Source organism: Heloderma suspectum, chromosome 3 (assembly GCF_057233095.1).
Source record: "Heloderma suspectum isolate Gila_16-S chromosome 3, 16-S_ref, whole genome shotgun sequence".
In the NCBI taxonomy this organism is placed as follows: Eukaryota; Metazoa; Chordata; class Lepidosauria; order Squamata; family Helodermatidae; genus Heloderma; species Heloderma suspectum.
In genome coordinates, this window is record NC_139460.1 from 321,217,702 (window position 1) to 321,361,880 (window position 144,179).

Below are 144,179 nucleotides of genomic sequence, written 5' to 3' on the forward strand. Positions count from 1 at the left end.
TAATGAAAGATTCTTGGGGTTACTTACAGTAACTGATGTACATGATATCAACTGGCTAGGTTTGCATGTTGACATTTTACATGTGTGCACAATGTCACTGGCTGTACCACGATTTCCATTCCATTCCATTTCACTGCATTGCTTTGATGCATGTGCAAAGGCAAATGTTGTTAAGGGAAGAGCAAAGCCCATGTGCAGAGACCGGCCTTCACTCATTGCAGCCACCAGAAGTGTTTCTGACTATGGTGGCTGGGGATGAGGATGAGGAATCCAGCACACTCAGCCAGTCCTGGAACAGCGAAAGAGAGAGAGAGAGAGAGAGAGAGAGAGAGAGAGAGAGACATTGAGAGGGAGAGGGAGTTTTAATGTCTGTGTGATTACTGCATGTGCCAGCCAGCATAGAAGCCAGCAGCCAGCAGTGGGCACCAGGGATCTCTTCAAATCCAGACCTAAAAAGCTATGTATGCCTCCTACTGTTTTGGCTATTAATCTGTGGTGTTTTTTTTTTTCAATTTTAGTCTATTTTAACCACCTTTCTGCCTTTATTGTTTTTGTTTGTGCTACGTTTAAGTGTCTGTTCTGGTTGATTGAGGAATGGATTATTTTTAATCATTTGTGTTTTCTTGTTCTGGCTCCCCCCCCCCTTTAAGTCTGTTTGTGGTTGCTGTGGGCCAATTCTGATTTTGATCTCCCCCCCCCCTCGCCCCTCGTTTGTGGTTGCTCTGCTTTGCAGGCATGATCTCAGTGTGAACATGCTCGGCTTCTCTTTTCTGCATAACGGGCAGTATCCAGTCCTGCCCACCCACATGCAGGGCCCACCACCACTCCCATCCTGCATGCGGCAAACCCCGCCCATTCTGTTGCACAAGTGGCCTGCACTGTTTGCACAATGGCAAATTAGTGCTTCTGGGGACAAGACCCAAAATGAACAGAAGCACTCATTGCTGTAAGGGGGCAGATTGGTGCAGCTCCCTCATGTGAACTCTGCCAACCTGCTCCTTCCAGAAACTAGTGTTTCCACACGTTTCAGGTTTCCCCGGATAGGGATGGCCATTGTGGGGAAATCCAGCCCTTTTTAAGCTTGCCAGATTGCCCCAGAGCCCCCAGCTTGACTTGCATTTGCAAGCCAAGCTGTGACCTTTTCCCCAGAGTCTGGGAACTTTTCTTGGATTTTTTTTTCTTAAAGTGATACTTATGCAAATTATGGCTGTAATATTCTTAATTTGCACAGATTGCACCCACAATCCATGCTAAACTGCAAGTACAATCTGGGCAAATTAAGCATGTTATGGATGCTATTTGCGCAAATTACGGTCAAAATTTAGTGCAAGTTATGCAAATTGTGGCCACAATTTTTAAGAGGAAACAAAATGTAACATCTGCAAGCTGGCCTGACTCAATTTGCACCGAGTCAGGAGAGCTAATGGATAAACGAGTCGAAGTCTGGGGGACTGAGCAGCTAAAATCTTGGTGAACTTTATCCCCAGACAGATTCTTCTGACATCCCTAACCCCAGAAGTGCTAATTTGCCATTCTGTTTATTTAGTAGTGGGTCTCAGACCATTCACATATACAAAACAAGTAAACAACTAAAACATATTAAGCCAGATACAACATCAGGTCAAAATCTAACATGGTTAAAACTAAAGTACATTCACAGCATATTCTTTAACATTCATTTGAATTCATTTAAAATATACTACTTCCATATTTAAATGAATAATTATGATCTGAGAATGAAAACAGCTGAAAGACCATTAAAACAAGGCATGCCCAAAACAGTCAACTTCATTGTTGGAAATGAATTTTGCGTGAATTTTCAATGCTGCCAAGCAAAGAGATATAGTACAGATAGGACAAAAATAAACCCCAGAGAAGGAAAACCCTGGTTCAGAGTATAAAGGGCAGGACAGCAAATAATGTGGTAGATTTTCAGTCTCTGGAGCATCACAAATACATAAACCATAAGCCAGAGGAATTTGAGAATATCTGCCGACAATCATTGCTGTTGGCATAGTTTGAAAACGAAGAGCCATAAAAGCTTGCTTAAGTTTTGGGAAAGTAAGCTTTGTCAAATAGGCAGCTCTTTGATGGTCATATTTGTAAAAGCTGTACCATTCTGAAAATTTTGAATTATTAATAGCCTGTCTGTCCAGGGAAACACTGTGGCCAACGATACATTCACAAAGTCTCTCTTTTGAATTCAGAGTAGAAAATGCATCAACTGAGGTGAAATAGGATTGCAGTAAATTATAATAGCTTGAGCTCCAGAATTTACCATTTAACACCTGTTCATAACATAACTTAGGCAAAACCCGGACAGAAGATTCTTTTAGAGTTCTCCAGTGATTAATCAAGGTGCAGTGGATGCGAGCTGTGATGGAGGGAAGACCAACCTCTGACCGAGCCAAGGCAGCGGGATTCGGGAGTGCCAGGAGGCCATTTCCCCCCTGTGAAATCTATTTTGAAGGGCCTCCAAGTTGACCATTAGGGAGTCATCCCAACCCCAAACTGCAGCCTCATATAAAATTTGGGCAATTATCTTACCTTGAAAAATTTTCAGAGCTGGGTCAACTAAACCGCCTCCCGCAGTGCGATAAAGTTGAAGTATGGCTCCAATAGTTCTTAGGGCCGTTACTTTAGTTGCTTCCGCATGAGCTTTCGAGGAAATATTTTCTGTAAGGTGAATGCCAAGATATTTAAATTCCCGGCACTGATCGATCTGATGGCCATCAATGGACCATCGGAAGTGGGAATGTCTTTTTCCAAACACCATCACCTTTGTTTTAGCATAATTAATATTAACCTTTCTTTTGTGCAATATTCACTAAGCGTAGACAGCAGCCAACACACAGGAGGATTCCTCTAACAACACAGTAAGGCTCAGATGCGTCATGAGGCAATACAGGAGCAGAACAGTGTGGGGCAACTTTGCTGGTCCCGGGCACTCTGCCCTCCAATTTCCAGCCTTGTGGAGCTTGAACGAGTACAAGAGAACCTTAACTCAGGTCTTAAACTGGCGGTTTTTAAAATGATTTTTATTCATTTTGCTTGTTAGTTTGTTTGACAGATTTATACCCTGACTTTCTACCAAGATATGCCATCCAAAGCAGAACTCATTTTGTGTGTGTATGTGTGTACGCGCATGTGCAAGTGTGTCTCCTCACCCCCTCCCTCACCTCACCCTCTCCACGGCCACCTCAGCCTCCTCCCTTGCCCTCTCCCTCTCCAGCTCTCCTTCTGCCTCCTGCAACTTTGGGTTGTCACTGGCTCTCCACTCCAGGAAGGCCTGTCTGTCTGCTCTCCTCCAGTTAGCTGCAATCCTGGCTCAAGCAGCTTCCGGGCAGCCTGGCAAGCGAGAACTGGCAACTGTGGCTGCCCAGATGGAGCTCCTGCTGCACCAGGGGAGGTGGGGGTGCCCTGGTTAGCCCTGGCGGCCCACTCCAGCCACAGGCAGGAAGAATCCAGCCCTGAGCCTTTGTGCGTAAACAGCGAATTCAGGGTAGGGATGGGAAGTGGATCTCTTAAGTAAAAAATAAGAAGTGAGAAATTACAGTAATAAACATGCCACTGTAACTACATGGATATGGTTTACGATGAGCTGCAGCGGGGAACAGCACAGATTTTATAAGGATGCGGCTGTGCTGTCAACCCTGTGATGGGTTCTTGATTGAGCTCCTTCACTCCATCCGGCGACTGGAACCTGAAGGCCCTCAGCAGGCTGGTCAAGAAGACGAAGAGCTCGATCCTCGCCAGCTGCTCCCCCGGACACACCCGAGCCCCTGGGAGAAAGCAGGGGAAGGGCAGCAAATGAGCATTACCTGGAGGATGGTCTCCGAAGTGGTGTGTGTGTGTGTGCACGAGCCTGATAGTTGAGTGGCCTCCTGCTGCCCCAACGAGCTGCCATGGTGTGCATTAACGGGGGTGGCAGAGGCAGGCAGGCAGCAGGATGGAACAGGAGCTGGGAGGGAAGCACCACGGCATTTCTTTCTCAGCTCCAGTCCTACTCATCCCCTCCAGTAGGCTCATCCCCACCCCACACCCCCAAAGCGACCCACCAGGAGCTGCTGCAACTGCCCCCTCCATAAGCCCCTTTTGCGCTACTGGCTGGCGACCTCGGAGAGCCCAAGCAGGAGACGTTGCTTGAGTACAGTTTCAGAGCCGGCAAAACTACTGGAAGTACTTAGGACAGGGCAATGATAAGGGCTGCTTTCCACTCCGCTGCCCCAGCCGCTGTAATGTCACTGACCTGGTTCACGCCGTCACTGCAGCCCACTGTGGCTTAGCCCACGGGGTGCCAGTTTGCAGTCAGAGCCCACGGTGCTGCAGCTTCTCACTGCATGCGACCCAGACGAGGCCGGGTTGTTGGGGTGGTTGAGAAGCCACCCAGAAGCCGTGGGCTGTTTTAGGGTTGCAGGTTTTAGGGTCGTCAACCACCCCAACAACCCACCCTTGCTGGGTTTGCACAGAACGAGAAGCTACAGCGAGCCCCCCCCCCTCATGCCCCGAATGTTCAAAACGGGGACTGCCACCGTGACAGTAACCCCACGGGGGAATTCGCCCACAGTGGCGTCATGTTACATGGAGCTGGGCCAAGATCTCATAGCTGATCGTCACAGATAACCCTTGGTCAGTACGAGCAACTGGCCAACCCAGCAGTCATGGGATATGTCACAAATTCACCAGGGAAGATGTGGTGAGGGCTGGAAAGGGAGGGAGAAGGGCCTGCAGTTGCTGACTGTTCTGCCACCCCTCCCCCACCCTGCAGTTGGCGCTGGACTGAAAGGGGGTTACAGGGTTTTATTTCGTCCTCAGCTGTTCTGCAGTGCGATGCACCATTCGCGGGGTGATGAAGGAACAAGCCTTGCAGCCTTCCTTTGTGGCTGAAGGCAGTACAGATTCCAGCCCTCGTATAGGACAGGGAGGCACAGTGTTCAGCTGCTCACCAAACACCACACGGTGCATGTAGGGATGGCCCGGGAATCCAAAGAAGGGGTGGAGTCTGATGTCTGATGACAGCCCCCCTGTCTGGCCTTCTGGACCCCACTCACCAAGCCCTGGGGTGCTGATGGACCTAGCTGCCAAGAGAGCCAGAGCTCAGCAAGCAGCTAGGAGCACTGCGGCACCCAGCACTGTTTCACAGGCCTCCTCTGGAGGAGGCCAGGGCGAGAGCACTGGGGGCTGTCCGCGCCGAGGACTCTGGCAGTCAAGCCCTTGTGTGCATAAAGCAGAAGGACTTGACTGCCAGAGTCAGTGGCGCAGGGGGGGGGGGGGCTGGCGCAGCTTGGTTGGCAGGGAGAGCAGGGAGGGTCGCCAAGCAGGTCTGGGCCGTGCAGAGGGATGTACGAAACTCACTTACCTGTTCACAGATGTGATTTGCGGGGAGGGGGAGGCGCTCCGTCCCTCCCCCCGGCCTTCCTGTCCTCCGTTCTCTCCCTGAGCGTGCTCAAGTTCATATTCATTGCATCGGTGACGCTATCTAGCCATCTCATCCTCTGCCGTCCCCTTCTCCTTTTGCTTTCAGTCCAGCATCAAGGTCTTTTCCAGTGAGTTTTCTCTTCGCATTAGGTGGCCAAAATATTTGAGCTTCAGCTTCAGTATCTGTCCTTCCAATGAGCACTCAGGGTTGATTTCCTTTAGGATGGACTGATTTGACCTCCTTGCAGTCCAGGGGACTCGTAAGAGTCTTCTCCAACACCACAGTTCGAAAGCATCGATTCTTCGGCGCTCAGCCTTCCTTATAGTCCAGCTCTCACAGCCATACATTACTACTGGGAAAACCATAGCTTTGATTATGCGGACCTTTGTCGGCAAGGTGATGTCTCTGCTTCTTACTATGCTGCCTAGGTTTGCCATAGCTTTCCTCCCAAGGAGCAAGCGTCTTTTAATTTTAGTCTTTTAATTTCATGGCTACAGTCACCGTCTGCGGTGATCATAGAATCATAGAATAGTAGGGTTGGAAGGGGCCTACAAGTAAGGATGGACGAAAGTCCCTTACCTGGTCCCGCAGCTTGCTTCGCGGTGGGGGGGAGGCGCTTTGGTTCTCCCCCCAAAGTTCAGGCAGGGAGGGGAGGCGCCCCGCCCAGCCGAAATTCAGGCCGGGGGGGAAGCGCCCCATCCCTCGCTGCCAAAATTCAGGCCGGGGAGGAGCACCCTGTCTCCCCGGCCGCGAAATAAAAAAGTAAAGTTAAACAAAAAAACACACACACACGTGATAGGCTACGTAACAATTTACGTAGCCTATCACGGCTAGATTTCCAAAGTCAGCCATGATAGGCTACGTAAATCATTACGTAGCCTATCATGGGTGACTTTAAAAGAAAAAAAAAGCGCATTGCCCTTATTTTCGCCGTAGTCTACGTAAATCTTTACGTAGACTACAGGGACCAAATAAGGAACGCGAATGGCGGCTCCCTATGGGGGCCGCCATTAGCCGTATGCGCTTTTTTTTTTTTTTAAAGTCACCCATGATAGGCTACGTGACGATTAACGTAGCCTATCACGGCTGACTTTGCAAATCTAGCCATGATAGGCTACGTTAATCATTACGTAGCCTATCACAGGGACGTTTTTTTTTTTTTTTACTTTGCTTGTAATGGCGGCGGCGGCAGCCGGTCAAAAGACGAAGACCCCTGACGAAGACCTGCTGAACCGCCACTGGGACCCGCCGCCAGGAGGGACATTCGTGAACGGTAAGTCCCATCCTGGGGGTGGGGGCGGAGAATTTCTCCCCGAACAACCTTTGGAGGACCGAATGCGTTGGCGCTCGGCCCCCCGAAGTTTCGGGGAGAAATTCTCCCCCATCCCTATTAAGATCTTTCCTGTATAGTTCTTCTTTGTATTCTTTCCAATCTCATCTGCTTCTGTTAGGTCCCTGTCTTCTTTGTAGGGATGGCGGAGAATTTCTCCACGAATCTTCGGAAGGCCGAGTGCCGACGCATTCAGCCCCCCGAAAGTGTTGGGGAAATTCTCTGCCAGCCCCCCGCCCCCCTCCGGGATGGGACTTACCTTCGGCGAATGTCCCTCTCGGTAGCGGGTCCCGGCGGTGGTTCGGCGGGGGCGGCGGCTGGTCTCCTGACCGGCTGCCGCCGCCTCCATTACAAAATAAAAAAGGACAGTAAAAAAACACACACACGCCCGTGATAGGCTACGTGACGATTTACGTAGCCTGTCACGGCTAGATTTCCAAAGTCAGCCGTGATAGGCTACGTAAATCGTCACGTAGCCTATCACGGGTGACTTTGGGGAAGAAAAAAAAAGCGCGTACACAAATACGTACATTTGCGTTCCTTATTTGGACAGGGGTAGTCTACGTAAAGATTTACGTAGACTACGGCGAAAATAAGGGAACGCTAATTGCGTTGCCCTTATTTTTGCCATAGTCTATGTAAATCTTTACGTAGAGTAGACGTGCCAAAATAAGGAACGCAAATGGCGGCGCCCATAGGGCGCCGTCATTTGCATACGTGCTTTTTTTTTCCCCCAAAGTCACCCGTGATAGGCTACGTGACGATTTACGTAGCCTATCATGGCTGACTTTGGAAATCTAGCCGTGATAGGCTACGCAAATCGTTACGTAGCCTATCACGGGTTTGTGTTTTGTTTTTGTTTTTACTTTTTTTTTCGCGGCCGGGGAGACGGGGCGCTCCTCCCCGGCCTGAATTTCGGCGGCGAGGGATGGGGCGCCTCCCCCCTGGCCTGAATTTCAGCCTGGAGAGGCGGGGCGTCTCCCCCCCTCGCCTGAACTTCGGGGGGAGAACCAAAGTGCCTCCCCCCCCGCGAAACAAGCTGCGGGACAAGGTAAGTCCCTTTCGTCCATCCCTAATCAGTGGTTGGGGCATAGACTTGAATTACTGTGATGTTGAATGGTTTGCCTTGGATTCATACTGAGATCATTCTATTGTTTTTGAGATTGTACCCCAGTACTGCTTTTCCCACCCTTTTGTTGACTATGAGTGCTACTCCATTTCTTCTAAGGGATTCTTGCCCACAGTCGTAGATATGATGGTCACCTGAATTAAATTCGCCCATGCTTGTCCATTTGAGTTTGCTGATTCCCAAGAAGTTGATGTTCAATCTTGCCATCTCATGCTTGACCACCTCCAGCTTACCTTGATTCATTGATCTTATATTCCAGGTATTTCTTTATTTATTTAATTTCTATACCGCCCAATAGCCAAAGCTCTCTGGGCGGTTCACAAAAATCTTACATTCCAGGTTCCTAAACAATATTGTTCTTTACAGCATTGGACTTTCTTTTCACCACCAGACACATCCGCAGCTGAGTGTCCTTTCGGCTTTGCCCCAGCCATTTCACTCTTTCTGGCACTACTTGGAAATTCCCTCTGCTCTTCCCCAGTAGTATATTGGACACCTTCTGACGTGAGGGGCTCATCTTCAAGCGTCATCTCTTTTAGCCTTGTGATACGTTCCATGGGGTTTTCTTGGCAAGAATACTGGAGTGGGTTGCCATTTCCTTCTCCAGTGGACCACATTTTGTCAGAACTCTCTGCCATGACCTGTCCGTCTTGGGTGGCCCTGCACGGCATAGCTTATGGCTTCACTGAGTTATGCAAGCCCCTTCGCCACAACAAGGCAGTGATCCATGAAGGGGAGGTCAAAGCTAACACAGGACCAATTTCTTGCAACAAATATTCAGAAAAAGCAGTGTACTGTATGTTCATGAAATATATATATATATATATATATATATATATAAACATAAGAACAGTCCTGCTGGATCAGACAAATGGCCTAGGTAGTTCAGCATCCTGTTTTCCACAGTAGCCAACCAGATCCCTTGGAGGCCCACAACCGGGATGACAGGTGGGCAAAGGTTTTTTGAGAGAGCTCTCGAGCAAAGGTTTTTAGAAGGAAGCTGCTTCTGATCCAGGAAGTAGTATATATAGGCACTGACAGCCTTATGCTCTATGATTTCTCCTAAATCTTCTAGGTTGGTGGCATCATGGATGTGTGAATCCTATGTCTTTTATTTCCTGGGACTATTTTCTTTTGCCTGTCTGCGCTTTCAGCTGTCCAAGGAAATTTGCAAGTGGATGTGCATAGACCAACCTTCTCCAATCTGCTGCTCTCAGATTTGTTGGTCGCCATGCTAGCTGGGGATGAAGGAAGTTGTAGTCCAACACAGCTTGAAGGCACCAGATAAGGGAAAGCTCCTGACCGACCATCCTGGAAAGTACCAGTCACATGCTCAAAATATGGGTTGTTTCTTCATTTACGTTGCGCATTAGGCTTTGCCCATAAATGCTCCAAGCTAGCTCTAATTCCACTAGTTGTGGATGGGAAGTGATCAATGTTGTGGAGGTGAGTGTGAATGTATGCGTGTACCAGGGAGAAGATGATGGATTTCCCAGAAATGGGGGCACATGGCCCTCAAACAAATACCAAAAAATGTTTCAGAAAGACATATCTGTCAAGGGAGTGAAGCAAATAATACAATTTAATCTCAGTGGTTATTATAATAATATATTTGTGCTCTGACTTCCTGCAATATGAAATTGTAACATGTTAAGGTCCCAGTTCCAGAGAAGGGTGGTTGCAACAATATGAAGTCCCATGGATTTCAGTTCAATTTAGGCATGGCTAAACCTCTGTATCAGGGTTAAATGTAAATCCTTCATTTTCAAATATTCATTATAGTTTAATGCTTGTTTGGCATGCAGATGTTGCCATTTTGCTATTCATACCTTGTTCGGATTTCGGTTAAAGAGAGTGTTCTCTGGCTCCTTGAAAGTGCATAATGATCTGCTGCCCATGAAGGAGGAAGGGATGTGGGTCTCAAAATGGTCGGGTGAAAGTGAACAGTAAAGGATTAGAGTGGTCATCCAATCTCTTCTACTAGAAATCCCATTTTCCAGTTGGAATAAGCTATGAAACTACCCTACATTTTTAAAAAGTGGTCACTAACTTATCCCAGATGCATAATTATTTGCTGCTTTTTGTTGTTTTCAGAGTTTAATTTTTGAAAGGAATTGAGGAGATGATGGTGGTGATTGATAGAGTGGTAAATGTACGTGGAGCCCAGAGCAAAACACTTGTAATGGATATAAAGGCAGAAAGAGACTGAGAAAAATAAATCACACCAAGCTTGATTACTTTTTGATTACTTTTTAGGCTTCTGTTCTCATCCTTAGAAACTAATAAGCAACAACAGGGAAATCTACATGTGCTCTATGTGAATGGAAACTATAAGTTGGCTCTGTAGCATAGAAATGATTACATGATGAAACTCTAATTAAAAACTAAGGCATAAAGTTACCACTGCTTCCAATGAGCTCAGCTGAGTTCCAGAGGAAGCAGGGCGCAATCATAAGAATCGGAACATGTATTTTGTATTTTGCCCTTCTTAGTTCATGAAGTTCAGCCGAATTGCAGCAATCACAACTGTGATTACAACTTCACTGCAGGGTGGGGCTTTTTTTGCCCCTTCGAAAGAGGCTGTGATTATGTCATTAAACTACACCCATCTTACCTTGGAAGATATAGATCAGAATCTAATCTGATCTAACCTACTTGGTTATGGTGGTCAAGTGTGTAGTAGTGTGCCAGCTATAGGTATTTTTGGATTGCAAAGGACCTATCCCATAGGTTATCATGCCAATCTCTCTCTCTATTTGTCTCTGGTTTCTGGGCTGAATGGGGAAGTCATTTTCCATCTGTTTCACCAAGGACGTCGCAGAACATTCAGAGATTCCATGGTACATTGAATGTAATTCAGTGACTTAAACCTAATGATCATTTTCCAAGGCAAACACTAATGGTGCAATCCTATGCCTGTCTAATCAGAAGGAAGTGCTGCCTTGCTGTGGCGAAGGGGCTTGCATAACTCAGTGAAGCCATAAGCTATGCCGTGCAGGGCCACCCAAGATGGACAGGTCATGGCAGAGAGTTCTGACAAAATGTGGTCTGCTGGAGAAGGAAATGGCAACCCACTCCAGTATTCTTGCCAAGAAAACCCCATGGAACGTGTCACAAGGCTAAAAGAGATGATGCCGGAAGATGAGCCCCTCAGTTCGGAAGGTGTCCAATATACTACTGGGGAAGAGCAGAGGGAATTTCCAAGTAACGCCAGAAAGAGTGAAGTGGCTGGGCCAAAGCCGAGAGGACACTCAGCTGTGGATGTGTCTGGTGGTGAAAAGAAAATCCGATGCTGTAAAGAACAATATTGTTTAGGAACCTGGAATGTAAGATCAATGAATCAAGATAAGCTGGAGGTGGTCAAACATGAGATGGCAAGATTGAACATCGACATCTTGGGAATCAGCGAACTCAAATGGACAGGCATGGGCGTATTTAATTCAGGTGACCATCATATCTACTACTGTGGGCAAGAATCCCTTAGAAGAAATGGAGTATCACTCATAGTCAACAAAAGGGTGGGAAAAGCAGTACTGGGGTACAATCTTAAAAACGATAGAATGACCTCAGTACGAATCCAAGGCAAACCATTCAACATCACAGTAATTCAAGTCTATGCCCCAACCACTGAGGCTGAAGAAGCTGAGGTTGATTGGTTCTATGAAGACCTACAACACCTTCTAGAACTAACACCAAAAAAAGATGTCCTTTTCATCTTAGGGGATTGGATTGCTAAAGTAGGAAGTGTTCTACTTTAGATCAAGGAATTCTATAATCCGGTGGACAACAAGAAATACACTTTGAGAGCTTTTACTACTTGTGGCTCAGATCATGTCCTCTATGTGATTATGTGTCCCTGTCCCAAAATCTATGTGTCCCTGTCCCAAACTTCCAGGCCTCTCAGGCTAAGAATCACTGAGCATAAAAGGAATATACGCACCTGCAATACGGAAGCTCCATTGACCACCCATTTTATGCAATCAAGTCATTCACCTCATTCGTTCAGGTTTTTTGCTTTGGAACATATACAACAGATTCCGTATATATATACTGTACTGACAGAGACATCAGCCAAAAGACAAACCTTAAATCTGTGGCCCCTGTGGGCCTCAATGACAAAGCCGATCTGTCTGTTTTTCTACAAATAATCCTATTTATTTTTCTGTTACTGTTTCTATGAATTTTTGTAGCCATTGCAAAAAAACCTTTGTGGCTGTTACATCTGTGTTTCCCTTATCACATTGGGACCTTATTCTGCAGACACAGCTAGGACTGTACCTCAAACCGAAATTGGTGGCTTTAATAATTCTCTTACGTTGTTGCAGCTGTCAGGTTTTCACATTCTAAGAACAAAGGAATATTTCCTTCATGATCCTATACACAGTTGTTGTTCAGTCGCTAAGTCGTGTCAGACTCTTCGTGACCCCATGGACCATAGCACGCCAGACCTTCCTGTCCTCCCCTCTCTCCCGGAGTGTGCTCAAGTTCATATTCATTGTATTGGTGATGCTATCTAGCCATCTCATCCTCTGCTGTCCCCTTCTCCTTTTGCCTTCAATCTTTCCCAGCATCAGGGTCTTTTCCAGTGAGTTTTCTCTTCGCATTAGGTGGCCAAAATATTGGAGCTTCAGCTTCAGTATCTGTCCTTCCAATGAGCACTCAGGGTTGATTTCCTTTAGGATGGACTGATTTGACCTCCTTGCAGTCCAGGGGCCTCGTAAGAGTCTTCTCCAGCACCACAGTTCGGAAGCATCAATTCTTCGGCGCTCAGCCTTCCTTATAGTCCAGGTCTCACAGCCATACATTACTACTGGGAAAACCATAGCTTTGATTATGCGGACCTTTGTCGGCAAGGTGATGTCTCTGCTTCTTACTATGCTGCCTAGGTTTGCCATAGCTTTCCTCCAAAGCAGCAAGCATCTTTTAATGTCATGGCTACAGTCACCGTCTGCGGTGATCTTGGAGCCCAAGAAAATAAAATCTGTCACTGCTTCCATTTCTTCCCCTTCCATATGCCAGGAAGTGATGGGGCCAGATGCCATGATCTTAGTTTTTTTAATGTTGAGTTTCAAACCAGCTTTTGCACTCTCCACTTTCACCCTCAGCAAGAGGCTCTTTAGATCCTCTTCGCTTTCTGCCGTTAGGGTGGTATCGTCTGCATATCTGAGGTTGTTGATAATTCTCCCAGCAAAATTCGAATTGAGATCATTCTATCATTTTTTGGATTGTATCCAATCACTGCTTTAGCCACTTTATTATTAATTATGAAGGCTACTCCATTTCTTCTGTGGTCCTCTTGTCCATAGTAGTTGATCTGGTGGTCATCTGATGTGAAGTGGCCCATTCCAGTCCATTTCAGTTCACTGACACCCAAAATGTCTATATTTAATCTTGACATCTCCCCAATAACCACATCCAATTTGCCCTGGCTCATAGATCTTACATTCCAGGCTCCTATGGTGTGTTGATCTTTAGAACATCGGATTCGTCATTCACCACCAGCACCGTCGGCCCCTAGCTGTCCTTTCGGCTTTGAGCTAGCTGCGTCATCACATCTGGGGCTAGTTGAACTTATTCTCTGTTCCTCCCCAGTAGCATTTTGACCATCTTCTGACCTGGGAGTCCCATCTTCTGATGGCATACCGACATATCTCTGGTTGTACTGATCCATTTAGTTTTCATGGCAAGAATACTGGGGTGGGTTGCCGTTTCCTTCCCCAGGGATCATATTTCATCTGACCTCTCTGCCATGACCTTCCTTTCTTGGGTGTCCCTTCACGGTTTAGCTCATGGCATCACTGAGGTGCTCAAGCTCCAGCACCACGACAAGGTAACGATCTCCTTTGCTGGAGCAGGAAAGGTTCCTCCTGTGCAAGCACCGAGTCATTACTGACCCTTAGAGGGACGCGGCTTACACTGGTGTATTCATGGCAGACTATAGCGGGGTGGTTTGCCATTGCCTTCCCCAGTCGTGACTACCTTTCCCCCAACAAACTGGGTACTCGTTTTACCAACCTTGGGAGGATGGAAGGCTGAGTCAACTAGGGATGGACGAAAGTCCCTTACCTGTCCTCGAAGCTTGCTTTGCGGTGGGGGGGAGGCGCTTCGCTTCTCCCCCCGAAGTTCATGTGAGGGGGGGGAGGCGCCCCGCCTTGCCCGGCCGAAATTCAGGCTGGGCAGGAGGCGCCCCATCCCTCGCCGGCGAAATTCAGGCCGGGTAGAAGCGCCCCGTCTACCCAGCCGTGAAAAAAACAAACAAACCACCCCCGTGATAGGCTACGTAATGATTTACGTAGCCTATCACGGCTAGATTTCCAAAGTCAGCCATGATAGGCTACGTTAATCGTTACGTAGCCTATCATGGTTTTTTTTTTTTTACTGCACTTGTAATGGCGGCGGCGGCAGCCGGTCGAAAGACCGGCTGCCGCCCCCGCCCCTGACGAAGACCCGACGAACCGCCGCCGGGACCTGCTGCGGGGAGGGACATTCGTGAAAGGTAAGTCCCATCCCTGGGGGGGGGGAGAATTTCACCGCCGATTTCGGGGGGCCGAATGCGTTGGCATTCGGCCTCACCAAGATTCGTGGAGAAATTCTCAGAAATTCTCCGCCATCCCTAATTTTGTAATGGCGGCAGCGGCAGCCAGTCGGGAGACCGGCTGCCGCCCCCGCCCCTGTCGAACCGCTGCTGAACCGCCGCCGGGACCCGCCACTGAGAGGGACATTCGCCAAAGGTAAGTCCCATCCCGGGGGGGGGGCGGGGGGCCAGCAGAGAATTTCCCCAATACTTTTGGGGGGCCGAATGTGTCGGCACTCGGCCTCCCGAAGATTCGTGGAGAAATTCTCCGCCATCCCTATATACTGTATGTGCCAGCACAGCAGCCAGCAGCCAGGAATGGGCACCAGCCAGCTCGTTAAATCCAGGCCTGAAGTGCTAGGTACGCCTCCTACTGTTTTGGCTATTTGTCTAGTTTTTAATTTTAGTCTATTTTAATCTCCTTTCTATCTTTATCACTTTTGTTTTTGCTGTGTTCTGGTTGCTTGGAGAATGGGTTTTTAATCTTTTCTGTTTGTTTGGCCTCAACTTCTTTTCCTTAAAAAAATCTGTTTGTGTTTGCTTGGGGCCAATTTTGATTTTGATCTCCTCCCACTGTTCGTGGTTGCTCTGCTTTGCAGGCATGATCCCAGTGTAAACATGCTCAGTTTCTCTTTTCTGCATAATGACCAGTATCCAATCCTGCCCACCCGCATGCAGGGCCCACCACCACTTCCATTCTGCATGTGGCAAGCCCTGCCAATTCTGTTGCACAAGTGGTCTTCACAGTTTGCACAATGGCAAATTCCTGCTTTCCCCAAATTAGCAGAAACACTCCTTTGTGTAAGGGGGCAGATTGGTGTAGCTCCCTTATGTGAACTCCACTGACCTGCTCCCCTCCAGAAACTAGTGCTACCACTCGGGATGTTAGAGAAATGCCCCACTGATTCAAAAGATTCTTTGGAATCCGGCCTCTGGAATCCACGGCTCCCCTTACTTCCGTTCCAGAGTATTCTGCATGGAACAGCTCTGGCTGCTTGCTCCTGGACCCGTCCTATTCGCCTCCACGCCAGTTGTCTTAAAAAAAAAAAAAAAGGCAATCGGCATAGAGGAGAATGGGACAGGTCCAGCACGTAAGCGGCCCTCAAGCCAGGCGGCTCCGCAGAATCCGGGGGGGGGGGGGAGGAACAGATCGTCTCCCTCACCCAAGTGGATTCCCCACCGGAACGGATGGAGGGGAATCCGTACATCCCTAGCTTCCACTCATTTCAGGTTGCCCCCAGACAGGGATGGCCATCATGGGGAATCCAACCCTTTTTAACCTTGCCATGTTTCCCTGGAGCCCTTGGCTTCACTTGCATTTCTCAGCCTAGCCATGAGCTTTTCCCCAGAATCTAGGAAATGTTCTTGGATTTTTTTTTTTCTTAAAGCAACGTGTATGCAAATTGTGGCTTCAATATGCTTAATTTTTGCAAATTATGGCTGCAGTTTGTGCAAATGAAGCAAATTGCAGTTGAAATTTATGCAAGTTATGCAAATTGCAGCAGCTTTATGGGAAACACCAAAAATCCACAAGCTGGCCCTAGTTGATGTGCATCGAATCAGGACAGCTCATGGGTGAGCTAGTTGAAGTCGGGGGCAGGGGGGGTGCTAAAAGCTTGGTGAGCTTTACCCCTGGACAGGTTCCTCCAGCATCCTTACCCCCAGAAGGGCTAATTTGCCATTGTCCAAGTGGTGGAGGCAACCAAACTTGCAGGATCAGCTGTGCACAGCTGGTCACCATTGGATGAACAACCCAATGGGCTGTTGTCTGCCGTGGATTCAAAGGACTGCTTGATTAGCAATGCTTTTGTTGTGCAGCCAGGATCCTAGGGTTGTTTTGCCTCGCTTTCCCTTTTCTGTGCAATGGGCTTTGTTGCTGGAAAAGGAAAACATGGCTCCAAAGGAGTGCATTTGCATGCCTGTGTGGATTCCTCCCCGCCATTGCTTTGCACTCATGATATTAAAGTTCATGTGCCTCAGTTTCTCCTTTCTGTGGTATGGGTTGCTTGCTGCTGTGGATTCCAAACCCTGCTCTACCTATGGTGACCCCTTGGCTCCACTCATGATGATCCTGCCCTCTGCCCCACCAGCCCCAGTTTCCACCTGCTTTTGCGGCCTGCAGTGTGATGACCGGATGATTGCAAAGCTTCAAGTAACAGATCCTAGAGCTGTGTGTGTTTGTGTTAGATACAAAATTGAAAGAGAGAGCCATATGAATAAGCAAAGTCAGTCTCCTGAGAATAAATTATGTTGGTGATAAAAGGTTTCATCTTTGGACTGTATAAGTGTTTCAGCTGATAGATCTTGAAAGAGTCAATGGCATAAGGTTTAGATTGGGGTGTGGTTCCATCCTGTGTAAGCCTGACTGTATTCTCCATCTTATTGCCACATTTGTTGAAACTAAGAGCTCTGCCGAATATTCTCAGGATGGAGTCTTGCAGGAATTTTGCTAGATGTTGATGTGGAAAACATTCTAGGTCAGATGTGGGCTCTGCCAGCAATTGCTGTTGGCCCCAGCCCTCACAAGGGTCTATCACTTACCTTGTTGCAACCTCAAAATGCTGACCCTCCATCCATGATGGCCACCACTGTAATCCCCCCCCCCACACACACACACAATACCGCTGGAGCTGCAATATAGTGTGGCTCCCTTAAGGCTAATGAGATAAATATCCATCTTTCTGAGATCCATAGGGATGGACTGACTCACTTGCACCTGCTGAGTCCGCTCTCCGCAAGCTGGGCTGCATGAGTCCTGGAGTGCTTGGCGAGACATTTCCCCTCTTGTCCTCACTACAGCGGTGGGGGTGGGGACAGGCTGGTCATTCTATGTAAGTCTCTTACACTTTCATAAAATGACTGGCCAGCCCCTCTGCTGCTGTCACTGTATCAGGGGTGGAGGGAGGAGGAGATGAGAGGTGCTCTCTTCTTCCCCTCTCATCCCTGCTATAGCAGCAGCAGCGGTGGCAGTGGGAACATGCTGGTCCTTTTACGTATGTCTTTTACATTTATCTAAAACCACCAGCCTGTCCCTGCTGCTGCTGCCCCTGTAGCAGGTGTGGGGGGAAGAGGAAAGTTCTGTTCTGCCCCTCATGTCTTTGCTACAGCAGAGGCAGCAAAAGTCAGCTCGCTGAGCTACTGGGTGCCTGCACGCTTGCCCGGATCAGTGCGCATGGAGTCAGGCAAGTGCTGTGGTCCGTGGCCTGAAGTTGGGGTGGGGGCAAGCTGGTGATTTCTCCCCATGCTTCAAGCCCCAGCAGGATGCCTGTGTGATCCCTGGAGTTCCACTCCTCTTTAGAGAGAGCTATGTGGTTAGCTGGTGCAGCTGTGTCCATTTCGAGGACCAAAACATACTGCTCTTTTAAGGATGATGTTACTGGGCTTCCTCACATGGAACTTTTATCCTGCTATTGAGATTGGCTACTCATGGAAGGTTGCGGGCACTTTAGATGACGTCATGAACTTCCAGGGCATCTCCCGCACTAACTGACCTTTCTTCCACTTTTCAAAAGATCGGAGAGAATGAGCTATTGAATTACAGCACTTGAGTTCCACTTGAGTCCCCTTGTGAAAAAAGGAAAACTGCAATAAGAGGAGCTAGACCACAGCAGCTGTATAATGACACATATGGAAGACTCAGATAAGGGCGAAAGGAAGTGGGCGGGGGGAGGAAGCATGTGTAAAGGGAGTCTGTTGTGATCCTGCATTTAAAAGGGAAGCAGAAAGCCCCATTTTAAGATTGCCGGGAGAATTATCAACAACCTCAGATACGCAGACGATACCACCCTAATGGCAGAAAGCGAAGAGAATCTAAAGAGACTCTTGTTGAGGGTGAAAGTGGAGAATGCAAAAGCTGGTCTGAAACTCAGCATTAAAAAAACTAAGATCATGGCATCTGGCCCCATCACTTCCTGGCATATGGAAGGGGAAGAAATGGAAGCAGTGACAGATTTTACTTTCTTGGGCTCCAAGATCACCACAGATGGTGACTGCAGCCATGAAATTAAAAGACGCTTGATCCTTGGGAGGAAAGCTATGGCAAACCTAGACAGCATAGTGAGAAGCAGAGACATCACCTTGCCCACAAAGGTCCGCATAATCAAAGCTATGGTTTTCCCACTAGTAACATATGGCTGTGAGAGCTGGACTCTAAGGAAGGCTGAGCGCCAAAGAATTGATGCTTTCGAACTGTGGTGCTGGAGAAGACTCTTACGAGTCCCCTGGACTGCAAGGAGGTCAAATCAGTCCATCCTAAAGGAAATCAACCCTGAGTGCTCCTTGGAAGGACAGATACTGAAGCTGAAGCTGAAATATTTTGGCCACCTAATGCGAAGAGAAAACTCTCTGGAAAAGACCCTGATGCTGGGAAAGACTGAAGGCAAAAGGAGAAGGGGACGGCAGAGGATGAGATGGCTAGATAGCATCACGGATGCAATGAATATGAACTTGAGCACGCTCCGGGAGAGAGCACAGGACAGGAAGGCCTGGCGTGCTATGGTCCATGGGGTCACGACGAGTCGGACACGACTGAACGACTGAACAACAACAACAAAGAGGTGCTCACCATCATATATCATACTAATTGAGACCTCAGTGGCTGACTGAGAGGAAAATTGAGACCTCAGTCAGAATGGTGGCTGACTGAGAGGAAAAAAGGTCGAAGCAGGAGTGGAATGCCATGAGTGGCTGGAATCATGAATAGGACCACTCCATACTGCAACATTTTGTTGTAGAACTGTAAGAGACAAATTTGGTTACCAAATCTATATAAGGGTTGAAAGCAGGCAAGCAAGCAAGCAAGCAAGCAAGCAAGCAAGCAAGCAAGGAAGCTGGTGTGAGAGTAGTATGCTTAGTTCACACACTGAACTAAGGTAAAACTAATGCCAAGAGGATTTGAATGCATTTGAGATTTAGCTAAGCTTCTGTTACTTCTTTGTCTAGGAAGATGCAAGTGGGACCAAGGCCAGCTGCCTACGAGGTCAATGGTGCCGTCCATTGTCAAGAGACTGGGAAGCTGGTGGCCTCATGGCACGGCCCTGGCTGGCAGCTTCAGACGCTACAGCCTCCTCAGCTCCAAGCTGATTTAGTGAGAGCAGTTCCAGCCACGGGCCTCGTGGCTGCCAGGAAATCACATTAATGCCCAAATCACTGCACATATGAGGAGACTGAGGTGAGCTCTGGAAGGGATGAGGAAAAGGTATTTTGCACGCATTCTGGGATCAATATGCCCAAGGGAGGTGCTTGTGTCACTTCTGGGCTACCAGCTCATCTTGTCAACCTGTCATAAATAGGGAGCCAAGGGGAGGCCTTCTCAGTTTCCCAGACAGGCAGCACAGCGTCCTTGGAAGTTACAGTCGACCTGAAAAACAGAAGACCAGTGATTTATATTATCTTGCCTTCCCTTACCTCCAAGGGGCTTCAGGAAAAAAACCACACACACACACACACAGGAAAGAAAAGGAGCAGGATGTGTTCCATGGCACTGCCTCCCCACCCCTGCCCCCACATAAGAACATAAGAAGAGCCCTGCTGGATCACACCAAGGGTCCATCTAGTCCAGCATTCTGTTCACATGAGGGCCAACCAGCTGCCCACGGGCAGTATGATAGTGCATTTTTATTTTTCTAATTATGCCTAACATGGAGTTTGCCTGTTTTACAGCGGGGTTTTACACTGGGTTGACATCTTCATTGAGCTGTCCACAACAACACCAAGATCTCTTTCCTGGTTGGTCACCACTAGCTCAGATCCCGTCAGGCTATACTTGAAGTTGGGATTTTTTGTCCCAATGTGCATCACCTCACACTTGCTTACATTGAACCACATTTGGCATTTCCATGCTCATTCTCCCAGTTTGGAGAGATCCTTCTGGAGTTCTTCACAATCCCTTTTTGCATTAACCACCCTAAATGATTTGGTGTTGTCTGCAAACCTGGCCACTTTACTGCTCACTCCTAATTCCAGATCATTTATGAACAGGTTGAAAACCATTGGTCCTAATACAGATACCTGTGGGACCTAGGGATGTTGGAGAATTCCGCCATGGACTCCAGTGAGGCTGGATTCTTTAGAACGGACTACCCCCCCACCACCACCCCGAAATCCCCCCCCCTGAAAGGACCTATCTGGCTGTGGCAGCAGCTCCAGCGGTGGCTCCAGGTCTTCCAGCACTGTTGGGCTGCAGCCGCAAATGGCAGCTGCTACGCTGGCCGCCATTTGCATCCCTGCCAAGCCATGATAGGCTACGTAAGTATCTACGTAGCCTATCATGGCAAAAGGCAGGGACGGAAATGGCGTCCGCTACACCATTTGCGCCCCTGCTCTTTGCCGTAATAGGCTACGTAAATACTTAGTAGCTTACCATGGCTTGGCATGATGTTTATATAACAAGAAGATGTTTATATAACAAGAGAGGTGGCCAATAGCATGTGTCGACTTCATGCCTACAGACAGAACGCGGAAGGGAGGAGAGAGGCCTGAGCCAACACACAGGATGATTTCTCTAGCAGCAGAGTAAGTACAGTAAGACTCAGATGCGTCAGGAGTCAATGCAGGACCAGGACAACATGGGGCATCTCTGCTGGTCCCCGGCACTCTGCCCTCCAATTTCCAGCCTTGTGGAGCTTGAAAGAATATGAGAGAACCTTAACTCAGGTCTTAAAACTGGCAGTTTTTAAAATGATTTTTATTCATTTTGCTTGTTGGTTTGTTTGACTGATTTATACCAAATGCCACCTGAAGCAGAACTCATTGTGTGTGTGTGCACGCGTGCGCAAGTGAGTCTCCTCACCCCCTCCCTCGCCTCACCCTCTCCACGGCCACCTCAGCCTCTTCCCCTGCCCTCTCCCTCTCCAGCTCTCCTTCTGCCTCCTGCAACTTCGGGTGTCTCAGCGGCTCTCTGCTCCAGGAAGGCCCCGTCTGCTCTCCCCCACTTAGCTGCAATCCTGGCTCAAGCTGCTTCCGGGCAGCCCGGCAAGCGAGAGCTGGCAACTGTGGCTGCCCAGGTGGAGCTCCTGCTGCACCAGGGGAAGTGGGGGTGCCCTGGTTAGCCCTGGCGACCCACTCCAGCCACAGGCAGAAACAATCCAGCCCTGAGCCTTTGTGCGTAAACAGCGAATTCAGGGTAGGGATGGGGAGAGGATCACTTAAGTAAAAAGTAAGAAGTGAGATATTTACAGTAATAAACATGCCACTGAACTACATGGATATGGTTTACGATGAGCTGCAGCGGGGAACAGCACAGATTTTATAAGGGCGGGGATGTGTTGTCAACCCTATGATGGGTTCTTGATTGAGCTCCTTCACTCCTTCCGGCAGCTGGAACCTGAAGGCCCTCAGCAGGCTGGTCAAGAAGAAGAAGAGCTCGATCCTCGCCAGCTGCTCCCCCGGACACACCCGAGCCCCTGGGGAGGAAATAAGGGAAAGGGCAGCAAATGAGTATTACCTGTTCCCCAGAGCATATATCCCAGTCAGGAATAAAGTGTGGATTTGAGAAAGGAACATGTGCTGGTAGGCTCTTCCTCATCCCACAACCCCAAAGTGACCCACCAGGAGGTCCCCTCCATAAGCCCCTTTTACTCTATTGTTTGGCGCCCCTCTGAGAGGAGGGGCTTTGGCCCAGGGAACACCAGTAGCTGACATGCTTGCATACTAGGGATGGCAGAGAATTCCGCCATGGATTCCAGTGAGGCCGGATTCTTTAGAATCCAGCCCCCCAGAATCCATGGAAGAACGGCCTCCTGCCCCCCTGCCCCCCCCACAGAATCGCCTGGGATGGCACTTACCTGGGGCGGGTGCAGCGGATTCGGTGGCGGCAGCGGCGGCAGCGGCTGGTCTCCTGGCCGGCCACGGCCGGGCTGCTGCGGCCGCCATTGGCGTCTTTTCAGCTGTGATAGAATATGCAAGAATTTACATAGCCTATCACGGCATGCCCCCCCCAAATGAGCGTACGCAAATGGCAGCGGCTATGGCGGCCGCCATTTGCATTCCCTATTTTTCGCCGTTCTAGCCTACGTAAATATTTACGTAGGCTATTACGGAAAAAAAAAGGGGAATGCAAATAGTGTAGTGGGCGCTATTTGCGTTCCTTTTTTCCCGCCATTTTATCCTACGTAAATATTTACATATATAAATATTTACGCCCACTACGCTATTTGCGGTTCCCTTTTTTTCGCCGTAATTGCCTACGTAAATATTTATGTAGGCTAGAACGGCGAAAAACAGGGAACGCAAATGGCAGCCGCTGTAGCTGCCGCCATTTGTGTATGCCGTTTTTTGGGGGGGGCATGCCATGATAGGCTACGTAAATACTTACATTGCCTATCACGGCAGCCTGGAAAGACGCAAATGGCAGCTGCCATTTGCGTCCACAGCAGCCCGTCTGCGGCCAGAAGTCCGGCTGCGGTTGGCCCTGGCCGGCTGCTCCGCAGAGCTGCCGCGGAGCATAGCCGTCCGGGCAGGATTCCGGGGGGGGGGGGAATCGGATCGCCTCCCCCCCATCAAGGATTCTGGGGGGAGGCATGGAGCGCCTTCCCCCACAAGCGGATGCCCCGACTGGAACCAGGTAAGGAATTCGTACATCCCTATTGTATACAGTTTCAAATCTGGCAAAACGGCTGGAACTACTAAGGACAGGGAAATATTAAGGGCTTCTTTCCACTCTGCTGCCATCACTGCAGCCTAGGGATGTACAGAACCCCTACCTTTCGTTCCGGGGGGGGGGGTTCCGCGGGGGGAGCCGATCCATTCCTCCCCCCTGGAATCCTCTGGAATGGCTCCACGTCCACTGGATTCCGCAGAACCACACTCCTTCTCCAGATCCTCAGCCGACATGGCAATGGCAGCCGGCATTACTGTTTCGCTTGGAGAAAGACAGCCGCAAATGGCGTAGTGGACACCACTTGTGGCCGTAAAGCCCTGAGGTTTACCTAATCACAGCCATTTACAGCTCTATTTACGTAAAACTCAGGGCTTTACAGCCACAAGTGGCATCCACTACACATTTGCATCTGTCTTTCCCCAAGCAAAACGGTAATGGCGGCTGCCGTTGCTGTGTCGCTGAGGATCCGGAGCAGGAGTGCTGGTCTGCGGGGGATCCTCAGGAGGCAGAGGTGAGTGGTGCCTGTCCGCCGTGGATTCTGGAAGCTGGATTCCAAAGAATTCGGCCTCATTTGAGTTCGTGGCAGAATTCTCCGCCATCCCTACTGCAGCCCACTCTGGCTTAGCCCATGGGGTGCCACGTTTGCAATCAAAGCCCACAGTGTCGCAGCTTCTCATTACTTGCAAACCTCATTACATGACAAGCCACCCAGAAGCTGTGGGCTGTTTTAGGGCTGCAGGTTTTAGAGTTGTCAACCACCCCAACAACCCACCCTTGCTGTGTTCACATGGAATGAGAAGCTACAGTGAGCCCCCACCGCACCCCGAATATTCAAAATGGCGACTGCTACGGTGACATTAACAGCAGGGGGGAATTCACCCACAGAGGCTTTTTGCTGCATGGAGCTGGGCCAATATCTCATACTTGATCATCAAAGATAACCCTTGGTCAGTACCAGCTACTGACCAACCCTGCAAGAGTGGGATATGTCACACATTCACAAAGGAAGACGTCACAAGGGATGGAAAAGGAGGGAGAAGAGCCTGGAGCTGCTGACTGTTCCGCTACCCCCCTTCTTGCAGTTGATGCTGGACTAAGGATGGAACAAACCCTGCTGCATTCCTTTGTGGCTGAAGGCATTTCAGATTCCAGCCCTAGTATAGGACAGGGAGGCACAGAGTTCAGCTGCTCACCAAAGCGCCACAGGTTGCTTGCACTCTGTATGGCCCCTGGTCTCTTTTTGCACTCTGAAATCGCTCTTTCCCCACCCCTATGTAGGGATGGATGGATTCCCCACCGTCTGTTCTGGTGGGGAATCCGGGGAGGGGGAGGTGATCCGTTCGTCCCCCTGGAATCTTCACAGAGTGGCTCTGCTACACCAGGATTACACAGAGCCAAGGGCCACCCCGTTCCGCCATCCGCATGCCCCGGATTCCCCCATTTTTTTCCGGATCCCTCAGTTTTTTTCGAACTTATGTAAATAATTCCGTAAGTACCGCAGAAAAATCCTTTTTACGCACCTGCCATCAGTCTCCATAAGCCTCGGGTCATAGGGAAAATGCCTATTTATTATCGTAAAAAGGGTAAAGCCCTTCACGGGGATTCCCCATGTAATTTCCGGTCACCTGACCTCACCAGACCTGTCCTGACCTCACCTCACCTGACCTCACCGGACCTAGGGATGGACGAAAGTCACTTACCTGGTCCCGCAGCTTGCGCCATGGTGGGGGGGAGGCGCTCTGTTCCTCCCCGCCGAAATTCTGGCCGGGGGGGAGGTGCCCCGTCCCTCCGGCCAAAATTCTGGCCGGGGGGGAGGCGCCCCATCCCTACGGCCGAAATTCTAGCTGGGGGGGATGTGCCCCGTCCCTCCGGCCACGAATCCTGCTGGCCGGCCAGGACGCAAATGGCGGCAGCCGTAGCCGCCGCCATTTGCATCCCTGCAGTCAGCCGTGATAGCCTACGTAAATCCTTACATAGCCTATCACGGCTGACTTTGAGGGGGGGAAAAAGCGTGTACGCAAACCCATGGGCACCGCCATTTGCGTACGCGCTTCCCCCCCCCCCCCAAGTCAGCCATGATAGGCTACGTAAGGATTTACGTAGCCTATCACGGGGTTTTTGGAAAATCTAGCCGTGATAGGCTACGTAAATCTTTACGTAGCCTATCACATTTGTTGTTGTTGTTTTACAGGGAAATGGCGGTGGCGGCCTAACTGCCGCCGAACTGCCGCTGGGACCCGCCAGCACCAGGGACATTCGGGAAAGGTAAGTCCCATCCCGGAGGGGGGCAGGGGGGGTGTCGGAGAATTTCTCCACCAATTTCGGGGGGCCGAATGTACGCGTGTTTTTTTTTTTACCCAGACGTGATAGACTTATGTAGCCTATCACGTCTATGGTGGGGGGGAAAGAAAAGAAAAAAACACAGACTGCAAATGGTGGTGGCGGCAGCCAGTTGGAAGACCAGCCTCCGCTGCCGAAGCCGCCGTTGGAGCCGCCGCCGTTGGAAACATCCGCCCCATGTAAGTCTCGTCCCGGGGGGATCCGCGGGGGGCGGGGGAGTGGCAGGCCGTTCCGCGATGGATTTCTGGGGGCTGAAAGCACTGGCATTCAGCCTCACTGAGATCCGTTGTGGAATTCTCTGACATCCCTAGGAATGATGAGTGCATGATCAATGCCTCACGGAGAAAAACTCTGTGAGATGTTGGCAGTCAGAGGTAAAAATACTAGGGCAGCAGTTTGACTCTATACAGAAAAAGAAGAAACCTCATCATCCCAAATCTCGTATGAATTTCATTTATCTTTCAATTGTTCCACTAACAAAGTCACAGAACACTGAGAGATTCTACATGTGAAATGAGAACATATTTCAGTGACTATTACTAAATAGTCATTTTCCAAAGTCCAACACTAAGAGTGCACTCCATTGCATGTCTACTCAGAAGTAAGGGACCGACCCTCAGGTAACTTTGTAGAAAATTACAACCTAAATAGAACAAATATAGCTTTGTTCTTAGAAAATAAAAAACTGAGACAATCCCCAGTAACCTTCAGTGCTGACATTTGTGAGAAATAAGTTCAGACTGTGATTTCAGGCCAAACGCAGTTACATCTAATGAAAAGAGCTGGGGTTGTTTCAGGCTTGCCTTGGAGGAAATCATATGGCATCTCTTGGAAATAATAACCCAGGAAACATGTCTATAAATCACAAGGAGGTTTGGATTTCTGAATTTATACCTGAGCCAAATGGCAGAAATGCTTCTCTAGCCACAAAATTTCCATCTTTGTCCAAAAAATGATTTGGATTGAACTCTTCAGGAGTCTCCCACTGTTCAGGATCCAGAAGAACAGAGCGCAGGTCTGGAACAATATATGCCCCCTGCATGCAAGAAACAATTGACTGAGAATGAAGCCAGAACATCACATTGCAGGATTGTTCCTCACTTTCCCAGTGCTAATCATAGTGGCCACAAATACTTTTCTTGGATGTGAGGATTCACAGACTGGGTCTGGATGTCACGATAACCAATGATGTGTTAAATAAGCCACGATAGTTTATTGTGGGTTATCATGTCATCTGTCAGGAATTTTTTAACCCATACTTGCTTATTTGCCCAAAATAACCCACTCAGGCAACTCATGGTCTGCAGTAGGGGTTATTTAACCCATTGTGGGTTATCACTGACATCTGGCGGTCACTGTGGGTTATTTTGATCACCTATATAGAGTTGTGTAGCAAGAGTGTTTGAGATCGCTGCTCCTCACACGAGTTCTGTTTTGGGAACCGTTCCCACTACTGGGGACAGTTAAAAGGACTATGCCAGCACTGTCTATAGGGTGAAATGCACAATTGCACTTTATTGATTTAGCACTTTAGCTCTACTGGGAAAAGTTGAAGGGACTGTGCCATCAATGTCTAGGGGCTGAAATGTGCAATTGTGGTTTAGCGCTAAAGAGCTATAGCAGTTTAGCAATACTGAGAACAGAACTGGCTCTGCCAGCAAAGTCTGCGGGGGGCTGGATGCAATTCTACTTTAGAGCTATAGCACTTCTTGATTTTGAGAGCACTAAAGATGTCTATGCCAGCAATGGCTATGGGGGAAATGTGTAATTGCGCTTTTACCGATTTACAACTTTAATGCCTTAGTGCTTAGTTCTACCGAGAACACTAAAGGCGTCTGTGCCAGCACTGATTATGGGGGCAATGTGCAATTGAGGGTTTTGTGGGTGCATTGGGTTCCTCTCAAGTAGGGGAAGCTGCCTAAATTTTGTCCCAATCCTGTAAACCCCAAGGGTTTATTTATGCCACCCCCTTTTTGCTGCACCTGGGATTTTTCCTGCTTGTGGGTGATTGCACAGGATTTTGATGGTGCATGAAGTGCTTCCCAACTAGGAGAAGCTGTGAGTGAAGCTTGGTCCCAATCCTGCAAATTTCCAAGGCTTTATTTGGGTCATCCCTTTTCGTTGCATTTCCAGGATTTTGCTCCTTGTAACCCCTGCTTCAATGCAATGAAAGGGTGAAACAGCCCCACTGCTTGGGTGGGAGGACTGCAGCAGGACAAGGGTCGAGGGGGGTCAGGGGTCAGTTTAGGCACAGTAGCTTATTAGCCTGGTCGTGTGGTGGGGCCTTGTGGACTATTTCAAAAATAAGCTAGTGTGAGTAGCTTATTAACACATAATGCCTCAAAGTGACGTCCAAACTAGGGATGTACGAAAATCACTTACCTTTCGTGGATTATGCTGATGGTGGGGGGGGAGGCGCTCCATCCCTCCCCCCAGAATCCTCGCCGGGGGGGAGGCGCTCTGTTCCTCCCCCCCCCGGAATCCTGGCTGGCTGGCTGTGCTCCGCAGGGATTCTGCGGAGCCGCCAGCTGGCTCCGCCAGCAGCCGTACATCATGCTGCTGGCTAGCAGGGACGCAAACGGCGGCGGCCATAGCCGCCGCCGTTTGTGTCCCTGCACTAAGCCGTGATAGGCTACGTAAATGTTTACGTAGCCTATCACGGCTGACTTAAAACAACAACAACAACGCGCGTACGCAAATGGCGGAGGCCATGGCCGCCGCCATTTGCATTCCTTATTTTGGCACGTCTTAGTCTACGTAAACATTTACGTAGACTAAGACGGCAAAAATAAGGAGAACGCAAATAGCATAGTGCTATTACTCACTACGCTATTTGCGTTCCCCTTATTTTCACCGTCTTAATCTACATAAATCTTGACGTAGACTAAGACATGCCAAAATAAAGAACGCAAATGGCGGCGGCTGTGGCTGCCGCCATTTGTGTACGTGCTTTTTTTTTATTTTTTAAGTCAGCCGTGATAGGCTACGTAAACATATACGTAGCCTATCACGGTTTTTTTTTTAAACCTAGCCATGATAGGCTATGTAAATTTTTACGTAGCCTATCACGTCTTTTTTTTTTTTTTAATGGAAATGGCGGCGGCAGCAGCCGGTCAAAAGACCGGCCGCCACAGCCGCCGCCGCCGCACCACCGCTGCAGCAGCCGCCGCCGCCAGGAAGATCCATCCCAGGTAAGTCTCGTCCTGGGGGGGGGCGGGGGAGCAGACCGTTCCACCACCGATTTCGGGGGGCCGAATGCGCTGGCATTCAGCCTCCCCGAGATCTGTGGCAGAATTCTCTGACATCCCTAGTCCAAACGGGGCCACTCTAGTGGTTATCTGAGGGGCTATCTCAGCTCAACCCATATTCTCAGCTCATATGGTCCTGGCCTATATCGTCCGTGGGCCGAATGTTTTGGGGGGAGGGGGGGTCTGATGGCCACACCTCCTATCATTCAACCCTGTTCCTTTTTAAGCACTTCCTATGCAGCTAATGGAAAGTGGGCAGGCGCTCTTCTCCCCCACTCCCCCATGAAAATGAAAGCTCAGAGCAAGAGCACAAGTATTTCCCCACCCCAACATTCCCCTGGGATGCTGCTAGCAGGCAGGGAATCATGGCCGGAGCTCTTGCTTTGGGGTTTTATTTTTAATGGGAGCAGGAGGGGGAAATCAGCCTGCATGCTTGCAACTGCCTGCACAAGCAATGTTTTAAAAGGAGGTGGGGGAGATTAAGCCATCAGTTGTAACCACTGCTGTACTTCAAATCCTTTCACCCTCTCCTTATAAATAATCACAGGGCCCCTTTCCTATTTGAAACCTGTATATAGGGGGATAGGGGTAGGAACTGGGGCTGGGTGTTTTAGTTCAGCCCTAGATCTCATGCATTCTTTCTATAATAAAAGCTGGAAGTTTACAGTTGTAACTCTGAAAACGTTCAGCTTTGTACTTTTGAACCCATAGAACATGTAAATATGTGAAGCTCCTTGCTCCTGGAATACAGGATTGTGGCCATCACTATATTCCGTACCTTGGGAATGAGAAAACCATTCACTTTCACATCCTTTGTACATTGTCTTGCAAGCCCAAATAAGAAAGCATATTTTGAACGCTGGATCTCGTGAATCGCGGCATTAGTGTAGGGAAGTTTCTTTATATCTTGATAGCAGATTGAGTGAGAAGAACCTAAAACATTGTCTATCTCCTGGTAGACTTTACCTGAGGAAAATGATGGAAATGGAAACTATTTTGAATATTACTTTGATTTCAGAAAATATGAATAGTCATTGCCGAATATTTAGTCTACATGAAATTATTCTATATGAGAATCTCAATGATTCCCAAATTACAGTCAGCTTATTACATTTTTATACCACTTTTTCTCCAAGGAGATCAAAACACCATACATATTTGTCCCCCACCATTCATCCTCCTAAGTACCCTGTGAGGTAGGTTAGGGTGACAAATACAGACTGTTATCCCAGTGAGTCTCATGGCTGTGTGGGGCTATATTATTTTAATTATTTATTAATAATAGTTATATACTTGTATTTTGTCCTAACTGTTGCAGACCATACAGGTTCTGGCCTCGTAAGAGACATTCATTTGCTTATAGGTAAGTTCCATTTCATCAAGAAATAGGGATGTACGAAAGTGATTTACCTTTCTGTGGATTATGTTGATGGTGGGGGGGAGGTGTTCTGTTCCTCCCCCCCGGAATCCTGGCCAGCTGGCTGTGCTCCGCAGCGATTCTGCGGAGCTGCCGGCTGGCTCCACCAGCAGCCAGACATCCGGCTGCTGGCTAGCAGGGACGCAAATGGCGGTGGCCGTAGCCACCGCCATTTGCGTCCCTGCAGTCAGCCATGATAGGCTACGTAAATGTTTACGTAGCCTATCACGGCTGATTTTAAAAAAACCAACAACAACACGCGTATGCAAATGGCGTCTGCGCTATTTGTGTTCCCCTTATTTTCGCCGTCTTAGTCTACATAAATGTTTACGTAGACTAAGACATGCCAAAATAAGGAATGCAAATGGTGGTGGCCATGGCCGCCGCCATTTGCATACGCGCGTTTTTTGTTTTAAGTCAGCCATGATAGGCTACATAAACATTTACGTAGCCTATCAAGGTGTTTTTTTAAAATCTAGCCGTGATTGGCTACGTAAATCTTTATGTAGCCTATCACTTTTTTTCGTTTTTTTAACGTGGAAATGGTGGCGGCGGCAGCCGCCGGAGCCGCTGCCACCACCACCAGGAAGATCCGCCCAAGGTAACTCCCATCCCGGGAGGGTGGTGGTGGGGTGGCGGGCCGTTCTGCCACCAATTTCGGGGGGCCGAATGCACTGGCATTCGGCCTCCCCAAGATCCGTGGCAGAACTTTCGTACATCCCTATCAAGAAAGCTTCTTGGAGGCACAATCAGGCTGAAAGCTAAATGCGATTTCTAAAAACATCCTTACTGTAGCACATCATTTGATCGGTATGAACTCTTCAAAGAAGTACATGACAGGGGGGGATCAAGAATGGGCCATTGGACGTCTCTCTCACCTTGGATGTCTGGATGACTTGTCAGGAGGAGCAATGCCCATTGCAGAGAAGTGGTGGTTGTCTCTGTTCCCGCGATAAAGAAGTCGAAAATACACTGAGCCAGGTTCTCTTCATCATAGGTAGAGTTGGGGTCATTCCTTTGCTGATGTTGACAACAGGAAAGGTGTAATTTCATTTACACTGAATTACAGGCTGCCCTTCAACACTTCCTTACTTTCTGTGCCTCCCTTATTATCCTAGCAGCAAGTTCATGTTGCCTAGTTGAGTGTGAGAAGAGCCTTGCACTCACGTGCATACCACATCTTCTCCTGCATTTGTGGATCTCTGGATTGCTGTTGTGCCTGGTGAAAAAGGGCTATGTAGTATTATATGCTGTGTCCCAAATATGCATTGAATTCCACATTAATTAATGTTGAATAACTGATGCCCTGAGTTTCATATTCCTAATGCTCAATAACACCCCTTTTTCACTCCTTAATCACTCTGATTGTGAATTCAGTAGGGTGGTTAAAGGATGTCAGGGATAACTGATCTATGTTGACTGTTGACTATGCATTGATTGTGTGCAGTCAAGATTCAGATCTGCATTAGTGAGGATGGAAGCTGAGTGTAAGATTTATTTCCTCTGCAGTGTTTGTTGGGAATATTGCAACTTCATCTACAAGTTATAGGAAGGGGGTAGTGTGGCACTTGGCTAGTTCACATATGGGAATTTTGGGCATAGCTAGCCTTAGGATCTTTATAGCCTACAGAATGACTTCTTGCTCTTCTCTTTTGTCTTTTTCTCCCTCTGGCCCTGTTCATACATTACGCTAAGCCATGATGGTTAGGAGTTTTGAGCTAACCATGTTGGCTTAGCATGATATCTGAACAGGCGTCTGTCCCAGCCATGGTATTTATTACCAACGGGCTAAACTATGGTCACTAACCACTTGCTGCAAGATTGTTAGTGGGCTCTACCACAGTTTACCATGATGTCTGAACAGTCTCCATGATTAATTGACACCTGTCATAGAGCTCCATGGCAAGAGCAGCTGAAGGATTAGTTGCTCATGCCTGAGTGGCAGACCTCTATGGTTGAGATCTGCCAGGCAGCAAATAATATGGCTTCTGTGAGCCCGCCAATAAACTATCCCCAGGAACAGCCCACTACATGCCAGCAGCGAAGTGAGCACGGAGCTGTGGTTCACGGCAGCTTATGCCCTGGCCCGCCACTGCTATGCGCACACTATGGGCATGGCCAAGAGCTTCCATATGTGATGGCACCTCTTACAATGTGACTGCAAAGGCATCATGGACACGGGCATGGCACCTGCAGCAGCATAAATGGTTGGCAGAAGTGATGGAAGCTGATTCCTGATGGCTGCCCATGTCCAGTTCCACCACAGGGAACTCTTGAATGCGCCATGCATTGGGGTGGTGGATCATGGGAGTGAGCGGTGATTATAGGACTCCAGAATGGGAAAGACGGATCTCAGACCATGTGAGTCCATGCTGCGGGACATGTCCAAGGGCCATGTGCTGTGGCACAGGGGGCAGCAGGCTGCTGAACCGCCGAGCACCAAAATGGCCAGCAGCACCAAGCATCAAAATGGCCAGTAGCACCAAGCACCAAAATGGCCCACAGCACAAAGGGCACTGGGATGCATGGCCACCCATCTGGAGGACTGTGGCTTCCTATACAGGGAGGGTGGTTAAAGAATGGTTACTCTAACCATGTTGCAGAACCTGGTTACCTGTGCATGTGTCAGTAACACTTGCAGTGGTTAGCAGTAACCATGCACCATTGTTAGTCTAACCACTCTTCTCCAATGTGTGTCTGAGTAGGGCTTCTCTCTCAGACCTTCTACCATTGCATGGAGCACAGGGCTTGTTTTCTTGTTCCTGGTTGTGTAATGGAATGCAAAATGGACTGAACAAACTCTCTTTGAAACCTTATGCTGCACTTGCATTTGTCCATCTGGGACTGGTAAACACCTATTCTGTTTTGCCTTTTGTTTTCTCTTCTAGCTGCCTTTCTAACGAGAGGCAGAAATGCCAAATACTTCCATCAGGTTATGGGCCCAGACATGCAGAGCAGTTTTTGTCAGCATCAGTCCATCTGGACCCAGGAAATGTGTAAATTGAGGCTTGAATCCAGAAGAAATTGAGACGTCATGTCAGCAATGGCAAAATAGAGCTCTAAACATGGAACACATTAGAGTGTTTGGCAACAAAGGCTATGCTTATGTACCAGAGCAAAGGAGGAAGATATTAGATGCGAAAGCAGAAGATTCTGTGTTGATTGGCTGTGTTCCAGGAACCAAAGGGTATAGAGTGATAGGGATGCTGGAGAAATTCGAGATGGACTAAAATGAACTCGGATTTCTAAGAATCGGACCTGCGGAATCCACTGTGGAGCAACCCACACAGGCCGCACAGAGTCCATGGACTTCTGGATGATTTTTTTTTTTTACTTTCCCGAAGTTTACACATATATATTCGTAGGAAAATATGTAAGTTTCTGCTGAGGAAACTGAATGGAATGGAGAGCAATATGCTAAATGTTACATATTAAGGGAAATTATGTAAACGCTTACGTAAATACTTATGTAATTATTTGCATATTTTTCTGCATGATGGGGAAAAAATCGCATCCATCTGTGGGTGGATGACAGAACAAAAGGCAGCTGACAATCCATGAAACACAGAGGGAGCAGATTTTACACAGTCCATACATCCCTACAGAGTGATGAATTTAAAAACAGATGAAGTCAGCACAAGGCATATCGTCTATACTGATGAACAAAATAGAGCTGACAAGAGAGGAACTGTATTAAACAGCTCAGAGAAGCCTGATGACAGATAGAAGTCCCTCACTAGTGCACTAGAACACAGGAATGAGACATCAGAACCCTTACTACCAGAAACACATCCTGAACCAAATATGGAACAGGAAGATGAGGTAGATGATGCAAGAAGCAAACCAAAAGCTGAGGGCTGTACAGCTGAAGAAGGGGATGTAGATGTAGATGTCAAGACAGATGTGCTGGAAGATACTGCAACAGCAGATAAGACTCCAAAACCAGCTCTGAAATGCTCATCATGACCCAATAAAGGGATACTAGCTTCATGCCTGTCTTACCTTGCAAAGTTGGTATCACCCAATGAACTGTCAACCTGGGAGGAAATATGGATGTCGGAGAATTCCGACACAGACTCCAGTCCATGGTGGAACAGGGCAACCCCCCCGCCACCCCGCGGAATCCCTCCGGGATGGAGCCTACCTGGCGGCAGCTCCGGTGGCGGCTCCGGGTCGTCTTCTGGCCGCTGCCAGGCTGCAGCCGCAAATGCATCCCTGCCAAGCCATGATAGGCTATGTAAGTATCTATGTAGCCTATCATGGCCTCCGCAGGGACGCAAATTGCTGCCGCTACAGCAACTGCCATTTGCAGCTGGCGCAGCCCAGCAGTGGATGGAAGTCCAGCTGTGGGCGGCCCCGGCCAGTGGCTCTGCGGAGTCGCCGTGGAGTGGAGCCGGCCAGGCAGGATTCCAGGGGAAGGGACGGATCGCCTCCCCCCGACCGCGGATGCCCATCAGCGGAGCAAGGTAAGGGATTCATACATCCCTAGGAGGAAATGGAAGAAATGTCTAAGGCTGAGGCCAGCCAGTGGAGGGAAGCAGCCCAGGAAGAAATAGAAGTATGGCTGTGAGAGCTGGACTATAAGGAAGGCTGAGCGCCGAAGAATTGATGCTTTCGAACTGTGGTGCTGGAGAAGACTCTTACGAGTCCCCTGGACTGCAAGGAGGTCAAATCAGTCCATCCTAAAGGAAATCAACCCTGAGTGCTCATTGGAAGGACAGATACTGAAGCTGAAGCTCCAATATTTTGGCCACCTAATGCGAAGAGAAAACTCCCTGGAAAAGACCCTGATGCTGGGAAAGACTGAAGGCCAAAGGAGAAGGGGATGGCAGAGGATGAGATGGCTGGATAGCATCACTGATGCAATGAATATGAACTTGAGCACGCTCTGGGAGAGAGCGCAGGACAGGAAGGCCTGGCGTGCTATGGTCCATGGGGTCACGAAGAGTCGGACACGACTGAACGACTGAACAATAACAACAACAACAACAACAACACCTGGATATTAACCAAACTAGCACAAGGCAAGAAAGCCATAGGATGCAAATGGGTCTTCAAGATAAAGTAATGCTCAGAAAGTGAAGTAGAACTCTACAAGGTGAGGCTAGTAACCAAAGATTTCTACAGAAGTGTAGAGAAGACTTAGATGAACCCTTCGACCCTGTAGTGAATATAGCGCCATCAGAATACTCCTGAGTCTAGCAGCCTCCAGAAAGATGCAAGTAAGGCCACTAGACATGAAGACTGCTTTTCCCCATGGAGAGATAACAGAGGAACTTTATATGGAACAACCCACAGGTTTCACAAACCCCAAGCAAGCAAATCTTGTGTGCAAACTCAAGAAAATACTTAAAGAGGTGGCAAGAGCCTAGAATGAGAAACTAAATCAAATGTTCACAGAGCAAGGCTTCAGACAAGGTGAGGCAGATCCATGTCTGTATACCAGAACCAGAAATGGATAATTAACTTGGAATCTTGCATATGTAGATGATCTCATCATGATAACACAAAGAGATGAAGATTATGCAGGAATTGTATGCCACCCAAACAAGGGAGCAGAAATAAAAGAATTAAGGAATGAACATTACAATTCTGGCAATCAGACTGAAAGAGAAGGGGACGATTTCTATCTTTTAAGTCAATGACAACAGATTATTGAACTTTGGAAACATTAGGACTGAAAGATGCCAACACCATAGCAACACCTATGGAGACAGACTTCCTCAAGAAGGAAAATGAAAGTGAACTTTTACCAAACAACAGCAAAAGGTAAACTCCTATGCTTAACCACTTCTACCAGACCAGACATAGCAACTGCTGTAAGAATCCTAAGCAGAAAACCAGCTCACTCACTGAAAGAGACTGGGTCACTGTTTAAAGTGTGGCTAGATACTTGAAAGAGACTATCGGCTTTGAACTAAAGTTCCCAGCTAGCAGGAATATAGAACTGCTAAGCTACACTGATGCAGACTGGGGCAGGGACAGCTCTAACCACAAATCCACCAGTGGATACTTGTTCAAGTATAGGAATGGGCCAGTCTCCTGGGGCAGCCAAGAACAGACAGCAGTAGCTCTATCATCCACAGAATCTGCTTACATTGAATCGCATTTCGCATTTGGATGCCCATTCTCCCAGTTTGGAGAGATCATTTGGCAGCTCCTCACAATCCCTTTTTGTTTTAACCACCCTAAATCATTTGGTGTCATTGGCAAACTTGGCCACTTCGCTGCTCGCTCCTAATTCCAAATCATTTGGAGTGGAGGCATTGTGGTAGTTAGCTTGTTAATGCATAAGAATTTTGGGCATAGCTAGCCTTAGGATCTTTAGAGCCTACAATGTGGCTTTCTGCTCCTCCCCTTCTCCCCCCTGCCCCCATCCTTCCACCACTGCTGGGAGCACATGGCTTGCTCTCTCACTCCTGCCTGTTTAATGGAACACAGAATGGACTGAACAAGCACATTTTGAAACCCCATGCTGAACCTGCATTTGTATGCGCAAGAATACTTGTGAGTAAAGCTGTTTTCTTTCCTTCACTAAAGAAAGGTGTGGCCTCTTTTTTTTAGCCTTTGGCTGTGTGTGTGTGTGGGACTGGTAAACACTCATTCTGTTTTGCCTTTTGTATTTTCTCTGCTAGCTGCCTTTCTAACAGGAGGCAGTAATACCAAAAAATCCCATCAGTATTTGGGTATGTCATAGTAAATCTATATTAAGCGTTACTTAATCTGTGGTATGATATTACTGTTTAGTTTCAAGATCAGCTAACCTGGCTTAATTGCTCTTTCACAGTTTACCCAGTTTATGCAGCAAAATCACTGCGATGTAATGGCTGAAATGTTAGACTTAGACAGTTTAGAAATGGATTCAAATTCCTGCATGAATTTCACGAAATGCCTGGGTGATCTTAAGCCAGTTACTCAACCTACTCCACAGATGTTGGTAGATAACATGACGTGGAAATCATGAACACCTATATAAGCTTCTTGGAAGACAGTGGGATTAAAATATAATCAAGAAATCACGTTGCACAATCAGGATGATTAAAAGATCAGTCTTTTTGGTTTTCTCAGTATGTGTTTTGTGTGGAACGGGCCCTAATCCATACTTATTTTTAGTATAGAAGCAAAGTTCCATAGGCAAGATGCCTCGATGCATAAATGTCTAGTCATCAACAGCCACCCTATCATAGGGATGTACAAAAGTCACTTACCTTTGCGGAGCTTGGATTCGCAGTGGGGGGGAGGTGCTCCGTCCCTCCCCCCGGAATCCTCCCTGGGCCAGCTCCGCTTTGCGGCAGCTCCGCAGAGCCGCCAGCCAGGGCCGTATGCAGCCGGAGTTCCAGCCGCGGACAGGCTGCTGCGGACACAAATGGCGGCCGCCGTAGCGGCCGCCATTTGCGTCCTGCGAAGCTGCCATGATAGGCTACATAAATACTTACGTAGCCTATCATGGCAAGCCAAAAAAAAAAAAACAGCGTACGCAAATGGCGGCGGCTATGGCGGCCGCCATTTGCGTTCCCTATTTTTAGCCATTTTAGCCTATGTAAATATTTACATAGGCTACTATGGCGAAAAACAAGGAGAACACAAATAGCACCCATTACGCTATTTGCGTTCCCCTTGTTTTTCGCCGTAATAGCCTACATAAATATTTATGTAGGCTAAAACGGCTAAAAATAGGGAAAGCAAATGGCGGCCGCCGTAGCTGCCGCCATTTGCCTATGCTCTTTGGGTTTTTTTTTTGGCTTGCCGTGATAGGCTATGTAAATACTTACGTAACCTATAACGACCTCCACAGGGAAGGAAAAGGCATCCCTTCATTAGCTGTGATAGGCTACGTAAGTATTTACGTAGCCTATCACGGCTATGATGAAGAAACGAATGGTGGCCACAGGGCAGCCGCCATTCGCAAGTCAGCACGGACAGCAGCAGGTAAGTGCTCCATTTCGCGCGCTTTTCGTGGGTTGGGGGGGCGGGGGCTTCGTTCCGCCACGGATTTCGGGGGGCTGAATGCACTGGCAGTTGGCCTCACCGAGATCCGTGGCGGAATTCTCTGACTTGTGAGATATTACAGACAAAGGAGGAAATATAATGATATCCTGGATGAGTAATTTTCAAATAGAAATTGTATACTTACTTTCTCCATCTGAAGGAGATAGAAATCTGTGAAATCCTGTGGCTCGTGAAAGCATTGTTGCTCCTTATGCTTGTCTATCTCCTCCTTGGCACATGAAAGCACCATCGCCACAGCAGACAGTGCCTTTTTGTGAGGCCCTGGAAGATGTTTCATGATCCATGGGAACATTTCATACAACTATAGGGAAAACAATACCAAGATCCTGGCATCATCAGGGAGGAGGCGGGGTAACACCGTCCTCTATCAGCCAGCCCCTTTGGATTAGCACTTCAGCACCATCCTCTGGATTATTCCTGAAGCCTGATATATTAACTTGATTCTTGTTTTATGAAAAGCTGGTTTTATTATCTTCTTCTGAAGCCCACAATGACTGGATTCTGGGATGGAGGAGCGAAAGGGTTCACTGCTTTGTATGCGGGAGGGGGGTGATTACCTTATCAGCAGCAATGGTGCCTCAGGTGACACCCTCTTTTCTCTTTTAGTTGCCAGAGAGCTTAACCTCACCACAGGCATTACCAATCACTGCTGCCGCTGCTAAGGTAAGCGGCTTTCCCCCATTTGAACTGGTCTCCCTTCCTCATATCCCAGTTCACCTTCTGCGGAATGGGGAGCCACTGGCAAGCAGGGGAGGAGTGGTTCAATGTACCCATAATGAAGGCTGAATCGGTTTAGATCACCCCTCCAATATTACACCTACTGCAGTTTTCATAGGAACGTTGACATCTATGGCAGTCCTGAAACTTGCCAGTGATTCTTCTGAACGCACTACTTTTGGACTGATGGAGATCCTCAAATGCTTGGATGGCATTATGGACACAAATGTTCTCAGGCTTAGATTGTAAACCAACCAGGAGGATATCTTTGCTCCTCTTGCATTTCCTTCTTCCAACACCCACAGCTTCTTCTAAACCCCTTCCCAGCTAGGGATGTACGAAAGGTACTTACCTTTCCGCGGATTATGGTGATGCTGGGGGGGGAGGTGTTCCGTCCCTCCCCCCGGAATCCTGGCTGGGGGGGGAGGCACTCTGTTCCTCCCCCCCGGAATCCTGGCCGGCTGGCTCCGCTCCGCAGGGATTCTGCGGAGCCCCCGGCCGGCTCCGTCAGCAGCCGGACATCCGGCCGCTGGCTAGCAGGGATGCAAATGGCGGCGGCTATAGCCGCCGCCGTTTGCGTCCCTGCAGTCAGCCATGATAGGCTACGTAAATGTTTACACAGCCTATCACGGCTGATTAAAAACAACAACAACGCGCGTATGCAAATGGCGGCGCCCATGGGCACCGCCATTTGCGTTCCTTATTTTGGGACGTCTTAGTCTACATAAACATTTACGTAGACTAAGATGGCGAAAATAAGGGGAATGCAAATAGCGTAGATGCTACGCTATTTGCGCTCCCTTATTTTCGCCGTCTTAGACTACGAAAATGTTTACGTAGACTAAGACGTGCCAAAATAAGGAACGCAAATGGCGGCGCCCATGGGCGCCACCATTTGCGTACGCGTATTTTTTTGTTTTTGTTTTACTCAGCCATGATAGGCTACATAAACATTTACATAGCCTATCACAGCTGACTGCAGGGATGCATTTGCATCCCTGCTAGCCAGCGGCCGGATGTCCGGCTGCTGGCGGAGCTGGCCGGCGGCTCCGCAGAATCAGGATTCCGGGGGGGGAGGAACGGAGCGCCTCCCCCCTGGCGAGGATTCCGGGGGGAGGGACGGAACGCCTCCCCCCTCACCATCAGCATAATCCCCGAAAGGTAAGTACCTTTCGTACATCCCTAAGCCTATCATGTTTTGTTTTTTTTTTTAACCTGGAAATGGTGGTGGTGGCAGCTGGTCGGAAGACCGGCTGCTGCAGCTGCCGCTGCCAAAGCACCACCGGAGCCGCTGCCGGAGCCACCGCCGCCAGGAAGATCCGCCTTAGGTAAGTCCCGTCCTGTGGGGGCGGGGGGCCGTTCCGCCACCAATTTTGGGGGGCCAAATGCACTGGCATTCGGCCTCCCTGAGATCCGTGGCGGAACTTTTGTACATCCCTGTTCCCAGCCTCCCACACATGTTAGTTGCTCCCTTCTTTCCCTATCATTCTCCTGTTACGTACAAGTGTCACTGTGTACATTAAAGCAGGCATTCTATGAAGTAGATTAGAAATTAGGGGTGTACGGATTTTGTAAAATCCATTCCATCTGCGTTTTGTGAATAGTCAGGTGCCTTTTGTGCTATTGTCCACTCATTGATGGAATTGGGTTTTTCCCCCCAGTTTCCCAAATGTGTGGCAATTTGCACTTGAGCAAATCCATGCTTGCAAAAATGTGCACACCCCACCACCCCAGTGCATTTTCATGCTTTAGCCTATTGGGGAAATGTGCATTTTCAGCCGGTGTATTTATGTTACATATTTTTTGATGATTGAATTTACGTAACATTTTGGAAAGAAAAATACAAGAGGGGGTAGCAACTCTGGATTTATTCCTAAGTGGTGTTGTCCAGGACCTAATATGAGATGTGAGTGTGTTGTTGAACCAGTTTAGAAACAGTGACCACAGCACTACCAAATTTAGTTTATATTTAAGTAGGAAATGGCCAAGGAAGTCCAGGACAGTCACATATGACTTCAAAAGAGGAAGCTTCTCTAAAGGGGATTGATGAAAAGAAAGTTGAACGGAGCAGTCAAGAGGCTTAAAGATCTCCAAAATGCACATGCTCCAAAGCTCTCAATAGTGAATTCATAATACATTCATCCAGGCTCACTACAAAGGTGTGCATTATGAATGACGAGTTTTGACAATTGAGCTGACTAATTAAGAAATTCAGCAGCATCACTAGTGGCAAGAGACTAAGTTCTTGACCTTATTGACAAATTGAAAGCTAGCAAATCTTTGGGCCCAGATAGTATCCATCCTAGAGTTCTTAAAGGGGAAGGCAAGCAGGAGGGCTGACATGTAAGCTACAGGAACAGAGGCAGAATAGACTTTGTACATTCCCAGTTACATCCCTGGGAGCATGACAAGCTCAATTTAGCTTCAAATCAGACAATTCCCTGCTTACTCATTTTCTGAGTAGTTGAGAATGTGTTTGTTTTTTCCAGGCCTGATTCTCAACTAGGGATGGACAAACTCGCCTGTGCCCAGCTTCCCCGGGTGCTCGCTGAGCTGCTGCCCCAGCTCATGATCCCCCGGATGTGCTCAGCGAGCCTCTGCACTCACCAGGACATGCTCGCTGTGCAGCCCTGCACTATGCTGCTCTTGAGAGCTGTCAAAAACTTGACAGCTCTCAAAAGCAAGGGAGAGAAGTGATCCCTACCGAGAGCTGAGAAAGTGCCCCATTTCTTCCAAGGAAGCGAGGATGCTAGGCATGGGGAGGTGTGGGAGGGGGCACCCGCTTTGCTCTGAACTCTGTTGGCTATTTTATCCTGAAACTCTATTATTCTGGACATTTTAATTGTGATTTTATTTATTTTGATGCTTTATCCTATTGATTCATTCCTGATAATTCTTGAACCTATTTGAATACTTCAGAAAAAAAGCAAGCTAGACATATGGTACATAAATAAATGGCAACGTTAAACGTTAAGGATTCCATATTCAGGTGAATAATTGGAGAAAAGCTGGGATAAAACTAACTCTAAAGAGTTCAGTGTGACATACATGGTCTCCCCCCCCCCCTTTATCTTTACAATACTTGTGAGAAATAGTGAGACAGGAACTGGTCCAAATGTGAGGGTGGATTTGAAGACCCTGGTCTCACTTGTCTAAGTGCAACAGTATAACCACTGTCACAAAGGTTTTTATAACACAGAGAGGTGAGATAGATCTAAGACAGAGACCTGTCTGAGTCAGTGAGAAAGAAAAGGGTACTCACACAGTGAAAGACGGTGCCTGAAAATTTTAAGGCAACATCAACACCTTCAATCAGTTTCTGGAATTTTTCATCTTCAAGAGAAAACCGGTGTCCAAATGTCACAGCGCAGATCACATTGGAAACAGAATTAGTGATGGGCAAGGAAGGGTCAAGTGGCTGCCCTGAAAATGAAGGTATCTTAATGTCAATCTAACATCTCCTGCTAATACTCAGATTGGGATTTGTAGTGGTGCATGGGAGACAATTAATATAAGAACATAAGAAGAGCCATATTGATCAGACCAAGGGTCCATGTAGTCCAGCAATCTGTCCACCTGGTGGCCAACCATCTGTCGATCAGGAGCCCGCAAGCAGGCTCACTGCCTCTGGTACTGGAGATAGCACATAGCCATCAAGACTTGTAGCCATTGATAACCTTTTCCTCCAGGAATTTGTCTAACCCCTTTTTAAGCCATCCAAATTGGTGGCCATCACTATGTCCTGTGGTAGCAAATTCCATAGTTCAACTCTGTGCTGTGTGAAGAAGTACTTTCTTTCATCTGTCCTGAATCTCCCACCAATAGCTTCATGTGATGACCCCAGGTTCTAGTATTTTGAGAGAGGGAGAAAAATGTCTCCCTATCCACATTCTCTACACCATGCATAATTTTGTAGACCCCTATCCTGTCTCGCTTTACCCTCCTTTTCTCCAAGCTAAACAACCCCAGCTATTGTAACCTTCTCTCACGTAGGAGAAGGCTACGTGATAGGCTACGTGATGATTAACGTAGCCTATCATGGCTAGATTTGCAAAGTCAGCCATGATAGTCTACCATCTATCACTTTGAAAAAAAAGAAAAAAGCGTGTACGGCTAATGGCGGCCCCTATAGGGAGCCGCCATTCGCGTTCCTTATTTGGTCGCTGTAGTCTACGTAAAGATTTACGTAGACTACGGCAACCAAATAAGGAACGCGAATGGCGGCTCCCTATGGGGGCCGCCATTTGCGTACGCGCTTTTCTTTTTTTTTTAAAGTCACCCATGATAGGCTACGTGACGATTTACGTAGCCTATCATGGTTGACTTTGCAGATCTAGCCGTGATAAGCTATGTAAATCGTCATGTAGCCTATCACGGGGGCGTTTTTTTTAAAAACTTTTTATTTCGCGGCCAGGCGAGGCGAGGCGCCTCCTCCCTGGCCTGAATTTCGGCCGGGCGAGGCGGGAAGCCTCCCCCCCGGCCTGAATTTCGGCCGGGCGAGGAGGGAAGCCTCCCCCCCCGGCCTGAACTTCGGGGGGGCAGCGAAGCGCCTCCCCCCCACCGCGAAGCAAGCTGCGAGACCAGGTAAGTGACTTTCGTGCACCCCTAGCTGGGCTTCTATTATTGTGGTCTGGAATAGGAATGGCGGAGAAATCCGCCACGGACTCCAATGTGTCTGCTCAACGGACTGCTCCCCCCTGCCACCCCGCAAACTAAGGTCGGGATGGACCCTACCTGTTGCCGGCTGGTCTGGGTCCATCCTCTTTGTTCTGCTGCCGTCCACTGCTGGGCTGCGGACTCAAATGGCATCTGGCGTAGCAGACGCCATTTGCGTCCCTGCCCTTTGCCGTGATAGGCTGCGGACTCACTGCGGAGCGGAACTGGCTGGGGAGGATTCCAGGGGAAGGGACGGATCGCCTCCCCCTCCAGCAAACCCCGGAGTGGACTGGTAAGTGGAGTTCATACACCCCTAGTCTGGAGTAATCTCCAAGTATTTTGAAGGGATTTAACCCTCCTGACTTGCCATTTCAATTTCCTTTTCAGCAGTTCCCTCATTTTAGAGAAGTTTTCTCTTTTGAAGTCAAATGTGACTGTGTTGGACTTCCTGGGCAATTTTCTACTCAAATACATATAAAATCTGATAGCACTGTGATCACTTTTTCCAATTGGTTCAAAAACATTTACATCTCATACTAGGTCCTGGGCAACATCACTTAGGATTACATCCACGTTCGCCTCCCCTCTGGTCGGTTCCATGACCAACTGTTCTTGGGCACAATCATTTAGGGCATCGAGATCTTACATACCCTTTGCACGTGCAAAAATTTCCACAAGCTGTTGGGCCTCCTTTTCTATTTGGTGCTCCATGCCTTTCTTCCCCAGTCCCAACTTCCGCATAGTAACTAGACCAAACCATCTCTGCTGTTTCCAGGTGTGACCATTTGAAAGTATAATACCTGAGGTCATCAGGAATCAATGATATATTGTTATTCACAAAATTCATGCTAAAATCGCCGGTTTAGAAAAGTCAACATCTACTGGAGATCATACCTTACATTCAAGAACTGACCATTCTTTCAAAAACTAAGAACTGTACTGCTGAAGCAGAATCAGTCTCCATCTAGTACAGTTACTGATACCACTGCCACTGAATGCTTCTTCAGCAGAACAACATGAGAATCCCAAGTATATCTGACAGTAAGAGAACATCGCATATAAAACATTTAACCTCCGCTACCAAAATAAATCCTCTTTAGTTTATAGAAACTCAGTAGTCCAGTTTCTATGGTGTGGGCATATGATTGACACTACCACAAGATTTTTTTTTTTTTTTAAGGAAAATTAAGCATATTACAAAGGGAATTAAAGGAATTATTTACATTGGGGAATTTGTCTCTTTATAATAATAGGTTGAGATGGCTTAAATATGCTTGGTTACAGTTTCTAATACATAAGAGAGTCTTTCCCAGCTAAATGGGCTCTCAGCAGCTTTCTCCCCAGACCACACGACCCTAAACTCCACCCTAGCCAATCCCACACAGCCAGGAATCGATGCCATACAGCAGTCTTCCTCTGCCTCCTGGTCTTCCTGCTGCTTGTGTCTTCTAGGATGGCTCAGTCAGATTCAAGGACCTTTCCTGAAATTCCCTCTGGTCAGAGTTCTTCTGCTTAAAGCCTTCTGGTGTTGGGTTATGCTGGCTGCTCGAAGCTTCACCACAGCCTCACGGCTTCCTGCTCTCCTGAGACACCATGTCTGCCCTGAAAAGCTTCTTCCACAGGGTCCCCTCAAACTGGAACGCTTGAGTCTTTCCCAGTTCTGATCTCTGATTCCTTGAGCCCTCTTCCGACTGCCCTCTCCACCTATTAACAACCAACTGCCAACCACCTTTTATTTTTCAAAACTTTGCCCAGAACCTCAGGCCAATCACATTCTTTATGGGCCTTCCCACCACCAATACAATTTCTTGTTCCCCTGATTTAATTTCTTGTTCCCCTGATTTCAATTGAAATGGTACATTACTATCAAACTGGTACTTATACAAACAGAGGCAGCTGCTCCAGGTAATGTTCACTCTGCCAGCTTGAAGCCAGCCCTCCACAGCAGCTGTAACCAAGGCAAGCACAACTGTCTTATGCCCAAGACACCATAGCGAAGCCAGGCTTCTGGCCTACCTGGTTACACTTAGGGATGTCAGAGAATTCCACCACGGATCTCGGTGAGGCCGAATTCGGCCCCCCGAACTCCGTGGCAGAATGGCCTGCCCCCCCGCCCCCCAGGACGAGACTTACCTGTGGCGGATCTTCTGGGCAGCGGCGGTGGCGGCAGCTGCAGCGGTGGTGGCTGTGGCAGCTGGTCTTCCGACCAGCTGCTGCTGCCGCCATTTCCAGGCTTGTAAAGAAAAAAAAAAAAGACGTGATAGGCTACGTAAAGATTTACATAGCCTATCATGGCTAGGTTTAAAAAAAAAACAAAAAAAAATGTGATAGGCTACGTAAATCTTTACGTAGCCTATCATGGTTGGGTGGGTTTAAAAAAAAAATCCGGCTGCGGACGGCTCTCCCAAATCATAATCTGTGGAGATATAATTAATGGGAACTGCTGCCCACCACAGACATGATAGCCAATTTCACATATTACATTTTCCCACATGAGTGCATGCATGAGAGTCATTGGGGCTGCTTGCATAAAGAAACAGTGTATTGAGTGAACCACCTCTTAAATATACCATATTCAAACCAAGTCCTCATACTTAACATAGGCCCAGCTGTCATTTGAAGCCGTGAGGACTAATCATGAGGTCTTCTACTTTAAGATGGTGCCCTGGCTCTGGGGGCTTTTTGACATGGCTTCATGTTCTTCATGTGTGAGGATTGATGTTGTTATTGTAATTTGCATTCATGGCAATTCATCTGCATTGCACTTCTATGATTAAATTTCCATTTCAAATGGATTTATACAGATATCTGGGGATGACTGAGGAACCGCAATGCTGAGCCACTTCTGTGATGCTCAGCCTAGCTGTAGAGATGTACGAAACTTACTTACCTTTTCATGGAATTTTTCATTGTGGGGGGGGAGGTGCTCCGTCCCTCCCTCCGGAATCCACGATGGGGGGGAGGCGATCCGGTCCTCCCCTCCCCGGAATCCTGCCCGGCTGGCTCCACTCCGTGGCGGCTCAGCGGAGCTGCTGGCCAGGCCAGTCCGCAGCTGGAGTTCCAGCCGCAGACGGGCTGCTGCGTAGCAGCCGCCATTTGCATCCAGACAGGCTGCTGTGATAGGCTATGTAAGTATTTATGTAGCCTATCACGGCTAACCCCCACCCCCAAAAAACCAGTGTACGCAAATGGCGGTGGCTATGGTGGCCGCCATTTCTGTTCCCTATTTTTTGCCGTTCTAGCCTAAGTAAATATTTGTGTAGTTTATTAGGGCGAAGTCTAGGGGTGGATGAAAGTCACTTACCTGTCCTCGAAGCTTGTTCGCGGTGGGGGGGAGGAGCTTCACTGCTCCCACCGCGAAGTTCAGGCCGGGGGGGGGAGGCTTCCCGCCTCGCCCGGCCGAAATTCAGGCTGGGGGGGGAGGCTTCCCGCCTCGCCTGGCCGCGAACTCGAAAGTTTTTTTTTTTTTTAAATACGCCCCCGTGATAGGCTACGTGACGATTAAAAAAAAAAGAAAAAAGCGCGTACGCTAATGGCGGCCCCCATAGGGAGCCGCCATTCGCGTTCCTTATTTGGTCGCTGTAGTCTACGTAAAGATTTACGTAGACTACAGCGACCAAATAAGGAACGCGAATGGCGGCTCCCTATGGGGGCCGCCATTATCCGTACGCGCTTTTTTTTTTTTTTAAAGTCACCCGTGATAGGCTACGTGACGATTGACGTAGCCTATCATGGCTGACTTTGCAAATCTAGCCATCATAGGCTACGTTAATCGTCACGTAGCCTATCACGGGGGCGTTTTTTTTTTTCTTTGATTGCAATGGCGGCGGTGGCGGCAGCCGGTTGAAAGACCGGCTGCTGCTCCCGCCCAGGACGAACACCCGCTGAACCGCTGGCCGGACCCGCCGCCGGGAGGGACATTCGGCAAAGGTAAGTACCGTCCCGGGGGGGGTGCGGGGTGCGGGGGGGTGCGGAGAATTTCTCCCCGAAACTTGTTCGGGGGGCCGAACACGTTGGCGCTCGGCCCCCCAAAGTTTCGGGGAGAAATTCTCCGCCATCCCTAAGGGGAACGCAAATAGCGTAGTGGGTGTTATTAGCGTTCCTTTTTTTTCTCGCTGTAATAGCCTGCGTAAATATTTACATAGGCTATTATGGTGAGAAAAAAAAGGAACACCAATAGCGCCCACTACGCTATTTGCGTTCCCCTTTCTTTTCTTTGTCTTAGTCTACGTAAATATTGACGTAGACTAAGACGGCGAAAAATAAGGAACGCAAATGGTGGCGCCATAGCCGCTGCCATTTGCATATGCGTTTTTTTTTTTTGTTACCCAGAGCCCTCCGCGGCTGGAAATCTGGCTGTGGATGGCCCTGGCCTGGGCCTGGCTGGCTGCTCTGTGGAGCTGCCGCGGAGCACAGCCGGCCATCAAGGATTCCGGGGGAGGGACAGAACGCCTCCCCCCCCACCATGAACAGAATCCGCGAAAAGGTAAGTCGCTTTCGTACATCCCTAGTTTCTAACAGGAGTAACATATGCTATGAGCCCCACAAACAGAACCTGAGATCTTAGAGAAATCTGAATGACGCACTCTTATCCTCCTGGATTTACTACAGGAGTACTGTGTGGTACAATATTACCCAGCTGCCATAATCATGTACCTGTTTGCCTGCCTATCTGTCTCTTATTTTCCTCCCAGCTCACCTGCTCTTGCCTTCCATTGTTCCTTTCACAGCTCCACCCACATGCCTTCTGCTTCACTGCTCTTTAGACATGGTTTTTCCATGTATACCTTTCAAGTCCTTGACAACCTTTCTCACAATCAGTTCATGTCCCTTTTTTTGTCTTCCGAGTGAGGGTGATGCTCTGTTTTACAGAATTGGTGGCAATTGGAATTGGTGGTAAACACATTGCAATTGCTATTTCCAGAGTTCAGCTGCTAATGATCTCTCCAGTTGACTGAAACTTTCATAGAGAGATCCTTTGCTGTCTTATCTTTTTTCTAGAGAAAAGAGTGGTACAAGTTCTTACTCTTCATAACTTACTTACCCCTTTCTCTTCCTACAGCTTTTAGGAAAGGAGACAATAGTCGGTCAGAGAATTCTTCTGCATGGTTGATCAGCCCTTCTTTCACGGCTTGGAATCCAGACAGAACTATCACAGGTTGATGTCCTAGCCATATAGTGTAAATATTTCCATATTGTTTTGCCAGCTGCCAATTGGGTTGCAGTAGAGAACAGAAATGTTGCAATCAAACAAAGCAGATTATTTCAAGTTAACACATGAACATTAACCTTCCTCATTCCCTCACCTCTGCAGTTTGTGGCCATGTGCACGTCTCCTCTCTACCTTCTCTCTCCCAGTTTTCCTTTCTCCCTCAGATGCTTGCCAGATCATCCTTTCTCATCTTTTCTTCATGCTCCTCCCTCCTACTGCCTGCCTTGCATCTGCCTAGGATCAGGATGAGGGCAGCAGAGAGGCCCTTCTGACTGCCCAGCTCCGCCACGACAGGCAGGAAGGTGATCAGTCCCACAGGACTCTGTACCGACACCAAAGCCTTTAGCGCATTACAGTTTTGAGGTCTGAGGCCAAAACAGACATCACTTTAAATGCGTGTTGAGGAGCTGGATTTTAAGATTCAGATTGGGGGGGCCCACACTTACTCCTCAGTAAACATGAAAACGAGATATAGCAGCTATATACAGTTAAAGTAAAATATATATACAGTTAATGTAAAGTCAGAGTTGGCAATTAGAGCAGCCTTCTGCGACCTCGTGCCCCCATATGTTTTGCACTACAACTCCTAGGACCCTCATCATTAGCTCTGCAGGCTGGGACTGATGGGAACTGAAGTCTGAAACATCTGGAGAGCACCAGGTGCAAGGGTCTCCAATTGGTTGGTCAGGACCCACCCATGGGTTACAGCCCGACCTAAGGTGGATCGCAAAGCAGCAATACCACCATGCAGAATATATGGTAAAAAGGAAAGAAGGATGTCCCAAATGCACGTTCGGGCTCAAGGCAGGTGCCTGGTCTGAAAAGGCTGAAGACTACTGGACTGAAGAGAGTTAATGGGTTGTGAGGAGGGTTTCACTGCTAAGATCACTTGGTGTCAGAGGTTCTGCTGGAAGGGAAGGTGAAGGTGTGAAGGTAGACCAGAATTTATAACTAGCGTCATCTAGACCAGGGCTCCAGAACCTCTTTCAGCCTGAGGGCTGGATTACATTTTGAAGAAGCTCTCAGAGTCCACATTCCAGTGGTGGGTGGGGCCGGAAGCAAAAGGGGCAGGGGCAGAAAAACAAGAAATACCAGCATAGCTGAACTTAAAACGCTTACTGCTGGTCACTAAACCTTAGCAGAGGCATTTCAACCTTTTATACTTGCAAAAAAATCCTGGACAAAAGCTGGGAAAACCTCCAAAGAATTGTTGTTTGGGGAAAAGGGGGCATGGTCTTCTGTGGAACTGTGGAGTTCTAGATTGGGGGGGTGGGGTGGAGGGCCAAATTTGCCGCCCCACTCCAACGATGATCTAGGCCATGTTGCAACATATACTAGCTTATGTTGCAAGGAGATGGAAAGGGGTCATGCAGAGAAACCTATTTTATTCCTTCTCCAGGCAACTACATCTAAGACATACGTGAGATGGGTATGTTTGATAATAACAGCATTGCTATTAGATGTGTTGTGTCTTTGGACTCATCCCTGAAAAACTGCTTAGGATATCCTGAAGCAGTAACATTTCAAGAGAAATTAAGGGTGCAATGCTATGCATGTTTGGACAGAGAAATGTCCTACAATTCCTAGCATTCCCCAGCCAGCTATGCTGTCTAGAGTATGCTGGGAGCAGTAGTACTTTCTTCTGTCTAAACATGCATAGGATTGCACTCTAATGCTTTGTTTATTGACTTAGGGCACAGTCTGATGGGGATAGTCGGCCGTCTCCTAACTCGGAGGCGACTGACTATCCAATGCAGGGCGGGTGGAACGTGGAAAGGATTTTCTCCTCCATGCTCCAGCCACCCTGCCTTTGCAGCTAGATGGCCAATTTTGGCTGTCAAGCCACGGTGCCGCTGGTGGGGGGGAGGCTAGACAGCACATAGGAAATGTCGTGATGGCGCTTCCGCTGTCCCCTCCCCTCCCCCAGGAACTCCCCCTTTTCCCCAGCTCTGTGCTGCTCTTGCAATGGAGGAGCGAGGGATGAACCGCGCCGCCTATGAGGAACCGACCTCGGAGCGCTGGCTGTGAGGTCAGATCCAGAAAATGAAAAATGCTATGGCCATCGAGACGCTGTCTAGTGGCGACAGGATTGTGCCCTTATTAAATTATCTTGCTGGATGTTATGGAGAAAAGATATGACTTTATTCTTAAAATGTATGTTACACCAAATGTATGGGGTGGGCTAGGGTAATTTTAGAAATGTGATGTTTTTAATGTTGAATTTTATTGTATGAACTGCTTTTATTGTTGTACATCGCCCAGAGTGGCTGGGTGACCGGCCAGATGGGCAATTAATAAATTTAATAAATAAAAATAAAAATTACTAAAAGACAATAAATCACAATTAATCCTGGGAAATTTTCTTGAATTGTATGCAGAACAATAAGAACCTCTGAAAAGACAAAAGTACTATGGGTGGGGAAACCCCCTAACCTAGATAGGGGAAGATATCTGGTCCTGGATGGGGTTCCACTCCCACAAAGGGTGAAGGGCACGATTTGGTTGTGCTCCTGGAAGTGCTCCTAACTGGCAAAGCTCAGGTGGCGGTGGTAGCCAGGAGTCCCTTTTACCAGCTTTGGCTGGTATGCCAGTTGCAACCCTGTCTGGAGAGGAAAAGCTTTGCTCAGTTATTCGTGCTCTGATGAATTCAGGCTGGGCTACTGCAGTCTGCTGTATGAGGGGCTGCCTTTGAAGACATTTTGGAAACTTCCTCTGGTGCAGAATATGGTTTCCAGATGTTGGTGAGGACCAGACATTTGGTTCATGTGACGTCAATACTGCACCTGCTGTACTGGTTGCCACTGCATTTCTGAGCCCAATTTAACGGGCTGATTTTTTTTACCTTGAAAGCCTTATGTGGTTTGGGACCAAACTACTTGAAGCACAACCTTCTCCCATACCAGCCTGCCCTTGCTCTGGGGTCATCAACAGACACCCTTCTCACCTGCTCTCTGCCAAGAGCTGTTAGGCTGGTGAGTAGAAGAGAGAGAGTCTTTTCAGTGGTGGCCCTGCTCCTCTGGAGTAAACTTCTATCAGGGATTCCTGTCAGACCCTGCCTTTGCAGGTCTTCAGGAAAATTCTGAAGACCCACCTGTTCTCACTGGCCTTCCCTTAAGTCTGGGCCCTTGGTTTTTACTGCTAAGTTTTGTTTCTGTTGATTTCAATTGGCAATATTGGTTGTTATGTATTTTTTTAAAACATGTGTTTATGGATCCTTCTAACTCTGATCCTATCTATCCATCTCTCTCTCTCTCTCTCTCTCTCTCTGTGTGTGTGTGTGTGTGTGTGTGTACACACACAGAGAGAGACAGACACACACACACACACACACACTATTGATAATTTCATAAGTAGAATCTGAATTATTTTTTTACTACCAGGCTAAGAGAGTTTAAATGAATTTCTTATTACCGGATATGACTCTATGCTTAATGAGCTAATGCACTGATGGTTAACTTTATTTATCGACTTTACTATGTTTGTAGAATCAGTTGTCTTTTGTTAAATAGTTGATATTCTTCAGCTTCAGTCTTTGAAACATGTCAGTGGGAGACCCATTGAACACAATAAACACATTGAACACAAGCCCCATTGAACACAGTACGGGCTATTTCTGAGTAGACATGCAGAGGATTGCACTGTTGATTATATCTGGTGACAGATTTGGTGAATTCAGTTGAATAAATGGGCCCTCTTAAGTATATGGGACAGTGTGGAAAGAAAGTCACTCAAATATGGGGTTGGATTCGATGGTCTTATAGGCCCCTTCCAACCCTACTATTCTATGATTCTATGATTGCAATATTAATATGCAGCTCCTACATTTTTTGTGAACCTCCCTGAGACTTAGTTTTTGTGAACCGCCCAGAGAGCTTCGGCTATTGGGCAGTATAGAAATGTAATAAATACATAAATAAAGACAGACATAAAACTCAGTCCATGCAGACCTAATACAAATAATTATGAAAGTGAAGATACAATGCCACCCATTCTGTAGACCCAAAGTTTTAAAAGATATTCTGGAGGGCACGGGAATGAAACAGGACGGCACATGAATGAAACAACTGGAGCAACAGGTTTAATGTTATATGGAAATATTTCATCTTAAAGAGATATAAACCTATCTATATAGGACCCAGGCCATGAATGACTTTATAGGGTCAAAATCAGGGCCCTGAAACAGGCCCAGAAGCCAGCTGTCAGTCTGCTTGAATGAGATTGTGCCAGTTCTTCACACATGAGAAGTTGTGCTGCAGCTTTTTGATGCATTTCCAGGAGCAGTGCCATGTAGAGCACATTGCATCTATCTTTGAGGCTAGAAAGGCAAAGAGAAGAAGTATAGCAAGATCCTGGCTCTCGAGGAGGGGGCACAGCTGGCATATCAGCTGCAACTGAAAACGGCACTCCTGGCCATGGTTGCAGGTGAGCGTGGGATTTAGAGGAATGCCCTGCACCTGCTCAAACAGGGTGATGGACACGCACTCAGCCCGAAGTAACTCACCTGCACCCAGAAAGGGCTGCTTTTAGTTCTACCTTAATGATGATACCAGTTGAAGCCCCAGTATTTCTTCTTCTAACACAGTGGGTAGCATTCTATTCTACATGAAACTGTACATACAACTAGTTATACAAGCAGGCATTTTCCTACTGCATAATAGGAGTGGGATCGACAACACAATTTGGCAGTGGGGAGTGCTCCTACCTAAGATAGTCCATCCCATTCTCCCTCCCATCCAGTTTTCCATCCCCCCCCCACCAATACTCAGTAAGCATTCCATGGCCAGTGAGCACACTCAGTTTTCATTGGACTATTTTGAGGTCTCCCCTTATTTTTTCTTCCTAAACATTTTTTGTCCTTCTGCAAACACTGGAACTCCCCTAGGCTTCCTTATACCTCCCTCCTATTCATGGATAGCTTTTGTAGCTACATAAGAACTGGGTCTCAGAGAGTTAAGAGTGTTACTAGTCTACAAGGTTTGAAATGAGCATTGTTGGAAATGAAACCAGATGGAAGAGGTTTCTATATACATTCAATGTAATTGTGAGAAGTGAATAGTTTCTGTGTACATTCAAATGTACTATAGGATACATACAGTCAGGGCCAGAAATATTGGAACAAGGATAACTGTTTTGGCAGTTGGCCTCTGTACATCACCACATTGAAGTTGAAAGGAAACACGCCCAGATGGGAGCGAAGTCAGGACTTTCAGCTGTAATTCAAGGGGTGTGACAAAAGTGGGGCACTACCCATTCAGGAAGTACAGCCAGTGGCATACACACACACCCATCGTTGGTGGCTCATAAGTAATGGAACAAACCAACATCATTTCAAACTTAAGGATAGCCTTTAATACCTGGATGAAAATCCTTTGCAGTCAACGACTGCCTGAAGTCTGGAACCCACGGACATGACCAAATGCTGCGTTTCCTCCCTCGAGATGCTTTGCCAGGCCTTTACTGCAGCTGCCTTCAGCTGCTGCTTGTTTGTGGGTCTTTCTGCCTTCAGTCTTGTCTTCAGTAAGTGAGAAGCCTGCTCTATGGGGTTGAGATCAGGTAACTGACTTGGCCATTGAAGAACATCCCACTTCTTTGCCTTGAGAAACTCTGGGGTAGCTTTTGCTGTATGTTTTGGGTCATTATCCGTCCGCAATATGAAGCGGCATCCTATCAGTTTGGCAGCATTTGGCTGAATCTGAGCAGAAAGTGTAGCCCTATACACTTCAGAATTCATCCTGCTGCTTTTATCAGCAGTCAGGTCATCAATAAACACCAGTGAGCCAGTTCTATTGGCAGCCATACATGCCCATGCCATAACACTGCTTCCACCATGTTTGACAGATGATGTGGTATGGTTTGGATCATCTGTTCCTTTCCTTCTCCATACTTTTCTCTTCCTATCATCCTAGTACACGTTAATCTTGGTTTCATCAGTCCAAAGAATCTTATTCTGGAACTGGGCAGGCTTTTTAAGGTGTTTGCTAGCAAAGGCTAATCTGGCCTCTCTGTTCTTGAGCGTTACCAGTGGTTTGCACCTTGTTGTGAAGCCTCTGTATTTACATTCATAAAGCCATCCCTTGCCTGTAGATGTTGACAATGACATGCCTACCTCCTCAAGAGTGTTCTTGACCTGGCTAGATGTTGTCAAAAGGTTCCTCTTCAGCATGAGCAGAATTCTGTGGTCATCCACTTTAGTTGTCCTCCGTGGTCTTCCAGGCCTTTTGCTGTTGCTGAGCTTGCCAGTTAATTCTTTCTTTTTCAGGATGTTCCAAACTGTTGTATTGGCCACTTCCAATGTTTTTGCTATCTCTCTGATGGGTTTATTTTTAGGGATGTTGGAGAATTCCGCCACGGATCTCAGTGAGGCCGAATGCCAGTGCATTTGGCCCCCCGAAATCCGTGGCAGAACGAAGCCCCCCACCCCCCCACCCTGCAAAAGGCGTGAGAAATGGAGCACTTACCTGGTGCCATTCATGCTGCTTTGCAAATGGCGGCCGCAGATGTGTACAAGATTAACGTGTACATTCGCTTCTTCATTATAGCCGTGATAGGCTATGTAAATACTTACGTAGCCTATCACGGCTAATGCAGGGATGCTATTTGCGTCCCTGTGGAGGCCGTGATAGGCTACGTAAATATTTACATAGCCTACCATGGCAAAAAAGGGAACGCAAATGGCAGCTGCCATAGCCGCTGCCATTTGCGCCCCTGTTTTTTTGCCGTGATAGGCTACATAAATATTTACGTAGCCTATCATGGCAAAAAAACAGCAACGTAAATGGCGGCCGCTGTAGCCGCCACCATTTGCGTTCCCTTTTTCTGCCGTGATAGGCTACATAAATATATACGTAACCTATCATGGCAAAAGACAGGGACACAAATGGCGGCGCCTACGGCGGCTGCCACTTGTGTCCCCGAGCAGCCCAGTGGCTGGATGTCCGGCTGTGGGCAGCCCTGGCCAGTGGCTCCACGGAGTCGCTGCGGAGCAGAGCCAGCCAGGGAGAATTTCAGGGGGAGGGACGGAGCGCCTCCCTGCCACTGCGGATGTCCCTGGACGAAACCAGGTAAGTGTTTCGTACATCCGTATTTATTTTGTTTTCTCAGCCTAATGATGGCCTCCTTCACTCGCATGGACACCTCTTTGGACCTCATTTTGGGGGTTCCAGTGAATAGCTACCAAACGCAAATGTAACACTCAGAACCACCTCCAGGCTGCTTTTGTCTGCTTGATTGGTCATGGGGTGCCCAGGAAACAGGCCACACCTGGCCATGCAGCTGCTTGTCACCCATTCGTTCCATTACTTATGAGCCACCAACGATGGGGGTGGGTGTATGCCACTGGCTGTACTTCCTGACTGGTTAGTGCCCCACTTTTGTCAAACCCCTTGAATTACAGCTGAAAGTCCTGACTTCGCTCCCATCTGGGTGTGTTTCCTTTCAACTTCAATGTGGTGGTGTACAGAGGCCAACTGCCAAAACAGTTATCCTTGTTCCAATATTTCTGGCCCTGACTGTACATAGCATAATGCCTATAAAATTAACAGTGGTTTAGAAGACAAAGGATATTATTAAAAGAGTTTCTGATAAACATAATCCTAAAGTCTCCTATATTTCACATGTAATCTTAATTTTATTGTACTTTAATATGATATTTATCACTTTGAGAATGTTTGTGCCAAAAAGCAGTGTACAAATAGGCCTTAATTAAGAAGAAGAAGAATGTATTTTTCCATATCAGAATTGTTCCAGAATATTCTATTAACCAGGATCTTTTCTCCATAGTTACCATAGAAAAGACATAAATCTCATACTCAGCTTAATGAGGTATTCATTTAAGTATTTAGAAACTAGTACCTTAATGAGAACATCTTCACGACGCTTAGTCACCATCCGCCACATGCCTCCAATAACAGGAAGTGAAAGGGGCCCAGGAGGGCAGTGTCTGCGTGACCAATGTTGTTTCAGGAAGCACAGCAGAAAAGCCACCAGGACAGGAATCAGAAATGCCTGTATCCCCATTATTCTCCTGCCTTTTCGTTCTCTTTGAGGGTATGTTGAATCCGCTTTCTATGACGGCCTTTTGCTTTCCTCAGAGATGTTGCCACTTCTCTCTCCCCTTTTCCCTACTAAAAACAAATTTGCAACATGTCTGACATCATATCCAAGTAGCCTTGGAATTTGGCCCTCCACGCATATATCACAGGTGCTAACTCTGAAATGTGTCACTCTAATGATTGAAAGGAGGAGAGTTTAATTACAAATGCCAGTATAATCTAGGTCTAAGCTAACATGGGACTGATTTTTGTCACAAGCATTCAGAAAAAACAGTGTACCATATGTTCATGAAATACTGTATATATGAAGCTAAGAAGAGCCCTGTGGGATCAGACAGAAGGCCTAAGTAGTTCAGCATCCTGTTTCCCACAGTGGCCAACCAGATGCCTCTTGGAGGTCCACAAGCAGGACATGAAGGCAATAGCTCTCTCCCACTGCAGGAAGCTCTCTAGCAACAGTTTTTCAAAAGCAAGATGCTTCTTCTGATGCAGGGAAATAGTACAAACCTGCTTAGCTTCAGCAAGGTGGCTGCCTCATGTGCCTTCAGACTGTGCCCTGGGACCATAAAAAGAAAAAAGAAAAAGAAAATCTGGTCACCACACTGTAGGCCAGAATAAGCAGTGGTGACAGGGACACACTGGGGCTGGTGGGGTAGAGGCCAAGGTAATTGTAGGTAGTGTCAAGGAGTCACCAGAGGTAGAGCAGTCTTTTCATTCTACAGCAGCCAAGAACCCATACCACCAAAAGGGGGGAAATGAGGCACATGAACTATTAAAAAAGCATTGCCAATCCAAGCAACCACAACAGCTTAAAAAAAAAAAAATCATTGCCAAGCAACTTACGACAGATTTTTAATCATAGCCCCCAAACAGAACAAGAACTCGACAGAAAGGAAATTAAGGACTTTTCTACATGAGGCATTTATCATGTGCTCCTCATTCCCTACTCATGGTTGTTTACTAGTTCTTTAGACAACGTTGTGACCCACTGTCTATTGTCTTTGAGAAATCATTGAGGACGGGTGAAGTGCCAGATGACTGGAGGAGGGCTAATGTTGACCCTATCTTCAAAAAGGGTAAAAAGGAGGAACCTGAGAACTACAGACCAGTCAGTCTGACATCAATCCCTGGGAAAATTCTGGAGCAGATGATAAAGCAATCCATCTGGAAGCACCTTGAAAACAATGCAGTGATGACTTGAAGCCAACATGGATTGGTCAAGAACAAATCCTGCCAGACGAATCTGATCTCATTTTTTGATCAAGTCACCTCCCTTGTGGACCGTGGGAATGCTGTAGACATCTTATACCTCAACTTCAGCAAAGCAAAGCTTTCGACAAAGTGCCCCATGATATCCTGATGAGCAAACTAGCTCAAAGTGGGCTAGATGAAACAACGATCCAGTGGATCCACACTTGGCTACAGAATCGGACTCAAACTGGGGAGAGGTAACAAGCGGGGTCCCACAGGGCTCAGTCCTGGGCCCAGGGCTCTTCCACATTTTTATTAAGGACTTGGAGGAGGAGGTGCAGGAAAAGCTGATTAGGGATGTCAGAGAATTCCGCCACAGAATCCATGGTGGAATGGCCTCCCCCCTCCCCGCCACCCTACGGAATCCCCCCAGTACGGCACTTACCTGGCAGCGGATGCAGCAGCGGATGCAGCGGTGGATACAGCGGTGGATACTCCAGCTGGTCTCCCAGCCACTGCCAGGCTGCTGCGGCCACAAATGGTGGGTATCATAGCAGTTGCTATTTGCATGGCTGCCTTTTGCCGTGATAGGCTACGTAAATACTTACGTACCCTATCACAGCCTAACATAGGGATGCAAATGGCAGCTGCTACACCAGCCACCATTTGCGGCCACAGCAGCCCGGCAGCGGCTGGAATTCCGGATCCAGCCAGGGAGGATTCTGGGGGGAGGGACGGAGCGCCTCCCCACCACTGCTGATGCTCTGGAATGGACGGGTGAGTGGGATTCGTACATCCCTAATGCTGATCAAATTTGCAGATGACACAAAATTGGGCGGGATAGCTAATAATACTTTGGAAGACAGAAACAAAATTCAAAGTGATCTTGATAGACTGGATCGCTGAGCAGAAAACAACAGAATGAAATTTAATAGGGATAAACTACAGACCAGTCAGTCTGACATCAATCCCTGGGAAAATTCTGGAGCAGATGATAAAGCAATCCATCTGTGAGCACCTTGAAAACAATGCAGTGATGACTCGAAGCCAACATGGATTTGTCAAGAACAAATCCTGCCAGATGAATCTGATCTCATTTTTGGATCAGGTCACCTCCCTTGTGGACTGTGGAAATGCTGTGGACATCATATACCTCGACTTCAGCAAAGCTTTCGACAAAGTGCCCCATGATATCCTGATGAGCAAACTAGGGCTAGATGAAAGAATGGTGGATCCACAGTTGGCTACACAATTGGACTCCAAGAGTGCTTATCAATGGGACCTTCTCAAACTGGGGAGAGGTAACGAGTGGGGTACCGCAGGGCTCAGTCCTGGGCCCAGTGCTCTTCATGAATGACTTGAATGACTTGGAGGAGGAGGTGCAGGGAATGCTGATCAAATTTGCAGATGACACAAAATTGGGCGGGATAGCTAATACCTTGGAAGACAGAAACAAAATTCAAAGTGATCTTGATAGACTGGAGCGCTGGGCAGAAAACAACAGAATGAAATGTAATGGTGATAAATGCTAAGTTCTGCACCTAGGAAAAAGAAACCCAATGCTCAGTTACAAGATGGGGGATACGTGGCTCAACAACATGACAAGCGAGAAGGATCTTGGAATTGTTGTCGATCACAAGCTGAGTATGAGCCAACAGTGTGATGGGGCTGCCAAAAAGGCAAATGCTGTTTTGGGCTGCATTAATAGAAGCACAGCTTCCAAATCCCAGGAAGTACTAGTTCCCCACTACTCAGCACTGGTTAGGCCTCATCTGGACTACTGTGTCCAGTTTTGGGCACCACATTTTAAGAAGGATGCAGACAAACTGGAGAGGGTTCCGAGGAGGGCAACAAAGATGATCAGGGGACTGGAAACAAAGCCCTGTGAAGAGAGACTGAAAGAACTGGGCATGTTTAGCCTTGAGAAGGGAAGACTGAGGGGAGAGATATGATAGCGCTCTTCAAGTACTTGAAAGGCTGTCACAGAGAGGAAGGCCAGGATCTCTTCTCCATCATCCCAGAGTGCAGGACACGGAATCATGGGCTCAAGTTACAGGAAGCCAGATTCCAGCTGAACTTCAGGAAAAACTTCCTGACTGTTAGAGCAACACGACAATGGAACCAATTACCCAGGGAGGTGGTGGGCTCTCCCACACTGGAGGCATTCAAGACAAGGCTGGACAGCCATCTGTCAGGGATGCTCTGACCTGGATTCCTGCACTGAGCAGGGGGTTGGACTTGATGGCCTTGTAGGCACCTTCCAACCCTTCTATTCTATGATTCTATGATCCCCACCTCCCTGCCTCTCACTGGTGAAATCCCTGGTTGCCCTCATGTTGGCCCTTGCTGAGTTACCCCAGGCCCAGCCATGTCCACCTTTGGCTAGGACAGAAGAACATCTTCATTCTCATCATCCCTTTGCCCTCAAACATCAAGTGGTAAAATCACAGTATCAAATACATTGCATTAAAAAAAAACAATTCTATAAAACGATCAAATCAATAAGACATTTAAAAAAAGCATAGAAAAACACAGCCAGGAGAAACATAGTGAATAGGTGTAATTATCCTCTGAATGCCAAATGAAAGAAAATGGCCTTGGAAGACCATCAGTGATCTAGTCCTGAAGAAGCAGAAGTTAGGATGTTGCAACACAATACAGGTGCCATTCCTCATTTCCCTGGAGAAGGTGTGATTAGCCAGTGCTGATATATGGGACCCAGTATGCTCCTCCTGATAGCATAAACAGTCCCCTTTATACACCTCTGTCTTGTTCGGGTTGAGCTTCAGTTTATTCTTCCTCATCCAATCGCTCACTGATCTGAAGTACTCATTCATGGAATCCGCTGCTGCACACGGATCAGGTGGAAAGGAGAAATAGAGCTGTGTGTCATCGGCAGACTTAGGATATCACACCCCCAATCCCTCTGGATGAGTACACCCACTGAGTTCATGCAGATACTAATCAACAGGACAGACAAAACTGAATCTTGTGGAATATGACAGAAGTCTGAAGAAGCAGGAATAATGTTCTTCCACAACCACATTCTGGCACCTACCCATAGGAAGGGAACCCTTGAAATGGGTAACTTTTGAAGGTGGCCTATATGTAAGTGAACAAACTTCATTTAGGAGTCACCAATCCTAGGTCTACACAGGCAGTCCAGAAGGATACTGTGTCTTGTTTGATAGTATTAAAAACTACTCAGAGAGGCCCAGGATAATTAGCAGGGCTGCATTCCCCTTACCCTTTTCCCAACAGTAGTAATCTAATATGGAATCTAAGACAGTCCTTACCCAGTCCCCAAACCAGATTTATAGAGTCATAATAACCTATAGCATAGGTCTTATGACATCCAAGAATGCCTATAGCTAGGCCACAGCTTCACACTTGACTACCATCTATAATTTGCAAGGTATGACAGATGTAGTTTAATGACATAATTATGGCCTCTTTCAAATGACATGATTATGATCTCTTTCAAATGACATGATTATAACATGATAGCCAGATAGGCAGGCATACAGTATGTTACCAAATACATTGCTCTAGACATGTGAAGAAATGTGCACATGTTCTCAGGACTAGCATTCATTAAGGGACCACTAGGTCTTGGCAACAGTGTGTCTTTGGCAAAGCAGAACCCAATAATACACACACACACACGCACACACACACTCACAATTTCTTCGAACAATGGAGAATTTATTAAACACAAGCAAGAATGTTAAAATGTACACTCATTATTTTGAAGGAAAATAACTTGGTAAAGCTGGTTGGCCACTGTGTGAACAGAATGCTGGACTAGATGGACCCTTGGGCCCCACCTACATGAGCCTTTTACTCTGGGATGACCGTGAGTCGAGGTCCCTCATGATAGATGATGACACAGTTGCCACTTTGCAGCCATCCATGTTTTTCACCTGGAAAATGTGGTGCTCCAAGGAATCATTTTGCTGCAATGATTTTCATTTGCTGTGGGTTTTCCCGTGCTTGCAAGCCATCTGTCCCTTCCCTGAACCAACTTTGCATTTTGCAGTGGGTGTATTGCAGTAGGCATGCGTAGTGCCTGCGTCACTCTGTGATGCCCCTTCACTTCCCGCATCCCTTCTCAGCTGCACAGTTAGAAAAGCACATAGGGGTTTTTTCATCTATTGAATCACACTTTCACACATTTTTGCATCTTCGCAACTTCGCAATGGTTGCTTTTGGACTCAGTACCCAAGGGCCCTTCAGCAAAGGAGATCGTTACCTTGTTGTGGTGCTGGAGCTTGAGCACCTCAGTGACGTCATGAGCTAAACCGTGAAGGGACACCCAAGACGGGAAGGTCATGGCAGAGAGGTCAGACGAAATATGATCCCTGGGGAAGGAAATGGCAACCCACCCCAGTATTCTTGCCATGAAAACTAAATGGATCAGTACAACCAGAGATATGTCGGTATACCATCGGAAGATGGGACTCCCAGGTCGGAAGATGGTCAAAATGCTACTGGGGAGGAACAGAGGATAAGTTCAACTAGCCCCAGATGTGATGACGCAGCTAGCTCAAAGCCAAAAGGACGGCTAGCAGCCGATGGTGCTGGTGGTGAACGACGAATCCGATGTTCTAAAGATCAACACACCATAGGAACCTGGAATGTCAGATCTATGAGCCAGGGCAAATTGGATGTGGTTATTGGGGAGATGTCAAGATTAAATATAGACATTTTGGGTGTCAGTGAACTGAAATGGACTGGAATGGGCCACTTCACATCAAATGACCACCAGATCTACTACTGTGGACAAGAGGACTACCACAGAAGAAATGGAGTAGCCTTCATAATTAATAATAAAGTGGCTAAAGCAGTGCTTGGATACAATCCAAAAAATGACAGAATGATCTCAATTCGAATTCAAGGTAAGTCATTTAACATCACAGTGATCCAAATATACGCCCCAACCACAGATGCTGAAGAAGCAGAAGTAGATCAGTTCTATGAGGATCTGCAGCACCTACTGGATAGTATGCCAAACAAAGATGTTATTTTCATTACAGGAGCCTGATATGCTAAGGTGGGTAGTCAAACGACACCTGGAATTACAGGCAAGCATGGTCTGGGAGAACAAAATGAAGCAGGACATAGGCTGATAGAATTTTGCCAAGACAACTCACTGTGCATAACAAACACTCTCTTCCAACAACCTAAGAGACGACTTTATACATGGACTTCACCAGATGGTCAACACCGAAATCAGATTGACTACATCCTTTGTAGCCAAAGGTGGCGGACATCTATGCAGTTGGTAAAAACAAGACCTGAGCTGATTGTAGTTCAGATCACGAACTTCTTATTGCAGAATTTAGAATCAGACTAAAGAGAATAGGGAAAACCCACAGAGCAGTTAGATATGAGCTCACTAATATTCCTCAGGAATATGCAGTGGAGGTGAAGAATAGATTTAAGGGACTAGATTTAGTAGATAGGGTCCCGGAAGAACTATGGACAGAAGTTCGCAACACTGTTCAGGAGGTGGCAACAAAAAACATCCCAAAGAAAAAGAAAATCAAGAAGGCAAGTTGGCTGTCTGCTGAGACACTGGAAGCAGCCCAAGAAAGAAGGAAAGCAAAAGGCAACAGTGATAGGGGGAGATATGCCCAATTAAATGCAACATTCCAGAGGTTAGCCAGAAGAGATAAGGAATTATTTTTAAACAAGCAATGCGTGGAAGCAGAAGAAGATAATAGAAGAGGAAGGACAAGAGACCTCTTCCAGAAAATTAGAAACATCGGAGGGAAATTCCAGGCAAAAATGGGTATGATCAAAAACAAAGATGGCAAGGACCTAACAGAAGCAGAAGAGATCAAGAAAAGGTAGCAAGAATATATGGAAGATCTGTATAGGAAGGATAATAATATCGGGGATAGATTTGACGGTGTGGTCAGTGAGCTAGAGCCAGACATCCTGAAGAGTGAGGTTGAATGGGCCTTAAGAAGCATTGCTAATAACAAGGCAGCAGGAGATGACGGTATCCCAGCTGAACTGTTTAAAATCTTGCAAGATGATGCTGTCAAGGTGATGCATGCCATATGCCAGCAAATTTGGAAAACACAAGAATGGCCAACAGATTGGAAAAAATCAACTTGTATCCACATACCAAAAAAGGAAGCACCAAAGAATGTTCAAACTATCGAACAGTGGCACTTATTTCACATGCCAGTAAGGTAAATGCTCAAGATCTTGCAAGATAGACTCCAGCAATTCATGGAATGAGAATTGCCAGATGTACAAGCTGGGTTTAGAAAAGGCAGAGGAATGAGAGACCAAATTGCCAATATCTGCTGGATAATAGAGAAAGCCAGGGAGTTTCAGAAAAACATCTATTTCTGTTTTATTGACTATTCTAAAGCCTTTGACTGTGTGGATCATCACAAATTGTGGCAAGTTCTTGGTGGTATGGGGATACCAAGTCATCTTGTCTGCCTCCTGAGGAATCTGTATAATGACCAAGTAGCAACAGTAAGAACAGACCATGGAACAACGGACTGGTTTAAGATTGGGAAAGGAGTATGGCAGGGTTGTATACTCTCACCCTACCTATTCAACCTGTACGCAGAACACATCATGCAACATGCTGGGCTTGATGAAGCCAAGGCTGGAGTTAAAATCCCTGGAAGAAACATTAACAATCTCTGATATGCAGATGATACCACTTTGATGGCTGAAAGCGAGGAGGAGCTGAGGAACCTGATGACAAAGGTGAAAGAAGAAAGTGCAAAAGCTGGGTTGCAGTTAAACCTCAAAAAAACCAAGATTATGGCAACCAGCTTGATTGAGAACTGGCAAATAGAGGGAGAAAACGTGGAGGCACTGACAGACTTTGTCTTTCTAGGCGCAAAGATTACTGCAGACGCTGACTGTAGCCAGGAAATCAGAAGACATTTACTTCTTGGGAGGACAGCAATGACAAATCTTGATAAAATAGTGAACAGCAGAGACATCACACTGACAACAAAGGTCCACATAGTTAAAGCAATGGTATTCCCCATAGTAACCTATGGCTGAGAGAGCTGAACCATAAGGAAGGCTGAGTGAACGAAGATAGATGCTTTTGAATTGTGGTGCTGGAGGAAAATTCTGAGAGTGCCTTGGATTGCAAGAAGATCAAACCAGTCCATACTCCAGGAAATAAAGCCAGACTGCTCACTTGAGGGAATGATCTTAAAGGCAAAACTGAAGTACTTTGGCCACATCATGAGAAGACAGGAGATCCCGGAGAAGATGCTGATGCTAGGGAAAGTGGAAGGCAAAAGGAAGAGGGGCCGACCAAGGGCAAGGTGGAGGGATGATATTCTGGAGGCGACAGACTCGACCTTGGGGGAGCTGGGGGTGGTGACGGCCAACAGGAAGCTCTGGAGTAGGCTGGTCCATGAAGTCACGAAGAGTCAGAAGCGACTGACCGAATAAACAACAACAACAACAATGCAAGGGCCAGGGGGGGTCTTGGGGGAGGACCAACATCGCTCCGGCCACCATGTCAGAGTGATGGCTAGGCATGTAGGGCTCATGTTCGTGAGTGTGAACCATCGCGAGAGTCTCAGGCTGGGGAACTGGCAAACTGATGGCGTGGCAATGAAGGACCAAACTAGGGATGGTGGAGAATTCCGCCACGGATTCCAGTGAGGCCGAATGCACTGGCATTTGGACCCCCGGAATCCATGACAGAACAGCCTCCTGCCCCCCCGCCCGCCCCACGGAACCCCCCAGGATGGCAAATACCTGGGGCGGATGCTGCAGATGCGGCGGCAGATGCGGCAGTGGGTGCGGCGGCGGCAGGGCGGCGGCGACAGAAGGTGCGGTGGCGGGGGGGCAGAAGGTGCGGCGGTGGTGGGGGTGGCAGGTGTGGCGGGTGGTGGCAGGGGCGGGGGCGGCGGGGGTGGTGGAAGGTGCGGCGGTGGTGGAAGGGGCAGCGGCAGGGGCAGCGGGGGGGTCAGGGGCGGCAGCGGTGGGGGCGGCAGTGGGGGTGGCAGGTGTGGCAGGGGCGGGGGCAGGGGCTGGTATCCTGGCCAGCCACAGCTGGGCGCAGCATACGCAAATGGCGGCAGCTATGGCTGCCGCCATTTGCGTTCGCTATTTTTAGCCGTTCTAGCCAACATAAATATTTACGTAGGCTAGAACGGTGAAAAATAGCGAACGCAAATGGCAGCGGCCGTAGCCACCACCATTTGAGTACACTTTTTTTTTTACTTTGCCGTGATAGGCTACGTAAATATTTACGTAGCCTATCACGGTTAAGTACAGGGACGCAAACAGCGGCGACTATGGCCGCTGCTGTTTGCGTTCCTGCTGCCCAGTGGCCAGATATCCAGCTGCTGGCAGAGCTGGCCGGCAGCTCTGCAGAATCCCCGCGGAGCGGAGCTGGCTGGGCAGGATTCCGGGGGGAGGGACGGAGCGCCTCTCCCCCACCACGATGCAGATCCGTGAAACAGTAAGTGACTTTTGTACATCCCTAGACCAAACACCCACTTTTTTACCAAAAAAGGGACTGAAAGACACAGCAGAGCCCCTCAAATACAAAACAGCCACTGAAGTCTCACACCCACACACTCACAGGACTGCACAGCTGTACATTTCAGTATAATGGGGGGGAAAGGGGGCACAGCGAGTCTGTTAGGGAAGTGCACAGTACATCGCGAGTGTATCACAGCAGGGCTTGCTGATTCGAAGCCGCATTGCTGCACAGTTGCAATGGGGTGGGGTGGGGTCAAACTGGTGCCATATAGATGGGGTCTTGGTCTGATCCAGCATGGCTCTTCTTACGATCTTATGTTCTTAAGTGTACAAATAAATGAGAATTTTCAGGGCCCATGGAGAGAACAGGATTATGGGAAAATTGGCTTAGTTATCTTGGAGGCTGAGTCCAAAGCTCTAACTAGGCCATGGACATATGCTGACAGTTCAACCTGCTGTAGGAGGGGCTTGTCAGAGTAAAAGTTCAAAGAGGTGGGGATTAAGCAAAACAGAGTCCCTAACATAAGAATGTAAGAAGAGCCATGATGGATCAGACGAAGGGTCCATCTAGTGCAGCCAACCACCTGCCGACGGGAAACCCACAAGCAGGACATGAGTGCAACAGCAACCTCCTGCCCATGTTCCCTGTCAACTGGTGTACACAGGCATACTGTCTCTGACACTGGAGTTAGCACATAGCCATCAGGACAAGTAGCCATTGATAGCCTTCTGCTCCAGAAATTTGTCTAACCCCCTATTAAAGCCATCCAAATTCGCGGCCATCACTATGTCTTGTGGTAGCGAATTCCATATTTGGTATGCACTGTGTGAAGAAGTACTTTCTTTTACTAGGAAGAAAGGGGCAAACGCAGATCTTATCTGCTCCTTCTTAGCTGCTGCTCTTTTATATTCTTCTATACTGTTTTATATTTTACATCTTAGCATTTTAATATGTGCCTGGGAAGTCCACTGAGCAACTCAGGGGGTTGGGGAGGTGACACCATAACTGTGGTCATGGGTAGGGGGAGCTTTGGTGTTGGGGGATTAACAGGCCAGCTGAGGAGAAGAGGGGCTAGACACCTTACAGCTGTCCCCTCTTCTGGTTCTTCCCGCAGCCTGAAGGTTCCTGGCAGCCTTACCAGTTTGTCTTTGGGTCTGGTGGTGCTGCTGCTGAATGCCAGGCCAGTCCAAAATAAAATCTTGCTCATCCATGATTTGATGGTGGATGAGGGGGCTGACCCCTTCATGGATCACTGCCTTGTTGTGGCGAAGGGGCTTGCGTAACTCAGTGAAGCCATAAGCTATGCCGTGCAGGGCCACCCAAGACGGACAGGTCATGGCAGAGAGTTCTGACAAAATGTGGTCCACTGGAGAAGGAAATGGCAACCCACTCCAGTATTCTTGCCAAGAAAACCCCATGGAACGTATCACAAGGCTAAAAGAGATGACGCCGGAAGATGAGCCCCTCAGGTCGGAAGGTGTCCAATATGCTACTGGGGAAGAGCAGAGGGTATTTCCAAGTAGCGCCAGAAAGAGTGAAGCGGCTGGGCCAAACCCGAAAGGACACTCAGCTGTGGATGTGTCTGGTGGTGAAAAGAAAATCTGATGCTGTAAAGAACAATATTGTTTAGGAACCTGGAATGTCAGATCAATGAATCAAGGTAAGCTGGAGGTGGTCAAACATGAGATGGCAAGATTGAACATCGACATCTTGGGAATCAGCGAACTAAAATGGACAGGCATGGGCGAATTTAATTCAGGTGACCATCATATCTACTATTGTGGGCAAGAATCCCTTAGAAGAAATGGAGTAGCACTCATAGTCAACAAAAGGGTGGGAAAAGCAGTACTGGGGTACAATCTTAAAAACGATAGAATGATCTCAGTACGAATCCAAGGCAAACCATTCAACATCACAGTAATTCAAGTCTATGCCCCAACCACTGAGGCCGAAGAAGCTGAGGTTGATCGGTTCTATGAAGACCTACAACACCTTCTAGAACTAACACCAAAAAAAATGTCCTCTTCATCATAGGGGATTGGAATGCTAAAGTAGGAAGTCAAGAAATCACCGGGATAACAGGCAGGCATGGCCTTGGTGTACAAAATGAAGCAGGACAAAAGCTAATAGAGTTTTGCCAAGAGAACATGCTGATCATAGCAAACCCTCTTTTCCAACAGCACAAGAGGAGACTCTACACATGGACGTCACCAGATGGTCAATATCGAAATCAGATTGATTATGTCCTTTGCAGCCAAAGATGGAGAAGCTCCATACAGTCAGTAAAAACAAGACCTGGAGCTGACTGTGGCTCAGATCATGAGCTGCTTCTTGCAAAATTTCGGCTGAAATTGAAGAACGTCGGGAAAATCACTAAACCGTTCAGGTATGACCTAAATCATATCCCTGATGAATATACAGTGGAGGTGAGGAATAGATTTCAGGGATTAGACCTGATAGACAGAGTGCCTGAGGAACTATGGACGGAGGTCCGTAACATTGTTCAGGAGGCAGCAACGAAATCCATCCCAAAGAAAAAGAAATGCAAGAAAGCAAAGTGGCTGTCTGATGAGGCTTTACAAGTAGCTCACGAAAGAAGGGAAGCGAAAAGCAAGGGAGAAAGGGGAAGATATACCCAACTGAATGCAGAGTTCCAGAGAATAGCAAGGAGAGACAAGAAGGCCTTCTTAAATGAACAATGCAAAGAAATCGAGGAAAACAACAGAATGGGAAAGACTAGAGATCTCTTCAAGAAAATTGGAGATCTCAAGGGAACGTTTTGTACAAAGACGGGCATGATAAAGGACAAAGAAGGCAGGGACCTAACAGAAGCAGATGAGATTAAGAAGAGGTGGCAAGAATACACAGAAGAACTATACAGGAAAGATCTGAATGTCCCTGATAGCCATGATAGTGCGGTCACTGAACTTGAGCCAGACATCCTAGAGAGAGAAGTCAAGTGGGCCTTAGGAAGCATTAGTACCAACAACAAAGCTAGCGGAGATGACAGTCTTCCAGCTGAGCTATTTAAAATCCTAAAAGATGATGCTGTTAAAGTGCTGCATTCAATATGCCAACAAATCTGGAACACTCAACAGTGGCCACAAGACTGGAAAAGGTCAGTTTACATTCCAATTCCAAAGAAGGGCAACGCCAAAGAGTGTTCAAACTACCGCACCATTGCGCTCATTTCACATGCCAGCAAGGTGATGCTCAAAATCCTACAAGCTAGGCTTCAGCAGTATGCGAACCGAGAACTACCGGAAGTACAAGCTGGGTTTCGAAGAGGCAGAGGAACTAGAGATCAAATCGCCAACATTCGCTGCATCATGGAGAAAGCAAGAGAATTCCAGAAAAACGTCTATTTCTGCTTCATTGACTACGCTAAAGCCTTTGATTGTGTGGATCACAACAAACTGTGGCAAATTCTTAAAGAGATGGGAGTACCAGACCACCTTACCTGTCTCCTGAGAAACCTGTACGAGGGTCAAGAAGCAACAGTAAGAACCAGACATGGAACAACCGATTGGTTCAAAATTGGGAAAGGAGTACGACAAGGCTGCATATTGTCACCCTGCTTATTTAACTTATATTCAGAGTACTTCATGAGAAATGCCGGGTTGGATGAATCACAGGTCGGAATTAAGATTGCTGGGAGAATTATCAACAACCTCCGATATGCAGACGATACCACCCTAATGGCAGAAAACGAAGAGGATCTCAAGAGCCTCTTGTTGAGGGTGAAAGAGGAGAGTGCAAAAGCTGGTTTGAAACTCAACATTAAAAAAACGAAGATCATGGCATCTGGCCCCATCACTTCCTGGCATATAGAAGGGGAAGAAATGGAAGCAGTGACAGATTTTACTTTCTTGGGCTCCAAGATCACCGCAGATGGTGACTGTAGCCATGAAATTAAAAGACGCTTGCTCCTTGGGAGGAAAGCTATGGCCAACCTAGACAGCATAGTAAGAAGCAGAGACATCACCTTGCCGACAAAGGTCCGTCTAATCAAAGCTATGGTTTTCCCAGTAGTAATGTATGGCTGTGAGAGCTGGACTCTAAGGAAGGCTGAGTGCCGAAGAATTGATGCTTTCAAACTGTGGTGCTGGAGAAGACTCTTACGAGTCCCCTGGACTGCAAAGAGGTCAAATCAGTCCATCCTAAAGGAAATCAACCCTGACTGCTCATTGGAAGGACAGATAATGAAGCTGAAGCTCCAATATTTTGACCACCTAATGCGAAGAGAAAACTCCCTGGAAAAGACCCTGATGCTGGGAAAGACTGAAGGCCAAAGGAGAAGGGGACGGCAGAGGATGAGATGGCTAGATAGCATCACCGATGCAATGAATATGAACTTGAGCACGCTCCGGGAGAGAGCGCAGCACAGGAAGGCCTGGCGTGCTATGGTCCATGGGGTCATGAAGAGTCGGACACAACTGAACGACTGAACAACAACAACAACGAGGGGGCTGACCTGGTATGTATTACTGAGACCTGGGTGGGGGAAATGGGAGGGGTCACTCTCTCCCAGCTGTGCCCTCCTGGGTATTCAGTGCAGCACCAACACCGACTCGAGGGTTGGGGAGAGGGGGTTGCCGTGGTCTATAGGAATTCAATCTCCCTCTCTAGGCTTCCTGCTCATTCAAGTGCAGATCTTGAGTGCTTGTACCTTGTGTTGGGTATAGGGATGGCGGAGAATTTCTCCCCGAAACTTCGGGGGGCCGAGCGCCAACGTGTTCGGCCCCCCGAACAAGTTTCGGGGAGAAATCCTCCGCACCCCCCCGCACCCCCCCCGCACCCCGCACCCCCCCCGGGACGGGACATACCTTCACCGAATGTCCCTCCCGGTGGCTGGTCCGGCCGGCGGTTCGGCGGGTGTTCGAGCGAGGCGGGAGCGGCAGCCGGTCTTTCGACCGGCTGCCGCCGCCACCATTGCAATGAAAGGAAAAAAAAACGCTATTTGCGTTGCCCTTATTTTCGCCGTAGTCTACGTAAACATTTACGTAGACTACAGCGACTAAATAAGGAACGCGAATGGCAGCTCCCTATGGGGGCCGCCATTCGCGTACACGCTTTTTTTTTTTTTAAAGTCACCCGTGATAGGCTACGTGACGATTCACGTAGCCTATCACGGCTGACTTTGCATATGTAGCCGTGATAGGCTACGTGAATCGTCACGTAGCCTATCAGGGGGCGTTTTTGTTTTTGTTTTTTACTTTTGCGTTCGCGGCCGGGCAAGGCGAGGCGCCTCCTCCCCGGCCTGAATTTCGGCCGGGCGAGGCGGGAAGCCTCCCCCCCGGCCTGAATTTCGGCCAGGCGAGGCGGGAAGCCTTTCCCCCCGGCCTGAACTTCGCGGGGGGAGCAGCGAAGCGCCTCCCCCCCACCGCGAACGGCCTTCGACGACAGGTAAGTGACTTTCGTCCACCCCTAGTTGGGTACCCGGGACAGATTAGGGATTCTGCTGGTGTACCGCCCACCCTACTGCCCATCAGACTCCCTGCCTGAGCTGACAGAGGTGGTCTTGGACTTGGTGTTGAGGACCCCTAGGATGATGGTCCTGGGGGATCTCAACTTCCGTGCCGAGGCCGCTGTACCCGGGGCAGTTCAGGACTTCATGGCTACCATGACAGCCATGGGGCTGTCCCAACATGTCATCGGCCCAACACATATAAAAGGACACACGCTTGATCTGGTTTTCTCAACTGGGCAGGAGGATGGTGATCTGAAAGTGGAGGAATTAACATCTGTCCCTTTGTCATGGACAGATCACTTCCTGTTGAGGTTTAGACTCTTGGCAGCCTTCCCCCTCTGCAAGGGTGGGGGACCTATTAAAATGGTCTGCCCCTGGAGGCTAATGGATTCTGATGGATTCCAGAGGGCTCTGGGGGATTTTCCTGCTGGTATGGCTGGTGCTCCTGTCGAAGCCCAGGTCGCTCTGTGGAATGCAGAGATGACTTGGGCGGTTGACACGATCGCGCCCAAGCGCCCTCTCCCTCTGAGCAGAGCCCGGCCAGCTCCTTGGTATACACCTGAGCTGAGGACAATGAAGTAAGAGGGGAGATGGCTAGAATGCAAGTGGAGGAAAACTCGTGCTGAGTCTGACCGAACACAGGTAAGAGCTCATTATCAAGCCTACTCTGTGGCAGTGAGGGTGGCAAAGAGACAGTTCTTTTCCACCAGCATTGCATCTTCTCAGTGTCATCCAGCAGAGCTTTTCCGAGTGGTTCGCAGCCTGTTACATTCTGGGCCAGGGAGAGAGACTGTGGAACCCTTGGTTGCACACTGTGATGAGTTTGCATGGCTCATTGAAGACAAAGTCACTCAGATTCGTCATGAATTGGACACCACGATTAATGCAGTTAGAGGCGTTCAAAGCACCGTCTGGTCCAGTTTTATTGGATGAGTTTCAGTTATTGAGGCCTGAGGATGCAGACAAGGTGCTTGGCCAAGTCCGATCGACCGCTTGTGTGCTTGACCCTTGCCCTTCATGGCTTATTGAATCAAACATGGAGGGGATGTCCGGCTGGGTCCAGGAGGTTGTAAATTCCTCCTTGAGTGAGGGAGTGGTGCTGGCCACTTTAAAAGAGGCAGGAATCAGACCACTCCTGAAAAAGCCTAACCTGGACCCGGAGGATGTTAACAATTATAGGCCAGTGGCCAACATCCCCTTCCTGGACAAGGTGCTTGAGCTGGTGGTTGCAGGACAGCTCCAGGCACTCTTGAAATGGATTATCTAGATCCATTTCAATCGGGCTTCAGGCCTGGTTTTGGAATGGAAACTGCCTTGGTCACCATGTGGGATGACCTCTTCCGGGAGAGGGACAGGGGAGTGTGACCCTGTTGATTCTCCTGGACCTCTCAGTGGCTTTTGATACCATTGGCCATGGTATCCTTCTGGATAGTTTGTCTGGGTTGGGAGTTGGAGGCACTGCACTGCAGTGGTTCCGCTCCTACTTGGATGGCCGATTCCAGAAGGTGGTGCTGGGGGATTATTGCTCTGTGCCATGGCAATTGTGCCATGGGGTTCCACAGGGCTCTATTTTATCCCCCCTGCTGTTCAACATCTACATGAAACTGCTGGGGGAGTTTATCCGGAGGTGTGGGCTCAGGTGCCATCAGTATGCGGACGACACCCAGCTCTGCCTCTCTCATCAAACCCAGGTGAAGCAGTGGCTGTTCTGAATTAGTGCCTGGGCACGGTAATGGACTGGATGAGGGCCAATAAACTGAAACTCAATCCAGACAAGACGGAGGTACTGTTAGTGGATGGTTCGTCTGCCTGGCTAGGTGATATTCAACCTGTTCTGGAGGGGGTTGCACTCCCCTTAAAGGATCACGTTTGCAGTTTGGGGGTGCTCTTGGACCCAGAACTGTCACTTGAGGCACAGGTGAACTCAGTGGCATGGAGCACTTTTTATCAGCTTAGGCTGGTATAGCAACTACGCCCTTATCTGGACAGAGATAGCCTAGCTACAGTTATCCATGCTCTGATAACTTCTCGTCTGGATTACTGCAATGCGTTATATGTGGGGCTGCCTTTGAAAATGGTCCAGAAACTTCAGCTGGTCCAAAGTAGGGCAGCAAGATTGTTAACAGGGACTGGCCTGCGAGCTCATATTACGCCAGTACTTTTCCAGCTGCACTGTCTGCCAGTCCATTTCCGGGCCCTATTCAAAGTGCTGGTGTTAACATTCAAAACCCTTAATGGCTTGGGACCAGGTTATCTGAAGTATCGCCTCCTCCCATATGTGCCTGCCCGTACCTTAACATCATCCTCAGCGGCCCTTCCCCATGAGCCCCTGCCAAAGGAATTGAGGCGGGTAGCTACTAGGAGGAGGGCTTTTCTGCTGTGGCACCCCAGCTGTGCAAGGAGCTCCCTAGTGAGGTTCGCCTGGCACCTACACTGTAGTCCTTCTGGCTCCAGGTGAAGACCTTTTTATTTTCCCAGGCATTTTAGCTTTCTAGACTTTTAGCCAAGGATGGCGGAGAATTTCTCCACGAATCTTCGGGAGGCCGAGTGCCGACGCATTCGGCCCCCCGAAAGTGTTGGGGAAATTCTCCGCCGCCCCCACCCCCGGGATGGGACTTACCTTCTGCGAATGTCCCTCTCAGCAGTGGGTCCCGGTGGCAGTTCGGCGGGGGCGGGGGTGGCGGCCGGTCTCCCGACCGGTTGCCGCCGCCGCCATTACAAAATAAAAAAGTACAGAAAAAAAAAAGCACACCCGTGATAGGCTACGTGACGATTTACGTAGCCTATCATGGCTAGATTTCCAAAGTCAGCCATGATAGGCTACATAAATCGTCACGTAGCCTATCACGGGTGACTTTGGGGGGAAAAAAAAAAGCGCGTACGCAAATGGCGGTGCCCCATGGGCGCCACCATTTGTGTTCCTTATTTGGACAGGGGTAGTCTACGTAAAGATTTACGTAGACTACGGCGAAAATAAGGGAACGCTATTTGCGTTGCCCTTATTTTCGCCGTAGACTATGTAAATCTTTACATAGACTAGACGTGCCAAAATAAGGAATGCAAATGGCGGCGCCCATGGGGTGCCGCCATTTGCGTACGCGCTTCCCCCCCCCCCAAGTCACCCGTGATAGGCTATGTGATGATTTACGTAGCCTATCACGGCTGACTTTGGAAATCTAGCCGTGATAGGCTACGCAAATCGTTACGTAGCCTATCACGGGTGTGTGTTTTTGTTTTGTTTTTTACTTTTTTTCGCGGCTGAGGAGACGGGGCGCTCCTCCCCGGCCTGAATTTCGCCAGCAAGGGATGGGGCGCCTCCCCCACCGGCCTGAGTTTCGGCTGGGCGAGGCGGGGCGCCTCCCCCCCTCGCCTGAACTTCAGGGGGAGAACCGAAGCGCCTCCCCCCCACCGCAAAGCAAGCTGCGGGACAAGGTAAGTCCCTTTCGTCCATCCCTACTTTTAGCTCTGCTATTTTAAATCAGTATTTTAAATCCCTGCATTGGTGCTAGGTTTTATTCTGGTTGTAATTTTGTACTGTGGTTTTAATGTTTTATATATTTTATATTGTTTTATTGTGTGCTCTTTGGTTTTAATTTCTGTGAACTGCCCAGAGAGCTTTGGCTATTGGGGGGTATAGTAATTAAATAAATAAATACATTAAAAAAAAAATTGTCCTGAATCTCCCACCAATCAGCTTCATGAGATGACCCTGGGTTCTGGTATTATGAAAGAGGGAGAAAAATTTCTCCCTAGCCACATTCACTGCACCATGCATAATTTTATACACCTCTATCAGGGGCCCATCTCCACGAGCCTTTTACTCTGGGGCGGCTGCGAGTCATAGAATCATACAGTCATAGAACAGTAGAGATGGAAGAGGCCTACAAGACCATCGAGTCCAACCCCCTGCTCAGTGCAGGAATCCAAGTGAAAGCATCACTGACAAGGGGCTGTCCAGCCTAATCTTGAATGCCTCCAGTGTGGGACAGCCCGCTAGCTCCCTAGAGAATTTGTTCCATTGTCGTATTGCTCTAGAGTTGAGGTCCCTCAGGACATGATGCAGTCGCCACTTTGCAGCCATCTGTGGTTTTCTCCCAGAAAATGCAGATTTCCAAGGCGGCATTTTGCCGCGATGTTTTTTTGTTTGCTGTGGGTTTCCCCACAGTTGCAAACCGTCTGTCCCTTCCCCAAACCAACTTCGCATTTTGCGGTGGGCATGTAGTAGGTGTGCATAGTGCTTGCATCACTCTGTGATGCCCCTTTACTCCCCCGTCCCTTCACAGCTGCGCAGTTACAGAGGCACAGAGGGGCGTTTTCATTTATTTAATCACACTTTCGCACATATTTGCAGCTTTGTACTTACATTTGTATCCTTTTTTATACAACACATTTATTATAATAATCATAATAAATTCATCATCACATATACACATAAAAGTGTTGCATTGTTATATTTTCCATAATATGATGTTTTAAAATGTGTTTTTAATCCTTTTCAATCCTACTAACTCAATACATGCTAACAAAGAAAGTTTTAAAATGTTTTACAAAAAAAGCAAGCAAAAAAAGTGTTTGTAACTTTGCAGAATGCTTAAAATATCTTAAAATTTGAACATTATGCAGTTAAAAAACGCTTTCTTAAGCACTTCAGCTACCAAAGGCTAGATCTCATATATTCCCTGTGGATCCAGAGAGGATTAATAGCCTCATATGCTCAAGCAGTCCATGTGAGCATGTATAGAAAGCATACTGGAAGCCATGACAAGCTGGAAAAATACTACACGAGATTCAAGGATGCATCTCTCCTTTCTCATGACAGTCTTCTTGGCAGTACTCTGGGACTGGAGCCATAACAGGAGATGTTCCTTGGGGAACCTTGCTTTCTAGATAAGACAGCTGAGATGGGCTAACCTGTGAGGGGGCGCCAGATTTAACAAGATAGGAGCTTGCATTTTTCCAAGATGGATTTCTTCTTGCCTGCTCAGAGACTGTTTTTCTATCAACTAACAGGGTTAGAGTGAAGGACACAAGGGACTACCACTGAATATCAATCTTTTAAGCTGTTCATGTATAATTAGTAATAACTATTTTTATATATAATAAAAGGAAGACTTATATATAATAAAAGGAAGACTTTTTATTTCTTTTATTAAATAACCCTGTTTAAAGCAGGAGAATTTCTCCCTCAGAAGTAGGGAGATTTTAATCTTCTAATTTCTGGGGGTCAGGTTGAATCAGTTCACTGATTTTCAACCACCACACACTATACTCATGGCTGTCAGTATCAGGGAGGGGACAAGGCCTGTCCTGCCACCAAGCAGCCTGCTAAAACTTAGGGCAAGTCTTTGAAGGACATCCATATGAGCATTGCCCAGCCCAAAAATGGGCCTAGAAGCCCTGCTCCCTGGCCTGCCACTAGGGTGGATCAGGTTGGTGGGTGCCAGGGACAGGGCTTTTTCAGTGGTAGCCTCAAACTTATGGAATGTCCCCCTCCCCCCTCAAGAACTATTACCCTGCTCTCTTGCTGCCTCTAAGCAGTCTTCTTTATCCTGCCAAGGTTTTTTTTATTGATTGTATTGCTCACTCTCCATATTTTATTTTATTTTAAGTTCATTTTATGTTTGTTCAAATTATTTTAAAAACATTTTTATTGTAAGCTGCCTTGTATTGTATGCCACTTGAACTTGTATTGTAAGCCACCTTTATTGTATGCCTCCTTTAACTGGAAGCTACCTTAATCACTTAGATATTTTATTATATTAATCAGTATATAAGTTATTACTAATAAACAAACAAATAAATAAATTCTAATGGCTTGCTCTAAAAAGCAGACTATTAGAAGTAAGGCAGACTATTAGAACTAAAGGAGAATAAATAAGCCAGCTGGACCTAGTAGCCCGGACCATCCAAACTGGTCCTCCACCTACACAGAGGCTAATTCCCTGTAGTCCACCCTTCACCAGGAAATGAGTTGTCCTTGACAAGGGTGTGATAATTATATGCTCCACAGCTCTCCATTAGCATCCACAGCATCCACAGCTCTCCATTATAACACACAGTACAAACTACAGGCCCCTTCATGGATCACTACCTTGTTGAGGCGAAGGGGCTTGCGTAACTCAGTGAAGCCATAAGCTATGCTGTGCAGGGCCACCCAAGACGGACAGGTCATGGTGGAGAGTTCTGACAAAATGTGGTTCACTGGAGAAGGAAATTTCCTTGCTAAGAAAACCCCATGGAACGTATCACAAGGTTAAAAGATATGATGCCAGAAGATGAGCCCCTCAGGTCGGAAAGTGTCCAATATACTACTGGGGAAGAGCAGAGGGTATTTCCAAGTAGCACCAGAAAGAGTGAAGCAGCTGGGCCAAAGCCGAAAGGACACTCAGCTGTGGATGTGTCTGGTGGTGAAAAGAAAATCCGATGCTGTAAAGAACAATATTGTTTAGGAACCTGGAATGTAAGATCCATGAATCAAGGTAAGCTGGAGGTGGTCAAACATGAGATGGCAAGATTGAACATTGACATCTTGGGAATCAGCGAACTAAAATAGATAAGCATGGGCAAATTTAATTCAGGTGACCATCACATCTACTACTGTGGGCAAGAAACCCTTAGAAGAAATGGAGTAGCACTCATAGTCAACAAAAGGGTGGGAAAAGCAGTACTGGGGTACAATCTCAAAAACCATAGAATGATCTCAGTACGAATCCAAGGCAACCCATTCAGCATCACAGTAATTCAAGACTATGCCCCAACCACTGAGGCCAAAGAAGCTGAGGTTGATCGGTTCTATGAAGACCTACAACACCTTCTAGAACTAACACCAAAAAAAGATGTCCTCTTCATTATAGGGGATTGGAATGCTAAAGTAGGAAGTCAAGAAATCACCGGGATAACAGGCAAGCATGGCCTTGGTGTACAAAATGAAGCAGGACAAAGGCTAATAGGGTTTTGCCAAGAGAACACGCTGATCATAGCAAACCCTCTTTTCCAACAGCACAAGAATCATAGAATCATAGAATAGTAGGGTTGGAAGGGGCCTACAAGGCCATCGAGTCCAACCCCCTGCTCAATGCAGGAATCCAAGTCAGAGTATCCCTGACAAATGGCTGTCCAGCCTCGTCTTGAAGGCATCCAGTGTGGGAGAGCCCACCACCTCCCCAGGTAATTGGTTCCATTGCCGTATTGCTCTGACACTCAGGAAGTTTTTCCTGATGTTCAGTCGGAATCTGGCTTCCTGTAACTTGAGCCCATTATTCCGTGTCCTGCACTCTGGGATGATCAAGAAGAGATCCTGGCCTTCTTCTCTGTGACAACCTTTCAAGTACTTGAAGAGTGCTATCATATCTCCCCTCAGTCTTCTCTTCTCAAGGCTAAACATGCCCAGTTCTTTCAGTCTCTCTTCATAGGGCTTTGTTTCCAGTCCCCTGATCATCTTTGTTGCCCTCCTTTGAACCCTCTCCAGCTTGTCTGCATCCTTCTTAAAGTGTGGTGCCCAGAACTGGACACAGTAGTCCAGATGAGGCCTAACCAGTGCTGAGTTGAGGGGAACTAGTACTTCCCGGGATTTGGAAGCGATGCTTCTATGAATGCAGCCCAAAATAGCATTTGCCTTTTTTGCAGCCACATCACATTGTTGGCTCATATTCAGCTTGTGATCGACAACAATTCCAAGATCCTTCTCGCTTGTAGTGTGGTTGAGCCACGTATCCCCCATCTTGTAACTGTGCATTTGGTTTCTTTTTCCTAGGTGCAGAACTTGGCATTTGTCCCTATTAAATGTCATTCTGTTGTTTTCTGCCCAGCACTCCAGTCTATCCAGATCACTTTGAATTTTGTTTCTGTCTTCCAAAGTATTAGCTATCCCTCCCAATTTTGTGTCATCTGCAAATTTGATCAGCATTCCCTGCACCTCCTCCTCCAAGTCATTAATAAAAATGTTGACGAGCACTGGGCCCAGGACTGAGCCCTGCGGTACCCCACTCGTTACCTCTCCCCAGCTTGAGAAGGTCCCATTGATAAGCACTCTTTGAGTCCGATTCTGTAGCCAACTGTGGATCCACCGGATCGTTGTTTCATCTAGCCCACTTCGAGCAAGTTTGCTCATCAGGATATCATGGGGCACTTTGTCGAAAGCTTTGCTGAAGTCGAGGTATATGATGTCTACAGCATTCCCACGGTCTACAAGGGAGGTGACTTGATCAAAAAATGAGATCAGATTTGTCTGGCAGGACTTGTTTTTGACAAATCCATGTTGGCTTCGAGTAATCACGGCATTGTTGTCAAGGTGCTTCCAGATGGATTGCTTTATGATCTGCTCCAGAATTTTCCCAGGGATTGATGTCAGACTGACTGGTCTGTAGTTCCCAGGTTCCTCCTTTTTACCCTTTTTGAAGATAGGGACAACGTTAGCCCTCCTCCAGTCATCTGGCACTTCCCCGGTCCTCCATGATTTCTCAAAGAGAATAGACAGCGGTTCTGAGAGTTCTTCTGCCAGTTCCTTTATGACTCTAGGATGCAGTTCATCTGGCCCTGGAGATTTGAACTCATTCAAAGTAATGAGGTGTTCCTTGACCATATGCCTGTCGATCTCAAGCTGCAATCCTGCCCCTTCAGCCTGTACTTCGCCTTTGCCAGGGGGGTCATAGACCCTCTTTTGGGAGAAGACTGAGCCAAAGTAGGAATTGAGCACCTCTGCCTTTTCTTTGTCCTCTGTTATCATTTTGCCCTCCTTATTTAATATCTGAACAACCATTTCTTTCCTCTGCCTTTTACTATGCACGTAGCTGAAGAAAGCCTTTTTGTTGTTTTTAGCATCCCTCGCTAACCTCACCTCGTTCTCCGCTTTAGCCTTCCTGACGCCATCCCTGCAATTCTGTGCTACCTGCCTGTACTCTTCCTTTGTTACTTGGCCTTCTTTCCACTTCCTATATGTGTCCTTTTTTGTTTTCAGGTCATCCCTAAGCTTTTTGTGAAGCCACATTGGCTTCTTCTGTTGTCTCTTCCACCTTTTCTTCTTGTTGGAATTGTTTGTGATTGTGCCTTGAGAATTTCCTTTTTTAAAAGTTCCCACCCATCTTGGACTCCTTTTCTCGCTAGCATTGCTTGCCATGGGACCTTACTGATCATTGTTCTGAGTTTATTAAAATCAGCTTTCCTAAAATCCAGGGTACGCGTTTGAGTACACTCGGCTTTTGCTTCCCTTAGAACCAAGAACTCAAGTACAACATGGTCGCTTTCCCCCAGAGTTCCTGTAACTGCTACTTTCTCCACTAAGTCATCTCTGTTGGTTAGGATCAAGTCAAGGATAGCCGATCCTCTAGTTCCTTCCTCTACTTTCTGTAGGAGGAAGTTATCCGCCACACAAGTCAGGAATTTCCTGGAGGGGCCATGTTTTGCAGAATTTGTCTCCCAACAAATATCGGGGAAATTGAAGTCCCCCATTACTACTACATCATGCTTCCTTAAAACATTGGCTATTTGCTTTTCAAAAGTTTCATCCTTGTCTTCTCCTTGATTGGGTGGCCGGTAGTAGACTCCGACCACCAGGTTCCTTTTATTCTTTGCTCCATTTATTTCAACCCAGATGCTCTCGATGGGGCTACCAAGCTCCTCCTCCTGTATTTCTGTGCAGAGATATGTATTTTTCACATACAGTGCAACCCCGCCTCCCTTTCTGTTCCTCCTGTTCTTTTTGAACAAGTTATATCCTTCAATTGCTGTATTCCAGTCATGAGAGTCATCCCACCAAGTCTCAGTTATACCTATCAAGTCATAATTTCCCTCCTGTATTAAGAGTTCAAGTTCGTTCTGTTTGTTTCCCATACTCTGGGCATTAGTATATAGACATCGAAGACCATGTGCTTCATAGTCTGGCTTTCTTCCTACCTGTGTCTGAAGACTATTATTGGACGCTATCAGAGCTGTTCTCTCCATTGCAGTGCATGCGCCTACGTCCATTGTTACCCCCAACATTACATCTCCCTTCCCCGTAGGATTCAGTTTAAAGCCCTCCTGATGAAGTTCTTCATGCTGTGGCCAAACACATTCTTCCCAGCCTTTGTGAGGTGCAACCCATCCCTAGCCAACAGCCCATCTTCCAGGAAGTATAGCCCGTGGTCCCAGAATCCAAATCTCTCTCGTCGGCACCACCTTCGTAGCCAGTCATTCACCTGGAGTATTTTTCGTTCCCTTTCTATCCCTCTTCTAACTACTGGAAGGATGGATGAGAAAACTATCTGGGCCCCAAAGTTCTTGAGTTTCCTTCCCAAAGCTTCAAAGTCTGACGTGATCTCTTCGTAGCTCCGCTTGGCGGTATCATTTGTTCCCACATGGATGAGAAGAAAGGGATACCTGTCAGTGGGCTTTATGAGTGCAGGCAACCTTTCAGTCACGTCTCTAATCTGTCCTCCCGGGAGACAACATACCTGGCGAGTCCACGGGTCTTCGCGACATACTTGGGTCTCGATCCCACGCAGCAAGGAGTCTCCCACTACTACCACTCTTCTCTTCTTCTTCTTGTAGGCCTGGGTTTCATCGCCTCTGTTTGACTGACCTTTAGCCTCTTGCTCACTCTCATGCAGGTTCCCCTGTGATTCTTCCTCTGCAGGCTGTCCTCCAGTCTCATCTGCAAGTACCTGGAATCGGTTCCACAGCTCCACCGCTTCCACTGGTGCAGAGTGTCGTCTAGTTCTTCTTCTCCTAACTGTCACCGTTTTCCAAGGAGTATCCTCTACTCCATTTTTCTTCACCTCAGCATTTCCCACTGCCTCATCTTGCTGTTGCTCTTCAAGCTTCTGGTCTGCCCTTTGCTGCTGTAGTTCCCCCTACAGAGACGACTCTACACATGGACATCACCAGATGGTCAATATCGAAATGAGATTGATTATGTCCTTTGCAGCCAAAGATGGAGAAGCTCTATACAGTCAGTCAAAACAAGACCTGGAGCTGACTGTGGCTCAGATCGTGAGCTGTTTCTTGCAAAATTTCGGCTTAAATTGAAGAACGTCGGGAAAACCACTAAACCATTCAGGTATGACCTAAATCATATCCCTTATGAATATACAGTGGAGGTGAGGAATAGATTTCAGGGATTAGACCTGATTGACAGAGTGCCTGAGGAACTATGGACGGAGGTCCGTAACATTGTTCAGGAGGCAGCAACGAAATCCATCCCAAAGAAAAAGTAATGCAAGAAAGCAAAGTGGCTGTCTGAGGAGGCTTTACAAGTAGCTGAGGAAAGAAGGGAAGTGAAAAGCAAGGGAGAAAGGGGAAGATATATCCAACTGAATACAGATTTCCAGAGAATAGCAAGGAGAGACAAGAAGGCCTTCTTAAATGAACAATGCAAAGAAATCGAGGAAAACAATAGAATGCGAAAGACTAGAGATCTTTTCAAGAAAATCGGAGATATCAAGGGAACATTTTGTGCAAAGATGGGCATGATAAAGGACAAAGAAAGCAGGGACCTAACAGAAGCAGATGAGATTAGGAAGGGGTGGAAAGAATACACAGAAGATTGTGTGTATTCTTGAATATGAATATGATGCAATGGATATGAACTTGAGCACACTCTGGGAGAGAGCGGAGGACAGGAAGGCCTGGCGTGCTATGGTTCATGGGGTCACAAAGACATGACTTAACGACTGAACAACAACAGCAAACTACAGGATGTATATTCTGATTCTTATTAATGTGGCCTGCTGCCTCTGGAAGTCCACCGAGGTTATTGTAAGTTTTGGTGACCTTGCACATCAATTTTTAATTAGAGTTCCATCATGTAATCATTTCAATGTCAGAAGGGTCAGCTTATAGTTTGCATTCACATAGGGCAAATGTAGATTTCCTGTTAGTCAATAAGCTCTCTTATCGCTTATTTGTTTCTAAGGATGAGATGAGAAACCAAAGAGCTTGGTATGACTGATCTCTGTCTCTCTCTGACTCTCCTTTTAAAGTATTTTGTTCAGGTCTCCATGTACTATTATCAAACAGTCACCACCACAATCTCCTCAATTCTAGCCCTTTCAAAAATTAAAGTCTAAAAGTAACAAATTATTATGAAAATTGACATCAGTTCCAGGTAAATTGGTTGTAGACATTATTAAAGATAAAATTACTAAGCATATAGAAGGATAAGCCCTGTTGAAAAAGAATCAACACGGCTTCCGCAAAGGTAAGTCCTGTCTCACTAACCTTTTAGAGTTCTTTGAGAGTGTTGATAAACATATGGACAGAGGTGATCCAGTAGACATTGTGTACTTGGACTTCCAAAAGGCTTTTGACAGAGTCCCTCACCAAAGACTCCTGAGCAAACTTTGCAGTCATGGAATAAGAGGACAGATCCTCTTATGGATCAGTAACTGGTTAAAGAACAGAAAGCAGAGAGTAGGAATAGATGGTAAATTCTCCGAATGGAGGGAAGTAAATAGTGGGGTCCCACAGGGATCTGTATTAGGACCAATGCTTTTCAGCCTGTTCATAAATGATCTGGAATTAGGAGTGAGCAGTGAAGTGGCCAAGTTTGCGGATGACACCAAATTATTTAGGGTGGTTAAAACAAAAAGGGATTGTGAAGAGCTTCAAAAGCATCCCTCCAAACTGGGAGAATGGGCATCTAAATGGCAAATGCGGTTCAATGTAAGCAAGTGTAAAGTGATGCATATTGGGTCAAAAAATGGTGGGATATAAATGTAATCCATCCATCCATCCATCCATCCATCCATCCATCCATCCATCCATCAAGTATAGACTGGTGGGATCTGAGCTAGCAGTAACTGACCAGGAAAGAGATTTTGGGGTTGTGGTAGACAGCTCAATGAAAATGTCAACCCAGTGTGTGGCCACTGTAAAAAAGGCAAGCTCCATATTAGACATAAGTAGAAAAGGAATTGAGAACAAAACTGCCAATGTCATACTTGTTGTTGTTGTTGTTCAGTCATTCAGTCGTGTCCGACTCTTCGTGACCCCATGGACCATAGCATGCCAGGCCTTCCTGTCCTGCGCTCTCTCCTGGAGTGTGCTCAAGTTCATATTCATTGCATCGGTGATGCTATCTAGCCATCTCATCCTCTGCTGTCCCCTTCTCCTTTTGCTTTCAGTCTTTCCCAGCACCAGGGTCTTTTCCAGAGAGTTTTCTCTTCGCATTAGGTGGCCAAAATATTTGAGCTTCAGCTCCAGTATCTGTCCTTCCAATGAGCAGTCAGGGTTGATTTCCTTTAGGATTGACTGATTTGACCTCCTTGCAGTCCAGGGGACTTGTAAGAGTCTTCTCCAGCACTACAGTTTGAAAGCATCAATTCTTCGGTGCTCAGCCTTCCTTATAGTCCAGCTCTCACAGCCATACATTACTACTGGGAAAACCATAGCTTTGATTATGCGGACCTTTGTCGGCAAGGTGATGTCTCTGCTTCTTACTATGCTGTCTAGGTTTGCCATAGCTTTCCTCCCAAGGAACAAGCGTCTTTTAATTTCATGGCTACAGTCACCATCTGTGGTGATCTTGGAGCCCAAGAAAATAAAATCTGTCACAGCTTCCATTTCTTCCCCTTCCATATGCCAGGAAGTGATGGGGCCAGATGCCATGATCTTCATTTTTTTAATGTTGAGTTTCAAACCAGCTTTTGCACTCTCCTCTTTCACCCTCAACAAGAGGCGCTTTAGATCCTCTTCACTTTCTGCCATTAGGGTGGTATCGTCTGCATATCGGAGGTTGTTGATAATTCTCCCAGCAATCTTAATTCCGACCTGTGATTCATCCAACCCGGCGTTTCTCATGATGTACTCTGCATATAAGTTAAATAAGCAGGGTGACAACATGCAGCCTTGTCGTACTCCTTTCCCAATTTTGAACCAATTGGTTGTTCCATGTCTGGTTCTTACTGTTGCTTCTTGACCCTCTTACAGGTTTCTCAGGAGACAGGTAAGGTGGTCTGGTACTCCCATCACTTTAAGAATTTGCCACAGTTTGTTGTGATCCACACAATCAAAGGCTTTAAAAAAAATGTCATACTGCCCCTATACAAATCTATGGTGCGACCACACTTGGAATACTGTGTCCAGTTCTGGTCACCACACCTAAAAAAAGATATTATAGAGATGGAAAAGTGCAGAAAGGGTAACTAAAAATGCAAGGGCTGGAGCATCTCCCCTATGAGAGAAGACTACAACTGCTGGGATTGTTTAGCCTGGAAAAAAGGAGGGTAAGGAGAGACATGATAGAAGTCTACAGAATTATGCATGGTGTGGAGAATGTGGATAGGGAGACATTTTTCTCCCTCTCTCAAAATACTAGAACGTAGGGTCATCCTATGAAGCTGATTGGTGGGAGATTCAGGACAGATAAAATGAAGTACTTCTTCACAGAGCACATAGTTAAACTGTGGAATTTGCTACTACCGGATGTAGTGATGGCCACCAATTTGGACGGCTTTAAAAGGGGGTTGGACAAATTCCTGGAGGAAAAGGCTAACAGTGGCTACTTGTCCTGATGGCTATGTGCTACCTCCAGTACCAGAGGCAGTGAGCCTATGTACACCAGTTGCTGGGGAACATGGGTGGGAAGGTGCTGTTGCAGTTAGGGATGTGCGACAGTCACTTACCTTTTTGAAGGGGGTGATTCGTGGTGGGGGGGAGGCACTCCGCACCTCCCCCCGAAATCCTAAGCTGGCTGGCTCTGCTCCGTGGCATCTCTGTGAGCCGCCGGCCGGGTGCATTCGCAGGCATGCACAGCCTGCGGACGCAAATGGTGGCAGCTATGGTGGCCGCCCTTTGCATTCCTGTTTTTTTGCTGTGATAGGCTACATAAATATTTACGTAGACTATCACGGCAAAAAAACAGGGGCGCAAATGGCATAGCAGCCGCCATTTGCTCCCGTCTTTCGCTGTGATAGGCTACGTAAATATATACGTAACAGAGTCAGCGTCTGTAGTAATCTTTGTGCCTAGAAAGACAATTTCCTGGTTATTCCGTTAACCAGGTGTTAAAAAGATCCAAAGAAAATGAAGTATTAAAATATCTTGGATTATTGTGCCATTAAAGCAGCCACTAGATGGTGTTGTTTCACTGAGTTCTATGGAACCTTGAAAATCAAAAGCTTCCCCTCTCAGCAATCATGCGGTTGCCACCTGGGAGCCCACTGTAAACGCAAAAAGGCTCCACAACAGTAGGACTGAAGATTTTTTCTTTAATGTAAAGGCAGCCAAAGAATCCCTCTGTTTCGCTTAATTATATATATATATATATATATATATATATATATATATGAATAGCAAATGGCAAAATGTTTGTAGTGAACAAGATTAAAACTGATGAATATTTGAAAATAGACAACTTAAATTGAATAGCCCTGATTCAGAGAAGGTTTGTTGTTGTTGTTGTTGTTGTTGTTGTTCAGTCATTAAGTCGCATCCGACTCTTCGTGACCCCATGGACCATAGCACACCAGGCCTTCCTGTCCTCTGCTCTCTCCCGGAGTGTGCTCAAGTTCATTCAGAGAAGGTTATCTATGTGTAAATACTATCAAAATCAATGAACCTTCAGATGGTTGTAGCTACCCTTCCCTGGAAATGGGGCCTTCAGATGTTACATTTTCATATTTGGAGGAGGTCAGAGCACAAATATTTTATGATAGTAACCACCGAGATGAAAGTAATGTTATTATTTGATTCCCTCCCTCAACAGATATGTCTTCCTGAACCTTTCCTTTGTATTTGTTTGAGGGCCATGTGCCCCCGTTTCTGGGAAATCCACCATCTTCTCCCTGGTTCACACATCCATTCATGCTCACAACTACAACTTTGATAAGCTCCCATCGAAAACTAGTGCAAAGAGCTGGCTTTGAGAATGCATAGGCAAAGAGTAATGTGAAATGTAAAGGAAGAAACAACCGAATTTTTGAGCCTGTAGCTGGCACTTTTCAGAATGGTCTCTGCCAGCTGCCTTCCCCAGCCTGCTGTCCTCCAGCTGTGTTGGACTACAATGCCCCTTATCCCTGACCAACATGGCCACCAATACATCTGGAGGGGACCAGGTTGTAGAAGGGTGGTCTGTGTGCATGTGCTTGCCGATCCAACTTTGCTCTTCTCTTCACAATTGTTCTTGTTCTCAGGCAATAAAATGGAATGAAAATTGTAGTACAACCAATGACTTTGTGCATGCATGTAAAATCCCAGCATGCATACATGGCCAGTTGATATAATGCACATCACTTACAAGTGCTTCTTCAGGGGTGAATATCCCCAAGAATCTTGCACACAGAGAAATTGTTTGGGAAAGTGAAGATCTAGGAGAGATGCCACAAACTTTCCTTGGATAGCTGAGAGTGCAGAGAGGCAAAATAGAAAACTAGAAGGAAATAAAAGGGAGGTGGTGGGCTCTCCCACACGCTGGAGGCATTCATGATGAGACTGGACAGCCATCTGTTGGGGATGCTCTGACTTGGATTCCTGCATTGAGCAGAGGGTTGGACCTGATGGGCTTGTAGTAGACCCCTTCCAACCCTACTATTCTACAATTCTATGATTCTGTGAAAAGAAACAAGATTCGTACATCCATAATGCCACCAACGTAGAAAGCTTTAAACAAATGATGGAGAATAAGGCTAACAATGGTTACTTACCATGGTGGTTAGATATTGCTTCCAAATACTAACTGCTAGAGAGCTACAGTGGGAGAGGGCTATTCCCCTTAGGTCTTGCATGGGGGCCTCCAAGAGGCATCTGGTTGGCCACTCTGGGAAACAGGATACTGTACTAGATCCAGAGGGGCTCTTCTTAGGTTCATGTATATTCATGAACATATGGTACGTTAATTATTCTGGATAATTGTTTCACAAAATCGATCCTGCACTAGCCACGAGCTGGATTACACTAGCCTTTCATATTAAGCCCTCCTCCTTCCAATTATTTGAGTGACACATATTGGAATTAACCACGTTGCAAACTGCAACGTGCTACTATGATACATGCATGAAGGGCCAAATTCCAAGGCTACTTGTCAGAGCATTAGTTGCTTATTTGTTTTTACTAATTGAAGAATATAAACAGAAGTTAATAGAAAAAAAAGAGAGAAGTGGCAACGTCTCTGAGGAAAGCAAAAGGCCCTTAGACAAAGAGGATTCAACATTCCCAGACATACTAGAAAGAATCAAAGAGAGCAAGAAGGCAGGAATATGATGGGGACATGGGCAGCTTTGATCGCCGTGCTGGTGGCTCTTCTGCTTCTGCGCTTCCTGACGCAATGCTGGTCACACAGACACTACCCTCCGGGGCCTCTTTCGCTCCCTGTCATTGGAAGCATTTGGAGGATTGGGTTTCGACTTAGTGAAGACATCATCATTAAGGTCAGTCTTTCTAAGTGCTTAACCAATAATTCATTAATCTGAATAACAGAATTAATGAAGTGAATTTTGAATTATTTTCTTTCTGTGGTTACTATGGACAAAAGGGTTGTGATAGTAAAATATTCTGACACAAATTTGATTAGGAAAATATTATCATCATCACCCCCCTTCATGGATCACTGCCTTGTTGTGGTGAAGGGCTTGCATAACTCAGTGAAGACATAGGCTATGCCATGCAGGGCCACCCAAGACGGACAGGTCATGGAGGAGAGTTCTGACAAAATGTGGTCCGCTGGAGAAGGAAATGGCAACCCACTCCAGTATTCTTGCCAAGAAAACCCCATGGAACGTATCACAAGGCTAAAAGAGATGATGCTGGAAGATGAGCCCCTCAGGTCGGAAGGTGTCCAATATACTACTGGGGAAGAGCAGAGGGTATTTCCAAGTAGCGCCAGAAAGAGTGAAGCGGCTGGGCCAAAGTCAAAAGGACACTCAGCTGTGGATGTGTCTGGTGGTGAAAAGAAAATCTGATGCTGTGAAGAACAATATTGTTTAGGAACCTGGAATGTCAGATCAATGAATCAAGGTAAGCTGGAGGTGGTCAAACATGAGATGGTGAGATTAAACATTGACATCTTGGGAATCAGCAAACTCAGATGGACAAGCATGGGCGAATTTAATTCAGTTGACCATTATATCTATTACTGTGGGCAGGAATCCCTTAGAAGAAATGGAGTGGCACTCATAGTCAACAAAAGGGTGGGAAAAGCAGTACTGGGGTACAATCTCAAAAACGATAGAATGATCTCAGTATCAATCCAAGGCAAACCATTCAACATCAGAGTAATTCAAGTCTATGCCCCAACCACTGAGGCCGAAGAAGCTGAGGTTGATCGGTTCTATGAAGACCTACATCTTCTAGAACTAACACCAAAAAAAGATGTCCTCTTCATCATAGGGGATTGGAATGCTAAAGTAGGAAGTCAAGAAATCACCGGGATAACAGGCAAGCATGGCCTTGGTGTACAAAATGAAGCAAGACAAAAGCTAATAGAGTTTTGCCAAGAGAACACGCTGATCATAGCAAACCCTCTTTTCCAACAGCACAAGAGGCGACTCTACACATGGACATCACCAGATGGTCAATATCGAAATCAGATTGATTATGTCCTTTGCAGCCAAAGATGGAGAAGCTCTATACAGTCAGTAAAAACAAGACCTGGAGCTGACTGTGACTCAGATCATGAGCTTCTTATCGCAAAATTTCGGCTTAAATTGAAGAACGTAGGGAAAACCACTAAACCATTCAGGTATGACCTAAATCATATTCCATATGAATATACAGTGGAGGTGAGGAATAGATTTCAGGGATTAGACCTGATTGACAGAGTGCCTGAGGAACTATGGACGGAGGTCCATAACATTGTTCAGGAGGCAGCAACGAAATCCATCCCAAAGAAAAAGAAATGCAAGAAAGCCAAGTGGCTGTCTGATGAGGCTTTACAAGTAGCTCACGAAAGAAGGGAAGCGAAAAGCAAGGGAGAAAGGGGAAGATATACCCAACTGAATGCAGAGTTCCAGATAATAGCAAGGAGAGACAAGAAGGCCTTCTTAAATGAACAATGCAAAGAAATCGAGGAAAACAATAGAATGGGAAAGACTAGAGATCTCTTCAAGAAAATCGGAGATCTCAAGGGAACGTTTTGTGCAAAGACGGGCATGATAAAGGACAAAGAAAGCAGGGACCTAACAGAAGCAGAGGAGATGAAGAAGAGGTGGCAAGAATACACAGAAGAACTATATAGGAAAGATCTTAATGTCCCTGATAGCCATGATAGTGTGGTCACTGAACTTGAGCCAGACATCCTAGAGAGTGAAGTCAAGTGGGCCTTAGGAAGCATTACTGACAACAAAGCTAGCGGAGATGACAGTATTCCAGCTGAGCTATTTAAGATCCTAAAAGATGATGCTGTTAAAGTGCTGCACTCAACATGTCAGCACATTTGGAACACTCAACAATGGGCACAAGATGGAAAAGGTCAGTTTACATTCCAATTCCAAAGAAGGGCAACGCCAAAGAGTGTTCAAACTACCGCACAATTGCACTCATTTCACATGCCAGCAAGGTGATGCCCAAAATCCTACAAGCTAGGCTTCATCAGTATGTGAACCGAGAACTACCGGAAGTACAAGCTGGGTTTCGAAGAGGCAGAGGAACTAGAGAGAAAATCGCCAACATTCGCTGGATCATGGAGAAAGCAAGAGAATTCCAGAAAAGTGTCTATTTCTGCTTCATTGACTAAGGTAAAGCCTTTGATTGTGTGGATCACAACAAACTGTGGCAAATTCTTAAAGAGATGGGAGTACCAGACCACCTTACCTGTCTCCTGAGAAACCTGTATGAGGGTCAAGAAACAACAGTAAGAACTGGACATGGAACAACCGATTGGTTCAAAACTGGGAAAGGAGTACGACAAGGCTGTATATTGACGCCCTGCTTATTTAATTTATATGCAGAGTACATCATGAGAAACGCCAGGTTGGATGAATCACAGGTCGGAATTAAGATTGCCGGGAGAATTATCAACAACCTCAGATACGCAGATGACACCACCCTAATGGCAGAAAGAGAAGAGGATCTCAAGAGCCTCTTGTTGAGGGTGAAAGAGGAGAGTGCAAAAGCTGGTTTGAAACTCAACATTAAAAAAAAACTAAGATCATGGCATCTGAGCCCATCACGTCCTGGCATATAGAAGGAGAAGAAATGGAAGCAGTGACAGATTTTATTTTCTTGGGCTCCGAGATCACCGCAGACGGTGACTGTAGCCATGACATTAAAAGACTCTTGCTCCTTGGGGGAAAGCTATGGCAAACCTAGACAGCATAGTAAGAAGCAGAGACATCACCTTGCCAACAAAGATTCGTATCATCAAAGCTATGGTTTTCCCAGTAGCAATGTATGGCTGTGGGAGCTGGACTATAAGGAAGGCTGAGCGCCGAAGAATTGATACTTTCGAATTGTGGTGCTGGAGAAGACTCTTACGAGTCCCCTGGACTGCAAAGAGGTCAAATCAGTCCATCCTAAAGGAAATCAACCCTGAGTGCTCATTGGTAGGACAGATACTGAAGCTGAAGCTCAAATATTTTGGCCACCTAATGCGAAGAGAAAACTCTCTGGAAAAGACCCTGATGCTGGGAAAGATTGAAGGCAAAAGGAGAAGGGGATGGCAGAGGATGAGATGGCTAGATAGCATCACCGATGCAACGAATATGGACTTGAGCACGCTCTGGGAGAGAGCGCAGGACAGGAAGGTCTGGCGTGTTATGGTCCGTGGGGTCACGAAGAGTCGGACACGACTGAACGACTGAGCAACAACAAAATCATCATCACTTTCATTATTCATATTATAGATTTACTTGTATAATGCTGTTCAGCCCAAAGAGTCCCAAAGTGGTAAACAGCATATTAAAGCACAATAAAAATAACAATATAGGTAAAATATAGGAGACTTAAGGATTTATGTCACCATTCTGTGGGAAAAAAATTGTACCTCGGGAAATTCCATAAATGTAATATTGTTCACATAGGGTAGTAAAGGCCCTGATCTCCGCAAAATTGCAGGCAGTAGAGGGGCTCCATTTACTTACATTAGATTTTCAAAGTGCTCCTTGTAAAAATGTAGGGGGGAATACCACCCCCCTTGAGCTCTTGGGGCAACAGGACCCATGGTGGAGGGGTGGGATTCCCCACCCTCACCCCCGATTTTGCCCTATGTGCTCAATATTTACATTTACAGAAGTGCTTCTTGCAAAAATCTGGGGTGTGGGTGTCACCCCACCAGGGATCCTTGGGGCAAGATGATGTGGGGTTGGATTCCCCATTGGAATTGAATTGGTCCAGTCACTGACATTAGGTTTTCAAGGTGCTCCTTGCAAAAATCAGGTGGGGTGGGGGAATACAACCCCCCACCATGGGTCCTTGGTCACCCCACCTCCAATTTTCAGAGGAGCACTTTGACAATGTAATGTAAGTGAATTGGTCCTGTCACTTACATTAGATTCTCAGATGCTCCTTGCAAGAATCAGGTGGGAGTGGGGGAATCCCACCCTGCCCCCACCATGGGTCCTTGGGGCAACAAAAGGCAACCGGCAAGAAGGATCCTCCACCTGGCTGAGGGGAAATGCCTTTTTGGGGGAGCAGGTAGTGTGTGGCGAGGGAAGAGAGGATGAGGAAGTGGCAGGGACTCCTTTGGGTGTCCCCCAGTCCCACTCCACTCTGCCCCCTGCATTTCTTTTCTTTTTAATGTCTTCATTCTGTTCTTGCACAAGAACGGAAGGAAGACATTAAAAATAATTGCTGCACCCCGTTTCTTCGAAGGAAATGAAAGTGCCAGGCACGGGGAGGGGGGAGGGGTGCCCCCTCCCACCCCACCCCACACCTGGCACTCTCACTTCCTTGGAAGAAACGGGGCACTTTCCCAGCTCCCTGTAGGGATCCTGTCTCTCCCTTGCCTGTGAGAGCTGTCAGTTTTTTGACAGCTCTCAACACAGCATGGGAAAACTTGCCGGGCGCAGGGCCGCTTAGCGAGCAGGTTCTGGCGGGTGCAGAGGCTCGTCAAGTGAGCCGGGGGGAGCACGAGCTGGGGCAGCAGCTCGGCAAGCACCTGGGGAAGCCTGGCACAGGTGAGTCTGTCCATCCCTAATCTCATTTATAAGCTCCAGAAAATGCACTGTATCCATTAAATAAGAACCTCTTTGTGGAACAAACCGTTTGAGAAAATAATTGACAAAAGGTAAACGGAAGTTCCAAAGGGGAAACAGAGCCTGGAATGACCGGGCGTCCTGGTACAGGGAACCCCTTTTTGTGGATTTGGGGTTAAAGATAAAATTGTGTGGACCTTCTCCTCGATTTCCAACAAGAAATCAGAAGTGGATCTTGAAATCTGCCCTTTAGTCAGCCCATCATCCAATATTCCCACAATTTCCCTCTTAATCAGTAGGATTCTCCTTACATTTCTCATAATGCTCATCGTTGTTTAGTTGCCGAAAAGCCTCTCTCACATAGTCCTCTTTAAGGTTCATCAGACACGGCTGTTTGTTTCGCAGTTTACCGGGGCTTCTGCTTCCGCATGCAAAGCAAGATAAATCAGCTCTTTACACAGACAAGTTCTCCGCAGCCTCCAGGCGGAAAGCAAGCAGGGAGGGAATCAGTGGGTCTCCCGAGGGATTAAAGCATCTCTCACTTGCTCTCTCTCTCTCTCTCTGTGCAAAGCAGCGCGCAGGGGTGTGTGTGTGGCTTTGTTGCTGTCAGCCGTTTACATGGGGAGTTGCTGTCTTCTTCCTCCTCCTCCCCCGGCCAGCTCCATGCCTGCTTTGAGCCTCTCCTAGCCCTGCCAAGAAATATCTCCTCCCAGCCCAAGTCAACAGGCAGACACACTGGAGGAGGGGAGGGGGGAGAGCAATTGTGATTTCCCTGCTCTGCTCAAAGGGTTCTTCTTCCCAGGCTGTGGTTATACCAGAACCACACATTTCCACACAGCCATTAAAGTGGATTTACATTTAAATAACAGATTATCTGGGAGGAGGGGTAGCGAGATAAAGATCAAATACAGGGATGTGCCCATGTAAATGACCAGCAAACTTCTGTGAGTGACCAGGCATGAGCCCACGATAAATGCCTCATGTAAAGACAGCATTGAGCCTTTATCTGCCAGCTTGAAAATGATATTTTGGCATTTGGCGATTCTTTTTAAACTTCATATGTTATTTTAGTTACAGTATTAAAATTTGTTTTATTGCAGTTACATTTTTATTCCTACAAGTTCCCTTATACCTATTTTGCTTCTCCCTTGAGTGTGGTTAAGGACAGAACCATTACTGCTCCAGAATATCCTAAGCATATTAAAGGATGCCGCAAAAGACACAAGGCCTCTAACAGCCAGCACTCTTTTCAGTCATACCCATCTCATGCATGCCTCAAATATAGCTGGCTGGAGAAGGAAAGGATATGCTAAAACCTGTTCGTTTCTCTTCACGCCGCCTTTCTATCTGTTTGCAACATCTTTAGCGTATGGTGGTGGAACATGGCCTAGATTATGCAGGTTATAAATTATGTTGTACCTCCATCTCCCTTGTCAGCAGGTCCTCTGGCATCAAGTGTGCTTAGCAGTGAAAAACACCTCACAAGCTGTTTCCAACAAGACAGGAGGAAACTTGAAGGTAGCTAGCTGCAGCCTGCAGAAGACAAGTGTCAAACAGCACAGGCCTTGTTCCAATCTCTCCCTCCCAAATAACAAGCTCCTGTCATTCCATATCACTTGCTAAACATTATACATCAGCTATAAGGGTAACTGCTCAATCCCAAGACCCCTTAACTCTCTCCAAGCCAGTAGTTTTCAACTTTTTCAGACCAAGGACCCACCTTTAGGCAGAAAATGCATCTGGGATCCACTTTACCATATATTTTGTATGGTGTAGTGCTGTTCTTGCAACCCACCTTAGGGTCCTGGCCAACCAGTTGAAGACCAGTGCTCTAAGCCATCAGAATTGTAATGCATTAAGACTTTTAGTGGTGAAGAAGAAGCCTGTGGGAATGAATGACTTACCTCCCTGTCATAGGTGGCTGGGAAATCCAAAGGGCCTCTCTGCTTCTCTGAACCTAGCCAGGGTAAGGTGGGCAGGAGGAGGGAGTAAACAAAATGGTTTGGGAATAGGATGGAAAGGAGGAAGTTGAGAAGGGAAGATTTTGGCCGGAAAGGAAAACTGGGAGAGAGAAGGCAGAGAGGAGAGTTGCACATGGCCAGAAGCTGCAGAGGTGAGGATCTAGGGAAGGCTGACATTTATATATTAACTTGAAATAATCTGCTTTGTTTAACTGTAACACTTCTCTTCCATTCTTGGACACAAATGGCAGCTGGCAAAGCAATATGGAAACATTTACACTGTATGGCTAGGACACCAACCTATGGTAGTCCTGTCTGGATTCCAAGCCGTGAAAGAAGGGCTGATCAACCATGCAGAAGAATTCTCTGAGCGACCAATGCTTCCTTTCTTTAAAGCTGTAGGGAGAGAAAGGGGTAAGTTGTGAAGAGCTGTACTGGTCTTCTATCCAGAGATAACTTAAGAGGACAAAAGATCTGTGTCATATAGAACATCACCAACGTTCAGAAGACAACAAAGATGACATGAACTAATGGTGATAATGTCTTGTTTACAGGGCTTGGGGTTTGGATAGGGAATAACATCCTAAGTTGAAACATCAAAGACTCCACAAACAAAACCCAGTTCAGTCAAAGAGCAGGCAATTAGCAAAGGGACGTCATTCTAAAGTCAAAGTTCACAAAGCATAGTGTCAGACAAGAATTTAGCAAGAAGAATGGTCACAGGCAGTCCAAGGTTACTTACAGGAATTTGAGCAGAGTAAGCACTCGAGAGACATTGGCAAGGTACAATGGGTCCAGAACTGATGAGGAGACTTTGTTCCAGCAGCTCTTCCAGTCTGGAGCTGAATCTTTTAAGCAGAACCTGCAAACCCGACTAGAAGTCCAGCTGTGCTCTTTAGAAGCTTATGGAAAAAGTCCTCCTCATAGGAAATCCCTACACATGTGGAGTCTTTACTCATGAAGTGTCGTTTGCTGTAATCGTACACTTCTTCTGAGTGTATGGACTTGAGCCTGCCTTTTGAGGTGTCATTGCTCCTTGGGGCCCAGTGATCATTCCACCTCAGGCTCTGAAGCAAAGCTCCCTTTATTCTTGGTCTCCTGCAATGCTGGCCTGGATAGTTCTTGGGCATTGTCAGTTACTGAGATCTTTGGTCTTCATCTGAAGAGGAATCCTCCAGCTGGGGGATGACAGGTAAAATTTTTCAAGAGCAACTCTTGCTGCTTGAAAGGTATGCATGGAAAGACCATGTCTGAGGAGCAGGGAGGCAGAAGGCATGAGGGTGGATCTGGGAAAAGAAACAAAGCAGGGCAAGTGAGATGAGCTGTCTGGTAGGCAGGCAGGCAAACAGGTATACCTTTATGGTACAATGCCAGCTAGATAATATTGCACCACACACTACTCATGTAGCAAATGTAGGAGGATAAGAGAATATTATTAATGCACTACATTTCAGAGGTTAAAAGAGGACACCAATCTGCATAACATTTACATAAGCAAATGTATAGGTGTAAATTTATAAACAAACAACAGTTATTGAACTAGAAATACAAGAAATCTCACCATAGTGGATAAGACTGACGAGATGACCTGTGTACCTGCTCAACCTGCCATCCAGTGATAACTGTGATGTACAACTTCAAAGCCCCTGCTCTCCCTCCTGATGGTTCCTTGACTCTAAACCAGTCTTGGACTGGACAGCCCATCAAACAGAAGACACCTTCAAATACAGAACTGTATTCTGCCAGCTCTCCAAAATAGATATATATCCCCTGTAAAGCACACCACCTGGCCACCCTATCAATCATAAAAACAATTAAAACATAAAACAATTACTCCTCCATCACAATTAAAACATAAAACAATTACTCCTCCATCACAATACCATAGATAAAAGGATCAGCAGCTAAAATCATAGACCAACAACCTACAGTGGCAGGTGGGCCAATTTATCATCTTACTGACCCTCCCTGGGACTGCGTTTAGCTGCCTGAGAGAAGCTACCCCCTGAAGAACTAAAAAAGGGGGAGCTGCTCTGCGAGGGGGGATACTCAAGGGCAAAGGCCGCCCTGCTAACTTCAGGTTGGTTGGCTTTGCAGCTTCTATGTGTGGGGCTGATTGTTCTCTTAACATCTGGTTACATGCTGGCCCTAAGGACACTGTAGAGCTGTCCAAGGCATGCTGTAATATATTTGCTAGGCACTTCCAGAATATAATCTGTTGCATTTGCTGGGACTCCAGTATTACAGCAGGTGAATCAGGTGAGGTATCCAGAATACAGACTTGTCCATTTTCTTGCACGCATTTCAGTTATACAGCTCAAGGACGTTGACAAGGTGCTTGGACAGGTTCATGCAACCACTTCCGCATTGGATCCTTTCCCCCTCATGGCTTATAAAAGCAAACAGGGAGGGAACAGCCGGCTGGGCCAGGAGGTGAGTTAACACCTCTTTGTGGGAGGGAGTGGTCCCAGGATGTCTGAAAGAAGTGGTGGTGAGACCACTCTTGAAGAAATCCTCCCTAGACCTGGAAAATCTTATTTTTAGTCCAATGGCAAATGCTCCATTCCTGGGCAAGGTCCTTAAGCGGGTGATTGCAAACCATCTTCCGACACTCTTGAATGAGATGGATCCATTTCAGTTGGGGTTCAGGCCAGGTTTTGGCATGGAAACAGCCTTGGTTGTCCTGTATGATGACCTATGTTGGGAGAAAGACAGGGTGAGTGTGACCTTGTTGTTTCAAGAGATGGAAATACTTATGTGTGGCAGCTGCATGTTAAGCCTTTGCTGTGGGAGTTGCCAGCCTAACATGATGCAAGATTTCCCCATAGCAATCATAATCTGCAGAGTTGCCCATACATGGCATTTTGGCGACACTATAATTTCTAGATTCACCTGATTCCTGTCTTCCATTAGCACACAAAGTGGGATGGCCAAGACTGCACAGTGAGGAAAATATATTGTGAGAACCAACCCTGAATATTTCAGATGGGAGAAAATGAGGGCTTCAGTTTCCGAAGCGTACAGCAGTAGCCAGTACTGGTAAATTAATACTGTACTAGATGGAGATTAAGTCTGCATCAGCAATGCAGTTCTTACCTTTTGAAAGAATGGGCAGCTCTCGGATGCATGGTCATGACCCATAGTAAACGTTTCCTTTTCTAGTTCATGAACCTGATTTTTAACATGAGTTATGTGAGTAATAATTTCCCACTGATTCCTGATGACCACAGGTTTTATACTCTCAAATGGTCACACCTGGAAGCAGCAGAGACGGTTTGGTCGAGTTACTATGCGAAAGCTGGGGCTAGGGAACAAAGGCATGGAACGCCAAATAGAAGAGGAGGCCTATCAGCTGGTGGAGGTGTTTGCAGATGCAAAGGGTATGTAATACTAGGAGATGATGCTGGCCTGATATGTGTCATGATCTGCAGAATTTTTTGTGTACTCAAAAAAATTACAGAGTGGAATCTGATGTATTTTACTTGATTTCTAATAGAAAAATAAATTGGCTGATATCCCAATAGTCCTCCATGAAATCCCACTCTCAGTATGGATAGGAGAGGCTGGATTAATATTAATATATCTTAATTTGCAGGACAGCCATTTGACCCTTCCTTGCCCATCACCAATTCAGTCTCCAATGTGATATGTGCTGTGACTTTTGGACAACGGTTTTCTCTTGAAGATGAAAAATTCCAGAAACTGATTGAAGCTGTTGATGTTGGCTTAAAATTTGGAGGTAGCTTCTTTAATCTTGTGAGTAGTCTTTTTCTTTCCTACTGAGACAGACAGGTCTCACAGCGATCCATGTCTCCTCTCAGCATTTTGAAAATTTGTATTTATTTATTTATTTATTTATTTTTACAAAATGTATAAACCACTCTATATCTTTAAAAAAGATTCTAGAGCTGTGAATAGTAAAAAAGAATTAACATGCAAAAGAATAAAAGCATTTAAGATCATGTTATACCAAGAGAACTGTGGCTGGCCATTCAGGAAAAGCTTGTTTAAACAAAAATGTCTTTAGGAGATGTGAAAAACAAAGCAATGTTTGTGTTAATTCAGTCCTTGTTAACTTCAGAACCTACACCAAATGGGTTCTAAACACCCTGGGGGGTAACCTAGCTAAATCCAAACCGGCAAACATCCCCACAGACAAAATTGTAAATTGCAATCTACTATGTAACACTTTATTTAAGAAAATTAAAAAACTGAAGAAAGTAGCATGGCAGTTATATGAGTGTTAGCAACTTTCTCTGTAAGTACAGGAGAAGAGAATGTAACAGAAATGTGAAATTAGGAATAATTAGGAAGGCCTGGCGTGCTACGGTCCATGTGGTCACGAAGAGTCGGACACGACTTAACGACTGAACAACAACAAGAAACATATTTGCAGAGGAAAACTAAGGGGGCATGAAGCCCCTAAAGCATCCCAGTGGGAACAGAGGATTCTCACTGGCTGCAGAATGTTAAGTGTCCAGTGATGTGCAGGGAACAGGAAACCAGAGGGAGGGGAATAGAATGGAATATCCAGAAAGAAGGCATGCCTGGCTGGCTGGCTGGCTGGCTGGAGCACTGAAGAGGAGCTTTCAAACTGCAACATTTTGTTGCAAGTCCTATGGATTTAAACAAAATCTCTAACTTCTATTATTATATGTTCATGATATTTTTTAAAGCAGACAAGATTGAACCCTTTCTGTATGGGAGAAAACAGGAGAGTGAACATGGTACAGCCCATTTAGCTTAACATCTGTTCCATGTAAATAATTGGGCACTATTATTAAGCACAGAGAAAACCCAGTCTTGCTGAAGAAGAATCAGCATGGTTTTTGCAAAGAATCAGCATGGCTCCTGCTTCACCAGCCTTTGGAGTTTTTTGGCAATGTCAACAAGCATGTGGTTAGGGTGAGCTGGGCTGGAACTACACTTACCACCTTTTTTTGCTTCCAATGAGGTTTCACCGCCCGCCTTTCACACTACGCAGTAGCCGCCTCGAGTTGGAACCGGAATTTCCCACTTCCGTGCTCCCACTTTCAATACCCTAATATCCCGGTATTTCCCCTTAATGTGCTCTGATTTTCCGCCTTCGCTACCGTATCCAGTCATAGTCCCCTCCCCTGCCTGTCCATATGCGGCGGTGTTTGTATTTCCCTCCTGTCCAATCACAGCTCTTGATGGCCCCATGTCTTCTTCCGGCTACCAATCACGTAGCTTCCTCAGCAGCCCCCATTTCCTCAGCAACAAGCAAAGGGCTGGATGTGCGCGCTTGTCTGATCTTGGAAGCTAAGCGGGGTCAGCCCCGGTCAGTAGTTGGATGGACGACCGCCTGGGAATCAGGCTTCCTGCATTGAGCAGGGGGTTGTTCTATCCCTTCAAATGAGACTAAGTTTTACCCCCTCCTATCCCCCACTCAGGAAGTTGTTTTTTAAAAAATTAAGGCGTTATCCTCGCAGAATCGGGGCTTCTCCGTGATTTTTTTTTCTAATTGAGGCATGATCTTTGAAGCTTTGAAGTTGTGAAGCTTCACAACTTCAAAGCTCCGAAGATCATGACTGAATTAGAAAAAAAAGGGGGAGAAGCCCTGATTCTGCGAGGATAACGCCTTACTTAAAAAAAAAAAAAACATCCTGAGCATTCCTACGGACACTGCCAGAGTAGTGATGCTGGAGGGGTGATCTAAACTTTCACTTGGGGTCCATTGAGCCACTCCTCCCTGGATTGCCAGTGGCTCCCCATCCACAAAGTGTGAGCTGGGGCATGAGGGGTGGAAAGCAGTTCAGATGGGGCAGAGCTGCTCACCTTAGCAGCGGCGGTCAGTGATGCCTGCGGTGAGGCTACATTCTCTGGCAATTAAAGAGGAACAAAGAGAGTGTCACCTCGACACCGTTGCTGCTGCTAAGCCTCACTGACCTCATACAGGTCAGTGAACCCTGTCGCTCCTCCTCCCTAGAATCCAGTGATCATGGGATTCAGAAGATTGTGGGGTTTAGAAGGTTCTTCTGAATCCATCTTTTCATTGAACAAGAATCAAATTAATATGCTGACCCTCAAGAATAACCCAGAAGATGATGCAGAAATGCTATTCCAAAGGGGCTGGCTGATCGACTGTGTTACTCAGCCTCCCCCTTGATGATGCCGGGATTCTGCTTTTGTCTTCCCTCCAGCTGTATGAAATCTTCCCATGGCTCATGAAGCATCTTCCAGGGCCTCACAAGAAAGCATTGTCTGCTGTGGAGATGGTGCTTTCACATGCAAGAGAGGAGATCGAGAAGCATAAGGAGCAACCGTCCTTCCATGAGCCACAGGATTTCACGGATTTCTATCTACTTCAGATGGAGCAAGTAAATATCTGCTTTTTATTTCAATACCACTCATCTAAGGAATCATTATATTCCTTCCCATGACTGAATAGTAATATTTCAAGCATCTCCATTACATTTTTCTAGGCCTCAGATCATATTTGCATTCAGTCCCCATTCTGAACTTCACCCATATTAAATACAGTTGCTAAAATAAGTTATAATCCATACATAAATGCATCCACTCAAATGTCTGGAAAAAAGAAAGACAGATTTCAGAATCCCAACTGGGAGTATGATAGGGTGCCTGTTGCTGAGTGGAAACTGTGTTAAGGCATCTTGATTATGGACCTTTGCTTCTATACTTAAAATTAGTATGGGTTAGGGCCCATTCCATACAAAAACATGCACTGAGAAAACTGACAAAAAGATTCACCTTTTTAATCATCCTGGTTGTGCAACATAATTTCTTGGTTATTTGTTTATTTCATTTCTATATCTCCCAATAGACAAAGCACCCTGGGCAGTTCACAAAAATTAAAACCACAAAGTGCAGCATAAAACAATATAGAATTTGAAAGCTTAAAACCACAGTATAGCAGTACAACTAGAATAAAACCTAGCTGCAATGCAGAGATTTAAAATGCAGATTTAAAACACCAGATATAAAAGACTAGGAAGCTAAAATGCCTGGGAGAATAAAAAGGTCTTCACCTGGCACTGGAAGGAGTACAACATAGGCACCAGGTGAACCTCTCTAGTGAGCTCATTCCACAGCCGGGGTGCCACAACAGAAAAGGCCCTCTTCCTGGTAGCTACTTGCATGAGGCAAGTAGCTTCCTTTGGCGCAAGCTCATGGAGAAGGGCCGCTGGCGATGAACTTAGGGTCTGGGCAGGCACATACGGGAGGTGGTGATCCTTCAGATAATCTGGCTGTAAGCCATATAGGGCTTTGCATGTTAATACCAGTACTCTGAATCAGGCCTGGAAATGGACTGTCAGCCAGTGCAGCTGGGAAAGTACTGGCATACTGTGATCTCTTTGTCCAGTCCCTGTTAACAATCTTGCTGCCCCATTTTGGACTAGCTGAAGTTTCCGGACCATTTCCAAAGGCAGCCCCATGTATAACGCATTGCAGTAATCCAGACGAGAGGTGATCAGAGCATGGGTAACTGGAGCTAGGTTACATTTTAATCCTACTTTTTCTCCAAGAAACCTATGTAGGCATTCATGGTTTCCACCTCATGTTATCGCACAACAACACCTGTAGAGTTGGCTGAGAGAGAGCAATGGACTGAGGATCGCTCAGTCCCCCAGTGAGCTTCTTGGCTGACCAGGAAGTTGAACCTGTCTCTCACTTATGTAACACTTAAGCAATGGTTTTGCTGCATGAACGGGTGAAAGAGCAACTAATCCGGGTTGGCTGATCTTGAATGTGAAAAGTAATATCGCATCAGATTATGTAATGCCACAGATACGCTGGTGTACCCTAATGCAAGATAAATACTACATTCAGCTTCCATACTTGCGAAAGCAAATGCAGGCTAGACTCTTGAACCTTGACATAGGACAGTAGCTCAGTGGCGAAGCATCTTCTTTGCATGCAGAAGGTCCCAGGTTCAATTCCTGGCATCTCCACATAGGGCTGGGAAAATAAACTCCTGCCTGAAACCCTTGGGAGCTGCTGCCAGTCAGTGTTGACAACACTGGGCTAGGGGGACCTGTAGTCTGACTAGTGTCCTGCGTTCCTGATGCATGGTCAACAGTCAATAAGGATCAATTATCCCTGGCATCCTGGACCACCCTATTGCATTCACAATCAGAGTTATTAAGGAGTGGGGAAAGGGTCTTCTTGAGCATCGTGAATACAAAGCAAAGGGCATCCATTATTCCACATTAATTAATGCAGAGTTTAACGTATATGTGGGGCAGCATATCACATTATATAGCATTTTTTGCCAGGCACAACCCCATAATCCTCAGATCCTCACATGCAGCAGAAGATGCGGTATACACACGAGTGAGTGCAAGATCTCATCACACTCAACTACGAAACATGATTTACAGCTAGGATAATAAGGGGGTTCAGAGAAAGTAAGTGTTGCAGAGCAGCCTGTTCAGTATAAATGAAGCGTGACTATTCCTGTTGTCAACATCAGAGCAGGAATGACCCCAACTCTACTTATGATGAAGAGAACCTGGCTCAGTGTATTCACGACTTCTTTTTCGCGGGGACAGACACAACCAGCGCTTCTCTGAAATGGGCGTTGCTCCTCCTGACAAGTCATCCAGACATCCAAGGTGAGAGAGATCTGTCCCATGGGAGCAAGGGCCACTCAAATGATGTGCTAAGATAAGGAAGTTTTTAAACATCACATTTAGCTTTAACTCTAATAATGCCTCTGTATTGTCACGGCCGTGGGCTTCCAGAATCTAGAGCTGCTGAGATAATGATGTGCCAGATCCAGGTTTCATAGAATCATAGAATAGTAGGGTTGGAAGGGGCCTACAAGACCATCGAGTCCAGCCCCCTGCTCAGTGCAGGAATCCAAGTCAGAGCATCCCCAACAGATGTCTGTCCAGCCTCATCTTGAATGCCTCCAGTGTGGGAGAGCTCACTGCCTCCCTAGGGAATTGGTTCCATTGCTGTATTGCTCTGACAGTCAGGAAGTTTCTCCTGATGTTCAGCCGGAATCTGGCTTCCTGTAACTTGAGCCCATGATTCCGTGTCCTGCTCTCTGGGATAATCGAAAAGAGATCCTGGCCTTCCTCTCTGTGACAACCTTTCAAGTACTTGAAGAGCGCTATCATATCTCCCCTCAGTCTTCTCTTCTCCAGGCTAAACATGCCCAGTTCTTTCAGTCTCTCCTCATAGGGCTTTGTTTCCAGTCCCCTGATCATTTTCGTTACCCTCCTCTGAACCCTCTCCAGTTTGTCTGCATCCTTCTTAAAGTGCGGTGTCCAGAACTGGACACAGTGCTCCAGATGAGGCCTAACCAGTGCTGAGTTGAGGGGAACTGGTACTTCCCAGGATTTGGAAGCTATGCTTCTATTAATGCAGCCCATAATAGTATTTGCCTTTTTGGCAGCCACATCACATTGTTGGCTCATACTCAGCTGGTGATCTACAACAGTTCCAAGATCCTTCTTGCTTGTTGTGTTGTTGAGCCACATATCCCCCATCTTGTAACTGTGCATTGGGTTTCTTTTTCCTAGGTGCAGAACTTGGCATTTATCACTATTAAATTTCATTCTGTTGTTTTCTGCTCAGTGATCCAGTCTATCAAGATCACTTTGAATTTTGTTTCTGTCTTCCAAAGTATTAGCTATCCCGCCCAATTTTGTGTCATCTGCAAATGTGATCAGCATTCCCTGCACCTCCTCCTCCAAGTCATTCAAGTCATTCATGAAGAGCACTGGGCCCAGGACTGAGCCCTGCGGTACCCCACTCGTTACCTCTCCCCAGTTTGAGAAGGTCCCATTGATAAGCACTCTTGGAGTCCAATTGTGTAGCCAACTGTGGATCCACCAGATCGTTCTTTCATCTAGCCCACTTTGAGCTAGTTTGCTCATCAGGATATCATGGGGAACTTTGTCGAAAGCTTTGCTGAAGTTGAGGTATATGATGTCCACAGCATTTCCATAGTCCACAAGGGAGGTGACCTGATCCAAAAATGAGATCAGATTCATCTGGCAAGATTTGTTCTTGACAAATCCATGTTGGCTTCGAGTCATCACTGCATTGTTTTCAAGGTGCTCACAGATGGATTGCTTTATCATCTGCTCCAGAATTTTCCCAGGGATTGATGGCTACAGACTGGTCTGTAGTTCCCAGGTTCCTCCTTTTTGCCCTTTTTGAAGATAGGGACAACATTAGCCCTCTTCCAGTCATCTGGCACTTCCCCCGTCCTCCAAGATTTCTCAAAGAGAATAGACAGCAGTTCTGAGAGTTCTTCTGCCAGTTCCTTTATTACTCTAGGGTGGGGTTCATCTGGCCCTGGAGATCTGAACTCATTCAAAGTAATGAGGTGTTCCTTGACCATATGCTTATCCATCTCAAGCTGCAATCCTGCCCCTTCAGCCTGTACTGTATTTATGATAAATAAATAAATAAATAAATAAAGTACTTCGCCTTTGCCAGGGGGGTCATAGACCCTCTTTGGGGAGAAGACTGAGCCAAAGTTGGAATTGAGCACTTCTGTCCTTTCTTTGCCATCTGTTATCATTTTGCCCTCCTTATTTAATAGCTGAACCACCATTTCTTTCATCTGTCTTTTACTATGCACGAAGCTGAAGAAAGCATTTTTGTTGCTTCTAGGGATGGGGGGGAATTTCTCCCCGAAACTTCGGGGGGCCGAGTGCCAACGCATTTGGTCCTCTGAAAGTTGTTCGGGGAGAAATTCTCCGCCCCCCCCCCCGGGATGGGACTTAACTTTCACGAATGTCGCTCCCGGCAGCGGGTCCCGGCGGCGGTTCGGCAGGTCTTCGTCAGGGGCGGGGGCAGCAGCCGGTCTTTCGACCGGCTGCCACTGCCGCCATTACAAGAAAAGTAAAAAAAAACCACGCCCCTGTGATAGGCTACGTAACAATTTATGTAGCCTATCACGGCTAGATTTGCAAAGTCAGCCATGATAGGCTATGTTAATCATCACGTAGCCTATCACGGGTGACTTAAAAAAAAAAAAAAGCGCGTACGGCTAATGGCGGCCCCCATAGGGAGCCGCCATTTGCATTCCTTATTTTGGCACATCTAGTCTACGGAAAGATTTACGTAGACTACGGCGAAAATAAGGGAACGCTATTTGCGTTGCCTTTATTTTCGCCGTATACGTAAATCTTTACGTAGACTAGACGTGTCAAAATAAGGAATGCAAATGACGGTCCCCATGGGAGCCGCCATTTGCGTACGCGCTTTTTTTTTTTCAAAGTCACCCGTGATAGGCTACGTGACGATTAACGTAGCTTATCACGGGTGACTTTGCAGATCTAGCTGTGATGGGCTACGTAAATCGTTACGTAGCCTATCACAGGGCTTTTTTTTTACTTTTCTTTTGAAGTTCGCGGCCGGGGAGACGGGGCGCTTCTCCCCGGCCTGAATTTCGGCTGGGCGAGGTGGGAAGCCTCCCCCCCGGCCTGAACTTCGGGGGGAGAAACGAAGCGCCTCCCCCCCCACCGCGAAGCAAGCTGCGAGACCAGGTAAGTGACTTTCGTACATCCCTAAGCATCCCTCACTAACCTCAGCTCGTTCTCAGCTTTAGCCTTCCTTATGCCATCCCTGCAATTCTGTGCTATTTGCCTGTACTCTTCCTTTGTTGCTTGGCCTTCTTTCCACTACCTATATGTGTGCTTTTTTGTTTTCAGGTCATCTCTTAGCTTTTTGTGAAGCCACATTGGCTTCTTTTGTTATCCTCCACACAAGTCAGGAATTTCCTGGAGGGGCCATGTTTTGCAGAATTTGTCTCCCAACAAATATCAGGGAAATTGAAGTCCCCCATTACTACTACATCATGCTTACAAGGTTTGCTTACAAGGAGACTTGACTGAGTACTCAGGTTACAGGCCAGAGGCCTTACAGCCTCCTCGAAGCTTCCTTGAAGAAATGGAACTTATGAGTAAATGGATTTATGACTGGAGCTTTAGAAGACATGGAACTACAGAACAAACCTGAAGGTGTTGACTTACCTCTTATGCAAGAAAATTATTTTTCACAGACATTTCCCTAGGAAGTCTCTGGAAGTTCTAATCAAGATCAACAGTTCAATAGAATTAAAACAAGCCAGAAAATGTAAAGTTTTCTGAACTCCCTGCCCCCCCCCCCGAAAGCTTCTAATCTGTGTGATACTTTGGATGGGAAGAGATGGACCAGCTGTTGAATGACTCAGAAGTGAGGAATGACAAATGTGTAATGAAAATGGGGTAGAGGAGAATCAGGTATGTGCCTCCACTGTGAGACTTAGGTGACTCAAGTAGTATTTTGCTGAAGAAGTGGGCCTTGAAGAGAGATTTAAATGAGGAAAGGGAAGCGGCTTAGCAAAGAAGAGAAGGGGAGGATATCTGTAGCTGAGGAGGCAACACTACTAAAGGAGGAGAAATGGGAGTGGGAGAGATACAAAAATAGGTAACCCTTTGCCAAATATACTGAGAGAAAAATGGTATGAAAGAACCAAAGTAAGAGGTATCAAGAGGTGAGGGATGGGCATGGTTAGCCCTGGAGGAGAAGAAACATAGAAGCATGCCCCAAATGCTCAAATTGCTTGATCTGCCATGTGCAAGGGCTTCACCACACCAGGTTTTTTTATCCTGCAGCTTACTGGGGCTTTAGTTTCTGGAGTCTTTGCAGGATTAAAATCGGCTCCTTTACATGGGTGGATGTGTACTTTGATCCGGGGAATTAATTTGTCTGCAAGTTCTGTATGTTCATTATACAGCCACTAGATGGTGCTGTTGTATAGCAGAACTGAGTAATTTATTATAGGGATGGCGGAGAATTTCTCCACAAATCTCAGGGAGATTTTTGGCGGTGAAATTCTCCGCCACCCCCCCCGCCACCCCCCGGGATGGGACTTACCTCCCTCGAATGTCCCTCTCGGCGGCAGGTCCCGGCAGCGTTTCAGCGGCATTTCGGCGGGGGCGGCGGCCGGTCATCCGACCGGCTGCCACCGCCGCCGCCATTACAAAGTAAAGTTAAAAAACACACATACACACACACCCGTGATAGGCTACGTAACGATTTACGTAGCCTATCACGGCTAGATTTCCAAAGTCAGCCGTGATAGGCTATGTAAATCGTTACGTAGCCTATCACAGGTGACTTTGAAAACAAAAAAAAAGTGCGTACGCAAATGGCAGCGCCCTTATTTTCGCTGTAGTCTATGCAAATCTTTACGTAGACTACCTGGGCCCAAATAAGGCCCAAAATAAGGAATGCAAATGGCGGCGCCCATGGGCGCCGCCATTTGCATACGCACTTTTTTTTTGTTTTCAAAGTCACCCGTGATAGGCTACGTAATGATTTACGTAGCCTATCACGGCTGACTTTGGAAATCTAGCTGTGATAGGCTACGTAAATCATTACGTAGCCTATCACGGGTGTGTGTGTGGTTTTTTTAAACTTTACTTTTGTATTTCGCGGCCGGGGAGACGGGGCGCTTCTCCCCGGCCTGAATTTCGGCCGGGCGAAGCAGGGCGCCTCCCCCCCGGCCTGAATTTTGGCCGGGCGAGGCGGGGCGCCTCCCCCCCCAGCCTGAACTTCGGGGGGAGAACCGAAGCGCCTCCCCCCCACCGCGAAGCAAGCTGCGGGACCAGGTAAGGGACTTTAGTCCGTCCCTTATATTATACATGCTGCCAGTATAGCGGATTAACATTCCTTATTGGATAATCGCCGATATTATTAAACCTAGGTAAAATGTCAGAAAGTGTGAGAGATGCCCAGGAGGTTGACACATCATGTAAGGAACTTGCAAACTTCCATGAGGGACCAATCATTAGCATGCAGTAAAGCCTTGTGTAGAAATGTTGGAATATGGGGTTCCTTTAGACATTCTTATGAAATAATATCGTGTAGAATAAGTATGTGTCAGTGGTTACTCAATATTTCTGAAATATAAATATTCAATATAAGGCTTCCAGTTCTATTATTTTCCTCAGATAAAGTCCACAAGGAGATGGAAGATGTTTTAGGTTCTTCTCACTCAATCTGCTATGAAGATAAAAACAAGCTCCACTACACGAATGCCGTAATTCATGAGATCCAGCGTTCAAAATATGCCTTATTATTTGGAGTCCCAAGAAAACCTACAAAGGATGTGAAAGTGAATGGTTTTCTCATTCCCAAGGTATGGAATATAGCGATGGCTGCATTCCTATATCCCAGGAACAAGGAGCAAGTACAAACATGATAGATTTCATACGTACAACTATAAACACCCAGTGTTTATTTTGGAAAGAACACATAAGTTGTGTTCTGAACTGGACCTGGAACTGAAACTCTCCCCCCTCCATCCAGTGTGCAGATTGGAGATTGGAAAGCGCGTAGGGATGGTGGAGAATTTCTCCACGAATCTTTGGGAGGCCGAATGCCAACGCATTCGGCCCCCCAAAATTGGTGGGGAAATTCTCCGCTGGCCCCCCGCCCCCTCCCGGGATGGGACTTATCATGGCCGAATGTCCCTCTCGGCGGCGGGTCCTGGCGGCGGTTCGGCGGCGTTTTGTCGGGGGTGGGGGCAGCGGCCGGTCTCCCGACCGGCTGCCACCGCCACCGCCATTGCAAAAAAAAAAGTAAAGTAAAAAAAAACAACAACACCCGTGATAGGCTACGTAACGATTTACGTAGCCTATCACGGCTGGATTTCCAAAGTCAGCCGTGATAGGCTACGTAAATCATCACGTAGCCTATCATGGGTGACTTTGGAAAAAAAAAGCGCGTACGCAAATGGCGGCGGCCCATGGGCGCCGCCATTTGCGTTCCTTATTTTGGCACGTCTAGTCTACATAAAGATTTACGTAGACTACGGCGAAAATAAGGGAACGCTATTTGCGTTGCCCTTATTTTCGCCGTAGTCTACGTAAATCTTTATGTAGACTAGACGTGTCAAAATAAGGAACGCAAATGGCGGTCCCCATGGGAGCTGCCATTTGCGTACGCGCTTTTTTTTTTTTCCAAAGTCACCCGTGATAGGCTACGTGACGATTTACATAGCCTATCATGGCTGACTTTGGAAATCTAGCCGTGATAGGCTACGTAAATCGTTACGTAGCCTATCACGGGTGTGTGTGTTTACTTTTTTTTTCGCGGCCGGGTAGACGGGACGCTTCTACCCGGCCTGAATTTCAGCAGCGAGGGATGGGGCGCCTCCCCCCGGCCTGAATTTCGGCCGGGCGAGGCGGGGCGCCTCCCCCCCCTCTCCTGAACTTCGGGGGGAGAACTGAAGCGCCTCCCCCCCACTGCGAAGCAAGCTTCGAGAACAGGTAAGGGACTTTCGTCCATCCCTCGAAAGCGGTGTTCTGATTATTTTCAAGGTGGGGGCTGAAAGGATTTTAACTTCAGGGATCCTTATCACTAGTAGCTTTAATTTCTCACCCCATCCCTTTAAAGCTGCTTGTGCAGGCAATTGCAGGCATGCAAGCTGGATTCCCTCTTCCCCCACCCCATGAAATGCAAAACCCCTAATCAAGACCTCTGGCCATATTTCTCCACCTGCTAGCATCATCCCAGAGGCATGTTGGGGTGGCAAAATGCTCTGAGTAGGGCTGTGCACTGCCTAGTTACGAAGTCCATATAATAAGGCGAAGCGGGCTTATTCAGAGCAAAATCCTCATGATACGAGGTAGGTCAGAGCAGTACTGAGGCACCCCAGGACGAATCCCCCCCCAACAAAGCGCCTCCTCCGCCCTGTATATTCGGAGCTCTACTTAATGCCTGAGCAGTCCAGACAGGCTGTCTCCAAAATGTATCAACCTCTGAATGCTCACGTGGAGGGGTAGGAGGAGGAAGAGGAGGAGGGAGGCAGGTAGAAGGCAAGCGGACGCAGGAAGGTGGGGGGAGGCAGTAAGGCAAGCGCAGAAGGAGGAGGGAGTGTGCTTTGGCAAATAGGAACTCTCAGCCAGAACCGACACCAGCAGTCTCCAATCAGAGAGAGTGGTGGAGGAAGGGGGTTATAAACGTTGGCGAAAGCTGCGTTCAGTTATTGTGCTAGCTGTGTCTTTGGGAGAGAGGGCTGGTGTGTGTGTGCACACATGCGCGTGCATTCCTAAGAGTTGTTCCTTCAATTTATTCAATTTTGATTGCCATTAGGCTTTCCTCAAAATTAAATTAAATTAAATTAAATTTTGGTTGTACTGGGAGCATTCCCGTCCCTCGCTCCTTGATCATCCGTCCCCTTTGGGACGGTATCTTTTGCAGCACCTCTTCCAGCTGCCTTCTCCTATTTCTTTCTACCTCCGACTCGTTTGTTATTTGTGTTTGATTAGATTCATCTCTCCTTTCCATATTTTTTCAAACTAACATAGCTTTTCCTCGCTTGTTGCTGCTATGCTGTCCCCTCCCCTGCCATTCCTGCGTGTGTTTGTTTATCTCGATTTTGGACTCCGGAAAAGGCTGTGTTTGTTATTTAATGTTGACCCTCACTGCTGCTTTCTCCATTCTATTTCCTTGTCAGTTTTGTCCATCAACTCTGTCTCTTTTAGATTTTTACAAACCCAGTTTTAGTTAAATTTTTAAAAGCAAACATTGACTTCTGGGCTTGTCCCCCCTCCCCTGCCTTTAAGTCACATTCAAGCATTTAGTTTTTTCTTTCTTTCTAAATTCTTAAAAGAAGGCATATTATAGCAGCCTATGTGTGTAGTGTTCATCCCTGTCCCCCCAACCCTGTGCTGAGGTGAACCGTCTGTGTCTTCTCTGTGTTGAGCCTCCCCAAATAGAAATTAAAGAAGGGTTTTTTATTATTATATATTATATTAATATATTATATTATATATTGTTATATTGTTCTCGGCTCTTATCGCCTCTGCTATTGTCATGTATTTCTTGAAGCTAAGCTGCCTTCCATAAAAGAACATGAAATATAAAACAATAAATTAAAGACACCCATTATTTGCTTGGGTAGTTCTGCCTTACTTTATCCCTTGTGTGTCCATGTGTGTGCGCGTGCTAGGTCATTGTTCCACCAACACTATATGTCCAAATTTCAAGGCAGTGTTGAAAAAGCACAAGACACATGGTATTTATAGTAATTACCTTCTTATTCCAATAACACTCCACTGTGTGGCAAAACAATCCAGAGGAATATGAGGCATCTTTGGGATGCTGGCAGGGGCAGAGGTAGGGAGAAGTTACAGCTCCTTGCTTTGGGAGTTTTCCTGGAAAAACTCAAATTTCACCTCCACCTAGCACGCAAGCTGATGGGCCAAATTGCCTGGGCTTTGGGGATTACAATGCCCTTGAGGGGGGCTGGGAGGGGGCAAGATGTCAGGTGCGTGTGTGGAAATGGAGAAGTTACAGCTCTTTGCTTTGAGAGTTTTTGTGGAGAAAATCAAACTTTAGCTGCCCCCCAAGCAGGAACCGCTGGGTAAAATACATTCAGAATACTCACTGAGTGTAGGGATGTCAGAGAATTCTGCCACAGATCTTGGTGAGGCCGAATGCCAGTGCATTTGGCCCCCCAAAATCCATGGCAGAATGAAGCCCCCCGCCCCCCACACGGCGAAAGGCGCGCAACACGGAGCACTTACCTGCTGCCATTCGCGCTGCTTTGCGAATGGCGGCCGCGTCTGTGGCTGCCATTCGCTTCTTCATTATAGCCATGATAGGCTATGTAAATATTTACGTAGCCTATCACGTAGCCTATTACAGCAAAAAAAAAAAAGGAACACAAATGGCAGCCACTATGCCATTTGCGCCCCTGTATTTTGCCATAATAGGCTAAGTAAATATTTACATAGCCTATCACAGCAAAGAAAAAGGGAACGCAAATGGCAGTCGCCGTAGCTGCCACCATTTGCATTCCCTTTTCTTTTCTTTTTTTGCCATGATAGGGTACGTAAATATTTACGTAGCCTATCATGGCAAAATACAGGGACGCAAATGGCGGCGGCTACGGCGGCCGCCATTTGCGTCCCTGTGCAGGCTGCCCAGTGGCCAGATGTCCAGCTGCGGGCGGCCCCAGCCAGCTGCTCTGAGGAGTCACTGCAGAGTGGAGCTGGCCGGGCAGAATTTGGGGGGGAGGGACGGAGCGCCTCCCCCTCACTGCGAATGTCACTCTTTGAAAAGGTAAGTGACTTTCGTACATCCCTGAGTGTAGGGGTGTACGAAACCCCACTTACCTGGCTCTGCCAGGCTCCACAGGTGGGGGGAGGCGCTCTGTCCCTCCCTCCGGAATCCTTGCTGGGGGGGGGAGGCGCTCCGTGCCTCCCCCCCAGAATCCTGGCCGGCCGGCTCCGCTCCACAGCCAAGCCGCAGAGCCGTTGGCCAGCTCCGGCCGCCCACAGCCGGACATCCGGCCACTGGGCAGCCCTGCAGGGACAAAAATGGTGGCTGTTGTAGCCGCCGTCATTTGCGTCCCTGCGTTAGCCATGATAGGCTACGTAAGTATTTACGTAGCCTATCACGGCTGAAGGAGGAAGCAAATGGTGGCCGCAGGACGGCCGCCATTCGCACAGCAGCGCGGACGGGAGCAGGTAAGTGCTCCGTTTTATGCGCCTTTCATCCCGTATGCCTTTCATGGGGTGGGGGGGCGGGGGCTTCGTTCCGCGACGGGTTTCGGGGGGCCGAATCCACTGGCATTCGGCCTCACCGAGATCTGTCGCGGAATTCTCTGACATCCCTAATTGAGTGTGTGTGCTGGAAATAAATAAAAGCAGTTAAAAAATAACCTCTTCCAGCCTTTCTGCCGGGTAATGTGTGTATTCGGCCATAGAAAGGCAGAGCCAGTGAGTCTTCTGAATAAGGCAAGGGTTGTTTTGCACATCAAAGAAACCTGCAGCACAGATTAGGGGCCTCTACTGCAGCACACTTTCCTTTCTGAGTCTGGTGTGAGTTTCTGGGAATGTCAGATTCAACCTGCGCCTAGCACACAAGCCGGTGGACCAAACTGCCTGGGCTTTGTGGGGTGTGATGCCCTCGAGGGGGCTGGGAGAGGCCAAGGTGTCATGCGTGTGTGTGGAACCACAGCGAAGTTAAAGCTCTTTGCTTTGAGAGTTTCTGTGGAAAACATCAGATTTTAACTCCACCTAGGACAAACACCACTGGGCCAAAGTGTCTGAAATTTTGCGGGTGGCCTCCTCTCCAGGGGGTGGAGACCTCTCCAAATTTCATGCATGTATCATAAAAACTAAAAAAAGTTATGACCGTTTGTGTTTTCCCATGCAAGACAATGGGAAAACACCCCGAACTGGTGATACAGATATCCGAATCTCACTTCGGATTCAGATCTGAGTTGAAGCGGAGGGGGTCCAAATTGGTAGGAGGCGGATAGGGGTCACATCAGAGATCTGAAGCAGCATCCAAAGCAGACTGGGGGGTCCGTGCACAACCCTAGCTCTGAGGCTTTTCTTTTAACTGGGGTGGGTGGGAACCAAACTGCCTACCTGCCATTGCCTGCCTAGGAAGTTTTAAAAAGGAAAGGGACCATTTTCATTCTTTGGGCTCACTGCTCCTTATGGAGAAACACAGCGTTGGGCTAAGATAACCCATTCCCAGTGTGTCCTCTTCCAAGAGGTAGGTGCGTGCATGCGTATGTACATATGTACGTATGTGAGAAACTCTTGACAATTAGTACTGTGGAAGTGAGGAATAATCCTGAAATGAACTGTTCTTTCTTGCAGGAGGCCCTGATTATTCCAGACATGCGCTCTGTTCTTCTGGATCCTGAGCAGTGGGAGACTCCGGAAGAGTTCAACCCAAATCATTTTTTGGACAAGGAGGGAAATTTTGTGGCTAGAGAAGAATTTCTGGCATTTGGCGCAGGTAAATGCAGAAATCCAAACCTGCTTGGGATTTACAGACACATTTATTGGGTTGCTTTCAGGAGATTTTTTGTTTTATTTATTTATTTTTAAAAATGTCTAGGTCGCCTTTCAGGGCAGAAGCCCTCCCAAGGCATCTCACAGCAATAAAATGCATAAAAACAGTTAAAATATTAAGTGATAAAAACATAATCACAATAAAATAGCAATAAAAGCAACAATAAAAGCTGACAATAAAACCACCAACAATAGCGAAAACAGCAACAGCAGCAATCATAATAAGAGAAAGCCACAGTAAAATAATATGTTTTCATGGCCTTCTTAAAAGTCTGCAATGACAGAGCATGGTGGACCTCCAATGGCAACTTGTTCCAAAAGTGTGGGGTCACTGCAGAGAAGGCCCTCTCACATGTTCCCACCCACCTAACGGCTTTCACAGATGGGCAGATGGGAAGGGCCTCTCTTTCTGATCTTAAAGTGCAGGCAGGCTTATATGGATGAAAGTGGTCCTTCAAGTCATTTGGTCCCAAACCATTTCAGCCTTTAAGGGTCAAAACCAGCACTTTAAATTGGGCACGAAAACACACTGGTAACCAGTGCAGCTGGTGCAGTTTAGGCGTTATGTGATCAAATTGCCTCGCCCCCACCAACACTCGGGTGGCCGCATTCTGCACCAGCTGAAGTTTCCAAAGGCAGCCCCACATACAGTGCATTACAGTAGTCCAGCCTGAACATGACCATTGCATGGATAACTGAGGCAAAGTCCATCCTCTCCAGAGACGGTCACAGCTGGCATACCAGCGGACTCCTGGACATGGCAGCCACCTGGGCTTCCCCAGTTAGCTCAGAGTCCAGGAGGACTCCCAGAGTGCACACTAGGTCTTTCAGGGGGAGTGCAACCCTGTCTAAGACCAGTTGTAAACCTCCATCCAAAGTAGTTGGTTTCCCAACCCACAGGACCTCAGTCTTGTCTGGATAAAGTTTCAGCTTGTTCACCCTCATCCATCCCAAAACAGCCCCCAGACAGTGGCTCAAGAGTTCCACAGCCTCCCTAGGATGCACAGATGGAAACGTGAGGTAGAGCTGAGTATCATCCTCATACTGATGACGTTTCAGCCCAAACCTCCTGATGACTTCCCCCAATGGTTTCATGTAGATGTTAAAAAGCATGGGAGACAAGATAGAACCTTGTGGCACCCCACAGGCTAACGGCCATGGGGTGGAACAGACATCCCCCAGCACCACCTTCTGAGAAAGCTCCTCCGTAAAGGACTGGGACCACTTTAAAACTGTGCCTCCCAAGCCCAACCCAGATAAATGATCCAGAAGGATACCATGGCTGATGGTATTGAAAGCTGCTGAGAGGTCCAGAAGAACCAACAGGGTTGCACACACCCCATTCCCCAGCATAAGACATAGATGCCATCTGACTTCCATTCAGGCAAGCCTAAAAGAGCCCTATTTCTTTTCATCAGATGTAATGGAGTCTGGCCTGAAACCAGAGTCCCAGCTGAGTCTGAAACAAAACTATCCCACTTTCTCATTTTTTAGGAGAGTGAGGTTTATCTCAGGTTTTCTGTTTCTAAGAAAAAAGACATGTTTCCTTTATGATTCTATAGACAGTTACCTGACAGGAAGTCCCTTGAACTCAACAGCACTTCCTTCTGAGTAGAACACGCATAGGATTGCACCATTAGTGTTGGACTTTGGAAAATGGTCATTTGATAATAGTCACTGAATTACATTCCCATGTAACATATGGAATATCTCAGCGTTCTGTACCTTCACTGGTGAAGGCACAGCTGGAAAATAAGTTCAAGTGACTAATACTGTCATCTTAGGCAGGAGTGGGCAACTTGTGGCACTCCAGATGTTTTAGCCTACAATTCCCATGAGCCCTAGCCAGCATAGTCCATGGTGAGGGATGATGGGAGCCGGAGGCCAAACAAGTTGCCCGCCTGTGATCTTTGGGATGATGAGGTTTCCTCTTTTTCCATAAGGGAATATACAGCTCTTCTAATGAGTCAAACTACTAGCCTAGTATTACAGTGTGCATACAAACTGTGGTGTTTGGTGAGCAGTTAGGGATGTGCCCAGTATCGGCGGGGGCCCACTGGAGCATCACCCCCTCGCAATCCCCCTTAGACCTGTGCTCGAGCCCCCACGAGTTCAGCGAGCCACCACACTAACCCTGGGTCCCATCTGCAAGCGCCCACCCTTTTGTGGAGGTTTTTTTTTCTTTTAATGAAAAATGAGCTTATTAAAGTGTGCATATTTAAATATGCGCACATCGGACTGGGAAAGCTTGATCTATGCAATATTAGAAGTATTATGCCTCTAGAGGCAAAATAGTGGGCGCTCGCAGATGGATCCAGGTGAGTGCAGGGAGAGTCCAGGAGAGCACAAGCAGGGCTGAGTAAGGGCAGGGGCTTGGTAGGTGCAGTCCGGGCTGCAGTCGGGGCGGCGGGGGAGAGCCTGACAGACTCCCGGACCCAGTCGGGCATCCTGCACCATCCCTATGAGCAGCTGAGCTCTGGGCTTGCCTGTCCTATACTAGGGCTGGGAACTGGATTCTCCTCGCCCACAAAGGAAGGCTGTAAGACTTGTTCTACTGTTAGGCTTGGCAATTGTGCATAGCACTACAGAACAGCTGAGGGTTAAAAAAACATGCTACAACAGCCAACTTTCAACTCAGCAGCAGAAGTGAATGAGAAAGCCTCCATGCAGCAGCTAGGGGTGGAAGCCCAGGACAATCAGCAATGCAGGCATCTCTTCCTCCCTTTCTGTCTCTCTCCATCTCTTCCTTTGAGAATTTGTGACATAGCCCACTGTTGCTGGGCTGGCCAGTTGCCAGTATTGTCCAAGGATTGTTGTCCATAATCAACTACGATATGTCATTATTACACAACTTGGCCAAGCGGAGTGGAAAGTAGCCCTGATTATTTCCCTGTCCTAAGTGCTTCCAGTAGTTGGACTTGCTCTGAGACTGTATATAGTCAGGGTCAATCAAACTGAGGCACCCTGGGCCAAAGCTAACCCCCGAGGGTTGCCAACCAATGGAGTAAAAGGGAGGTCTGGAGGCGGCAGGTGTAGCAGCAGGCGTTCCGGGTGGTGACTTTAGAAGGTGGGAGGAATCCATGGCCTACCAACACGTGTTCCTATCTCAGATTCATCCCTAATTCTTGACTGGGATCTATGCCCTGGGGAACAGATTATTACTCGCTTGCTACCTTTCCCTTATTTTCTCCACAGGAGCTCGGGTGTGCCTGGGGGAGCAGCTGGCGAGGATCGAGCTCTTCATCTTCTTGACCAGCCTGTTGAGGGCCTTCAGGTTCCAGCTGCCAGAAGGAGTGAAGGAGCTCAATCAAGAACCCATCACAGGGTTGACAACACATCCCCATCCCTATAAAATCTGTGCTGTTCCCCGCTGTAGCTCCTCATAAAGCATATACAAATAATTACATGTACTATTTATTTCTGTAAATATCTCCTTCATTGTTGTTCAGTTGTTATGTCATGTCTGACTCTTTGTGACCCCATGGACCATGGCACGCCAGGCCCTCCTGTCCTCTGCTCTCTCCTGGAATGTGCTCAAGTTCGTATCTCCTTCATTACTTGTCATGAAATCTGATGTTCTGCCTTGAATTGTTCAGTTCATTCTATCCTAGTACTTCTCCACTGCCTCAGAACTGGAAACAGATCTGTGCTGTAACTGGTTGCTAAATAAATCCCCATCACCTGAAAAAGAGATTTCCCCCTCTACTTTGCTCTTTGTGCACAAGTGCTCGGTGCTGAATTTTTCCTCCGTACAAATGTAGTGTGCTGGCAGTGTTTGCTGATGCATCCGTGTGTCCCAGCTGCAGCAGGAGCTGGGTCCAGACAGCTGCAAGTGTCCACGGTCCCCAGTGATGTCACACATGGGAGCTGATCATTCACCAGCCTGCCCTGTGACACTGCTTTAGGAAATGGTTGATTTTAGCTGCATGGGAATTGTTATTGCTCTGCTTAGAAGCCTCGACTTAAGACTGAACCCAGCCTGTGGCAATTGGTGGTGTACTCTTCGTTTAAAGTGTTTAATTAATATAGTTCCAGGCAAGTTCTCAACGATGAAAGGTTCAAATGGGCAAGGGTCCAGATTTGATGGACAGTCCAGATGAGAAGGTGCAGATCAGACTGGGGAAAGTCCAGGCAGAAAGGGTTTCGGGCAGAAAAAATGGATGTTCCCAGCAAAGGCTCTGCAGCTTCTCTCTCAGCTTAAATACAGGGGAGTCTAGCCCATAAGCAAGCAACACATTAAGGACACAATCCTTATGGATGTTTAGGCAGAGACTAGGCCTCCAACATGCATAGGATTGCACCCTCAATAAGGCATTTCTATCCTGCTTTCTATAGCTGCTTCTGTTCCCAAGAAACAGGTTTGAAATCCCTCCTTCCTTAGCCCAGCCTCCCTCTGCCTGCTTCATTCCTAGAGAGAGGCTATCAGCTGTCTTAGCTGTAGACATGTCGGTCAAGGGGGCTGTCTTCACGAGTGATTTGGTGGGAAGACAGAACACTCTGAGTTCCTTCGTGACAGATGACGTCGTCACCCATCTGCTAACAACCAGCTGCTTCAGTCTTGAAAAGCTGCATTTTCTGAATCTCCTATTACTCTGACTTTTTTCCTGAAAGCGGCTTCCTGGCGGTTTTGCAACAGTATGCCATGTCCCCGACCCCACACATTAAATCCTGGGCGTGCCTCTGTGACCTGGCAGTGATGTGGTCAAGGGGATGGGGTGCCGCATTCCCTCTTGTTTACCGAATCAAAGTAGGGATGTCAGGGAATTCCGCGACGGATCTCGGTGAGGCCGAATGCCAGTGCATTCAGTCCCCTGAAATCCATCACGGAATGAAGCCCCCGCCCCCCCAACCCACAAAAGGCGCACGGGACGAAGTCCCCGCCTCCCCCACCCCACAAAAGGCGCACGAAACGGAGCACTTACCTGCTCCCGTCCGCGCTGCTTTGCGAATGGCGGCTGTCCTGCGGCCGCCATTTGCTTCCTCCTCTCAATAGCCGTGATAGGCTACGTAAATACTTACGTAGCCTATCACGGCTCAATACAGGGACGCAAATGGCAGCAGCTATGACAGCCACCATTTGTGTCCCTGCAGGGCTGCCCAGCGGCCGGATGTCCGGCTGCGGGTGGCTGGAGCTGGCCGGCGGCTCCACGGCTTGGCTGCGGAGCGGAGCCGGCTGGGCAGGATTCCGGGAGGAGGGATGGAGCACCTCCCCCCTGTCGAGGATTCTGGGGGGAGGGACGGAGCGCCTCCCCCCCACCGCGGATTGCCCGGCGCAGAGTCAGGTAGGGGTTTCGTACATCCCTAAATCAAAGTAGTTTTTTCCATTGAGAAAATCCCCAGGAGCGCAGCAGTGACCCCTCACATTACTGCAGTAGTGGGGAAAGTCATTTATTTCTTATTAGATTTATTAGCTGCCCACCTATTCACCTTAGGTAAAAAGGTAAAAGGTAAAGGTGTCCCCAACCAGTCGTGTCCGACTCTAGGGTGCGGTGCTCATCCCCGTTTCTAAGCCGAAGAGCCAGCGCTGTCCGAAGAAGCTTCCGTGGTCATGTGGCCGGCATGACTGAACACCGAGGGCTTTACGGAACGCTGCTACCTTTCCCGCCGAGGCGGCACCTGTTTATCGACTTGCAATTTCTTGCTTTCGAACTGCTAGGTTGGCAGGAGCTGGGACTGAAGACGGGAGCTCACTCTGTCACGCAGCACTCGGGTCTCGAACTGCTGACCTGCCGACCTTCCAGTCTGCAGTTCAGCGTCTTAACCACTAAGCCACCGCAGCCCCCTGCTCTTAATCATTAGCATATCCCCCCTTCTGTGTATGTTTACTCAGAAGAAATAAATAAATCTTGTTCTCCTGCAGTGAATCTTTAACATATCTCTATGTATTCAAAGCCAGGGTATTTTGCTAAAGTGCTAAAGCATTAAGGGATTAAAGGCTAACATTAGTAGCTAGCTCACCCTGAAGCGCTCTTTCGCTTCTCCAATGCTCTCTTAAATCACTATTGTGCTTCTTTGATGTAGTTTCTCTGATGTTAAGTCGTTTCTCTGTTGTTATGTAAAACCCCTTTTCTGCTTCATCACAGTGATGCTCTTTTTGGGTTTATGGGAGTGCATCATTGCAAACATGGAGAAGGAGAAAGGGAGAGGGGGGGCTGAAAGCAATAACTATATGGCAGAGTGCTGGAATGGGGTGAAATTGGGGTGCTGGGCTGCTCTTAGGGGGAACCTTCAGATGCTGCACTCAAGAATCGGGGATTTTGGCTTCTCAAGGCAAAAGTGTGCACATTGGGGAAAAGGGGGGGTAATGTAGTAGCAGGGGGGAGCCTTCAGAATTGTGAATTAGTTGCTCTTCGTTCATAATAACATAGTAGCAAAGGGGAGCCTGGACTGGGGCGGGAAACAAGCCTCTCTCATTGGTTGAGCAGCCCCTGCTGAGTTGATGACATTCATTTCTACTCCCCACACCCCACCCGGAACTATGTTCCTTTCAAGCACTGCGTGACCCCTGAAAACCGGGACAATCGGCTTATCTTGCTTCACGTGTCTCTGACAGACCAGAGCCGATTCCTTGAAAATCTGGGTAATACTCCAACGTGCATCTCATTCTGTTGTCGTGAAGATCCTTCTGAGGTCGAAATTTGCAGCTGGTCAGGAGTGTTCACCTCCCTCAGCATACTTCCCTCTGTGGAACCAGACAGAATTATGCTGTCACCATTCTGACATTCCTCCTCCTGAGCAGGCCCAAATCAGGGCCCCTCAGCCTGCTGTCATGAAGAAACTAGGCTCTTAAGCCCCGGGCTTCTCTGGACTGAACGGGGTTCTAAACCATCCCTGTCTGCTTCCGAATCTGAAGCTGGCTCGAACACTAAGGGCCCCATAGCAGTGCTCGGGCTGGGCCTGACATCATGAGGTAAAAGAGCAGGCAGGAGCAACTGCTCTACTGGTAACATTGCTGAGGTAAAAAAAAAAAGTCGGGAAAGAGGAGGGGCCGTATTGAGGCCTTCTGGGGAATTTCTGGAACACCTTTACTGTTCTCTGGCTTGTTCCCCTCCTTGGGGCTGGGCTGGGGGGAGGTAGACTAGCCCTATCCTTGGGGCGTGGTTGTGCCTCAGGAATGCACCTTCCCCATTTTTGAGTGGGGACAGTGGCAGCCAAGAGGGAGGGAAGAATAGGGTGCCATGAAACATGTTCTTTTTCTTTTTTCTTGTAAATATTGTTTTTTCTCTCCAGACGCCTGTCTTTGAGTAAGTGGGTTATTGGAGGTCAGACCATTGAGCAAGTCAGACAGCTTAGATATTTATGTGTCCCTTTTTCTTTTTGCTCATCTTGGCCATCTCATAAAACTTCGGCAGTCACAGCTGCATTCAATAGTGCTAAAGCCATAATTCCATTTTTCTTGGACAAGGGAGGGCAGCTGATTCCTGCTGCTCTTCAGGGATTCAAGGCCAAGGCTTTGGCTCAGCTTTTGGCTCAGAATCCAGCTTTTGGCTCAGAATCCGGCCTCAATGGAGTCCGTGGCGGAATTCTCTAATATCCCTAACCTGGACGGCCAAATTCCAAGGCTCCTTGGATATGATGACAGAAGACTTGTTGCTTATCTGATTTTAATAACTGGAGGATATAAGCAGATGCTAAAAGAAGAAGAAGAGAGAGAGAAGTAGCAATGTCATTGGGAAACCAAAAAGCCATTAGAAAAAGAGGGTTGAGCTGACCTAGACCTGTTAGAAAGAATCAAAGAGAACAAGAAGGCAGGAGCATGACGGGGATACGGGCATTTCTGATCGCTGTGCTGGTGGCTCTTCTGATCCTGCGCTTCCTGGAACAACGTTGGTCACGCAGACGCTGCCCTCCTGGGCCTCTTTCGCTTCCTGTCATTGGAAGCATATGGCGGATTGGAATTAAACTTTATGACGATACTCTCATTATGACATGTCTTTCGACATAATTAACCAATAACTCATTAAGCTGAGGAAGAGAACTAGTGCAGAAAAATTTGAATTATTTTCTTTCTATGGTGACTGTGAACATACATGTCATGTTAGTAAAATATTCTGGCAAAAATTTAATATGGAAAAATATTCTTAATGAAGTATATTTCTATACTGCTTTTCACCCAAATGTTCTCAAAGTAGTAAACAACATATTACAAACAGGAATTCATGTGGAATATAGGCAACTTCAGGATTTATGTTTAGCACAAACTTCTAAAGAATACCCTTTATTGGCTAAACCACTAATAATTTTACAATTATGTATCCCATAGTAAATTTAAATTTAAGCACAATTAGCAATCCAATTAGGATTTTCAGTTCTCATGATTCCATACAACACTATTTCAACTTAAATACAATCTCAGTTCTCCGAGAGCCCTAAAAGCACCATCCATGTACAAGAGGGAGTTGTAAGCAGGTTTAGGGGAGCCCCAACATTTGCAGATCGCTGTCCAGGAGAGGCTGTAGCTGACATACAAGTCAAAACTGGTAGAAGGCACTCTGAGCTGCTGTGGCCACTTGGGCCTCAGCGACAGTGATGGATCTAGGAGTACCCACAGACTATGAACCTGATCTTTCAGAGGGAGTGCAACCCCATCCAGTACGGGCAATGATCCTATCTCCCAGATGCAAGAACCACTTGTCAGGGTGGACACTGAGCCCATAGAATCCCAAAGTAGTTCTGATTCTGAGGAAAAGCAATCGCTCCTGGGAGAGGAGCACGCTCCTCTTTCCCAGGACCAACAGCTGACGGAGATTCCTCCCACCAGCATTCCTAGTTTAGTTAGCAGTCCAGGGAGTGACCAAGCACAGATAGCAGACTTGGTGGATGTGCGACGCAGACGCAGAGAGCGGCGCCAGATGGAGGGCGAGGAAAGGAGGCGAAGTGCCAGGTTGGCGCGCAAACAACGGCTGCGCCCAGAGGCTCCAAGGGAAAAGGGGAGGGACTCTCCCTAGTCCTTAAGTTCAGGGGTCTGCCAGTAATTCCCTTTCAAACGGGGACCAACTGTTCCAACTTAGGGCATAGGTACTGTGCTGCTCAGATCTAGTTGCAATCGGTATAGTTGTTAAGTTGTAAAAGAAGAATAAAGCTTTGAAACGAATTCCTTTGTCTGTGTCTGGACTTGGCTACTGGTTTAGACAGAGAGAGACCTCCAAGGAGCCCTTGACACCACTCACCCTCAGTTCCTCTGTCTTGCCAAGACTCAGCTTCTATTTATTGGCTCTCATGCAGCCCATCACTGAATCTAGGGATGTACAAAACACTTTCCTGGCTCCGTTCCAGGGCATCTGCGGTGGGGGAGGAGGTGCTCTGTCCCTACCCCGGAATCCTCCCTGGCCAGCTGTGCTCCGTGGCGACTCTGCAGAGCCACTGGCTGGGGCCAACTGCAGCTGGAATTCTGGCTGCTACTGGGCTGCTATGGCCGCAAATGGCGGCCGCTATGCCGGCCGCCATTTGCGTGGCTGCCAAGCCATAATAGGCTATGTAAGTATTTACGTAGCCTATCACAACAAATGACAGCCATGCAAATGGCGGCCGCTACACCATTTGCATGGCTGCCAAACCGTGATAGGCTACGTAAGTATTTACATAGCTTATCACGAAGAAAGGCAGCCATGCAAATGGCGGCCACTATGACGGCTGCCATTTGCGGCTGCAGCAGCCTGGCCGCGGCCCGGAGCCGCCACTGCCACATCCGCCACCAGGTACGCTCCGTCCCTTTGGGGGGAAGGGTTGCAACATGAAAAAAAATCCCTTTATAGCAACTCCAGGGCTGGTCTAAATGTCCCCCTTCATCTTGGGGGTGTGGTTGGGAGCTGGAAGGACTGTGGATTCTCTGGATCTAAGCTGCGTCCTCCCTACCCACAGGCATACCCCAACACATGTCTTTCCCCCGCCCCAAGGTTGGAGTTCTGCGCTTGGGGAGGAGGCCACCATGGAAGTTTCCACAGTGACTGGGAGGGGCTGGGAGAATGGATCCATGGTCAGATATCCCTTTCCCTCTATCTCTGCCCTGGGAGGGGGAAATTCACCATATCCCATGGCCCCCTGACACCCTTCCAGAGACCTTAAGATTGCTCTCTAAGAACAGCAAGTTTTTAACAAAAGGCAATTGAGTGTACGAATATAGTCAATCCAACAATAAAGTTGACCATTAGTGCCTGAACTCATTAACCAGAGTCATGTCATAAAATGAGAAATGTATTTAGAAATCTCTTACTTTAAAGAGTAGTAAAAGATATCAACACAATTCCTACTAATTAAATTATCCATAATATAATGGTGACACAAGCTATCAACATATCCTCCAACTTTTCACTGATTAAGGGTGCAATCCTATCCTGATAGTCACCAGCCTCCAAAACTGGAGGCTGCCGATATCCTATGCTGGGTGGCTGGAGTGCAGAAGGGATCCTCTCCTCTGTGCTCCAGCCACCCTGCATTGTAGCTAGATGGGTGATTTCACCCATCTAGCCCTGGCTTCAGGGAGCTGGAGGGAAGGAGCCTGGAGACTTGCTATGAAGCTGCGTAAAGCAGATTCCATGGTCTTCTCCCCTCCCTGCCCCCAGGACTACCCCCTTCCCCCCATCTCCACACTCCATTTCCAAGCACTGAGACGTAGCCATCACAAAGACAGCTGCATCAGCTATGACAGGGCAGGAGAGGGGGTGGGGAGCATGGTTTCTGGACTCCAAACAGGTGCTGTCTAGAGGGCATAGGAATGCTCTCTAAAGTGGGGACACTCTTGAGCATGGTGGCTGGGGCCAGTGGTGTGTTCTAGGAGACAATACGGGGATGAACACAATCCTGGTATTGGCTTCCCTCCAAGGTAAGAGACCCTCGAGGAGCCCCTTCCTCTCAGCAGTTTGAGTCCCAGGCTGTGGGGTGTCACATCGGGAATGTTCTGGAGCGCCTCTCTTCCTCTGTGCCCAGGTGGACCATGTCCTCCACAGGGCCTGATCCCCATCCAGAGATCATCTTCAGGACCAGCTCTTGCCTGCTCACATTACCATGCAGAGACCATGTTCCAGTCATGTTTCCTCTTCTCCCAGCGCTGTCTGTACTAGCTTCCATGGATGCTGCTGCTATTCTGGCTGGGTGGAGCTGCTGAAGGAGCTGAGCTGCCAATTGGAGTGCAGGGAGGTGGAGGGAGGCAGAGGGATGCAGCACGCCTTCAATCACATCCTTGTAGTTGGTTCTGGGGACAACCACCTTGTTCACCTACTGCTAGCAGCAGCCCCGGCTTCCACCGGCATGGATATGAGGGAAGGAAGAAATGTAGCCGCTTGAAATTAGTTAAATTGCAGATAGTGCTTTGCCCAGGGGAGGGCTCTGAAAATCATGGCTGACCAACTGAATAGGACCTGTTGGGAAGAAAACTACAAAAAACACTGTGTATTAAAATTAATCCAAATCTGTTTATCCCACTGTAATGCTGAAGAAGATCCAAATGCATAGTCTGAAGGTACAACAAAAAGCAAACTGGATGAAACAGAGCAGGTGAGATGGGAGACTCATTCCCACTCCACTCGACTAGCTTGTTTCTCTTACTTGAACAGATGCCTCTGTGACTCAGCTGACCAAGACAGAAAGCAGGGGAGGTATGGACAGACCCCACTTAGCAACAGAGGTGTAAATCCCAGCTGAACATTCTGGGCTTCAAGAATTAATTGATATGTGGTCCCTGAAACACCCGTCAAGCCAAAAAACACAAAGTGGTACCACAAAATATATATTTATTGCTCAAACAGTATTACAGAATAACAAAGCTTCACAATGATAAAACAAGCAAAACACATTACCACATGCAACGCAATTGGGATGATCACAAACATAGTAGAGAAAGAAATTGTGACTCACATATTCCTTAGCACAATTAAATTTCTATTCCTCTCAGTCAACAAAGCAGTCATCATTAAGATCTTATAGTTACCTTGTTCTTTGAGGATCTCTCTAGTCAACCATGTCGAAATCTTACCACTTACAACAGTCTACCTAGCAATAGCACTAGTTCTTTCATCTTAATCACATCTATAAACCTTGACTTTTGGGACTTAGTCATCCCTTCTACTCATGACCTCAGGAGGGCCTCTCCCCAGGATTAGAGTTCATTCTTGAAACACCCTTCCAAAGATCCATCTCCTCATGAGGTAATGAGCTTTTCACTTCCAAGAATTAACCAACCCACTTGTGGCAAGCTTTTTTGCCCCCTCCCCCAAGAACACATTTTTGTACTTAAAGCTCATCAATAATAGGGATGTATGGAAGTCACTTACGTTATGACGAAATTGATTCACGGTGAGGGGGGAGGCGCTCCGTCCCTCCCCCCAAAATTCTGGCCAGGGGGGAGGCGCTCCATCCCTCCCCCCAAGATTCTGGCTGGGGGGGAGGCGCCCTGTCCCTCCGGCCGCGAATCCTGGCCAGCCGGGTCTGCATACGCGTCCCTGCAGTCAGCCGGGTCTGCAAATTGCGTCCCTGCAGTCAGCCGTGATAGGCTATGTAAATGTTTACATAGCCTATCATGGCTGAGTAAAAAACAAACAAACCCCGCACGTACGCAAATGGCGGCGCCCATGGGCGCTGCCATTTGTGTTTCTTATTTTGGCACGTCTAGTCTACGTAAACATTTACGTAGACTACGGCGAAAATAAGGGGAACGCAAATAGCGTAGCATCTACGCTATTAGAGTACCCCTTATTTTCGCCATAGTCTACGTAAATGTTTATGTAGACTAGACGTGCCAAAATAAGGAATGCAAATGGCGGCGCCCATGGGCGCCGCCATTTGTGTACGTGCGGGTTTTTTTGGTTTTTTTTACTCAGCCGTGATATGCTACGTAAACATTTATGTAGCCTATCACAGTATTTTTTAAAAATCTAGCCATGATAGGCTACGTAAATCTTTACGTAGCCTATCACTTTTTTTTTTTTACTGGAAATGGCAGTGGCAGCCGGTTGGAAGACCAGCCGCCGCAGCCGCCGCCGCCGCCGCACCACCACTGAACCGCCGCCGAAACGCCGCCGGAGCCGCTGCCGCCAGGGAGATTCGGCCAAGGTAAGTCCCATCCTGGGGGGGGGGCAGACCATTTCGCCACCGATTTCAGGGGGCCGAATGCACTGGCATTCGGCCTCCCCAAGATTCATGGCAAAATTCTCTGACATCCCTAACTAATCAACCCATTCCTAATCACTTACAGTTAACATATGCAGGTTATTATGCATAGCACTCCTATGAAATACAATGAATTCTTATTGTACGGGTCTGGTCAGTTCCTGGGTGGAAGATCAACATTTATATTTATTGAGTTCAATGATGGGAGTCAGATAAGATGTAAACCTAATAAATAAATGAGGCTAAAAATTCTGCTTAAACTGCAGAACACAGATCTTGAAAGCTAAAGCTCCAGTTGAGCCACAATTCACAATGTTCAGGATGACGTTTTATCTCTTCTCCATAGCTTCCAGATATACCTACCAATACTGTCTTCGTCTTTAAGATACTTTGCTGGCTGCTGGGGATATCGGACATAGCTTCATGTTCTTTGGAGTCACATGTGAGGACAGATGCACATACGGCAATTAATCTGCAACACACTTCTATGTTTAAATTCTAATTTCAAAAGGGTTTATACAGATATCTGGTGATGACTGAAGAACAGCAGCGCTGAGCCAGCTGTTCCAACTGTGATTCAGAATTGAAGCTATCAGACATCTCAAGGTGCTTGGACTCATCCCTGACATCATCCTCGCTCCCACAATGTCTCCCCACACAAACTTTCTCTGTGGAGGCCCTGGCTTGTGGGGGTAGCAACTTCTTCATCCTGGGAACAAACACAACCAGCACTTCTCTGAAATGGGCAATGCTCCTCCTGACAAGTCATCCAGATATCCAAGGTGAGAGAGATCTGTCCAGTAACAGAGGCCTATGTACAGCAGATGCTGGGGAACATGGGTGGAAGGGTGCTGCTGCGTTCATGCCCCGCTTGTGGATTCCTCGTCGACAGCTGGTTGACCACTGTGTGAACAGAATGCTGGACTAGATGGACCCTTGGTCTGATCCAGCAGGGCTCTTCTTACGTTCTTAAGTTCTTAATGTGAGCAAGGGCCACTTTTGTGTGACACGATACACCAGTAGGGCAATAGGTCCAGAAGGTATACAAGCCAGCCATTTCGCTGGGAGCAAGCAAACAGGGAGAGCTAACAGGGGTTTGGCAGCACTGTTCGGTGAAGGAGGTCAAGGAGGAGGTCCCTAACATAATTTCCCGATAAGTTAAGTGGACAATGCTTAGAAGGGGCTATCAACTGAGCTGCTCTGGTATTGAAGCAGGAGGACCCAGAAGGCTGAGAAAATGGAGTGCTGCATTTCAGCAGTGGTGATCTGCAAGGTACGGTATGTTTTTTTCCTGCCTGAACGTGATGTATATTTGCAGCTAGTGCAAGCTGGTTGTGTTATTAGAAAAAAAGGTAAGAGGTCTGGAACAGTGAGTGGCCACATTCCAAGGCATAAGAGAGGGTGAAATGTTCTTGGGCAGAACACAGGAGGCACTGGAAGGACAACTTTAGGGCGGGGGGGGCAGTCAGAAAGTAGAGCACTTGATGTTATCAGCAGGGTCATTCAGATTCTATAACACGTATACTGCACAAGCTGTGCTGGTTACTAGTGCATTTGCTGCTAAATTTAAAGGGATGGTTTTGACCTTTAGAGCTTTAAAGTGATTGGGACCAAATTACTTGAAGGACACCTTCACCCATATCAGCCTGCCCTGACTTTAAGATCAGCATCAGAGGCCCTTCTCGCTTCCCCACTGAGGGCTGTTAGGTGGGCAAGTACACAAGAGAGGGCCTTTTCCGCAGCAGCCCCATACCTCAGGAACGGGTTGCCCTCAGGAGTCTGTCAGGCCCCATCATTGCAAGCCTTTAGGAAGGCCCTGAAGGCTTACTTGTTTTCTCTGTCCTTTTCCTGATCACGTTTTATTGGAATGTTCTAGGTTTTTAGCCACAGTTGTGTTTTAGATTTTAGTACTGTCCTGGCTAGATGTTTTATTTCTGGTGTTTGTTGCTTTTATTAATTTTTGCTGAATAATATGTAGAATAAATATCTGTTAGTGGATTATAGGTGGGAGAGAACAAAATATGCTGTCTTCAGCTCCTTGGAGTAAAAGTAAAAATGTAATAAACTGATGGTAATTTGGGGTCCATTGAGAGACTTAAACGGAATAATTTCATGTAGAATAAATATTCATCAATGAGTATTCCTACTTTCTGAAATCCAAGTAATATTCAACATTAAGCTCCCATTTCCATCATTTTCCACAGATACAGTCCACAAGGAGATTGAAGATGTTCTTGCTCAATCTGCTATCAAGACAAAAAGAAACTGCCCCGCACCAATGCTGTGATTCACAAGATCCAGCATTCAAAACATTCCATATCATTTGGGCTCCCAAGGCAAGGTACAAAGGATGTGAACATGCGTGGCTTTCTCATTCCCAAGGTACAGCATATAGCGGTGGCCACAATCCTGTATCCCAGGAGCAAGGAGCTCCGCATACTTAGAAGCACTTTCCTCCTGCGTCCGGCTTGCCTGGCCAGAGGAGGATTTTGCGGGGGGGGGGGCTTTTCTTATAGTCTTTCCTTCTGTTGGTTTTCGGCTTCCCCGCACACGGGTGGTTGTGCCTTGATGTGGGGGAGGAAAAGCAGGGATGCAGAGTGTTGCCTGTTGCAGACCCATAGCTCTCTCCTTCACCCCACAGTCCTGTATGGGCAGCTTCTTCGTCAGCGTACTACCCCCCTCCCCGATTTGTGAAAAGCCTCCAAAAGGGGCAAGGGAGGATGAAAGGGAGGGGAAAGGTGCCCCTCCAGGCAAGCAGCCTTGGTGAAGTCTGGGAAGAGGTGGGCCTGGATGTTTGAGGGACTGTGGCTCAGTGGTAGAGCACATGTTTTGGCACACAGAAGGTCCCAGATTTAGGGATGGCGGAGAATTCCGCCACGGATCTCAGTAAGGCCGAATGCCAGTGCATTCGGCCCCCCGAAATCCATGGCGGAACGAAGCCCCCCTGCCCCCCCCGTGAAAGGCGCGCGAAACGGAGCACCCACCTGGTGCCGTTTGCGCTGCTTTGCGAATGGTGGCCGCATCTGCCATTTGCGTCCCTGCGCAGCACAGCAGCGGCCGGATGTCACTGCGGGCGGCCCCGGCCTGCAGCTCTGTGGAGTCGCCGCAGAGCGGAGCCGGCCAGCGAGGATTTCGGGGAGAGGGACGGAGCACCTCCCCCCCACCACGGATGTCACGAAACAGAACAGGTAAGTCATTTTGTACATCCCTACCCAGGTTAGATCCCTGGCATTTCTGGGTGGGGCTGGAATGATCCCTGCCTGAAACCCTGGAGAGCTGCTGCCAGTCAGTGTTTACAATGCTAGGCTAGATGGACCCAGGGTCTGACTCGGCATAAGGCAGCTTGCTGTGTCTTGGGCAGAGAAGCGTGTTCCACGAGAGGGGGAGCGGGATATTCTCAGAATAAGGAAACTTGACTGCAGGTCCAGCATAAATTTTGGCTCTCTATTTCAGTGCACCTCGGCTCCATTGAAGCCATTAATAGTTCCATGCTTGATGTCAGGATTGATTCTGAGCACAGGGAGATAGTTAGCAGCTCAGATTCAGAAGAGCAGCAGGGATGGCGGAGAAATCCGCCACGGACTCCAATGAGGCCGGATTCTTTAGAATCTGGCCCCCCAGAGTCCATGGTGGAATGGACCACTCCCCCCCGCCACCCCATGAAGTTCGACCGAGACAGACCCTACCCGCCGCTGGCTGGGTCCGGGTCTGTCTGCTGCCGTCCGCTGCGGACGCCATTTGCGTCCCTGCTCTTTTCGTGATAGGCTACGTAGATACTTATGTAGCCTATCACAGCTTGGCAGGGACGCAAATGGCAGCCGGTGTAGCGGCTGCCATTTGTAGCTGCAGCCTGGCAGTGGCCAGAAGACGACCCGGAGCCACCGCTGGAGCCGCCGCTGCCAGGTAGGCTCCGTCCTGGGGGGATTCCGCAGGGTGGCAGGAGGGATTGCCCCATTCTGCCACGGACTCAGGGATGACTGGAGTCCGTGGCGGAATTCTCCAACATCCCTAGCAAACAATGAATTAAAAGCACAAGACTGAACCATCTCATTGTGTGTGTGTGTGTGTGTGAGTTCTTAAGGAAAGAGAGGCCCAAGGGGTTTTGTGACACTTACCTGGTGAGCTGGATCAAGTTCAGCATCAGCACCTGCAGGATCAACTCTCTCCCCTACACTGGCCCACTCCCAGGTGTCTGCAGTGGCAGAACCATGCCAGGCTCCTGATGCCATCGCCACAGTAACTCAGACTCAAGGTGAGAAGGGTCATGTGCTCGCATGACCTGGGGTTGGTGCCCCCTGTTCTCCACCAGTGGTGCCTTACATGGGGCAGTGGCATAGCAGGGGTGGGTGGGCCTGAGCTGTGGCCCAGCGGCACAACTAGGGATGGCAGAGAATTCCGCCATGGATCTCGGTGAGGCCGAATGCCAGTGCATTCGGCCCCCCGAACTCCATGGCGGAATGGCCTGCCCCCCCCTGCCCGCCCACGGATCCCCCCCGGGACGAGACTTACCTGGGGCAGATCTTCCAGGCGGCGGCGGCTCCGGCGGCTGCTCCAGCAGCGGCAGCTCCGGCGGCCGGTCTTCCAACCGGCTGCCGCCGCCGCCATTTCCAGTGTTAAAAAAAAAAAAAGACGTGATAGGCTACGTAAAGATTTGCATAGCCTATTATGGCTAGGTTAAAAAAAAAACACGACGTGATAGGCTACATAAATCTTTACGTAGCCTATCACGTCTGACTTAAAAAAAAAACACGCGCGTACGCAAATGGCGGCTGCTACGGCCGCCGCCATTTGCGTTTCTTATTTTGGGCCGTCTTAGTCTACGTAAATATTTATTTGTTTTTGTTTTTAAAGTCAGACGTGATAGGCTACATAAAGATTTATGTAGGGATGTAAATGGCCGCCACCATTTACATCCCTGCTAGCCAGCGGCCAGTTGTCCGGCTGCTGGCGGAGCCGGCTGGCGGCTCCGCTGAATCCCTGCAGAGCAGAGCCGGCCGGCCAGGATTCCAGGGGGGAGGTGCAGAGCGCCTCCCCTCCCCCAGCGGAACCCAGGGGAGCCAGGTAAGGCCAGTTTCGTACATCCCTAGGCGCAACCCCACCTGAGCTTAGGGATGGGTGACCCGTATGTCAACGCTAACAGAGATGCGGTTCCAACTGGCAGTGCTACCACCTATGTGATAATATCTACGGCCAGCTACTAGAGAGAGAAGTTTCTGAGGGATGAGTTTGTAGAAATATTTCTGTCACGTTCCTTTGTCCTCTCCCACACTCTAAGATACTGGGCTTCAGCCTCGCTACTTTTTTAGTTAATGACCAGGTTCTTTACAAATGCAAATATCTAGAAAACTCTCAGGCTACAAAGGAAACAGCTACTCCACACAATTATGAACACCAATAGAGGAGGCGAAGTGGAAGTTAGAGAAGTTGCCGGCAGTTTGAACAAGAACTTCCTGGCAGACTAGCTCAGGGAGGATGCTCCTCCCTTACAGTTGCTCCCTCCTACCTGGGCTATCACGCATAGCCAACCTGGAGGAGCATCTGAGCTCTACCTCTAACTTTTCCCGCTTCGCTCTGCCATGGACCCTAGCCTCCCTCAAGTCATGAGCCTTACTCTCCTCCTACCCTGAGACCTGGGTTCTCATGGAGGAGGAAGGGGGAGGCCCTTCAGGTCAAGCCATCTGTGTGCTTGAGAAGAAGGCCTTGCCATCTCTGAGCTCACTAGGGAGGGAGCCTCCCACAGTTCTGGCTGTTTCCATTCTGAGTCTGAGCTGCTAACTATCTCCACACGCTCAGATTAATTCCTGACAATTTCCCTCCCTGTTCCATGAACAGGACTTAAAGGATAATGACAAGCCTGGAGATAATGATCAGGGCAGAGTGAGACAGAAGAAGGTGTCCTGCATGGGCTAATTTGGTTTCCTCATTTACATGGGTGCGCCAACTGAAATTTCTGTAATGGGAATGGATTGGCCTGTGAAGCCTTCATTCCTGGGGACATCAAGGACCAGGGTTGCTGGCTGCCAGGCCAAGTGTGGGAGACAGGTCCAACAGTGGCCACATTCTGGCCGCACAATAACCTGCCTTGGCTGGGGATTTTGTTCACGAGGTTTCTGTGCCTGGACCTGCCTATTCTGCCAGGAAGGCTCAATCTGTTGTGGATTGCATGCTTGGTCCAGCTGCCCCCCAAATTTAAGAGTTGGCAGTTCCTTAGTCGGGATAAGCAGAGGGCAGGAATGCTGGCTTGGGGCATTAGCCTTCTTCAAAAGGGGTCCAGCTGTTAGAAACTCGTTTGTCCAACCATGACCTGTAAAATAACTTCATGACACACGTTCAAGCAGCACTCTATGTTTATTAAGCACGTTTGCAAAGGTGGGTGTCCTAGTTGAGTAGGCACACCTGACAATCAAAGCACACAGTTTTTATTCTCTTTCCCCGGCCGCTGAGTACCTCCCTTGTTTCCCCATTGGCTAGGTACTCCAAGGTTCACAACTTTCCAATCCACCTATTCACATTATCTCCTTGACATGTTTCCCCCCCCTTTACATACATCGCATGTACATTATAATGACCTTATTAGCTATGCAGGGTGTGTAACATAATATTCATGAGCTCTTTAAGCATGCGCAGTTCTATAATAACCATGTGTCCTAACTCTGGGTTTTTTTATCTAATTTTCTAATGTGGTTTCTACTTTGCTTAGCTAACCACACTTCTAACTTCATTTTAAGTTTCTTACCACAAGTACCTTAGACACGTTTCCACATCCTGTCTCAGCTCAGTCACTGCTCAAAAGCATTTGCGACTTATTAAATGCAAAAGCAACATTTAACTCTTTCCTACAATCCCCCCTTTTTCTTTTACACCATTCTGTTGCTTTTTACACATCTAACTCAATGAAGCTTCAAATCTTGCTATCATGCTTTCACTCTCTCCCCCCCCCCCCCCCCGGTGTTGCTCATCTTCAGAATTAACTTCATTCATTAGCATCATATTGTGACTGTATGGTGGAGATTCTAAGGGCATCTGCTTTGAAATTGCCGTTTCTATCAATCTCTGTGCTAAACCTCTTATGCAGGGAATGATGCAACACCCCAGAGCAGTGAGTACTCCTGCCACTATCACTAGCAAGGTAAGAGCAGAGATTACCATTCCCTTCCACTTTCCAAACCAGGATTCTAACCACCCAGTGAGAGAAGTATCTACCCCCGAATTTTCTGCCATCTCTTCAGCTAGGGTTGTGAGTCCTTGAAGAGCCTTGGAGATTGTACCGTCTGGGGCAGTGTTATTAGGGATGAAGGTGCAGCATTTACCTCCTAACGTTACACACACACCACCTTTCTCTGCTAATGTCATATCTAGTACCATCCAATTTTCCCAAGCCATTCTGCTAGTAGCTTCTAACTGTTTGGCAATTCCTTTGACTGCATCTCTGGTATAGTTTATACATCTCTGTTGGTTATAATATATGTAATTAATCCAATCTACATTCTTATTTATTGTGGCCCACCAAACCCTGCTGCTACCTGGTTCCTTGCTTTAAATTCATCTGGAACTCCTCTAAGGACTCTTATTGAATCTATATATATTCTTTCATCAAAGGAGACCCCAAGTGACCTCTTTTGTCGACTCTGCTTCTTTGGGGTAGTTATGCTTTCTTTTTCAAATGCCAAGGTGAATGGCCAATTGAACAATTGCACGAGTGCCTCCCCAATTCCAAGGTAGAGTGGGTCTTAGGATCTTACCTCCGCAATACCATCATAAATCTGCTGTAGGGATGTTCAGCGAGGTATAATTGTCTCCCGTCTCATCAGTTATGTTTAACACCATTGTACAGGTTTTCAGTTCTCCTAGCTCTTTGGCACCATTTCCTCCCTGCGTGAGAGACAAGCAGTATGGTTTCCTATAGCAGCGGAGAACACCGGAGGTACCTGTATATACTCACTCTTTAATGGTGGGAACAGAAGAGACAGGGACTTGCAGGTCTTGTTACCCCATGCTGTGGTATCTTGGTATAATGCCAACATGCATTGCATTCCAGATGCATCTTTCTCCCATCCAACAGGAAAAGGGACAATCTGGGCTACTGGTCGCCCAGAGGCACATGCATAGCAATTGCTTTTATTTAAACTTTTAACAGTATATTTCATCCATTCCAGCCAGGCATTTGTGTCTCCATATCCTGTTTCTGTTTCAAAAGTCTGCCTAAGGTCCTGAACATCTATAATCTCTACTACCTTTGGATCGTTATGTGGTTTGAAGGGTTTCACTTCAGGCATCACAGTGGGCTTTTCTGGAGTTTAATCGTTCACCAGTTTTTCTTGCAATTTGTACCCCTCGGTTACTCTATTCCCTTTTTTTTTTTTTCCAGGAAATACCAGGGATGCCACTCCTGTCTCCCCACTCTACAGCCCTGTAAGGATCAGAACCATACCAATTCTCCAGTCCCCCCTAACTTTGGGAGTGCTATATCTCTTTTTTCTGCCCTCAAATCCCAATAGGAGCACAGGGGTCCCTCCCAGACCACAGATGAGCCTGGACCTGTAGTCCAGTTGTCCACCAGAGAGTAGACTAACCTGCAAAATTGCTCTTCTGGGGTCCAGGAAGGATTGTCCTCCAGCCCAGCATCCCACCCCGGAATGGATGCAGCAATGTTCATTTAACTTAAGTTCTGAATCAAAACCAATCTAATGGGAGAGTCTGTTTTGGTTACTGCCCAGGAGTCACCCTTCTGGGGTTCTTTCACACGGGTGTGGTGGGTCCAACCCTTCTCAGCAGTTCGGACAGCAGTTTCTGTTGTCAAAAGCCCTTGGAAGGGTCCTTCCTAACTTGGTTGAAGTTTGGCTTCTTTCCACGATTTTATCAACACCCACTCTCCCGGCTGGATATTATGGACCACGAACTCCAGGGGCGGTGTTTGTGCCAACAATCCTTTTTCCCTGAGGAGAGATAGAGAAGACGACAGCCCAAGTATATATTCCTACATCTTTATTTATTTATTTATTTATTTATTTATTTATTTCATTTCTATACCGCCCAATAGCCGAAGCTCTCTGGGCGGTTCACAAAAACTAAAACCAAACAACACACAATAAAATAATTTAAAATATATAGAACATTAAAACCACAATATAACAATACAACCACAATAAAACCTAGCAGCAGTACAGGAGTTTAAAATACAGATTTAAAACAGCAAAGATAAAAATTTAGAAAGCTAAAATGCCTGGGGAAATAAAAAGGTCTTCACCTGGTGCCGAAAGGAGTACAATGTAGGCGCCAGGCGAACCTCACTAGGGAGCTCCTTCCAGAGCCGGGGTGCCACAACAGAAAAAGCCCTCCTCCTAGTAGCCACCCGCCTCACTTCCTTTGGCAGGGGCTCACGGAGAAGGGCCGCTGATGATGATCTTAAGGTCCGGGCAGGCACATATGGGAGGAGGCGATCCTTCAGGTAACCTGGCCCCAAGCCGTTAAGGGCTTTGAATGTTAACACCAGCACTTTGAATCGGGCCCGGAAATGGACTGGCAGCCAGTGCAGCTGGAAAAGTACTGGCGTAATATGAGCTCGCATCTTTCTGTGGGGCTGCCCGTATCCTCAGTAATGCTATGGGTAAACACCTAGTCCATGGCAGCCTGGTTTCTAGAATTAATTTACTTAATGTACTTTTCAAGGTTTGATTCATTCTCTCAACTCTTCCTGAAGACAGAGGATGCCATGGAGTATGGTACTCTCACGCAGTACCCAGTCCTCTCATTATTCCCTGTAACACCTTGGAAGTGAAATGACTTCCCTGATCGGAATCTATGTACTCTACAATTCTATATCTGGGCACAATGTGTTCCAGGATTACTCTACTTACTCCCAGAGCCGTGGCAGTTGACATTGGGTATGCCTCTATCCAGTGTGTCAAATGGTCTACTAAAACCAAAATATACTTTAATCGACCCACCAGAGGGAGTTCTGTAAAGTCAACCTGAATACTTTGGAAGGGACGCAAGCCTGGCCTACGCCCTCCTTGGGGCTGTTTTCTCAATACCTTCTTATTAATCTTTTTACAAATTAGACATCTTTCGCACATTTGTTTGGCCGCTGTGTACATTCTTACACACCTATTTTCTAAGCACTAGATCACACATTGCTTGAACCCCCCAATGACTTCCCTGATGTAAAATAGCCATAATTTCCCTCATAATTGGTTTGTTGACCATCTCTTTACCATCTGGAAGTATCCACTTCCCTCCTTCTACCTGCACTGCTCCTAATTCTTGTAGTTTCAACATTTCTTTCTCTGTCCATACCAGTTTCTCCGGTATTTGTGGCAACCTGGGGGTTATGGTGCACATCTTAACAATTTCTTCTCCTACTGCAGCTTTTCGTGCTGCCCTATCCGCCAGTGCATTTCCCCATACTTCAAATGATGTACCGTTCCGGCATCCACTAACGTGGACTACAGCTATTTCTCTAGGTAAGAGTAAGCTTTTCAATACCTGTTGTACAATTTCGCTATGTACTAATTCCTTCCCTCTACTATTTATTAACCCTCTTTTATGCCATATTTTCCCAAACGTGTGAACCACCCCATACTAGGGATGTCAGAGAATTCCACCATGGATCTTGGTGAGATCCCCAGACTCTGTGACGGAACGGCCTGCCACCCCCCCGCCCCCGCAGATTCCCCCCTCGGGACGAGACTTACCTGGGGCAGATCTTCCGGGCAGCGGCGGCAGAGGCGGCGGCGGCTGGTCTTCCAACCGGCTGCCACCGCCGCCATTTCCAGTCTTGTTAAAAAAAAAAAAATGTGATAGGCTACGTAAAGATAGCCTATCATGGCTAGGTTTTTTTCTTTTAAAAAAAAACAACAACGACGTGATAGCCTACGTAAATCTTTACGTAGCCTATCACGTCTGACTGGGAAAAAAAACGCGCGTACGCAAATGGCAACGGCTGCGGCCGCCGCTATTTGCGTTCCTTATTTTGGGCCATTTTAGTTTATGTAAATATTTACATAGACTAAGACGGCCCAAAATAAGGAACGCAAATGGTGGCGGCTGTAGCTGCCGCCATTTGCGTTTCTTATTTTGGGCCGTCTTAGTCTACGTAAATATTTATTTGTTTTTGTTTTTTAAGTCAGACGTGATAGGCTACGTAAAGATTTACGTAGCCTATCATGGCTGACTACAGGGACGCAAACGGTGGTGGCTACGGCAACCGCCATTTGCGTCCCTGCTAGCCAGCGGCCGGATCTCCGGCTGCTCGCGGAGCCAGCCGGCGGCTCTATGGAATCCCCATGGAGCGGAGCCGGCTGGCCAGGATTCCGGGGGGGGGGAGGCGCGGAGTCCCTCCCCCCCCAGCGGAACCCAGCGGAGCCAGGTAAGGGCAATTTCGTACATCCCTACTCCATACGCATTGTTCCGTCCTGTTTCTTTAGCAGCTGGAGGGCCTGATTTAAAGCATATAGTTCACACATCTGGGCTGACCAATTATTAGGTAGCCTTCCTGACTCTACTCTCTCTGTGGTGATGCCATCCTTTTGAATCAGTAGATCCCATCTTTTTCTCCACAACGTCGTCTACTGTATTGACCGTCATCTTAATGGTTTGTTTTTGCTTCTCATCCTCTCTCTTAACATAAACCTTCTGTGCCTCTCTCAACAATTCTTCTATGGTTTTATCACTCCAGTTTTCTAACTTCTCTAGCTTCTTTTTAATAACTGGCCATGATTTTGTTACAAAATTAACCTTCTATAGTGACTGACTTACTGGATCTTTAATAATCATGCCAGAATACTTTCTCATCCAATCCTTTAGTCGTTGGAGGAAATCAGATGGTGGTTCCTCCTTGCCTTGCTGAATTTCAAAGGCTTTGGTCAAGTTCTGGGACCTGGGTACTGCGAGTTTGATTCCTTTGATTATCAACACCCTAAGGTCTTGCATACTAATCCGGTGTTGGTCTTCTTGGTGGTTTCAGCCCGGATCTCGGTTAGGATATTTTTGATCAGCCAGGACCACTCCCTGCCCAGGGGGATGGTCTTTTTCCCATTCAGCCATTGCTGTCCTCCTAACCATGGCCCTTTCTTCTCCCAAGAACAGGATGGCTAGAATAGACATTAATTCTCCTCATGTATATATATTAGGTCCCAGAAATTGATCAAATTGCTCCCCCAATCCTACGGGGTCTTCCATTAAAGACTTCTCCTTCTTAAAGTTTTGTATTTCTGAACTATTGAGTGGGGCATTTACAAACCCCACTTGTCCTTGTCTTATTGGGACTTCCCGTAAGGGGTACATCTTTGCTCCCTCAAGTGTCACATTTGGTGAGGGATATTCTTGGTTTACCTCAGAATCACTGTCAGTTCCTTTTGGTGTATAACTGACCTTTCTTTGGGCCCCCTGAGGGATAGGGAAATTCACTACATCTCTCTTTAATTGAGCTTATTCTCTTCCCAATCTCCCATACATTTCACTGTGCCTTGATTATGTCATTGTCTGAGTCCCCTGTCCCCTTTCCCTGTCTTCTTCTTCCTCCACCAAAGGAGGAATATTTGGCTTTTGTGCCATAGGAACATAAGGGGGTGGGAGGTGGGACAGGGGATCCCAGGACTCTGGGTTATTCTCAGGGGGATTTTCTTCCTTCCTACTTTTCCCTGTCTTCTGGGGACATAGTGTCACTACTTCATTCCCCATCCAATGTCTAGCATAATCGGAATCCTCTTGTGAAATTGGTCTTTTAGAATTCACATAGAGATTTAAAGTCTGACACAACCATACTTCCTCCGCTCCAAATTTGGGCCAGAAAATAGCAGGTGGTTTGATACTTTCCCGAGTCCAAACAAAACAACAAAATTTAATCATCTTTTTCTTGTCCTTTGTTCTGGTACATGGAATGTCCTTCCAAAATTTTAACATCTGCCCTAAGGGACCATTTGGCGGAATGTTGTCCTTTTTCCCTAGGCACTTTTTCTTCCCGGGTCTTTCCTGACCCACCACTGGAACCATTGTTCCCAATCGAGACCTTTCAACCTTCCCCTTTATTGCTTTGTCCAGCTCTGGCCGTACTCCTCGTGGATGTAACAGAACTGCACATTAGGACTCCACACTCACTTTGTGTCCCTTGACACATCTCACACACTCCACAATCAGTCTCGATACCCAACCACCAAGGCAGTACTTAACAGTCCAATTTTCCTACCCTGGTCCATGCACGGAGTTGCCTGGTTGCCGCGGTTAGCCAGTGCCTACGATCACCCTGTCTGCTTCACCGTGTCACGCTTCGGGATCCTTCTGACTGCACATCAGGGAAGCCCCCGATGACGAACCCTAGAGCCGTTAAATTCAACGGGACACGTCTCCCCAGTGTTCGGCATCAGTGGTCCCCGAGCAATGAGTCTGGACCCCGGACGGGCCCCCAAATTTGTTAGAAACTTGTTTGTCCAACCATGACCTGTAAAATAACTTCGTGACACACGTTCAAGCAGCACTCTATGTTTATTAAGCACGTTTGCAAAGGTGGGTGTCCTAGTTGAGTAGGCACACCTGACAATCAAAGCACACAATTTCTATTCTCTTTCCCCGGCCACTGAGTCCCTCCCTTGTTTCCCCATTGGCTAGGTACTCCAAGGTTCACAACTTTCCAATCCGCCTATTCACATTATCTCCCTGACAAGTTCCCCCTCCCTTTACATACATCGCATGTACATTATAATGACCTTATTAGCTATGCAGGGTATGTAACATAATATTCATGAGCTCTTTAAGCACGCGCAGTTCTATAATAACCATGTGTCCTAACTCTGGGGGTTTTTATCTAATTTTCTAATGTGGTTTCTACTTTGCTCAGCTAACCACACTTCTAACTTCATTTTAAGTTTCTTACCGCAAAGTACTTTAGACATGTTTCCACATCCTGTCTCAGCTCAGTCGCTGCTCAAAAGCATTTGCGACTTATTTAATGCAAAAGCAACATTTAACTCTTTCCTACACAGCCCAGTTAGAATCGAGCCCCTCATGGGATTGTTGCGGCGGACCCACAGAGGGATTTTCAGAGGGGTTCCGGGTTCCATTTCAGGGCCAGCGCAAGGCCCACTTTTCTCAGCATTAGAAGTCTATCCACAGCATGGAACATTGGGTTATGTCAAACCTCGATAAGGCGGTGCAGCAGGCAGGATTTTAGGCCCATTTGCGGCCCTGCCTGTTGTTAATCTGAGAGTCTCTTCTTGAGCAATAGGGCTAAAGTGGTGGCTGGGGAAATACAGGCTGACCCATAACCTGCCCTTCCCAAAGGCAGATCTGTGAACAATGACATTTCAGAACAGCTCTGTTCTATGCACTACACCTCTTTTGACTCAGCAGTGGTGACGGTCAGGGCTTGTGCACATGGAGCTTTGAAAGTGCGATATAAAGTCTGCTTTCTGCATCTTACCTGTCAATCCTGCAGATTTTGACCTTTTAGGGCTCTCCTTGCAGGGCTAAGTACTTATATTGATGGATCCCTCCCCATGGGGAGCTCTCTTTACTGCACTTGCAGAGTATTGTACATTATTTGGATGAGCTTCTGTGGCGGGCCCTGGGGGCTTCTGCCCATTTAATACAAGAGTTCCACATATTGACTGAGGCCCTGGGAATACCCTTGCTGTGGAGATGACTGAAGGCCCATTATCCATCTTACTGTCTGTTGGGGACTGTACTGGATTCCACTATCTGTGCAGTCAACTCCCAAGGTATAAGCTTCAGGCATTAAGAGGGAAGATCTTGGCGATCAGGTGTTCTCGTAGGGTCACACTTCATGCCCTTCAGGAGGTGGTGGACACTTTACTTTACTGGCAGAGCTATTGTCCAGGGCCACCATTTCTGAGGCAGCTGTATTGTGTCACATAGGGCTTAGGCTCCCATACCACTGAATTAAGGTTTCTTCTGCCACAGGACAGGATCTTGGTTTGGGCTTCAATTTTTTTCTGGAGCTTAACAGTGTTTCATTTTCTGGAAACAGGAGTTGCTCCTGGAGCCTGACCTGCAGATATGCTATGACGCCTGTGGCAGGAGTCATTTTGCAGGACCGGTGTATGCAGAGCGGGGGCCTGACGGTTGTTGGCCAGTCAGATCTGTCAGAATCGCACTTACTGGATTTTCTCCCATATACGTGGCAGCCCATATATGGGCAGACCGAATGTCTAATGCCAAGATTCATTCTGGGTGTGACGGTCTGGTTTGAACAGAGTGATGGCTCTGGTTTGAACATTCAACTTGCACTGCCTCTGGCGCAATACCTGGTTTTGCATGAGGCATATAACTGACCAGGATAATGCCAGTGCCAACGTTTTGTCGCGTAATCGGTATGTTTCCCTGGGTGCCGGCAATTCTGGAGAACATGCCAGCTGGTCTCTGGGAGTAGGGATGTACGAAAGTC

At 47.3% G+C, this 144,179-nt stretch overlaps 2 protein-coding genes across 2 annotated transcripts; one reads left to right on the plus strand and one right to left on the minus strand.

The window, feature by feature from the left end:
• Positions 1 to 21,112: 21,112 nt before the first annotated feature.
• Positions 21,113 to 94,588, minus strand: LOC146351706 (cytochrome P450 2J5-like). Its single transcript, XM_084842091.1, has 11 exons — positions 94,209 to 94,588; positions 57,210 to 57,258; positions 56,503 to 56,774; positions 48,484 to 48,646; positions 44,090 to 44,239; positions 42,046 to 42,206; positions 38,191 to 38,367; positions 30,935 to 31,076; positions 29,418 to 29,605; positions 26,286 to 26,427; positions 21,113 to 21,855 (listed from the first exon to the last, which is right to left on the minus strand). Exons 3-11 carry the CDS (start codon positions 56,665 to 56,667, stop codon positions 21,665 to 21,667), a joined length of 1,479 nt encoding a protein of 492 aa, XP_084698217.1. The 5' UTR covers positions 56,668 to 56,774; positions 57,210 to 57,258; positions 94,209 to 94,588; the 3' UTR covers positions 21,113 to 21,664.
• A 1,527-nt stretch (positions 94,589 to 96,115) lies between these two features.
• On the plus strand, positions 96,116 to 119,359 carry LOC146351707 (cytochrome P450 2J2-like). Its single transcript, XM_084842092.1, has 8 exons — positions 96,116 to 96,272; positions 99,089 to 99,238; positions 99,454 to 99,614; positions 102,023 to 102,199; positions 104,317 to 104,458; positions 109,805 to 109,992; positions 115,478 to 115,619; positions 118,871 to 119,359. The coding sequence occupies exons 1-8, from the start codon at positions 96,161 to 96,163 to the stop codon at positions 119,059 to 119,061; spliced, it is 1,263 nt and encodes a 420-aa protein (XP_084698218.1). The 5' UTR covers positions 96,116 to 96,160; the 3' UTR covers positions 119,062 to 119,359.
• The last annotated feature ends 24,820 nt before the right edge of the window (positions 119,360 to 144,179 follow it).

Coding starts and splice junctions, on each gene's coding strand:
- LOC146351706 (XM_084842091.1), bottom strand. CDS start 56,667: ATGGGGATACAGGCATTTCTGATTCCTGTCCTGGTGGCTTTTCTGCTG. Junction 42,207..44,089: donor AATTTTTGCACGTGCAAAGG/GTATGTAAGATC, acceptor CTTCATTTTCAG/GGCAGCCACTTGACCCTTCC. Junction 38,368..42,045: donor CAGGCACCGTCTTTCACTGT/GTGAGTACCCTT, acceptor TTTTCCCTATAG/TTGTATGAAATGTTCCCATG.
- LOC146351707 (XM_084842092.1), top strand. CDS start 96,161: ATGGTAGTCCTGTCTGGATTCCAAGCCGTGAAAGAAGGGCTGATCAAC. Junction 104,459..109,804: donor AAGTCATCCAGACATCCAAG/GTGAGAGAGATC, acceptor TATTTTCCTCAG/ATAAAGTCCACAAGGAGATG. Junction 115,620..118,870: donor ATTTCTGGCATTTGGCGCAG/GTAAATGCAGAA, acceptor TTTTCTCCACAG/GAGCTCGGGTGTGCCTGGGG.